Genomic DNA, 144179 nt, shown 5'->3' on the forward strand with positions numbered 1-144179 from the left:
TATATTTGTCTCCTGCGTTCCTGGTGTGATAATTACTGACCCAGCCAAATAGGTTCTCATCCGTGTATGATTAAAAAAAGACCTGTTGGTGAGCCCTGTGGTCTGAGATGGGCACCTCTGGTGTAGATGATGGGTCTACTTTATGGCCAGATACTTAACTCAACAATGTTGGTGCCACCAGGTGTCAAACATGAGCGTGTACGATATGCCATGGTTAACAAGCGTTATATGTTCGTTTTGGGGATGTCGATGGAGGATGCACCATTGACATCAATGGGTTACACTGGTGTTGAATGCAAAAAAACGGAGCAGGCAGCGCTTGGAGAAAAAAACACTTACGGACGCAAGTGCAAACACAAATGGGTATGGTCACACTGGAGACTATAGGTTCCATCGTCACGCCTGTTTGCATGCGTGACAATTTTAGGGTTAGAAAACGCTATTAGGCATGTATTTTGACGCCAGTGGGCACGAGGTGTAGAGACATGTAAAAGGTCTAATGTTCCATCAGAGAGACTTATAAATGGGTCTCGGGACAGGTGGAAAGCGAGAGTCTAATGGCCTCAGTCAGTCAGCCCATGACAGCTGGTTATTTAGACTCTGCATGCTTAGAAACAGCCCTGATACCATCCACAGCTACACCTGGTCTATTTGTGAACAGTTTATTACCTGATTAAATCAGAAATATTAGTACTTCCATCAAATATAACTAAACCCTTCTCAATTTCTCACATTATGTGTCCTTCCTTTCATATTATTCTTTTTGATTCAGGTAAATTTATATCGCCAACAACTTTGGCTCCCAAAAGTGTCAGTAATCTGCCGTCATGTGCACCTCTATGTGAGCGCCAGGAAAGGTGCATTTTTATTATATTAAAAAAGGATTCCTCAATCACCATTGGACATGTTAGACGCTATGATCACCTGGCTCATTGGTGATCAGCGTAAGCAATGCACGCTTTATACCAGTGACAATTTCCAGATAAAATAGGAGTGGTTACCATGGAAACACTCCAGAGTAGGCTTGTGGCCTTAATTTAATGAGAGGAAAGATAAAGATGAGGGAGTATTTTGAATGACAAACCTAAAAAGGTTTTTTTTTATTTTTTATTTTGACTTTATTTTTTTCCATACATTCCCAGTGAAACGTGAGGGTATGCTTTTTTCCACAGCGGACTCTTGTTTATGGGTGGCATGGTGGATAGCATTGTACCCTCACAGCACTGGGGCCATGGGTTCCATTTCAAGCAGGGGTAGTCCGAAATAAACCCCATATTGGTAGGTTAATTGGCTTTGGATGACATTTACCGTAGTGTGTGGGTTTGCTTTGCAGAGAATTTAGGCTGTAATCTCTACTGGGGGCAGTGACTGATGTTTAAACAGTCTGTTGGTGCTTTATAAAGGTTAGTAATAATATATGAGAGGATGACTCCTGCTTCACCGTGTTGTATGAATTTATTTAATAATAACTGGTAATCTGTGGCACTCCAGGGGGTAAATGTATCAAGCTGAGAGTTTTCCGGCAGGTTTGAAAAGTGGAGATGTTGCCTAATAGCAACCAATCAGATTCTAGCTATCATTTTGTAGAATGTACTAAATAAATGATAGCTAGAATCTGATTGGTTTTTCAAACCCACCAGAAAAATCTCAGCTTGATACATTTACCTCCAGGTGTTGTGAAACTACAAGCCCCAGCATGCTTTGCCAGTAGATAGCCATCCGGTAGCTGGCAGGGCATGCTGGGACTTGTAGTTTGACAACACCTGGGGAGCCACAGGTGGGCCAGGCCTGCCCTCTGTGAATAGATACCGTCCAAACACTACCTCAAAAATAGTGTATGAACTTTTACATGTGGCTAATTTTTAGTCGCTAGGAACAATTTTAATCCCACAGCTCATCTAATAACGCCTATCCCTCATCTTTCCACGGCGATCCTGGTTGCTCTCAGGGGATGTGGCCGCCGAGGGGTTAAAAAGCAGTCTAGCGGCTCCGTCTCCATCCATGAGTGAATTGAGAATAATAGTTGTCATCAAATATGCATTGGGAAGGAATTAGGGCCAGTCTGCGGTGTGTGTGTGTAAGGCAGGAGCTATGACTTTGGGGGTCTCCTAACCCTTCTCGTGGGCGGTGCCTCGTCCTGACCTTAGGACTGCGTCCCCCGGTGGAATGCACGCTGGACATGTGACCGTGGTGGCAAAGGTAAGCTTAGGCTCCTGGTTATCCGATCCCTCCATACAATTGCTTTTGTTTGCTAACACGATCAGCTCTTGGTTACAGAAAGCTTGTGTTTCCCAGCTGCCGGATCTCGCTGCTGTTAATGTACACAGCTCCCGGGTCACCTGGCACCTATGGGAGGCCTATCGATGGTTGGGTTACCTATAGGATAGGCTTTCATGCCCAGCTCATAGCGGCGTAATAGCTATTGGTAATTAGGGACCTGAAGCATTCACGTTTTGCTGGGGACGACGACCCCTTCTCAAATGTTCTTTGCAAACCTTTGTTGTTTAATGAAGAGTGGGGCAGCAGTGGTATACAACACACACGAGGAAAGGAATTATAACATGGGGGGGCAAAATCAAATTAAAATCTGGAAATGAGACCAGTCTGTAGATACGGTGCCATGTATGAGGGACAAGGGAATACGTTTTCAAAAATAAATTTAGTTCATTTTGGAATGACAGTTTGCTTTCATGTGCTTATACCAGTGTTGGCTAACCTGTGACACTCCAGGTGTTGTGAAACTACAAGTCCCAGCATTCTTTGCCAATATATAGCAGCTTATTGCTGGAAGGGTATGCTGGGACTTGTAGTTTCACAACACCTGGAGTGTCACAGGTTAGCCAACACTAGCCTATACTGTTGTAACATACTTGAATGGACAGCCTATCACCAGAAAGGAGCATACACCACAAAATGTTACACAGGATAGGGGCTTTATATTGAATTTAAAAGTGAAAAATACTTTTTGGAAGTTAACTTGTACCCTATAGTATGAGCTGGATTATAGGCAGGGCCACCTGGGCCCTAAAGCTTACTGGCCTCTCCTACCATGAGGCGCCCACTGCTTTGTTCATTGTGAAGCAGTGGGCACCTGCCCTGTTCACAGAGAGCTTGGTGTGCCAGCTGGCCGGTGCTCTGACACAGCTGGGCACTGCAGGCAGTCAGTGCAGTGTTAACCCAACCTGCGCAGGTATGCTGCTAACACCCCAGAATACCCACACATGCCTCCTTCTGACCTCCTAGAGCGCTGATTGTCCAGTCTGTGCAAAGTCCTTACCATCATGGAGTCCAGACCCCATTGTAAACACTACAAGTACATAGAGCTGGTTAATTATAATTACTGGGTATATCTGCTGGGCCCATCACCTACAAATACACAGATAAATCACCTTTTCGTTTTAGCAACAGGTCAGCAATAACTCGTATCACGAACCCATTGATTTATACTGAAAGAAATTTGCTTTTCATTGCACTCTGCACCAAAAGCTTATAATCTGCAGGTCTGTCCGTCTTTGCTACAAATACGTTTTCGTAAATAGGACGTCTGCAAGCATTGGAAAGCCTTATTGTGGCATAACGGGGAATGATGGGAGTTTGGCCGCTGTTGTGGAACTACAAGTCCCAGCAGTTGGAGAGTCACTGGTTGCCTAGCTCTGCTCCAGCCTATAGGTCTGTCTTTCTACCCAATGTATACTGCTACATTAATTATTTCCTAGACAAGTTTAGAAGGCCATTAATACTCACTAATTTATCAAACAAGTTGCCTATATGCCAACTGTCCCTAATTTCTACAGGCCGAAGATTAGTCCCTGGAAATATCCCTACTTTTCACTAGTGTCCAACAGAACAATAAAATGCATGTTAAACGCCATCTGTTCTGTTGTACGTGTATTGTATAGGGTATGTGTATTGTAGAGGAGCGTTCATATGTCAGAAAACTGCATTATCTTCAAGTTCTGTAAATACGACATGATGGGAACTGTAGTTCTCCAAGGTCAGGTGAGGCAGTGGCTCCTGATGAACTGATAGGCCGCCTTTGTCATGTGACAGCTGCTGCAGCTCACAGGGTGGGGCTTGACAAATCGCATCATTTTGGCATCGCCCCTAAAAGATTGTCACAAATTTGGCCAATTACAGCAGGGGGCGGGGCTAATATGACGCAATATTTGCGTCATTAAGCTCCCTCCCCCCACCATTTATCTATTGCGGGGGCGAGAACCGGGAGGTTGCCTGCCCTCCCAGGAGCCCGGGAGATCTCCCAGAAATGCGGGAGTCTCCCGGACATTCCAGGAGAGTAGGCAACTATGCGTTAAAGAAAAGCAGCTAATGAATCTCTAGAGACTGAAGTGTCTTTTACATTTCTGTCTCCATTGATGAAGTCATGTTGTCTTACCTGTCAGTCTTTGATTACATCTTGTCTCCATGAAAATGGTCCCCTCCATAGGCATCAATACATGGACATAGGACACAATTTCTGAACTGTGTCATCATGCCACAGATGGCGAAGCCAACCAACGTCTTGTACTGGCTCAGCATCAGGGAGAATGCCAGACTCTTCAGGGAGTGAGGGAGATCACCCCTATTTCAGGGAGTCTCCCTGACATTCAGGGAGAGATGACAAGTATGTCCTAGTCAACTCAGTACACACCGAGTGGCAGGAGCGTGATGACGTACTTCACGTCGGGCCCCTGACCACCCTGTGGCATGGTTGGTGCCCCTCAGGAGAATTACCTGCTGTGTCAGGACAGTCAGGAAATCTTCTAATTTAGGAGTCTCCCAGACATTCCGTAGTATACATAGTATAATAAGAAACTTATTTAGCTGATTCATTTCATTTACCAACAATTATTTTCAGAGCACAAGGAATAGTTTTCATTCCTGTAGCCTATGAACTCCAATACCTGGTCAGTGTTTTTTGTCTTATTTAAGCTGTCCTTCGTTTCACTACGACGTTACAGAAAGCATATGAGAAACACGGGCACAACACGTACAACACTGTCCTATCCATCTGTTTCCTATAATGTCCTTGTGTACAGGTCCACAGTATAAGATAGGGATCAGTGAGACCTACTGGAAGCTCTCAGACCTCCATGCATTCAGCTATGCCTGTAGTGCAGCTCAAATTGGACCAAAAAACACCTTTTTTCCAAAGAAAATAAAATTATTCCACAAAAAATGATTCTTTGCCGGATCTGATGGGCCTAAATTATATGAGGGGCCTGTAGACACAATATCATCAATATATTGTCTGCACTGTTGTGCTATAATAACAGGTTACTGGTGATAACTGTCGGGGAGGAATATCCCTGAGTATAGAGGTTGGCTCCTTTCATGAAACTCTTTTGAATGTAAATAAGGCAGACGCTGGTCTCTTTCATGTCAGGTCATTGTCTTTGTTATTTACTTGTGCTGGTGACGTGAGGCTGCTGTCAGAGTCAGTGGGGATCAGCAATCAGAGGCTATGACCAGGGTGTGCAAAACAGGTTCTCTCCTCTGGTGCAGTGGTTTTATCATCATGGATCTTGGATAGTCTGCGTCTCTCATGACACAAGTCCCTCACCAGGTCTAGAGCCGCAGCAAGAACCAGCCCCCAGGTAACAGATAATCTATCTTGTTCCGATCCACTATTAAGTGTACAACGCATTGCAGAACAGGTGGAGAGGCTGCATGTTGTCCTATTAGCAGCAGGTGCTGTGAGCCTCATGAATAATAGAGTGTGCTGACATGAGAGGTGTGATATCATTATAGTGCTATATTATTATAGTAGAAGGAATTGAAGTTGGGAACCCTACTCTGACATTTTGTTGTCATCGTTTGATCGATGGTTCTCAGAGCAGAGATCATCATCATCACCATTTATTTATATGGCGCCACTGATTCCGCAGCGCTGTACAGAGAACTCACTGACATCAGTCCCTGTCCCATTGGAGCGTACAGTCTAAATTCCCTAACACACACAGACAGACAGAGAGACTAGTGTCAATTTGATAGCAGCCAATTAACCTACCAGTATGTTTTTGGATTGTGAGAGGAAACCAGAGCACCCAGAGGAAACCCACGCAAACACGGGGGAACATACAAACTCCACACAGATAAGGCCATGGTTGGGAATTGAACCCATGACCCCAGTGCTGTGAGGCAGAAGTGCTAACCACTGAGCCACCGTGCTGCCCATGCTGAGATTCCTCAGCACTCCAGCATATACAGATAGACCTGCAGAAAATTGAGGGAGTCATCCATAACCACCGAACCTGGGACCAAAAAAAAAGGATATTCTGTGTCTCTGCCAGGTTCTGGACTGGGAGCAATTTAGTGCAAATCTATTTGCAAAAGAGGACGGTATTAGACATAATCCTTATGTAGACGACTTCTTTTTATTGTGTGGTATATTCCATTATTTAATAGATCTGCAATTAGGATGTGAGGACCATGCCAGGGACTTTTAATCTATAAACTTATATGATATATGTAATGCTGCAAGCAATGACAAACAATAGTTGTATTTTTAAACATGTTATTGCTTCATTCATGGAATGTAAAATACAATTCTGTAACCGTTCGGCAATGAGGTGTGTGTGTGTTAGGGAATTTAGACTGTAAGCTCCAATGGGACAGGGACTGATGTCAGTGAGTTCTTTGTACAGCGCTGCGGAATTAGTGGCGCTATATAAATAAATGGTGATGATGATGATGATGTCTTTTATGGCCAGTTTTGGTTAAGTATTAGGAATTGGACATTAGTATAACTTCCATTTGTGACCAGTAACCTACATAACTATCCTAGTGATCTTCGGTGAACGCAATAATTAATACAGCCAATATCGTTAAAATAGCGAACATATAATAACACTCTACCAAGTATCCCTCCATTACTCCCACGCGTACCCTACGTCCATCCTGCATTCAAAACCCTTAACTACAAGAGAAGAGTCTCAGAATCCCTTAATGCACCCAACAGGGTGAACTGGAGCTAATACAATTAAAACAACAGTAAATAAGCAGAAATAAACTGGGGTCTTACATGGCCCACTTATTCTGGACATCAGACTGTTCATGCTTAGTGTCCGGTATCTGGTGAGGGGGGCCTACTAGGCTGCCTATGCACTCACACTGGGTCTCATTCATTAACAAATGGAATGCGAACAGGGATCTTTAAAACAACTCCCATAAATTGAGCGCCTGCAGGTCCGTATTCAGCAAGGAGCCGGTATAAAGATTCATCTGTTGATGAACACGGGTCTAGATCCGCTCTGCCCTAACAGATAATTCACTGCAGGATGTGACCAATACATATGTGATATGTAAAGTCTCACAAGAACACACAGAAAAAGAATTAAACTACTCAATTAATGTCACCTGTTAATCATCATCATCATCATTTATTTATATAGCGCCACTAATTCTGCAGCGCTGTACAGAGAACTCATTCACATCAGTCCCTGCCCCATTGGAGCTTACAGTCTAAATTCCCTAATATAGACTCACACACAGAGAGAGACTAATGTCAATTTTTGATTGCAGCCAATTAACCTACCAGTATGTTTTTGGAGTGTGGGAGGAAACCGGAGCACCTGGAGGAAACCCACGCAAACACAGGGAGAACATACAAACTCCACACAGATGAGGCCATGGTTGAGAAACAAACTCATGACCCCAGTGCTGTGAGGCAGAAGTGCTAACCACTAGGCCACTGTGCTGCCCAATAAAATAATAAAATAATAAATAATAAAGTCATTAATGACAAAACATTAAAACATTATTTTTTTTTTACTTTCTTCATTGCCCCCCCCCCCCCCATAAAATACATTTATTAGGATGCTATTAATGACTACTGTACGTAAATACATTTTTACAGTTGCTCCTGTTTGCAAACACATGTTCTAGACCTGTAGCTGATGCAAGTGTTACGACTGAAAAACACGTACCTTTGAGATACCCAAAGTTTGAATCGGACGCTGCTGTTGGGCTCGAGCTTGGCACATCCTTGGCTTCATTTTGGCCCCGCCCCTGAGACGTAAATGACGTTTTGTCGCAAGGGACGGTGCCAAAATGATGCGATTCGCCACAAATCTCGTTATTTTGGCCAGGGAATTGCAGGATGCGGGAGACTTGCCTGTTCTCCTGGGAGTCCGGGAGACCGACCCGGATTTCGGGAGTCTCCCAGACATTCCGGGAGAGTTGGCAAGTATGACGTATCGACTTTACGTGACTTAATGAATCAGGCCACTTTATAAGGGAACATAGGGGAAAAGTCTTGTGCACCAAATATTTCAAGCAGCCACTTCTCAATAAATGTATATATACCACTAGCTTCATCTCAGGGCAAGCAAATAATTAAATATTGTTTTCTCGGGACAATTAATAATTATAGCAGGCCTCCTCCAATCCCCAATCCTACAGTCAGCCTCTTCTACAAGGCAGCTCTTCCTACCATTAGATCAGAGTGGACAGCGACGATTGTACAATATGACATAGCATTGATTAGGACCTCCAGAGAGGTGCCTCCTGGTGCATTTATAATATCTTTCTCTATAGCAGGTTGAACCCATTGTAAGGTCTGGCAAGCAACCAGGTCCAATATGGAGCTTGTTCCTGAAGTTTATTGCTTTCTGGAGTAGTTTTCTATTTTTTGTGGATGCTATAAGGGTTCCTTTGCAGCCCAATTCTCCTCTCGAAAGTGACTGTGAACGCTCTAGAGCTCACTTACAAATCTATGTACTAAAAGGTGTAGATAGGGCTGGTTTTCTTATTGCAGTAATAGAAAACTTCCTAACGCCATGATTTACCAAGAAAATAGGTGGTTCTTGGGGCATCTATGCATCTGTGACCCAGCTCACGGCTTCATGCATACACAGTGGAATTCTTACATAAAGTATTTTTCATTGGAATTGGCAAATGGAGGATTGTGGTGGTACATATACCGCCGTTATCCCAGAAAAATAGTCTTCTCCATGCAAGAGAATAGCGCAACGCTAGCACGGGGGGTAGCCTTTTATAGATATGGAGATGCCCTATCTGTGGTGAAAACCCAATTTTTCTCTGGAGATACGGCTTTACTGAGCTTAACAAACAGTGCCCTTAATCAATGTCCAGACTTAGGGGTAAATTTATCAAGCTGCAAGTTTCTGGCAGGTTTGAAAAGTGGAGATGTTGCCTATAGCAACCAATAAGATTTTAGTTAACATTTATTTAGTACACTCGACAAAATGATAGGTAGAATCTGATTGGTTGCTATAGCCAACTTCTCCACTTTTCGAACCCGCTGGAAACTCGCAGCTTGATATATTTACCCCTTAGTGTCTTCAGTACAGCCAGGGTCGGTGCTAGCATGTCGGGCGCCCCCCTGCAAAAAATAAATTTGCGCCCTTCTATTTTATAAATTATTTGTCATCATTCAATAATGCTTTACCTTTTAATACAAATCATATAATACACTTTAATAAAGAGAGTAATAGAAATGAATACATTAAACAGCAAACATTAATTGCTATATGAATAATATAAATGAAGAATATGTATTCTTTGTAATAAGATTTTATATTTTTGGCTAATTAGTTTGTTTGTGCCCCCTCCTTCATCACACTGTGCCCCCTTATCACACTGCTGTCCTCTCCTCCTCCATCACACTGTGCCCCCTTATCACACTGCTGCCCTCACCTCCTCCATCACACTGTGCCTCCTTATCACACTGCTGCCCTCTCCTACTCCATCACACTGTGCCTCCTTATCACACTGCTGCCCTCAACTCCTCCATCACACTGTGCCCCCTTATCACACTGCTGCCCTCACCTCCTCCATCACACTGTGCCCCCTTATCACACTGCTGCCCTCTCCTCCTCCATCACACTGTGCCCCCTTATCACGCTGCTCCCCTCTCCTCCTCCATCACACTGTGCCCCCTTATCACACTGCTGCCCTCACCTCCTTCATCACACTGTGCCCCCTTATCACACTGCTGCCCTCACCTCCTCCATCACACTGTGCCCCCTTATCACACTGCTGCCCTCACCTCCTTCATCACACTGTGCCCCCTTATCACACTGCTGCCCTCACCTCCTCCATCACACTGTGCCCCCTTATCACACTGCTGCCCTCATCTCCTCCATCACACTGTGCCTCCTTATCACACTGCTGCCCTCACCTCCTCCATCACACTGTGCCCCCTTATCACACTGCTGCCCTCACCTCCTTCATCACACTGTGCCCCCTTATCACACTGCTGCCCTCACCTCCTCCATCACACTGTGCCCCCTTATCACACTGCTGCCCTCATCTCCTCCATCACACTGTGCCTCCTTATCACACTGCTGCCCTCACCTCCTCCATCACACTGTGCCTCCTTATCACACTGCTGCCCTCACCTCCTCCATCACACTGTGCCCCCTTATCACACTGCTGCCCTCTCCTCCTCCATCATACTGTGCCCCCTTATCACACTGCTGCCCTCATCTCCTCCATCACACTGTGTCCCCTTATCACGCTGCTGCCCTCTCCTCTTCCATCACACTGTGCCCCCCTATCACGCTGCTCCCCTCTCCTCCTCCATCACACTGTGCCCCATTATCACTTATCACACTGCTGCCCTCTCCTCCTCCATCACACTGTGCCCCCTTATCACACTGCTGCCCTCTCCTCCTCCATCAATACTGCTGCCCTCTCCTCCTCCATCACACTGTGCCCCCTTATCACACTGCTGCCCTCTCCTGCTCCATCACACTGTGCCCCCTTATGACACTGCTGCCCTCTCCTCCTCCATCAATACTGCTGCCCTCTCCTCCTCCATCACACTGCTGCCCTCTACTCCTTCATCACCACTGTGCCCTCTGGTTGTTTACTTACCTTTCTATGACCTTCATTCCTTCTCTTCTTGTGTCTTCTCTTCAGTCTTTTTCTTCTTCTTGTCCTCTTCTGTCGGTGTGCTGGCCTCTCTATGCGCCACTCCTCACTGAGTGTCGGGACGTGATGATGTCATGCCCGACATTCAGTGTGAACGGAGCAGAGTTGAGGGGGAGGAGGGTGCTGCGCAGTATACAGGGTTTCTTTCTTTTTTTTGTGCCGGCGGACATGTGGGGAAAGCAGGTGGAGGGGAGCGCCCCTTAGTCTTGGTGCCCCCTCCCCACCTCCTTGCTTACCCCGCTTACCGCGTTCCATTCATATCAATGAATGTGGTAAGAGTATGCAGAGAAATACAGATATCTGTGTAAAAAGGCCTATGCCTGTTTTTATCAACATTGGAGGTTAATTGCTAACAAATTGTAAATCTGCTGTAGCCCAAAGCAACCAAACCGCAATTTGCATTGATGGATCTAGTTAGACAACGACAGCAAATATCTGCTTGTTTATTTTACAAAGCATTCTAGTGATGGATACCTATCAGAGTCGTGGTTCAGGTGTATAGCACACCCATGCATTATATTGTACCTGCAGCAAAGGAAATGAAGGTTTCTCCTCATAATACAGCTTGAAGTCCCAAAAACTGCTCATTTGGTCACTGGAAATGACTGTTGAGAACTTGCTTCAGTGTACACCAGATTAAGGCGCTCTGTGGTTCTCCAAAGACTGGCAGGGCAAGCTGGGACTTGTAGTTCCCCAACAACTGGCAAGCCAGGTGCTACCTACCTCTCATTTACATGTTCCATTCCAAAATGTTCTCCCTCACAATGCCTGGACTACTTCAATCTGTGTACAGGAGGTTATGACTCGCTTTCAACAGCAACTTAAGGAGGCCCTGACATCACCCCTCTGTATATTTGATGAGGAACTGAGATGTGAGGGCAGAGCAGTCACAGTATACAGGGTGTGAGTCAATATGTAAATATATGGTGTAACATGACAGAGAGTATCTGCTTGTTAACTATTTAAAGGGTTGCTAACGTTTAGAAATGGACGCACTTATGTTTAAGAGTTTCCATTTCTGAAGAAAATGGTAATCCGCTGCCTTCTGCAAGAAGTCTAGCCAATGTGCTAAAGAAATCAAATATCCTGTAGCATGATGCTGCAAAGTACAACACATTCTGGTGTGATGTAATCAGCAATGTGACAACCATAGTAGCTTTAATAAGTCAAATAAAATTTTGAGTAAGAGGAAAGATCTAGGGAATCTGCAACTTGTTGTTTAATTGTAATTTATTTACCTAGCAGAGCATTCTGGGAGTTGTAGTTTATCAAGTGTCAGAGAGCCAGAGGCCTAAAACCCTTTTATAATTTAGTAGGCAGGACAGGGTTCGGGTGGGGTGGGGGGCATCTACCCCGGGCCCATCCCATAGCGGGCTACCTTGGCCTGGGTCACTGGACTACCTACCTTTTTTTTCTTTAAAATGTTCCTAATAGGCTGCTGAGCTTAAAATTTGCAGGTCGGCCCCTGGTGGAAGACTATAGGCAGAGCTGATTGACAGCTTTCCTTCACAGCTCAGTTGGCACAGAAGATGCTTGATGTGTTCTCAGGGACGTCTTCAACAATCTATTTTTGAGTTGAGAAATCGATCTGTCCAAACAAAACAAATGACAAATTTGGAAACACCTCTGATTAAAGTTTTATGATTTTGAAGAGACCTGAATCCAAAGCTTTCATTAATTTTTCACAGCTCCTCCGTGTCTGGGAATTGTAAGGAGGATATTGTCAAAAAGATGAATCACCCCCATGGCTTATAAAAGTTTTAACTGATGTACTCTCACGTGCTGGGTGACAGTGCAATCACTATATTCCACTATATGGTTTATTTTAAGGAAACAGCCAATTTGCACATTTTTCACTGTAATTGGTAATAGCTGCCTCCACTGTGTGCAAGTGACAAGGGTACCGTATAAAAAAGTCCACCAGCACTCTGGTTGCTGCCAGGGGTGCAGAGAGGGGGGAGGGGGGGCTGGTAGAAAGTACTGGTGCCGGGGACAGCCTGTGTAGTGGGAGGAGCTATGGAAAAGCCCCCAAAATTTCACTTGGCGGCCCTGGCTGCTGAGCATATATAAAACATACTTGCCAACTTTCCCTCGTTGGCTTCAGGGAGATCCCAGGGGAAGTGGGCGTGTGGGGGCGGGGCTTGATGAATCGCATCATTTGGCTAAGATGACGCGAAGCCCCACCCCCACCACTTATCTATTGCGGGGACGAGAACCGGGAGGTTGCCCTGCTCTCCCGGGAGCCACGGAGGTCTCCCAGAAATGCGGGAGTTTCCCGGACATTCCAGGAGAGTAGGCAACTATGCGTTAAAGAAAAGCAGCTAATGAATCTCTAGAGACTGAAGTGTCTTTTACATTTCTGTCTCCATTACTGAAGTCATGTTGTCTTACCTGTCAGTCTTTGATTAAATCTTGGTCTCCATGAAAATGGCCACCTCCATAGGCATTAATACATGGACATAGGACACAATTTCTGAACAGTGTCATCATGCCGCAGATGGCGAAGCCAACCACGTCTTGTACTGGCTCAGCGTCAGGGAGAATGCCAGACTCTTCAGAGAGTGAGGGAGATCACCCCTATTTCAGGGAGTCTCCCTGACATTCAGGGAGAGTTGGCAAGTATGATATAAAGTATATAAATTAATCCAATGATTTGGAATGAAATTCCCTTTGTCAAGGTAGTGTGGTAAAGTGATATAAATAAACAATATGTACACCCATAATTCTAAACACATACCAAAATCACTGATCCTTATGTCATCCCCCATGTGTGGGCGCACAGGGTTACCATGGCGACCCACAGAGTCATATGTGAGCTCTGAGAAAAAAACCCCATATATTAACAACTCCAAAGAGAAATGAGTATAAACAAATTTTTAAAAACAGGACAAAAAAAAGTAAAGCTCTTTCCACGACTTAGCATTGCTGCCATTGATCATATCTGACCATCATGTAGGGCATATGCAAAAAAATGGTCCCTCTTTTCATATTGTTAAGGGGTCGCTACACCCCAAAGTTGACGTTTTTTGAGACCCTTTACTGTAAGTTACATTGGTCCTGGTGGGTTTCCATACAGGTATACAAAAAGCTGATTCTGCAGGCATTTGATTTACTGTGACATCCCTGCCCTGCCCCAGGGCAAATAATCTACAAATTTCATTTGCAATTTAAATTAGCTGCCAAATTTATAAGGGTAAGGGGTTAATGTATCAAACCATCTAAAAAGGAACAGTGGAGATGTTGCCCATAGCAACCAATGAGATTCTTGCTGTCATTTTGTAGAATGTACTAAATAAATGATACCTAGAATCTGATTGGTTGCTATAGGCAACATCTCCACTTTTTCACACACAGTTTAGTAAATATACTAACAAACATGTTACTGCACTATGAGTTATAAATTACCCTACACCAGGGCCATAAGTAATGGGGTAGCAGCTGTTAAAACAGCGGGCAGCTGAGGAGTCCCAAAAGGGTCTTCAGTGGTTTAACTGCCACCGGTGCTGCTCTGAAGCCCTGCTCCACAAGAAACATATGAGCCCCCTGCGGTGCGACCATTAACACTGTAAGGAATTTGCTGCCATCTTTGATGTGGTGCAAAATTCAAGTCTTCTTGCAGCATGGAAATGGCCGATCTCTGTGCCACAACACAAGTAAAAATGCATTCTATTCACCCCATTATCTCGTTACAATAATCACGCTTTTGTATAGTTAATATCCTTCCTACACTACTCCACAAAACTAGCTGCCCCTCCCCCATACTCTGCAAGTAACGCCCTCATTCAGTTCAACTCCTCCCCTTTGCCCAATGCAAATATCTGGCCTACACAAATGCCACTGCCTTGCACTACAAACGTATGCACTCTGATGGAAATCTTGGTGCACGGCAGGGCTATAGCTGATTTTATTTTAACTGCTATTAAAGTTATTCATTATTTCATTGTTTTCCAATAATCATTGCCTATGCGATTTGGGTGGTTACAAAGCACAAAGCAATTTATTTAGCAAAAGCAAAAGCATAACAGTTCAATAAATAAGTACAGCCGATACATACGCTGCATGGTTCTGCGCACTGCTGGATCCAGCTATAGAGTCATTCAGTCCTGAAGTCTGTGGTCAAAGTGACTGAATGCTGGTCCCAGAGCCCCTACTTATGTACAGTCAGCGATACAGTGAAACAAATACAGATGATTTGGCATGTTTCCATAGGTTCAGGCTTCATGAAGGTCCAGTGTAATGCAGGTCATTGGCCAGTTCAAACGATGCCATCCAAGGGTGGGGGTCAGCTCTCCAGAAGATGAATACTAATCTTCCCGCTACAAACTAGTTCAAACTGGTCTATTAGCATTACACAGACAATATCATTCTAATAATTTATTCCCTATCATCCATAACTAGCGCACGCATACTCAAAGTGCGATCCTTTTGGCGATTGAACCGGACGTCTGCGGATAAATAGGGGATTAGAATGATACCAGACATGATATGTTTCCTGTGACCTGAACCTTAGATCTCACTAACGTGTACATATAACTTTATAATATTTAACTATAAACTAAATAACATTTGTTCATAAACAACTGTGGATTGGAACTATTATAAAAAAGAACTATATACAAGTGAATGTGTAAGTGTAAGTGTATGCGTGCGCTATTTATCGTGCGATTGCGCCATGACACGTGGCGTACTGATCGCAATCGCACGGTAAAACAATATTAATCAATATACTTTTTTTCATCCAATTATTCGACTTTGACACTGCTGAGATGTTTTTGTGCTTAATAAGTGGCCAAATGCGGGTCTAGAAAAGAATAAATTATAAAATAACATAAACCTTTCTTGCAGTTTAGCCAATCGGCGTTGAAAATGTTTTGTGTTTAGCCAGACATGGTCATTTCCGCTCATGCTAAACAATGGCAAAGCACTTAATTTGTTTGGGGAGCCAAAGAGTTAACATATAAATATATTCATCCTCATTCCGTTCTTGTGCCGTAGCACTTAAGTCCTTTCGTTGGAAAAGTCTCAGAGTGGTAAAGCAGGAATGGTACAGGCTAGTTGCATTATTCATACTTAACTGAGCCAAGAAGATACTGTTACAGCACAGAGAATCGCCACTATATCTTGGCTGCCTACTTCCCAGGGCTGTGCAGAAGCGTCATTGCTGCTTGATGACAATGTAACAGGATTCCCCCTGGGCTTATACTGCAAGACTCTGCATTTTTTCAAGTCTCTGTTAAGAAAGGAACCTGTTCGTGGATGTAACTGATTTCTTGGAATCTGCATTGTTAAGGAAAAAACTTTTGAATAGTTTGGAGGATTGCTACAGAAAGAGAAGCTTAAGAAGGGACAGCTGGGGTGAGCCAAGGATGGATGACTGGGTCAACGCACCACACACTGTGCAAGGTAACTGAAGATGTTAACTCTGCAATGAGCTTGATATTCATGAGCATTTTTTGCCATGGCTTTCAAGGCAACTTAGAAGCCTAGAGTATGTTTCTTAATTAACGTGAAGCCATTGGTTGCGCTAATTGATTCCTTTTGGAGTATCGCCTAACAGCATGAGAATTCAATTCCATAGAGTGTTAGACTTGCAGTCATCGTGCTTTGTCCTCAGTCCGAGTGCATTCAGTCTGCTGCCGTGGATTTACTCACAGAGGACAGCGACTTTGGAATATGACAATTTAGGAAATAACAGAGCAGGAACATTAGCATGAGCTTGGAACGTTATCATTATGGGGGGCAAAAAAGCTGACCCAAAGGCGGCAAAGAAAGGTGGCAAGAAAGAGCCACCAGCACCGGCAAAGCCTGACCCAAAAGTAAAAGATGAAAAGAAAGACAAGAAAGGTAAAGAAAAAGAGGACAAAAAGAAGGGGAAAGATGACAAGAAAACAAAAAAAGAAATAACAAGTGACGAGGAGGAGGAGGTATCTGATGCAGAGCTTGTTAAAGAGCAAAGTGAAGAGAGCAAAAATGAAGAAGAGGAGGAAGAGATTGAACCAGTGGTCAGAGGTAGAAGGGGGAGAGAGAAGGGTGTGGTGGCCTTAAAAGGGGCCTCTAAAGCAGTGGCTGAAATGAACAAGGGTAAAGGAAAACGAGGTCAAGCGGAGGTTCCCGAGGATACCAAAACCAAAGTTCTAAAGAAGGATTTAGCAAGAGCTCAACTGAAAGGTGCAACAAAGGCCATGGCTGGACTGGCCAAAAAACCACCCCCTCCGGCTAAGAAAAAGAGGAGTTTAAAAGCAACATCTAAACTTTTCATGAAATTCAGACACCTCAGGCCAACGAGATCAAAGAAAGGCCACTTCAAGACAGCCTCTAAACTATTCATGGGGTTCAAGAATAAATTTGCGAGTACATCTCTATTGGATAAGAAAAAGAAGTCAGCGGCAATGTTGAAAAACACGTCCAAACTTATGTTGGGCTTAAGGAGAAGCGCAAAAAAAACAGTGGAAAAAAAAACGTTGCCAAAAGCCGGTACTGGTCAAAAGCCTACATTCATGCTTATAAGATTAGGGGGCAATGCATCGAAACCAGAACCCCAGGACACAAAAGGACCAGGAAAGCTATTTGGAGGCTTATTTGGCAGGAAAAAAGCAAAGGATAAGTTCAAACCAAGAGCTAAAATGCTTACTAAAGTGTCAGCAGCCGCTAGTTGGTTGACCAAAAGGTTTCTGTCCAAGAAGAGTAAATACAATGAGAAAGCCATACAGGATGCTTGGCTTACGAGAATGGGGGCACAAAAGTTGCCCTTCCCTTCGGAGGAGGAGCTCCACAGATATAGGTCAAACATGAGCAGGTTCCCAGGTTCTCACAGGTTCTATGGCCAATATGAAGATGTTTATGGACATCCTAAAAACTCTGAAGCATACCGACACCAAAGATTCCCAACTCAAAGATATATGCAACATGGGGCAGGACGATATGATGACCCATCAACAGAGTATTACAACTACCATGATGAAGATTATGACATGAATCACTATGGATACCCCAACGAGGGGGACGACTATGCATTTGGTCATAATGGACAATTTCCACCACATGCTGGAGCAGATGAGGAGTATGGTGATTATTCTGGATACCCTATGGAAGAGGACTATACTTCATATCATGAGAACATGGAATATTACGATGAGGACAATCATCTGCTTAAGAGTCAGAATTCTTATTTCGACTATGAGGTAGATGTTCATAATCCACAGAATGCCTATTCATCCTATGACTTTGAAGAAAATGAAATGAGATATTCTGAGGATCCAAGAAATCCTTATGACCCAAGAGAAAATGATAACGAACCATTTGGCTACTTCAATGGACAACATCCTTATTCTGAAATGGATGAAGCAGATGCCTATGATGATTCCCCAGTTCCAATGCATAACAATGGCTATAGTACATCCCCTTATGCGGAGCCATTAAATCCATATGCCCAACCCTCAGATGACATAATGGAATATGACGATGGAGAAACAATGCTACAACATGGTAATCATCAATTTTACGGGTCGGAAGAACTGGAGGAAGAAGATTCTTCTACATTATCTCGAAATAGGAAATATAAGTTGTTCCCAAGACCTCAAGTAAAACTGTTTGGCCACGAAAGACTCGAAGTCCCATTGCCTCCATCTCCTCATATCTCGTTTACAGATTTTGATGAAGAAGAGGAAGATTATGAAGACGAACCATTGCTTTCACCACAGCAGCATAGAAATCCAAGACAAGCAGCAGCAAAATCTTTTTTCGCAAAGTCTTTCCAAAGAAATGTTGGTCCGTCGCATGCGAGAGGGGTTCAAAGGTTGCTGTCTGCAAAACCAATAGGGAAAAGAATCAATACTCCACATCATCAGGACCATTACCAGGAAATGGATTCTCAGGATTTCTCCCCAAGGGCATTTGGTAGTCCATTAGGACAGTTTATGAAAAAGTCACTCGCACCTAAGCCTATCTTAAAGCGTAATGATAATCCGTTACAAACACGGCCTATTTCTCCACAGCCTAGAAATCTATTTCAAGAGACTACATTTGCAAGAACCCCGTCCCCACAGCCATCCTTAAAGCATTTTCAATTCCCAAACACCAGCAATGATTACCATACTGCCAATAAACCTTCAGCACATCAGTTAGAAGCTTTGCAGAAAGACTTGGCTGATGAGCGATCTACTACAATGCCTTACCATAAACGATTTGGTCAAAAATTGACTGGTATGGATTCATCAAATTCCTTAAGAAAAACAAACTTTTTGACTTCTAACAGTAATAATACTGAAACAAACGTTCCTTTACAGCCATCCAAGCAAAGACTTCCTCCGTCGCCCCACACTGCTCAACGATTTTATAACCAAGGAAAGGACATACCTATGCCACCATCGCCCAACCTTTCCACGAGGCAGAGACCACTTTCCCCAAAGCCTGCTATGAATGCATTTGGATTAAACAAATCCAATTCTGTCACCCATAGCCAACATGAACACTTTCAGACTGAGGTACGTTCCTCACTAAGACAAAAAGATCATTTACCCGCACCGCAATTAGCCAAAGGAAATTTCCCAAGGTCACCATTACCCACAAGGATGACACATTGGTCTTCTAATTCCAGCGATCTAAATGCATCACCTGTTGGACCTTCCGCCAATGCACCGTCATCACCACTGCCTTCCATGAGAAGAGGAAACAGCTTTAGGAATGTACAGGGTGGAGCTCTAACACCTCAACAATCCATAAAATCTAGGGGTGGCTCAGCCACTCTGCAAACGCAAGGACTAATGAACAGAAATTATAATCCAGTGCAATCAAACACAGTATCACCTGCAGTGAGTCCACTACCCCAGAGAATTAGCAATATTGCAAATAAGGAATTTCAAATGCCACCATCACCACAGCCACCAAGGAGGGGTTTTGATTCAAACTATTATTCTGAAAACCAGGTCACACACCAGAAATCTCCTCAAATATCAAGAAGAACAAGTGAAAAAATGAATGAGCAACAAGGAAATTACCCGCAAGTTTGGGGAAAGGAAGTTGAGTCATCAGGAAGACCGGTCAAGCCATTAACAATGAATCCGTTTATGAAACATTTAAGACACACTAGTGAGATGAAACCACTAAATGCATCATCACCAAGAGGCTCAATGGCAGATATGCCACCTTATAGGGATAATAATGTTAGCCCATCATATCAACAACAACACAATCAGTATGGAATGACTAGCTCACCAACTGAACAACAAAAGTCACCAGTGTTGAGGAAATCTGGCAGTATGAGAGGTTCTTCTAATCTGTTTCCACCTAACCAATCATCAAACACACTGCGCAGACAAGGATGTGAGCATCCCATGGCCAGAGACTCTCAAGAAGGATCTTCACAGTCTCTCCAATTCTCTGACGCACCAAGGTCACCTTTGATGGATAGACATAATAGCCTTAAAGGGACATTAAATGGGTCAGCAATAACACCAGGCTCCCAGCTATTAAATAGACAAGGAAGTAGACGCTCAATGACCAATACATCTCATGAGCCTTCATACCCACCGTTCTCATATTCTGATCCACGGATGTCCCCAATGATGGAGAGACATGATAGTATGAGAGGAACTTCAAATACATCATCACCTAACCCTACATTACAAAGACAAGGAAGTGGCTATTACACACCAAGAGAGTTTCATGAGACTTCTGCTCAGTCTCCCTCATTCCCTGACCCACCAAGGTCACCTATGATGGGAAGACATAATAACATGAAAGGAACTTTAAATCGGCCACCACCAAATCCAGATTCCCATATGTTAAACAGGCAAGGAAGCAATCGCTCAATTAACAGACAATTTAACGAGGCATCAATGTTACCAGCATCAGGCCCAGCTCCTAATTCTAAAAATCCATTTTGGAAGAGGATTGGTCAGCCTCTTGTAGGAATGTCTCAAGGTCCTCCTCCATCACGACAATTATTACGCAGAGAAGAGCCTCCAGTAGCCAACCGATTTCCAGAACAAGTAGCTGCCGATCCGTACGTAAAGACGTTTGGTCAGATGGAAGATAGCCAAATTCAGAGGCCAAAGTCTCCTTCGTTTTCGGTCAAAGAAGAGGCTAGAGCAGGAACATATAAACCCCCCATACCACAAAATGTTAGGCACCCTCATGAAGATTGGAGGCCCTTACCAAACCAGGCACAGCACCGGAATCCCATGTCTTATTCTGGAAATATAAGCCATCCGCGATCACCATCCCCTCAACCTGGATTGAAGTCTTTAGGTGGTTTCATGTCTGAGTCATTAAACGAAGCAAACCATGAGTCCCCTAAAGCACGTTCTAGCATTCGTCTAAAGTTCCAGGGCTCCCCAACCTTGACTGGTGCTAACCATTCATTCCCTAGGTATCCACATCCAAGAGATCCATATATGGGGCGTGGGCCCCCCAGATCACAAGCAGATTACTATGATGGTGACTATGACGATTGTGTTGGAAGATATGCTGTAGTAATGCCCCAAGTTCACAGGATGGAAACGTTCAGAGGACGGGGGACTCTAAGGAAGATGCACCATGCAGGGAATTTCTACGAGAGGCCAGGGATATGGTCCACTAATAAGTCCATGCATATACCTTGGGCTGAAACACTAAGAAGAGGTTCACGCAGAGCCAAGGAAAAAGTAGCCAGTTACCTAGCACATGGCAGTGGGAGATCCCAGAGAAACTGGCAACAAATGATTGGCCCAGACAACAGATCCCAGTGGAATGACAAGGTATACTAATTTTATATCAATCTACTCTCTTGTATGAAGCTCGTTAGGGAGTATAAATGTCTTTAGCATCTTCAATAGTCTCTATTAACTTCATACCGTTGAACTTCTCCTTCTCAACTTTATTGAGACTGTATGAATAAGCAAACTCATCATGCATGAGTGATAGATGAATGTTTCTTCTGTCAAGTCTGATAATATGCATTAAAATAAAAAAGTGTGCATGGGCAAGAGTTTTCTCATAGGGATAAACGATCCGTTGTGTGAATGTGTTTCTCTTACTTCTACCGACAGAAACATTCTTTTTTTTTTTATTTATTCCATAAAATACATGTATTAGGGTGTTATAAATGTCTACTGTACATAAAATAATTTGTTTACAGTTTCTCCTGATTGCACACACATATTCTACAATGCACACACAGCCGTCATCACTAGTAATCGGCACTTACACCAGACCTGTGGCTGGTGCAAATGATATGACTTAAAATCACATAGCTTTGGGATGCTCAAAGCTTGAATCGGATGCTGCTGAGTGTGTTCTAGCTTGGCACACCCTTACAGTAAACTGACTTTGTGTATACGCCCATTCCCCTCCTCGTTCTGACCATGAATTTGTACGCTATAGTAAGGGTCCTTTGCACTCGAAGATAAATTGGACATTGCTGCGTTTTCTACCGTATGGTTCATTTCTGGGCATGCGCAGTTTGATTTTACACAAAATATGACACCTACTGGCACTTACCTGCCTTAATGAATCGGGCCCTGTGTGTGTGTGTGTCTGAGGACTTAGTACACATTTTAACAATATTACAAGATAACAAAGAGTTGCAACTTTTATGACCACAGAAAGGGTCAAGAACAGGGGCCTGATTCATCCAAGGCCCATATCTGCTGATTTTGAGCGTATCGTCCACAAAATCATTCTGTGCATGCCCAGAACCAGAAAATAAGTCTGTGAACGCAGTGCTGTCTGCTGTGGTTGGGTACGCTTGACCGGAGAGGAAAAATCCAACATGGACAAGCCCTACAAATAAAATCCGAATTTCTGCAAAACCGATTTGAAAATAAACAGACTTACCTTGAAGCCGACGCTGGAGATCTCCGATTGGATCACCATGCTGACTGCAAGTTATTCCGATTGGAGAAGTGTTCGGCACTGCAGCTTGATGTCATCGCGATGTCTGTCAATAGAAATTTAAAGCGCCGATGTGGGGACCCCTAAGGTTAAGTGTTTAAACACTTAACCCGACATTGCCGCCTCAAATTTCTATTGACAGACGTCGCAATGACATCAAGCTGCAGTGCCGAACACTTGTCCAATCGGAATAACTTGCTGTCAGCATGGTGATCCAATCGGAGATCACCGCGGTCGGGTTCAAGTTAAGTCTGTTTATTTTCCAATTGGATGTTCAGAAATTCGGATTTTCTTTGTAGGGCTTGTCGATGTTGGATCAGTGGTAATCGTTAAAACGATTACCACCGGTCTGCTACCTCTTTATACGCAAAGGGCACTTACTGCAGCCTACAATTTCTGGGAGTGAACGGAGCAGGGAAGGCGCCCGTAATGTACAATAAAGGCGCGCCAAACTCAAGCACATGCAGCCATGTCAGAATCAAGCTCTGGTCATCTCAAAGTTATTTGTTTTTCTGCCATATCTCTTGCTCCAGCTACAGGGCCATTCTAAGTCCTGATCAGTAGTGATGACCGTCTTGTGTGCATGCTATAACATGTGTTTGCAATCACGTGCAACTGTAAAAATGTATTTTATGAAAATTTAAGAAAAAAAATTAGTACAGACAAGGGAATGTGACACAGGATTTGTGCCAGAACCCAGTGATGATGATGTCACAACAGTTTGATGACATCATTATTCTCCATATAGTGAGTTAGCTAAGAATTCATTAGGTTAGGCACCTTATGGTCTTTTTTTTTTTTTACAGACTGGGGGGTATATTTACTAAATTGCGGGTTTTTCAACCTGGGTCTCACCGAAACCTATTATTAGGTAAAAAAAAAAAAAAATCACAAGAGGAGCCAATCAAAGCTCCCCTTGCGATGTTCCCAGGGAGACCAGGACAGATCCGTGTTCAGTGTGAACACGGTATACCCGGAAATTTGCCGGGGTGTCCTGCACTGTCACCCGGCAATATCCTGGGATCATAAACCCGGGATATTGCCAGGGCGGCCGTGTGAAAGCGGTATAAGAAGCCTGGTTTAGATCTGCCCCAAAAAAAATTAACACATTCCCTGAGTGTTGCTGAGGATGAGCTCAGGTGAAACTTTAATTGTGTCAAGTACTCTGACCAAGGAGCGTAACCTCTGACCCCAGGCCATTGCCATTATCGGTTTCAGCCTGCAATGATTTGACAGGTACACAACGCACTTTGATTTGCCTCATAATACGTGACATAACGGAAAGTTAGAGGGAGTTTGTAGGTCAGGCGCTGTGAGGTGTCAATCCGAGGTCCATGATCCCCATAACAAAAGCAATTTATGTTAATGTGGGGATTCGATCCAGGCCCAAGTCACTGCATTAGAAAGGCATGGAGATATTTAATTAGGAAATGGATAAGACAGAGTTTTGGCAGGACTTTTGATGGAGAGGTCACATGGGAGAAGGCGTACGTGAATTGGGGGAGACAAAGGAGCATCTGCTGGCAGTGTAGGTGTATATATGGTCAAATATTGTGCTGGGGGAGAGTTTGTTTCCATTGCTCCCTAAGGTGAGCAATTTGGGGAATAAATAGTTAAAATCTCCACTAGAAGGGTACTCCATCCTACACTGCTGCTCTGAGAGGGTATTTTTTAGGAGATTTTGGGGCACACTCAGATCTTGCAAACCATGATGCTTGAATCAACCGAAAACAGAAAAAATGACAATGTATGAAACCAAGGGCTAGATTTACTAAACTGCGGGTTTGAAAAAGTGGAGATGTTGCCTATAGCAACCAATCAGATTCTAGCTGTCATTTATTTAGTGCATTCTGCAAAATGACAGCTAGAATCTGATTGGTCGCTATAGGCAACATCTCTACTTTTTCAAACCCGCAGTTTAGTAAATATACCCCCAAATGTGTATTTTTTTCTAAGACCGCTTTTGACCATGGAAGTATTTGTCTGCGTTTTTTTTACACAAGAGCATTTAAAGGAGTATAAAAACACGCAAACATGTCAATGTGTTTTGCTTAAATCATAGGTTAAGACAAATAAAATTTAAAATAAAATAGCACAAACTGAGAAAATTAAAAGCTTTATGTCTTTAAAAAGCACAAAGTAAAGCAAATATAAGTACATGTGGCTAATTGAATATAAAAATACAGGGCAACAATGTACAAAGATATTTCATTAGTTTCACATCATTTTTGCAGCGAGGGTTTGCTTTAAATATGTATATATTTTGCAACTTCAATATGACATGATTATAATGTATGTGAATTACTCTAATTAATTGCATGTGACTGGTGCAGCACAGTGAGATTGTGTTAGGACTCAGAGCTGTCTTAACGCATGGGCATGCTGGGAAGTTGCCCTGGGGCCCCATAAGCATATGGGCCCCAGAGGCTTGCCAACTCTTAAATATATTATTCCAGGAGGATTATTTAGAACTTTCGAACCCTCTTTGTTAGAATAGTACAAATAGCAATGAAACAGCCCTTCCCTTATATTGTAATAACGACTGCCTTACACTAATACATTGTAATAAGCCACAGCACACCACGATTTGTAGCGCTAGGGTTAATAACAGTATCCGTACTGTGACAAAACAATGAACCATGTAAGTAATAGCAATACCCCTGGCGTCGCCTCTTACATTTCTATTGAATCAGTAGGATGGTTATTCAAACAGATCATTTTAATTCATACATTCTTATATATCTTATTTATTATATATTATCATATATTATTATTATATATAATAAATACAGTTATATGGCTCTTTATTAGAATGTTTAAGTGGACTAATCACCTTTTAAGCAATTCTCTGCAAAGAAATTTTGCAAATGTTTGTGTTGAACACTTGATTAATAATAAATAATTAATCTCCGTCTGCATGATTTACCAATTGAGCACCATTTTTATGTTGAATTTCTTGTTTTTCAACTTCACGGCTCATGTTATATTGTTCAAATGTTGGTGTAGATTAATCTATGCTGTACAACACTTTTTTTAATGTTTAAACACTGATTTGTTGGAGGGACAAGTTTAATTTTATCGATAATATATATAAATATACATTTTTATTCCTGTGAGTGGTTGTGTAGGTAGGGCCCAGTGCACTGCTTTGCCCGGGGGCCTATTATGTTGTCAGGATGACTCTGTTAGGGCTGTGTGGCAGGCCTCCCACCCTCCCACTACAATCACATGTTTTGAAAAGCCGACAACAGTTTTCTGTTAATGATCATGGTGCTCAATAAAAAACAGTCTGCAATTGAAATCTGCTATATTTGGACAGACGCAGTCACACAGAGAGTTTAAACAGCTAACTATAAGCTGTGAGAGTCGCATCATTGGCCCCGCCCCAAAACTGTCATAGCCATTTTGATTTATAACAGAAGGGCGGGGCCACGATGACGCAGGAATTTAATCACTAAGCCCCTCCCCCTCATTTTACCTTTCTGAACTTCCGGGATCCGGGAAGTTGTCCTGCTCTCCTGGGAGTCCGGGAGAACTCCCAGTAATTTGGGAGTCTCCCGGACATTCCGATAGAGTAGGCAACTATGGATCACATAAGCGCTTCTGAAGGTGGAAACGCGCTAGTGGGAAAGCACCTGCGTGTCACTTGCTGTACTTGAGAAGAGATTGGGATGAGGAGCTTGTTGTATAATTCAGTGAGCAGGGAGACTGCGGAAATCTATGTGAATGTGTATTGCTGTGTATATTAAATACTTGGATTTGGGACTTTCTATATATTACAGTGAAGTTGTTGAAAAGTGTTTGTTGTTTATTGTTAAATACTTGCAGTGAATGTGAACGCACTAATGAAAATGTAAAGTGGTCCAAGTGATTGGATGTTAAAAATGATGTTTCAGTGGATGATAGATGTGAACAAAATGTCATATTCATCAGCCAGGGCTGATGTTAGTTTTAATCTGCACCTATCTCTAGTATTTTACCAGTTTTGGTTTGTTATAATATGAACCGTGCTGTGTACATCACATAACAGGTGTCACAGCCAGTCCTGTGCCTTGGTTCAAACAGATCCACTGCTGCTCAACGCTTGAGAAATCCTTTCTGTGGTCTAACGCTAAGCACATATAGGGATGCAGGACTTTTACGATGGTTAGCGGGACTTTTATTATGACTAGCAGAACTTTTACACTGGTTAGCAGGACTTTTACTATGACTAGAAGTAATTTTACTATGACTAGCAGGACTTTTACTATGACTAGCAGGACTTTTACTATGACTAGAAGGACTTTTACTATGACTAGCAGGACTTTTACTATGATTGGCAGGACTTTTACTATGACTAGCAGGACTTTTACTATGACTAGAAGGAATTTTACTATGACTAGCAGGACTTTTACTATGACTAGCAGGACTTTTACTATGATTGGCAGGACTTTTACTATGACTAGAAGGACTTTTACTATGACTAGCAGGACTTTTATTATGACTAGCAGAACTTTTACACTGGTTAGCAGGACTTTTACTATGACTAGAAGTAATTTTACTATGACTAGCAGGACTTTTACTATGACTAGCAGGACTTTTACTATGACTAGAAGGACTTTTACTATGACTAGCAGGACTTTTACTATGATTGGCAGGACTTTTACTATGACTAGCAGGACTTTTACTATGACTAGCAGGACTTTTACTATGACTAGCAGGACTTTTACTATGACTAGAAGGAATTTTACTATGACTAGCAGGAATTTTACTATGACTAGCAGGACTTTTACTATGACTAGAAGGACTTTTACTATGACTAGCAGGACTTTTACTATGACTAGCAGGACTTTTACTATGACTAGAAGGAATTTTACTATGACTAGCAGGACTTTTACTATGACTAGCAGGACTTTTACTATGATTGGCAGGACTTTTACTATGACTAGAAGGACTTTTACTATGACTAGCAGGACTTTTATTATGACTAGCAGAACTTTTACACTGGTTAGCAGGACTTTTACTATGACTAGAAGTAATTTTACTATGACTAGCAGGACTTTTACTATGACTAGCAGGACTTTTACTATGACTAGAAGGACTTTTACTATGACTAGCAGGACTTTTACTATGATTGGCAGGACTTTTACTATGACTAGCAGGACTTTTACTATGACTAGCAGGACTTTTACTATGACTAGCAGGACTTTTACTATGACTAGAAGGAATTTTACTATGACTAGCAGGAATTTTACTATGACTAGCAGGACTTTTACTATGACTAGAAGGACTTTTACTATGACTAGCAGGACTTTTACTATGACTAGCAGGACTTTTACTATGACTAGAAGGAATTTTACTATGACTAGCAGGAATTTTACTATGACTAGCAGGACTTTTACTATGACTAGCAGGACTTTTACTATGACTAGCAGGACTTTTACTATGACTAGAAGGACTTTTACTATGACTAGCAGGAATTTTACTATGACTAGCAGGACTTTTACTATGACTAGAAGGAATTTTACTATGACTAGCAGGAATTTTACTATGACTAGCAGGACTTTTACTATGACTAGAAGGACTTTTACTATGACTAGCAGGACTTTTACTATGACTAGCAGGACTTTTACTATGACTAGAAGGAATTTTACTATGACTAGAAGGAATTTTACTATGACTAGCAGGAATTTTACTATGATTAGCAGGACTTTTACTATGACTAGCAGGACTTTTACTATGATTGGCAGGACTTTTACTATGACTAGAAGGAATTTTACTATGACTAGAAGGACTTTTACTATGACTAGCAGGACTTTTACTATGACTAGAAGGAATTTTACTATGACTAGCAGGAATTTTACTATGACTAGCAGGACTTTTACTATGACTAGAAGGAATTTTACTATGACTAGAAGGAATTTTACTATGACTAGCAGGACTTTTACTATGACTAGCAGGAATTTTACTATGATTAGCAGGACTTTTACTATGACTAGCAGGAATTTTACTATGACTAGCAGGACTTTTACTATGACTAGCAGGAATTTTACTATGATTAGCAGGACTTTTACTATGACTAGAAGGAATTTTACTATGACTAGCAGGACTTTTACTATGACTAGAAGGAATTTTACTATGACTAGCAGGACTTTTACTATGACTAGAAGGAATTTTACTATGACTAGCAGGACTTTTACTATGACTAGAAGGAATTTTACTATGACTAGAAGGAATTTTACTATGACTAGCAGGACTTTTACTATGACTAGAAGGAATTTTACTATGACTAGCAGGACTTTTACTATGACTAGAAGGAATTTTACTATGACTAGCAGGACTTTTACTATGACTAGCAGGACTTTTACTATGACTAGAAGGAATTTTACTATGACTAGCAGGACTTTTACTATGACTAGCAGGACTTTTACTATGACTAGCAGGACTTTTACTATGACTAGAAGGACTTTTACTATGACTAACAGGACTTTTACTATGACTAGCAGGAATTTTACTATGACTAGCAGGACTTTTACTATGACTAGAAGGAATTTTACTATGACTAGCAGGACTTTTACTATGACTAGCAGGACTTTTACTATGACTAGAAGGAATTTTACTATGACTAACAGGACTTTTACTATGACTAGCAGGACTTTTACTATGACTAGAAGGGCTTTTACTATGACTAGCAGGACTTTTACTATGACTAGAAGGAATTTTACTATGACTAACAGGACTTTTACTATGACTAGAAGGACTTTTACTATGACTAGAAGGAATTTTACTATGACTAGAAGTAATTTTACTATGACTAGCAGGACTTTTACTATGACTAGCAGGATTTTTACTTTGATTAGCAGGACTTTTACTCAGATTAGCAGGACTTTTACTATGGTTAGCAGGACTTTTACTGTGACTATCAGGACTTTTACTATGACTAGCAGGACTTTTACTGTGATTAGCAGGACTGTGGTTTGCACTAGTAACGTAGAATGGAAAGTTGCACAAGTAGAGATGGATTATTGAAAAGTCTAAATTCCTCATTCCCTTTTATCTTTCTATTGGTTCACCAAAGATGCATCCTGTGCAGAGGCCTCAGAGCACTGGGCACAGCCAGGAGCTGGGTGAGAATGGGACGCAGGATATGACACAAATGGAGTGAGTATTACTGAGAAATGAGAGCAAGAGAAGACAGAACATGTAACGAAATAAACAGGCACATTGGGGAATTCACTAAGTACCCACTATGTATTATTTTGCTATTTTACATACATTGTTTAATATATTACGTTCAGTTTTACTCTTTTTTTGCATTTAATGTCCTGGTGTAACTTAGGGTTGTGTGTGATTGGGGCACTTCTCCCTGCACATAGCAACGGCTTTGCTCTGAAATTCCTTTCACTTCTGAGAAAGTAGAATCTATGTTCCCAGCAATTAAAGGGATTATGAGTTACAGGTGTCTGTGTTCAGTCTTCATCTCCTGCTCGTCTGGGATATACTCAGTGTTGAAGTGGTCGGGGATAGAACCTGTAGCTAATCAGATAATTTGGATCAGAGCAGCAGGAGATGAGTGTACTGATCCTGTGGGAGACTGTGACCTGTCCACTCGTGTGATTGTGCCATTGAGGACAGGGCTGCAGGAAGCCACACACTAGTAGATATGGTTAAAATTTGCACAAGTGGAATTCCACAAAGAAAATTGACATATTGCAGAGGTGCACAAAATGCTCATTTTACATTTGTAACTTTGCATTTCAAGGAATTTCAAAATTTAAATAGAGCAGGGACAACGATTGTCATGTCATTCTGCTGTATGGGGGTAGAATCGTTGAAATCTGGATACAACAAACATGACGGGGGAATTCCGAACGGAACACTAAAGGTCATATTCCGCTGGAGAAATTTTGCAACCAAATGAGGAAGGAGGCGAATATTATGCTGAACAGTTTTGAAAAGGGCGCTGACCTCTACCATGGATTGTGAGTTAAGCTGGGTACACACTACAGAATTTTCCACCAACTTTTTATGCCGATCGATTTTACACCCGCTCGATGGTCCGATCGCTCGGTCCATGGACTGCACACACTCTAGCCTTGTGTTAGACGATAAAGGGAAGAACGGCAGTCCTGTTAGCGACTTCTTACAGCCATTTTGTCGTGAGCAATGATTGTAATTTTGCACTCACTGTCGTGGATCGGTCGGAAACTTATACACACTGCACAACAGAAACGAGTTTGGAACGAAAATATTTAACGGTACGACCAAACAAATGAGGCGACAATCGTCCATTTGGGCAGACTTTCGACCGTCGTGTCACTGCACACACTGACCCGACTTTTGAACGAGCGGTCGTATGTCGGCTGATTGAGCCGATTATTGGACAAAAACCCTGTAGTGTGTACCCAGCTTTAGATAGTGGATGGAGCAGGAGCAGCATAATGTAGCGATCCTGATTTGTGGAGATTGTGGTGTTAAATAAATCCACCTCTATAAGAAAAGAAGCTCGTACATCTAACCTGTTTTCATCACTAAACTCCTGACTTGTGTCACATTGTACTATTCACAGGTTTCCTTGTATTTCATACCATTGACTGCTGCTTATATATGTATCTGCTATACGTGTTGTTGAATTAAAAAGAAAAAAAATGGACATAAATTTATTGGGGGATTTATTCAGATATAAGTCAACTATCATGCTATAGAAAGTGATAACATATTCAATAGTTCCCCTTTAATGCAGGCACATAGCTGTTAGTATATAGCAAGGTAGGCTATAAGAATGCATGTTATTGTCCATAGCGATTAAAAAAGACTGACTGGGTTCAGTGGTAGCGGCCGGCTGGCCTTTGTTTTGTTAGTAGCGATCGCTTGATGTTACAACCCCTGCTTTTCGTTCCCATTTACTGGAGGCAGCGTACACTGTAGAGTTGAAGCTAGACAGGGTTCAGAAAGATGCCAAATATAATCATATAAGAGTGGGAACACCATTGATTTAATATTTAGACACAAGATAGCTCCTCGTGGCCATTAAAAGTAAACACCTAAAATTAAAGATAAATTTACAGCCAAATAAGCAATGCCAGATTTTGCACATTACGTTCATTTATATTAGTTATGAACAACTTGACGTAGCAGTTGCCATCTTGCAGGGACCTACAAGAAGCGTCAGTCCTCAATAACCTGCGGAAAAGGTTTGACCGAGAGTTGATATATGTGAGTATACATGCAGTCATTTATCAGCCTTGACTCCCATGGCTTCCTTTAAGATAGAGGGTAACATGCTTCTTCTCCCCTTTCTTAGACATATATTGGTAGCATCCTCCTCTCGCTAAACCCCTACAGGATGCTGAATATGTATGGGACGGACCACGTGTTGCTCTACGAGGGGAGAGCCCTGGGAGAGAACCCTCCGTAAGTTTATTCTGCCTAACGGTTGCTTTTATTATCTGTTATTTGTCCTCTATTTCTCTCTTATTATCCAGTGGAGACATCACATTTGACTCAGTAATGAAACAGAAGCAAATGTCTCAGACAGGAAGTTTTCCGGGGGCACCAAATTTCAGGGCACCAATTTTAACATTTTTCCAGCGTCTTGCTTACGGCAAGAGTCCCACAATGGGTCCTCATGCGTGCAATTGTGTCCGCTCAGCAAATTTCAAAGTGTGGGCCCACTTTCCACCCCAGGAAAAATCAATCTGTGCCTAGAGATGCGGATTTACTGAAAATGTACATAGTGAAAAGAGAGAAACGTCATTTAAAGCCAAGAAATAATTTTAGGACCACTCCTTTGCTCATGTAAACATTTCTCCTACAATACTGCCAGGTTTATTAAGGAACATGGGCAACATCCTAGATGCTGACCCAGGTAACAAAATGGTTTGATCCACCTCATGATATCTATTTATGGGCAGCACGGTGGCTCAGTGGTTAGCACTTCTTCCTCACAGCACTGGGGTCATGAGTTCAATTCCTGACCATGGCCTTATCTGTGTGGAGTTTGTATGTTCTCCCTGTGTTTGCATGGGTTTCCTCCAGGTGCTCCGGTTTCCTCCCACACTCCAAAAACATACTAGTAGGTTAATTGGCTGCTATCAAAAATTTACCCTAGTCTCTCTCTCTCTCTCTCTCTCTCTCTCTCTCTCTGTATGTGTGTATGTTAGGGGATTTAGTCTGTAAGCCTCAATGGGGCAGGGACTGATGTGAGTGAGTTCTCTGTACAGCGCTGCCAAATCAGTGGCGCTATATAAATAAATGGTGATGATGATAATGATGATAAAAATGAAAATGTTGTGATATTTTACCGCCAAAGTACTTGGATGGATATCTGAGATTAATGAGACGTCCCTCCATTACCTGTTTAAGAAAGGATTAATCTATTACGTCTATTACAAAGTGGCTGTCACCTGCACACCTTTCAGGCCTTAAGAACATAAACTGATAACCAATTCACTGCCAGCTAAGGTCATATTTTTCTTTCAGGCACCTTTTCGCAATTGTAAATGTTGCCTACACCAAACTCATGGATGCCAAACACAACCAGTGTATTATCATTAGGTGAGTGAGAATTCACTGTGTGTTCACTCCCTCTCTAGACTGTAAGCTCCCCCGAGCATGGACCTCTCTACCCCTTGGCCCACGTCTGCACCTCCTTCCTTAACCTGGCATGTATGTCTTCTGTTTTTATCAATAAACTGCTTTTTGTTTGATTTGGTTTACTGACTATCTAGTACCACAGAGATTGGTGGCATTTTACCAATAAACGATCTTGATGATGGTGAGTAGGACCCAGGGGCGAGACAGGGCTCAGCAGCCTATTAGGGACATTTTAAAGGAATAAAAATGCAAGTAGACCAGTGACCCAGCCCAAGGTAGACCACTATGGGACCGGCCCGGGAGGTCATGTGCCTCCCTGCCCCCATCATGTGCCCCCTCAGCCAAGCCAGCCACTGCTTAGGGACCACACTAGGCTACACTTGCAGGATGAAATGTAATCAATCTATCTGCACTGTATGTAGGCTACTGGAGTCTATTAAACCTGATTCGGACCCATTGGGGTAAATGTATCAAGCAGAGAGTTTTCCAGCAGGTTTGAAAAGTGGAGATGTTGCTATCATTTTGTAGAATGTACTAAATAAAGGATAGCTAGAATCTGATTGGTTTTTCAAACCTGTCGGAAAACTCTCAGCATGATACCTTTACCCCTTTGCATGGTGGTAGAGCACTTATCACTGGATTTATCGAGAAAAGACATATTAGGGTTCTATAGCAGTTATTAAAAAACGTAGGTATATGTTTGGCATTCAGTTCACTAAAACAGGGGTTCTCAATTGCATCCTTCAACTGTGCACAATAGGCTTGGATCCCTGGGCTGTGTATATAGAGTATTTACCGTGTCTGATATGCTTTGCCCTGTTCCGTTTATAAACCTCAGACTGTATTTGTTTTATCGTAACCTTTTAAAGAGAAGAGAAAGAAATGACCATCTGGGGCACTAAGTGCCCCAGATGGTCATTTCTTTCTCTTCTCTTTAAAAGGTTACTACAAATCCTTGACCGGGTGCACCCCTCCTTAATAAAGTTATTTTCTCCATATTAACGGGAAATAGATATTCATACAATAAGAGGAGGTTTAATGGTACACCTGGTGCAGTCAACTTTTCTTTTCAATGGTGTATTTGTTTTATCGCCAGCGGTGAAAGTGGATCTGGTAAAACCGAGGCCACGAAGCTGGTGCTGCGTTACCTGGTAGCAGTGAATCAGAGACGTGGCGTGACAAACCAGGTGAGCTGTGAATCTTAGAAGTTGTCTGTTAATGATCAACACAGTTTTTATTAAAAAAATAAATAACTTGCGCACTGGCAGACAATTCACACACTTCTCTACTTTACTTTATTGTGTTGCATCAAGTACATACTACATACCTGCAAAACTGTCCCGATTTTGGTGAAACAGTCCCGAATCCACACAAAGTCTCCGAACCGAGGGTAAAGTCTTTTGTTACCAAAACAAGCAGTGTACACAAACGTTTCCACAAACCTTTGTGTGTCACATCAACTATCCACCAATAATACTATATAACACTCTATAAAATGTATATCAATAGTACTCTATAATACTATATAATATATCCAAATAACACTATATATTACTCTGAAGCTGCCGTTGTGTGCTCCTCTTCAGTACAGAATGTTGTCAAATAAATAATAATAAAATATTAATCTTGTCTCTGACTCTCTATTCCCACACTCCCGCTGGACGTTGCAGATAGAGGTATTGCCTATTACATAATTTACTATTATCTGCTTTACATGTGCATGGGCTGTTGTTATTCTTGCTATATCTTTGTTTATGCATGTGACTGGGACGACTATACAGCGTATGTATGAATGTGTTATATAAACATATATACATACACAAACCTATTCTTTGCTTGCTCTACACATGTCCCGTGTGGGACCAATCAGTGAGCTGTTTACTAACGTTACTCAAAAGTGCGAATGTGCACTAAAACCATAGTGACCAACCAGGCAGCTGCTTTCATTGTCTTACTTGCACTATGCAGATAAAAGCAGATTGCTGATTGGTTGCTATGGTTTTAGTGCCCATTTGCACTTTTGAGCAATGTAAGCAGTGAGCATTACTTGCTAACAATGAATTTGAGCACAAATATGTAGTAAACCACAGAAACCAATCAGCAATTAGGTTGTATCTGTCTAGTTCACGTTAGCCAATGGAAGGGAATAACTGGTTGGTAGGGATTAGTGCATACTTACCTACTTTTAGAACCCACCCTTTGGGAAATCCTGGAGGGGAGGTCCAATGGTCAAGATAGTGGGGGGGCTGTGTGTAGGCGATTTGCTTCAAAACGTGGGCCATGGTGACGTGATTGAATTGCGTCAATAATGCCCTGTCCATCTCAGACAAAAGTGAAGTGGGCTACAGGAGGGTGACCGACTCTGCCTGGCGTTTGGGAGGACTGCCCAAAATTTGGGAGTCTCCCGTACATTCCGGGAAAATAAGCAAGTATGGTTTAGTGGAAATATGCATCTTCATGCAATGTTAGTATATACCACTTACTAAAATCAAGGATTTGTCTAGCTAAGTAAGCCTTGGTGATTGCCTTTTTTTTTCTTACCATAAAACAACATTGAAAAAAGGGCAATATTGATTTTATGCTATTAGAATGCCTGAGAGAAGTCTGTCAGCACATTATTTGCATTAGAATGCCACTGCTATAAGAGCATTCTTGTCTACGCCTACGGAATGTTCCATCTTCCAGGGAGTTCTACAGGACTCCCAGCAGACCAGGATCTCCCCACTTCTTGGAGTAGTGGGTGGGACGAAAGTCCCATTATGGTGACATCCCCCTGGGCGAAATGCCATGATTGCGTCATCACGCCATTGGGATGGGACCAAAATGACACGATTACCCCTCCCAGAGAGGAAATTTGTAAAGTTGTCATGTATACATAAGAGAGGAATAGGGGACCATAGATCGACCCAAAGTTAAAGGCTACTAATCTTTTTATTATTATTATTATTATTATTATTATTAATAATAACTATTAACAAGGTTAAACAACTGTACAGTAGCATGAATAAAAATAAAAGTATCATTACCTCCATAATAATAACGGAGATAAACTTCTTAACTTTAGGAGACGTAATGAGATAGAGATAGGTGTCAGCTGAAACATAAACCTATATATCGAATTACAAAACAAATGTAAAAATTAAACTGTTAGAAAATAGTAGACATATTGTGGCATTGGTTAGTGCTAAAGGGAGTGGAAAAAATTTAGGGGAGATTGGGAGGTTAAGTTGTAGGACTGAACTAATCACGTCCCAGAAATCCAGCTTTTGTCAGTCTGGAACAAGGACAAAAGGCTACTAATCCTAAAGTACAACTTGCCTTGCATAAAAGATCGGCTATTAATATTTACAAATATAATAGTTTCAAGACTTTATCAGAACTGGATATTTGAAATAAGGTTGGCCTGGCAGTATGTGTGCACTAAACACTGAGGATACAGAATGCTTTGGCTAGGTAACAATATAAATAATTGGGGCAAGCAGGTGTTCACTCGTGGCTGTGAGAATGAAGTTTTATTAATATAATATTTTAAGAACTTTACGTTTTCAAGTGCAATATAATAGCAGTTACCCATACTTGCCAACTTTTCCTCGTTGGCTTCAGGGAGATCCCGGGAGAGGTGGGAGTGTGGGGTCACTTATCTATTGCGGGGGCGACAATCGGGAGGTTGCCCTGCTCTCCCGGGAGCCCTGGAGGTCTCCCAGAAATACGGGAGTCTCCCGGGCATTTCGGGAGAGTAGGCAACTATGCATTAAAGAAAAGCAGCTAATGAATCTCTACAGACTGAAGTGTCTTTTACATTTCTGTCTCCATTACTGAAGTCATGTTGTCTTACCTGTCAGTCTTTGATTAAATCTTGGTCTCCATGAAAATGGCCACCTCCATAGGTATCAATACATGGACATAGGACACAATTTCTGAACTGTGTCATCATGCCACAGATGGCGAAGCCAACCACGTCTTGTACTGGCTCAGCATCAGGGAGAATGCCAGACTCTTCAGGGAGTGAGGGAGATCATCCCTATTTCAGGGAGTCTCCCTGACATTAAGGGAGAGTTGACAAGTATGCAGTTACCAGTATACAAGTTGGCGTCCGTTGTACAAGCAGTTAAGCAAATCACAAAGTAAAAACAAGAGGTACATAGTGGTGATTATTCATATAATATTGACAGTTTTTGTATGCATACTTACACATAGTTTTCCATGCATGTTTATTTGTGCTTCTATAAAATCAAATGTATCTATGTATACCATACCTACCAACTTTACAATGTTGGTATCCGGGAGCCTGCGGTAGAGGTGGGCGTCATGGGGGGTGGGCCTCCAAAAGCCGCGTAATTTTGGACCCGCCCCCGTGACGTCATGACGCAACAGCGTCATTTGACAGCGGGGGGCGATTCACCAGGAATCGCGGCGTTTGTGACCTAATTCTGCCCACTTCACTAGGAAGTGGGCAGATCCGGGATCTTGCCACACTCGCCCGGGAGTCCGGGAGACTGTCGCAAGATGCGGGAATCTCCTGGACATTCCGGGAGAGTTGGCAAGTATGATGTACACGTGTGTGCGGAGTGGGCATACGTGTGATGCTGGTGGACAGTTTTCCATGCCATTCCTCTCCTCAGATTCTAGAGGCCACACCTCTGTTGGAATCTTTCGGAAATGCCAAAACAGTCCGGAACGATAACTCCAGTCGCTTTGGGAAGTTCGTGGAAATCTATCTGGAGGAGTGAGTAATAAATCTCTATCCCTGAGATTCTACACTAAATACCTATTAATAATGAAACACTATTAAAAAAATATACACAGATTAAAAATCTGAAATATAAAAAAAATATTTTATTAAAGAGATTTTACACTGATAAAACTAATTTTGAAAATAATATGTTTTGTATGACATGAGTACTGTCAAAGAAAGAATAGTTATGTACATCATAATAGAGTAATATGATTTATACACTTATAACATGTCTGCATATATACCCAATTGATCATTGAAATAGGACACACCCCTGATTCACACAAACCACGCCCAGGTTCACCAACACCACGCCCATTTCTGAACCGCACCATACTCTTTTTCAGACAGGCAGCAAACCTTTTAGCTACCAAACATTTTGGGTTGCTGGCAAATAAAGCATAAAATATATAAAATATAGAAATCAGTTATATACAATTGCCATTCCAGAATGATCCCAACACCACTATTAACGTTTGCTTTGATAGTGAAAATCCCTGACCCTAAGAGCTGACAATCTTGTCAATCTTTATAAGTGTAAATTACTTTCTGGCTTCTAAACTCTTCAAAAGTACCACGATCCTCTTGCCGTGTGACAAGTATGGAGCACCTGTCTCTTTTATCTCTCTACCTGCGACCTATCTAGTACATCCCAATAACATGACTTTTCCCTCACAGGGGTGTAATTTGTGGTGCCATAACATCCCAATACCTGCTTGAAAAATCCAGAATCGTATTTCAGGTAAGTCTTCCCTTTCAATTCCTCCTAAAAATCAGATTACCTGCAAGTTCTGAATGTCAGATGCTGGTCGCAGAACAAACACATTCACAGGTGAAAAACAAACATAGACAATAGAAATCTCCCCACAATAAGTCATTGAGCTGACAATAGTTTGTACAATACATCTTTTTATATAATAATAGGCTGAGCCTTTTGCAGGATTTCCTGAAAGAAAAACATGGAGAGCAGAAAGTTGACTTTGGTAATCCTTTGGATGATAATTTAGTGAATACTTCACAATTCTAGCAGACAATGGTTCCACACGGACATCGGACACCTGTTTTCTCTACCAAGTGGAGGCAGACATTTTTTGGGCAAACCTTTACACACGAGAAAGCAGGCTATTCGTTTAGTAGGAACTAGTCACATCACTACCTCTTTTGACGCCAGTGCAGCCGGTTGTAGGGGGGCAAATTTATGGATTTGTAGCCAAAATGGCAACTTCTGATGGTATCCAAATATTTGTTGCTTGTCAACAAAAACATCTATCAAAATGTAAAATATTTTTTAAGGTTTTCTTGTGTACGATCTATACTATCTCGTGTATGCTATCTCTTGTAACCAACTGTCTTTCTGCTATCTCCACATGAATGTCCCAACTCTACCTAAAGCTCAACACATCCAAAACAGAGCTTATTATCTTCCCTCCTGCCAGAATCACCACCTGCCCTCAAATCTCCCTCACTGTCAATAACACCACAATTTCCTCAGTCTCCCAAGCCCGCTGCCTCGGTGTCACACTTGACTCCGCCCCCTGCTTTATTCCTCACATCCAGACTCTCTCCCAGTCTTGTTGACTCCACCTTAGAAACATTGCCAGAATACGCCCTTTTCTTACTCAACATGCTACCAAAACTCTTATGCATTCTCTCATCATCTCCCGTCTTGACTATTGCAACCTCCTGCTATCTGCCATTCCTGACACCCATATATCCACACTTCAATCCATCCTAAATGCTGCTGCAAGACTGATCTTCCTCTCTCACCGCTCCACATCTGCTGCACAACTTTGCAAATCCCTACACTGACTTCCTGTGTCCTCCAGAATCAAATTAAAATTACTCACCCTTAACTACAGAGCCCTCAACAACACCACCCTGCATACATCTCAAATCTCATATCAAAATACTCTCCGTCCCACCCTCTTAGATCTACCACTGACCTGCGCCCTGTCTCGTCTCTGGTAACCACCTCTCACTCCCACCTACAAGACTTCTCCCGTGCTGCTCCCCACTTATGGAATTCCCTACCACGCTCAAGCAGACTTTCCCACAGCCTTTAAATCTTTAGATGCTCCTTGAAAACCCCATCTCTTTTTTAGAGGTGATCTTATCCTCGATAACACTATTCACACTAATGCACCCTCACAACTATCCCAATCTCCACTCTGAGCCACACTCGCTCCTCTTGTTTCAGCTGTGCCCTCTTCCCTTTAGAATGTAAGCTGTCTAATGAGCAGGGTCCTTCATACCCTTTGTTTTCATGTCTCCATTCATTTTGTCTGCCTTGTCTGTTCTTGTTTTACGTATATATGTCCTGTTTCATGTATGTCCTTGTCTTCCCTACTGTACGGCGCTGCGGAGCACTGTGGCGCCTTACAAATCTACGATAATAATATTAATACAAATGTTTGGCCTAGTTGAGAAGAGTGATTACTTTTATATTCAATTTCAGGCCAAAAATGAGAGGAATTACCACATTTTCTATGAGATGTTAGCTGGTCTCCCCTCTCAACAGAAACAGGCATTCTATCTTCAGGATGCAGAAACGTATTACTACCTGAATCAGGTATGTCTGAGGAGCTGAACATGGATCTTACATTGTGAACAGCCGCTTCCCCGCCTGAGGGAAGTTAAACGCGTGCTTACACTTTAAGCGTGGCTTGAGGATTTCGGGAAACATCACTATGAATAAACACATCTCTATTTCTTATTTTGCACACTAAGAGACAGTTATCTCAGTAACCGCGCACTTCACACCCAGAAGTCTCCATTAATAGGGTTGTACACCTTCTGACAACTTTAAGTTATTGATGTTTACACGGTCGTCTGGAATTTTCGCTAAATATGCTGCGTTATCTTCCAAACCTCCTTCTGTATTCCTCATTAAGGCCTTCCTATCATCTAGGCCAGTGGTCAGGGAACAGGGGTAAATAACCCCAATTGGGGTAAAAATTAAATTCCTGGGGGTAATGCTGCCGATTGACATGCTGTCAGTTGGATTGTAGACCCCCTTTAAATGTGAAATTGCTGTTGTACCAGAAGGGCCTCAGGGGTTGGCAGAGGCACTTCTTGAGCTTTGATGCAATAATGAAGCACGTATTGCATTTGAAAACAAAGCAGATCTGTCAAATTTTTGGATGTCAACAGCTGCAAAGGCATCAAAATTGCACATGAGGAGGCAGTCAAAAAGTTGCTGCCTTTTGCAACAACCTACCTTTGCGAACAAGGGTTTTCCACTCTAACGAACATAAAAACAAAGCAGAGAAATCGATTGGACGCTGAAGACTGTATCCAAATTGCTATGACATCAAAATGCCCCAATATTGATGCTCTCGTATCAAAAATGAAGCAACATCATTTCTCCAAAACCTGAAGTTTTGAAGTTGAAGCTTTCAAAGAAATTTTGAATAGATTCAATAACATTTTGAATTCCAATAATTAATAATATATGATTTCCTTCCTTTCAAATAAAGGGGGTAACGTCGGCGTATCTAAATATATTTGGGGGTAAAAGGTAAAAAAGTTCCCTGACCCCTGATCTAGGCAAAGTTGTCTATTTTATTGCCCTTCGCTATGACGTACCTTTCTGTGCATATTGCAAGCAATTGTACCTATTGAACAGTATTATATTGTCTCTAAGGGCAATGAATATAAACTATTCAGCCCACATGATAGAAGACAAGGGGGCTCAGAAAGATTTAGGCAGTAGTTTGAAAAAAGTTGCAGGAGGAAGGAATCGGCACACTAACATCTGTTTAACGTTGAGAACTCCTTTACGAAACAATTGTCAGCACGCTTAAAAGCAATCACACACAATTACCAGGAAGAGTCACCCTAATGTGCATGTAATCACGTATAATAAATAAATAGATACATGACATTTTGGAAGCTGAAGACTTATCATTTCTCAATCACTGCTCATCCGACAAGTGTTCAGCTGGATTGAAGTAAAAAATAAATTAAACCTGAAGCTTAATTATGTATAAGTTTGTGTTGTTGCAAAGCTAGTTATAGTGAAATATGTGATCTGTGCTGTGGTGTTTGTCAAATGTCGGACTATCTCTGTATTTAGGGAGGCAACTGTGAGATTCCTTCTAAAAGTGACGCTGAAGATTTCCGGAGGCTCCTAAACGCCATGGAGTCCCTCAGCTTCAATACGGAGGACCAGGACAGTATATTTCGTATTCTTTCTTCCATACTGCACCTGGGCAATGTCTACTTTGAGAAATATGAGGTGTGACAACAAGGGGTACTCTGAAAGTTAATTTGTTTACTGTCAAAATACAGACTGATGATAAGCCACTACTTACGTTCCAATTATAATCTCATAGTTTATGGGCAGCACGGTGGCTCAGTGGTTGGCACTTCTGCCTTACAGCACTGAGGTCATGAGTTTAATTCCCGTCCATGGCCTTATCTGTGAGGAGTTTGTATGATCTACCCGTGTTTGAGTGGGTTTCCTCCGGGTGCTCCGGTTTCCTCCCGCACTCCAAAAACATACTGGTAGGTTAATTGGCTGTTAACAAATTGACCCTAGTCTGTCTGTCTGTGTGTGTATGTGTGTGTGTGTGTGTGTGTGTGTGTGTGTGTTAGGGAATTTAGACTGTAAGCTCCAATGGGGCAGGGACTGAAGTGAGTGAGTTCTCTGTACAGCGCTTCGGAATTAGTGGCGCTATATAAATAAATGGTGATGATGAATGGTGATGATAGCTTCAATCTACGACTTTTCTTTTTTCCCTCATAGTACACCAATAATGCCATTTGTCATAGGAGTTTCTGAAAACAACAACAAATAACACCAAATTAAAAGTAAAAGTACAGTACATTCCTCCTCCTCCTCCTCATCTATTTATATAGCGCCACTAATTCCGTAGCGCTGTACAGAGAACTCACTCACATCAGTCCCTGCCCCATTGGAGCTTACAGTCTAAATTCCCTAACACACACACAGACCGAGAGAGACAAGGCCAATTTAATTGCAGCCAATTCACCTACTAGTACATTCTTACAAATGATGTGTAGAGAGTGCTATTAAAATATAGTAGAACTGTGGATCATGGGGACACAAACATTCCATAGATCCCCAAGTAACAGTTAGTTACTCCATGTCTACTGGAACACAAGTGCCAAACAGGAAACAATGAAGAGAGAAACAGGTATATCGATCATATAGTCAATGTTGGAGTTTTTGAAACTTCCCAGATTCACGAAAAATATTTACAAATCCCCCTTGTACACTGCAGAAAGGAGTGCTTTGAAGTTAGCAAACATTCAGAGTTGTATTTTAAAGTATATTACTCCTTTGATATGTTGCTTAAATGATTTTACATATTTATTGAACCATGATGGGTATTGTTCTTGAAAGCAATCATATAAATCGTCCACTATGTGTTATACATTCAGGATTGTTTCTAAGGCACTGATATGCCCTGAGTCCAAGTCCAACATTGTTGATGGCATATATTTAAAAAGGTTATATTTTTACTAGTTATTTTCAGTGTGGCATTTTATTCAAACAGAATTCCGAGTCCCAAGATTGATTCTTACTTCTAGCATAATCTCTGGATAGGTTAGGGTCCAAAAATTTTTTTATGAGGTGTAAAGGTGGTCATGCAGGAGTGACAACTTAGCACCGGTTTGCAAAACTGTTAAGCAACAAACAAAGCTAAAGTTTATTTGTAATTATTTCCCTAACTTCCTTTTATATCAGAAATGTAACCCTGGCTGAATTGTTGTCATTGCCAAGGTACTTATCCAACATAAAATAATTTCGATCCTTGCTCGGTTCACTTTAGATGAGAATACGTGACCCCTGCCTGACTTGTCCTGTTTTTGCAGACCGAATCCCAGGAGGTGGCCTCAGTGGTGAGTGCGAGCGAGATACGGGTGGTGTCTGAACTACTACAAATATCCCATGAGGGGCTCCAAAAAGCCATCACCTACAAAGTGACTGTAAGTATAACACAGGAGAGAACACAAAGGGGTAAATTTATCAAACTGCGGATTTGAAAAAGTGGAGACAATGCCTATAGCAACCAATCAGATTCTAGCTATCATTTTGTAGAGTGTACTTAATAAATGAGAACTAGAATCTGATTGGTTGCTAAATCAACGTCTTCACTTTTTCAAAGCTTGATAAATTTACCCCAAAAAGTAATTCAGGAAGAAAAAAAATACATATTTTTGTTTGGGTTCTGCAGGAAACTATGAGAGAAAAGATCTTAACTCCACTGACGGTGGATAGTGCTGTTGATGCCAGGTACGCATACATTTTACTAGTCTAACCTCAGTGTGACTTTATAAGCAGTAAAAAGGCTGTAAAAATGTATTTATTCTGGTTAGACCCAAGCATATGAAAACTAAAGTGCTTTTTTTCTAAGTAAACTCAGAGTATGTCTGTTAAATCACAGTAGCATCTAGAAAGTGCAAGGACAATTGACGAATGAGGTTATAAGTTAAGTCAAAGTTCCGTAACGCGTTGCTCACAGGCATTCTGCAGCTGAATTCCATTGTTTCGCTAATTGATTGTTTTTCTTCCTTTTTGTCGTCTACTCTCATCAAATAAATAATAAAGCTTACACATTATGAAGCAATTCCAGCCTGTAGATGATGTGCTTACAGTGAGCAGATTGAGATTATGTCTGATAGCACAAAGATAGCTATATAAAGATATCACGGTCAGCACGTGTCATAAAATCTGCTACACATAAATAAATAGCTAGTTAAATAAAACGTTGTTTAGGATTGTAAAGTGCTGGACTGAATCGAGCAATAGGTTGGGTGCAGAAAATGTCACATTCTGATGTTGCTTCTATCTATTACAGAGATGCAATTGCCAAGATTTTATATTCGCTACTCTTTAGCTGGCTCACAGACAGGATTAACAAGCTGGTCTACCCCAAACAAGATGCTCTCTCCATTGCTATATTGGATATTTATGGCTTTGAGGTGAGGCAATATCCTAATGTGGGAAACGTGCTGCCAGTTTGCTCTCTACTTAATTACTGATATGCCGTGTACTTAATTATTTATGCATGTGCCCATATCCTGCTCTGCTGAGCTATGGCCATCTAACACTAGACAGTCTTTCTATACTACTGTATTATGTAATATAATAATATTATTCGTCATATAATTCTTTATTTACTTTTATATTAAGTACATTAATGGTGTATATAATGTTAGACGTTGCACATAGTGGAGTTTCTGAGGAAAGTTGGTGGCACAGAAGTTAGAAGTTGCACATAGTAGAGCTTTGGAGGAAAGCTGGTGGCACAGAAATTAGAAGTTGCATGTAGTGGAGTTTCGGAGGAAAATTGATGGCACAGAAGTTAGACGTTGCACATAGTGGAGTTTCTGAGGAAAGCTGGTGGCACAGATGTTAGAAGTTGCACATAGTGGAGTTTCGGAGGAAAGTTGGTGGCACAGAAGTTAGAAGTTGCACATAGTGGAGTTTCGGAGGAAAGTTGGTGGCACAGAAGTTAGAAGTTGCATGTAATGGAGTTTCTGAGGAAAGTTGGTGGCACAGAAGTTAGAAGTTACACATAGAGGAGTTTCTGAATAAAGTTGGTGGCACAGAAGTTAGAAGTTGCATGTAATGGAGTTTCTGAGGAAAGCTGGTTGCACAGAAGTTAGAAGTTGCACATAGTGGAGTTTCGGAGGAAAGTTGGTGGCACAGAAGTTAGAAGTTGCACATAGTGGAGTTTCGGAGGAAAGTTGGTGGCACAGATGTTAGAAGTTGCACATAGTGGAGTTTTGGAGGAAAGTTGGTGGCACAGAAGTTAGAAGTTGCACATAGTGGAGTTTCGGAGGAAAGTTGGTGGCACAGAAGTTAGACGTTTCACATAGTGGAGTTTCGGAGGAAAGCTGGTGGCACAGAAGTTAGAAGTTGCACATAGTGGAGTTTCTGAGGAAAGCTGGTGGCACAGATGTTAGAAGTTGCACATAGTGGAGTTTCTGAGGAAAGTTGGTGGCACAGAAGTTAGAAGTTACACATAGTGGAGTTTCTGAATAAAGTTGGTGGCACAGAAGTTAGAAGTCGCATGTAATGGAGTTTCTGAGGAAAGCTGGTTGCACAGAAGTTAGAAGTTGCACATAGTGGAGTTTCTGAATAAAGCTGGTGGCACAGAAGTTAGAAGTTACACATAGTGGAGTTTCGGAGGAAAGTTGGTGGCACAGAAGTTAGAAGTTGCACATAGTGGAGTTTCTGAGGAAAGCTGGTGGCACAGATGTTAGAAGTTGCACATAGTGGAGTTTCGGAGGAAAGTTGGTGGCACAGAAGTTAGAAGTTGCTCATAGTGGAGTTTCGGAGGAAAGTTGGTGGCACAGATGTTAGAAGTTGCACATAGTGGAGTTTCGGAGGAAAGTTGGTGGCACAGAAGTTAGACGTTTCACATAGTGGAGTTTCGGAGGAAAGTTGGTGGCACAGAAGTTAGACGTTGCACATAGTGGAGTTTCAGAGGAAAGTTGGTGGCACAGAAGTTAGAAGTTGCATGTAATGGAGTTTCTGAGGAAAGCTGGTTGCACAGAAGTTAGAAGTTGCACATGGTGGAGTTTCTGAATAAAGCTGGTGGCACAGAAGTTAGAAGTTACACATAGTGGAGTTTCGGAGGAAAGTTGGTGGCACAGAAGTTAGAAGTTGCACATAGTGGAGTTTCTGAGGAAAGTTGGTGGCACAGAAGTTAGAAGTTGCACATAGTGGAGTTTCGGAGGAAAGTTGGTGGCACAGAAGTTAGAAGTTGCACATAGTGGAGTTTCTGAGGAAAGTTGGTGGCACAGAAGTTAGAAGTTGCACATAATGGAGTTTCTGAGGAAAGTTGGTGGCACAGAAGTTAGAAGTTGCACATAGTGGAGTTTCGGAGGAAAGTTGGTGGCACAGAAGTTAGAAGTTGCATGTAGTGGAGTTTCTGAGGAAAGTTGGTGGCACAGAAGTTAGAAGTTGCATGTAGTGGAGTTTCTGAGGAAAGTTGGTGGCACAGAAGTCAGAAGTTGCACGTAGTGGAGTTTCTCAGTAAAGCTGGTGGCACAGAAGTTAGAAGTTGCACATAGTGGAGTTTCTCAGTAAAGCTGGTGGCACAGAAGTTAGAAGTTGCACGTAGTGGAGTTTCTCAGTAAAGCTGGTGGCACAGAAGTTAGAAGTTGCATGTAGTGGAGTTTCTCAGTACAGCTGGTGGCACAGACGTTAGTAGTTGCACATAATGGAATTTCTCAGTACAGCTGGTGGCACAGACGTTAGTAGTTGCACATAGTGGAGTTTCTCAGTAAAGCTGGTGGCACAGAAGTTAGACGTTACATGTAGTTTAGTTTCTGAGTAAAGCTGGTGCCACAGTTACCTGTTGTGAAGATCTCCTATTGCCATGAATAGAAATGAAAGTACAGTGCTTGCCCCTGGTAAATGTTGCTGTTATCAAGATAAATTCTAATACTAGTTTCAGGGAATAAAATATCTTCAGAGGCGACCAGAGTAACACTGTTCTGTGACCCACAGGATCTCAACTTTAACAGCTTTGAGCAGCTGTGCATCAATTATGCGAATGAATACCTGCAATTCTTCTTCAATAAGATTGTATTCAAAGAGGAGCAGGTGAGTGTCCTACCTACAGGGGACCAATGATTATGGAACAGATGACACATATCCAATTTAAAAAAAGATTCATAAACATTTTGTTGCATGAAATTTGACCACCTTCAGATAACTTTAATTTATTGGCTTATCCGTGCAAACTATGCTAAATGCATACTGGCTTCTATTTGTGCTTTTCAACCTTGGTGTTATATTATCAAGCAGAGTCAATTATTTTCCTGTGCATAAACCCTCATAAAACTGCAGTGTTCTGCTCACATACGTTTTCAATAGGATATGCCCCGGCAGAAATAATATGTATGTATGTATTTGACCTGCAGGAGGAGTATATCCGTGAACAAATTGACTGGAGGGAGATCTCCTTTAATGATAACCAATCCTGTATAGACCTTATTTCCCAGAAGCCCTATGGAATTCTAAGGATCCTGGATGACCAAAGTGGTTTTCCACAGGTAACCTCAAATCCTTTCACTTCAGTTAGATTAATATATGTACCTGTGTCACCAGAATAATATCCCAAAACTGTACCCGTGTTGCTTGAATAATGCCATACAGGTGTCATCTATCTGGTTCCTCACATGTTTAACCTAACCCTGCTTTTACCACTGAATAATCTTCTTGTGTCCTACCTCACTACCTGAGTTACCTGAGAAGGACTTACCTGTGTCCGCTGGTTAATAACTACATGTTCCAACAGTCTAATATCCATTCTGTGTCACCTGGCAAGTTCTCTGCATGTGCAGCCTATGGAGCCACAATCTGGTCTATGCCAACTAACTAATGTACAACCTTACCTTACCTTACCTGTGCCACCATAATTATACCCTACTTGTGTTACCTGGCTAATAGTCTGCCATTGTTACCTGGATGCTAAGGGTCCTTTGCGTCACTGTCTCTTACAGGCCACGGACCACACCTTCTTACAGAAGTGTCACTACCACCATGGCACCAGCGAGTTGTACAACAAACCTAAAATGCCCCTTCCTGAGTTCGGGATCAAGCATTTTGCTGGGAAGGTCACTTACCAGGTACGTGCAACACGATCTGCATATGGAATTACAGATAGATACAGATATATTGATTATGTTTTGGATTGCGTTGTGATCCTTCACGTTGACCCTTCTGCTGTTATTATTTTCTGTTGTGGCTCAGGCCACGCACACGTCTATTTTTATTGTCCGAGAGACGGGGGAAGTAGAATATTTTCTTCTTTTGTATGTCTTTGCTCTGTTGTCCGTCTCTATCCATCTGTAGCCGTCTCTCCTCCGTTCACCTGTCAGAAAAACATAACTGATGACAGATGGAAATTAAAACTGATGTGTGTGGATGTCTTTACTTTTTACTGTAGATTCTATTTGCGTTGTTTAGCGCTTTGTTTGTGGTTAAAAAAAACCAATGAAAAATTCAGTAGCAATTCTCTGTTGTGGTCTAAGAGAGCGTTTTAAATGTCTCTTTTGTTTTCAGGTCTACAAATTCTTGGACAAAAATTATGACCAAGTCAGACAGGATGTCCTGGATCTTTTTGTCAATAGCAAAATCAAGGTAAGATCTGGGCATTGGCCGTGGGTAACTACTTATATGTGCACTGCACAGTCCGAGTTCTCTCGTTCTGTATTCTGCATAGAATGTTCACAAGCGTTTTTGTTTTCCACGCTGTATTTTTTTTACGGTATTTATTTTACAATGGGATTCTATTAATATCATATCCAGTGGTTAGGTCACGCCCATGCAGAATTCTAAAATTCAGCAGCGTTCTTTAAATTGTATACAAATATTGATGACGGTGTAGCTGACGCATTTCAGAATGTATTGCTTGATTTTCCTAATCACTAATCATTCTAGATGCCTATTAAACTGGCACAATGATTTTTCTCGTGGCAACTATTCTGTAAACCTCTTACACATCTGTTATAGTATTGCTTTGTAAACCTAGTTTGTCAACAGTTCTGTTATAAAATTATTAAATAAATTATTTGTGCCCTAGATTGTTCAATGAGGTACAGAAAAAAATACTATAAAATATTCTGGGTAGTTTTTTATGCACTGTACTGGTAAAACATCACATCATACAGGCGTTCTGTTTCTCTGGAGCTCTAATAATGATTGATATTTAGTGTGTAGCAACACATGATTACCCAGAATCCTTTGTGATTGTCATGTCACATGGTTGTGATATAGCTGATCCAGAACCTTGGTTGAGTGTGTAGCTCCAGATCCATTCTCACATTCTTCGTCTTCTCAGGTGGTGGCCAACCTGTTTTTCAGCCATGCTCAGGTGCTAGCTCAGCAGAAAACGATGATGGGAAAGAGCAGCACAATGACCCGGAAGTACAAAGCTCAAACGGTGGCGGCAAAGTTCCAGCAATCCCTACTGGAGCTGGTGGAGAAGATGGAGAGGTACGGAGATGGAGAGGTGACACAGTGGGGGCAAGATGGGACACATCGATTACGTTTCTGGAAACCTGTTTTTTTTCCATTGTGGGCCTGGTACATATTCGGACCTAAGTCCCTTTCCGTGCCGTATTTTGAGTGGGTATCCTCAGGAACAGACTTTACGCATACTTGCCAACTCTTGGCATTAGCTTCCTGGGAGGTCCGAGGGGCAGGTGGGCGTTTGGGGACGGGGCTCGAAGAATTGCATCATTGGCACCGCCCCTAAACTGTCATAGTCATTTTTGACCTATAACAGTAGGGGAGGTACCACGATGACGCGGAAATTGCGTCACTAAGCCCCACCCTCTCATTTTCCCTTAGCGAGCTGCCGGGATCCGGAAAGTTGTCCTGCTCTCCTGGGAGGACTCCCAGAAATTCGTGAGTCTCCCGGACATTCCGGGAGAGTAGGCAACTATGACTTTACGTCAATAAACACAATTGCATGAAATTCATGTCTGAATCCAATGACACTTATGACTGCTGAGGGAAGGGGCGGGTGAGCGTAGACCATGTGCAGTAAGGACATGCCTAACGCTGCCGATTCAGTCCTGGGTTTATCTTAAGAACGTGTTTTTTAGCCGTATCACTTGCACCAGTTACAGGGCAGGTATAAGTGTCAACTGATAGTGATGACTGTCACGACATTGTCTTGGTATTAAAAATGACATGTATGCGTGCCGTTAGCTAGCACAGAACATGATAAACTGCATAATGTTGATGCCTCTCCATGACACAAAGTATTCTACCGAACTTCACACTCTATCAATAATTAAAGACACGGACACAATGCTTGGTCATAAAGTCACAGTGTATTGATCTTATTAAGCTTATGGTGGCGACGAAAGCCTTTGCAGGTCAGCTACAAACTCGAACCTGAACCAAAATCAGTGTATGGCCGTCCGGCAGGACACTGTAACCAGGGCTCCTCTCTTACGGTTTGGCGGGTACTAAATCTGGCGTCGGAGTGACTGTTCCCCTTCTGGACACACGATGATGTGTCCACACAAAGCAGGTCAAGGGGTCCCCCACACAAAGGCACCATGAGCCAGGGTGCTTCGAAAGGGGCAGTGACCTGCGGACAATCAGCGATAGCACCGTATATGTATTAGTCGCTGACAGCAATAGCTTCCCTGCCGAACTTTGTCTGCTCTGTAAAGGAATTAATATTATGAAGTGTTAATTTATTTGATAGATTTATTTCTTTGCATGTGTTGTGATGGGACTTTATATTGCACATATGCATTCCTCGCCCTCATTCATCCTCCCCTCCTCATACTATGTGTCCCCTGTTTGTCTGCCCCCTCCCTTTAGATTGTAAGCTCTTGCGAGCAGGGTCCTCTTACCTCCTGTCCTCTTCCTCTTATTACCTTTGCCTTCGGCATGGCAGCTTAATTTTGCCCCTTCTCTCTGGGCTCCTGTCCTTGGTCTCCACATCAGCCATTGCCTTCTCACCTTTGTGGCACCCTTTAAATAAAGGATAATAATAATAATAACATGTATGTGCGTATCCTGCCCTGTGTTCTGTCTGCTAACATATGGCAAGTAACGTTTAGGCAGCGCGGACTTACACCCAGATTCAAACTGAAACGTTTCTTGAGATCCGCTTGGAATTGAATATGGTCAGAACTACGCTACAGTTCCGCGCAGGTTGTTTCATATATCAGGCCCTGTGTGTTCCTCATGAACGTAGAGTCAAAGTAGACCTTAAGTTTTTTTTACTCTATAGGTGAGTGGGCTGATAGGTCAAGTGATGCCTCTGACATATATATAAATATATGCAATAAAAGTGTATGTTCTGTCTCCCTACAGGTGCAACCCTTTTTTTGTCCGCTGCATCAAACCCAACAGCAAGAAGGTAAATTAAATGAATGCATTTAGGGCAAACACAAGGGGACTCATTTTGAGTTGTCGCCCTGAACGTACGTAGGACGCAGGCGAGAAGAGGCGTACTTACATGTATTTGCTGAGTCAGACACATCTCAAGAGGGTATCAGTGCCCACACATGGCAGATATACTTTAAGGACACTTACATTAAACACGTTTTGTATATCTCTTAGCTTGTGTTATAACGTAACGTGATAGAGATCTGCTCTATGTCAGCTCTTGTACTGCGTTATACTATTTCCAGGCACCTTCCCTGTTTGAACCGGACGTGGTGAGCAGTCAGCTCAAGTACTCTGGGATTTTAGAGACCATCCGTATTCGGAAGGAGGGGTATCCTGTTCGGATCCCTTTCCACATCTTTCTGAGCAGGTAAAAGAAAATGAATGATGGCTGTTAATGAGAGGATGGGACGATTGGCCAGGTCTAGGATTAAATTGGCAAGTTAAGTTACCATGGATTTCAGTGGTTTGCCTAAGGTACGAATACCACCGTATCATCTATTCCCATTTCAGAACCATTCACCAGATGGAGCTTGGTGGTTTTATATTCCACATTCATGTGTGTGGTAGAGATATTCATTTAAACTGAGCATTTCTTGATATCATGTCAGGCATTCATACTTCTTCTACGAAGAAAGAGTGGAGGTGTTGCCCATAGCAACCAATCAGATTATATCAACCTCTAGAATGTACCAGATAAGTGATAGCTACAATCTGATTGGTTGCTATGGGCAACACCTTCACATTTATTTTAAAAAGGTTTGATAAGTCTACCCTCAAGTCTTCTGCGATCGGAGCACAACATCAGTCTAGGAGTTTGTGCAATATTTGTCCAAATCTGGGTTGTCAAAACAATAGACATATATTTACTCAATGCATCCTGGAATTGTTTCACTATGTGTCTCCACCACAACTATTTGGAGACCATTCCATGAATCTATCACCTTTCCTCCTTACATTACCTTTCGGTCTTCCTTCCTCCAATTTGAAAGTGTGTCCCCTTGTTCTACAAAGCCTCTTCTATATTCTTCGTCAGTCAGTCAATCCTTGTGTGTTGATATCGTTCAGTGGTAGAGAGCTATTGGAGAAGAAGCAAACCAAAAAAATAAAATTAAAAATACATGTTTGTTTCATCTCATACCTAGCAAGTACTGACTGGTTCCAGCTTCGGTCAGCCATCGTCTAGCAATGGTTCATGGCTGAAACCGGTGACCATTTGACACCTATAAGGACAGATTCAGCTGTCTGCCTTGAAACTTATCTCTTATCTCTAGGTATCGCTGTGTCATGGACCTTGGTCGTAACATCCGTGTGGACGGGCAGATATGTGTCACTGTGCTGAGAAAGCTGTGTCCCTCCGCTAACCCCACCATGTACTGTATCGGAGTGAGCAAGGTGACTCTTACAACTTTATGTTTGTTAGAGAGACCATACTATTGTCATGGAGGATCAGAAGAAAAAGTTGGAGCTGTCAGACTAAATATAGAGCTACATGTGGCGGCAGAGCTTACTAAATTAAGATAAATAACGATAATTTGCAACTCGTATTTTTTAATAATTGGGGAATAAGAAATCATCTGTGATCCTCTCCTTTAAGCTATGAGTGGCCCCGTCTATCAGTGGTGGACCAGGAGATAGGCTTACTCTGCCGGTACTGCCCGCACTCACATTACTCTCCCTTCTCTATGTCCTCTTGAGCTCTTTATGAAGGAGAATCTCTACCAGCAACTGGAGAGCAAACGAGACCAACTGATGAACAAGGCGGCCGTGACTCTCCAGCGCTATAGCCGTGGGTTCCTCACCCGGAAACGTTTCAAAACCCTGCGATACAGGATTATTCAGCTCCAGGCTCTGGCCCGGGGCTACTTGGCCAGGTACAAGGAACAAGTATGCCTAGATGACCTTATAATGCTTCAGTGGTGGTCTTGTACTTTTATATGGTCACGGTAGTCTTTGATTGCCTCTGCATTCCATGTAATTTACAATAGGAGGATGCATTATCCCATATTGTGCACAAACACTAGTAAATTAATTTGTAAATTAACAGTGCTTTTCTGATGTCATCACTTAACTTGTGTACTACATGGAATAACACATCCGCTTCTTGTAGTTTTCTAATGGTATGAGAAGTCATTGGCTAATACCCTATGTATAAGCACCAGCTTACAACATTATATGGTCACATAACTCCTTGGTGACATCTAATATACTTTTAGTTCTTGCTATGGAGGTTGTTTATATATTCACTTATTTACTTATAATTTATTAATAACATTCAATGACCTAAGTCAGTGGTTTGAGTGGGTATGATTAAATAACTTAACCACCTCCGCCAACTAGCCGAGCTGCATGGGTCCAACGCACCACCATGCTTTGGGTCCGTGGGGCAATGCATCTGATTGGGTGGCTTCAGTACCGTTTTGCATATCAGTTGTATTAAATTACAACCTTCAAAGCAGCCTGTGGACTTTCAAACCTCTCCAGGTTTTCGCACCTGGAAAATCCACCATCTTGGTAGGGTCAGTAGTTCTTGACTCTTTAGGGAATCAGACCCTTGCAGTTTTACTAGTTGGAGAGAAAAGGGTTTATCGATTATTTGCCTAGAGTCCTTTTTAATGATGCACGATGCCTTGAGTATGTATAGCTGTTATGACGACTAATCGTTTGCTGTGCTATAACTGTTCTATCGAAAACTTGTTTATGTCGAAAAAGAGAGTTTTTTATTTTTTAATTTTTTTAGCAATTTCACCATGTTTATTATTCCCCCTTTTTCTGTCACTTGCAGACAGAGGTTTAAAAACTGGAGGAAGAGTATGATGAAGTTTCGAGCTTTGGTCCATATGTACGTGAACCGGAGACGATACCTGAGGGTAAACATGATATGTTATTATTGTCAGTCACATCTCTGGCATTATTGTGCCACAGGGAAGGCCCCATGTACAGAAAACGTGAGACCACTATGACGGTCGGGGTGTAACTAGAATTATGTGAGAGGGACAACCGCCCTGGGAGCAAAGGAAAAGGTGTGCATTGAAATTAATATTTTAGGTGACTTTGGTTACAGTTGAGAGCACGAGGGAATCCATTTTCCTTCTAGCCCCTGGCGCTAACATTTGTAGTTACATCATTCATCACCTGTATAAGGACCTTCATGGCTATAAACTGTTTTATAGTTCTGTTAATGTGTACACATCACCTAAACACCACGGAGGCAGCCATTTTGTCAGCTGAATCAATATGAATGAGACGCAGCCTATTGGTTACCTAGCAACCGGCGATAGCGCCGGGGCGGACCAAAGGTACACGCTCTAGTAAATAATTTGCAAATGAACAGTGTTATTCTGATGCCAACACTTCATTATCAATTACTTGTGTATTACATGGAATAACACACTCCCTCTTGTAGATTTATATTGGTATAAGAAGACTAAATGGTACATTATTTAAAAGCACCCACAATACTTACATATTTATTATCATTTATTAATGAAAAGCATAGCGTGCCATCAGCAACAACTATTCGGTGGTGCCTTGTGGTCAACCACTCAAAAGTAGCTCAGTCTCTCTGATCGAAGGGTAATGCTGGGATAGGAGCCTCCACCTATGTGGGTGTTGCTATCACTGAGGCTGGTGGAGAGGTACAACAAGGGTGAAAATAATAGGGGCTAGGTCATCTTCTAAGGTAGATAAATGACGAAGCGTGTATTTACTATGTACAGTCTCTACCTATCACATAAGTCTCACAGAGCAGGAACCATTATCTCCGTCTCAGATACGTTCATCTTTCCTTTGAGCTCCACTTCTCTCGAGGTCAACACCATATTCTCAGATCAACTCCTCTCCGTTCCCCTTTCTTTCTCAACTCTTTATACCCAAAGGGAGTCACCCACACTCCTCCACCCCTAGGGGCAGTTACGTAGCTAAGCCAGGTCACGAAATGTAAAGATGGGCATGCCAGTAACTAGTTGTAATTTTACAGTTGAAACTGAACCAGGAACTATATATTCTTACAGATTCTTCCCATGGGGCTGCCACCACCAGAGGTCCCCAACTAGGGGAACCACCGTCCCTTACCAAGGACAGATATGAATAACACATGTCAGACATGGCTGTCTGATAGGGCCCAGGTGACATGGGGAGATGTAGATTTGATGTAATCATTTCACCTGGTCCCCATAGCCAGGTACAAAAACCCCTATAACTCCCACGTGGACCTCTCATGAACCTCTGAAAAATCTAACATTCATACAACAACCTGAGCAAAAGGCTAATTGCATTGCACAATTACTGTCACGATTCAGGAGTATTTCTTACAGGTTTTGGCACTACTCACCAAAGAGGCGCAGAGTCTAACGTGTCCCAGGTCTTCACCAGGAACCCCCGCAAGGAAGTATGGTCTTAGCTGCGGGAACACGCAGGTCGCGGTCCTCAGAGGGAGCAACCAGTGAAGCGATAGAATGGAAGCGGTGTCAGGCAGGCCGGGTCAGAACCGATAGATCAGTAGATGCCACAGGGGAAATCCAATGTCCGTAGTCAGGAGCAAGACGGGTCAGGTATCAGAAGCGCAGAAGAATGGTCACACTAGCCGAGGTCAATTCACAGGGAGCACAGAATAGGAATGGTCAGGAACAAGCCGGGTAATACACAGGAGTCACAGATATAAAGTCACAGGAACGCTGGAGCAAGGATATGACCTAATACTCTTGCACTCATCATGTGCCAGAGTCTGCTTTATATCTGGGACACAGGGGGCAGGACTACCTACGGCGGTGGTGGCGCTGAACACCACCGCCGGATACTGAGGCAACGGGACGCGCAGCTGCCGGGAACCGGAAGTGACGGTCGCTTGCCTAGCAACCGGCCGTCTATTGCTGGAAGAGAGCGCCCGTCCCTGTGCGGAGGAAGAGACACAGGGACGGCGCGTGACAATTACTTATATGTTCTGAAAGCTGATAGCTTGGATGATATCACAGAATCTTCCCAGGAGCACACTGAGTATGCTTCTGGCAGTACATGGAATGTTGACTATTCATAGCTGACATGTAGAAAGGAAAATATAGAAGACACTATATAGCACACCTCCCAAGGGTCCTGAATTTGGTGCTACATCCTGATTAGCGGGCCATGAATGGGGCAGGGTTTAAAAAGTGGGTGGGATTTTATTTTGCCCACTTGTGGGTGGAGTGTCGTTGGAGAGGTAGCAGTGCTTGTTTTGTCCCGATTTCATGTCTCTAAATGTTGGGAGGTATGATATAGCTCTAATACACTATAAATGGAACAGATTCAGATTTAGTTATATGCTGTCTGTTCAGATTTATATTTGTGTATAGAGCGTTTTTAAAAATCTTTTTGGCGTTGATAAGATTTTGCATGAAACACTCCCATGCTTTAATCAAATAATTTAATAACTAACGCTGCACTTACATGCAAAATTTGCAGTAAACTCCAGCAACCAATCAGACGCTTGCTTTCATGATCTCGCATGCGCTAGACGGATAAAAGCTGCAAATTGGTCTTTGCGGTTCAGAAAATTTTGCATCTAAGTGCAGTCTTAGCCAATCAGTCCGTCAATCTTGTGCAACATGACAACTCCTAATTTGTACAGTAAAATTTATCTGGGGGGACCAAAGTCTTTATTGTAAGCTCATTTGTCTCTTACATCTAAAACTACGTGTTTTTATTTTCAAAGTGACAATGCATTCTCTGTATTTCCTCCTGTTAGCCATGCAAGTGTTAAATACACAGTACAGTTATATGAATAAATTTTAAACGCGTGCATATCCTCAAATTTCTAATTTATCATTTGTAATAAAAAAAGAATACTTTGACCTTAGTTAATAAACAATTGAAAGGGGCCTGGTTTACTTAAACTACTTCCAGGGTTATTGTGAGGTTACCGTAACAATTTATAATAAGATGTGAAACCGTAGAGTGATACTGAGTATCACTATATGAAGATCTGTGTGTATAGCTTGTATGGAGTACAGCAGACAGTGTGTAAGAGTCACAGGTGGCTATACTTGGATATCTCACAAAATAGAGGATAAAGCATATTGTAGTGATAACATTGTCTTGTTTCAGTGGAATGACAGGAGCATAGAATGTTCTGTATTCAGCAGACACAGAGAGAAGGTTGGCTGTATGTTAGCTTATGTGTCACTGCAGTGGACCCTTTTCACCTAAATACCTATAAATAATTATGACCGTACCTGGGCTGGACCCAGGCCGCACCCAGCTGTGCAGTGACAGACGTCTCACAGAGAGCAGGGAAGGACATTATGAAGTCTGTACGCTTTGCCCCAAATGTGCCGAGGCTCAGTGTGAGTCACACAGGATGATTTGGGGAGGTGGGGGAGCTGGTAGGATTGTGGGGTCAAAGACACGGGAATAAGCACATACAAATTACTAGCAGGATAGGCTGCAGGTGCTGTGTTTCTGGGTGTGGAATGTATCTCACCTGGGTATTGCTCCCACTCTTCCCTATGTTTGCAGATGAAGGCTGAGGCTCGCAGACTGGCTGAGGAAGAGCGTAAGAAAGCCGAGCAGGTGAGTTCTGCATTTTTACTAAACCTAGTTGTCGCTATACTGTTGGTGGGTTTTAATGTCCAGTCATAATTGTCGGATATGGACCCACTCCACCTGCAGAATTTTGTTAGAGGAGACTCCGTAGATCCCTCCTTATCCTTCCGATATCACCTGTATTCCTGCTTTGGTCCCACTGGAACAATATGAAGTAAATACTGTTGATTCGCTGCTTCTGTGATAGGCTCTTCAAACACAGGTTCTTAAAACTTACCAAAGTTCTAAAATATTTTTTAGGGAGACTATAGATCCATCTAAGTAGTCACAAGATGAACTGTCTAGGTAGACTTTGGCCAACTACAACGCCCAACTTGATATTTTAACTGAATAAGGTTATAATGTATTTAATTCTGAATTTTAAATACATTTCTTCAATCAATATTAACTTATAAAGACTGGAGAGCAGGAAACGGGAGAGGAATTATACTGTGTATTTGGTGAATAATGGGAATTACAGTCAGTTCCAGAGTTACCTATTTAGAAGATTCGACTCTCCCTGGCAAGTGTGGACAGTCCGAAACTATATGTTTGTACCCCTTGAATCAATAGAAAGAACGTCACAAAATGTATACTGTATGTATCAATGGTGATAGAATACCTGGAAGCCTGTAGCCCATATCATATATACAGATAAAGTTTATTTGTCTCTTATCTGTTGGAAGTGTCAGAATCTGATTGTATTTCCTGTTTGAGTCTGTTTACTGAAGCTTCTTCAATACTAGGAAATAAGACTATAGTCCATGGTTCTCCAGCTGTGTTTAGACAACAGCTCAAGATACAGCCTCACATTGCTGCTGCTTGGACAAAGAGCACTAATCAGAAGATATGTTCTCTTATCTCTCCAGGAGCTGACTAAGAGAGAGGTGTTTAATGTAACCCATCTGGATATCCCAGCAGAGCTGGCCGGGCTTCTCCGCTCAGCAACAGGTAAAGTGCCCGACTCATGTATTTTCTACACAAGATTTAACTCTCGGTCTTTACTGAGCGCACTAGATCGCAATCGTGCCATTTGCAGGTGGAGCTCACATTCATATACATACTTGTGCCAATATCTGAAGGATAAGGCCGTGCCTGTGACTATTAGCCGATGTCTGGTGAGATGCGGTCATCGTCTGAGTCTACCATTTCGTCCTGACAAATGATAGATCCCAATCAGATGTTGATCGACATTTGACATGTGGCTAGTTAGGTCTAAAACGTCCGAATGGGCCATCAAAGTCACAGCGTGTATGGACACCTTAAGGGAAACACGTCCAGCAAAGCCTACAGCATGTACCTATAGATATATTTCCCAATTTCATGTTCATGTATTGGTGGCATATCCACACAACACGGTGGGAGGGGGGGAATCTGGTGTTGTGGCCAGCACTTCTGGCATTTTGTACCACCCCGAGAGACCCCTTCTCCTCCCCTAAAACCAAAATCCATTGCAATGCAGAGCAGAAGTGAGCAAGATATACCTCCCAACCCTCCGACCCGATCTGGACAAAGCTGTACCAATCAGAACGGTGGGACAGAGCCCTAAAATCGATATTGTTCCATCTAAATCAAGACAGTTGGTAGGTATGCTATAGGGACAATGGGACAAGAGAGCTTTTCCCCTTCCTATTTGAGGTCATGGAGTGGGACAGAAGGATTCCTTACCTAGGAATACCTCCAGTGTATATCCAGCCCAGAGTCCGCTTATTTATTGGTCAAGTCTTCCATAACTCTGCACCAATGTTAGCCACACTCATGTCATGTGAAAGGTATAAGAGCTGTCAAAATGATGGAGCATGGGTCAGAAGTTGCCGAAAAGATCTATACGTCAATTATTGGCTAAATTTACGTATAAGGAATAATGAACTCTGAAATAAAAACCCATTTTTTCAATGACAGAATCCATATAAAGTGTCTCCATTGCCTACAGACAGTACTGATATTCATAAGAATGCAGCATCAGTAGGAACCAGTGACATCACAGAAGCATGGTGTGATGTCACTGCTTCCCACAGAAGGGACAGGCTGCATTCACAGGAGCATTGGTTCAGACCACAAAGTGTCTGCCTCCACTGTGTGTAGTGGGTGGGTACATCATCCTGCAAACTAAAGTGTGTCATATAGGGAAGCAAGTGATTTCTAATCAATACTAGTAAAATTGCAATATTTAATCCTGAATCCTGCTCTTTTCTTCCCTCAGCTCAGAAGAACCTCATGCTGGAGAGTGTTAGTCCTAGTCACACCCCCAGGCTGCAGGCTGACTCCCAGCTCACTCTGCCCCTCGACATCAACAACTACCCCATGTTCAAATATGTGCGAGTTTTCTTCAGGGTAAGAGATAGGATCACATGAGCTATGGCTATTTTCTCTTGGATATATATTGACTTTAAGACACTATTTGTCTTATATGGAGTCGGGTTAGCCATGTATATATGTTTACCCATACAGCACATGGGATTGTTGTGGGTATTTTACACTTTGCAATAATATCTCAAGATCACACTTGATTTTCAGATGAGAGCCTGTACTCTGAGATCTACCATAAAGTTCTGCATGTATCTACCATACATGGTATCTACCACAAAGCCTTGCATGGTAGGTTTCTACCATAAAGTTCTGCATGGTATCTACCATAAATGGTATCTACTACAAAGCCTTGTATGGTAGGTTTACTTTCTACCATAAAGTTCGGTATGGTATCTACCATACATGGTATCTACCACAAGGCCTTGAATGGTAGGTTTCTAGCATAAAGTTCAGCATGGTATCTACTATACATGGTATCTACTACAAAGCCTTGCATGGTAGGTGTCTACCATAAAGTTCTGCATGGTATCTACCATACATGGTATCTACTACAAAGCCTTGTATGGTAGGTGTCTACTATAAAGTTCAGCATGGTATCTACCACAAGGCCTTGAATGGTAGGTTTCTACCATAAAGTTCTGCATGGTATCTACCATAAATGGTATCTACCACAAAGCCTTGAATGGTAGGTTTCTACCATAAAGTTCTGCATGGTATCTACCATAAATGGTATCTACCACAAAGCCTTACATGGTAGGTTTCTACCATAAAGTTCTGCATGGTATCTACTACAAAGCCTTGTATGGTAGGTGTCTACTATAAAGTTCTGCATGGTATCTACCCTCTCAATGCATGTGTGTAGGGCTCAGCTTTTGTCGCAAAGTTTGGAATAGAGAAACCTTTGGTTCATTCAGATTTTCTGTTTCCAACATACAATCCCCCTTGTTAAAGTTGTATGATAATCCCACAGGAGGACATGGTTGCCAGTTTCTCATGAGCTGTCACCTTGCAAAGTCTTTCCCATAATAGTTTGTTCCCATAATCATGTTTAATATTCTGTTTGTACCAATGGGCCATCTACTTGCTCATCCTCATCATCACCGATGAATTGTATGGCACCACAAATTACGAAGCAGTGGAACATCAGTGTAAAAATCACACGAATACAAGTTAAACATAATAAAATATGTGAGTACAAATAGAAGCACAAATTACACAAGGACAGCTACAAGTAGCACATAATCAGGTACAAATTACGAAGTACAGTTTTAACATACAACCATAACACTCAAACAAAAAAAGTTAAGTGAAAAACGTAACAGATAAATTAAAAGTAGACCAAGAAGGTGGGGATATGAGACATAGGATAGAGAAGGCCCAGCTCGTGAAAGCTTAAAGTCTACATGTTCTTGCCACACCAGCCAAAAATTGCCAGGCTTACTACCATGTTACGATCAGAGGATTCATGATAATCACACGTCTCCTCTCTTCTGCAGGAACCTCTTTTTGGGATGTTGACAATGATACTTGGATCGTCTCTACTTCCTGTGGAAGATGAGCTAAAGCCACAAGCCATTACCGCCTTCAAACTAGTGAGTATTAGTAGTCACTGTATTTTATTAGTGGCATTTCTACCCTATAGAGGTTCATGCTTGTTTTTGTAAAGTTACAATAACGGGCAATAATCTAAACTAGTCACAGTTAACCAAATGGTTCTAATCGTCTTTTTTGAAAACAATCAGCCCAGGAATTTACGTATCCCCATGTGCCCATGTGTATCCACCAGATTTCTTGCACATTTCCATGTGATGTTCGCTTGGTCTTCTCTCTTTATAATCCAGGTACTGAGGTTCATGGGTGACCCGTTCCTTGATGGAGCCCAGGAGATCTTGTTTGGAAATTACATAATCCAAAAGGGGTTGACTAATATGGGGCTTCGGGATGAGATCCTGGCTCAAATAGCCAATCAGGTGTGGCAGAACACCAACCCAAACAACGAGGAACGTGGCTGGTACCTCTTGGCATCCTGTCTCAGCAGCTTTGCACCTTCCCCCAACCTGGACAAGTATCTCCTCAAGTAAGAGTCTCGGCTGTGCTATCTGTTAAATCAGAACTTACCATCGATTTATAGTAACAACACAAAATGAAAACCATTTAGGAATGGGTCTGTGCTTAAAATATCTACAAATATAGCAGATTTCAATTTGCTTTAATCATATAAAAATATGTTAGTGGACAGAACAACATAGACAAGGGACGAAGAGACACACAAAATTATAGGCTATCAGGTCATTGATAAATCACATGGAACTGCATCAAAATGACGACACAAGACGTACATTGGAACAGAGTATAATATAGCAGAAATGTATAAACCTGAATTTGATATTTAATATATTCCAAGATGCAGTATAATGATGCCGCAAATGGCACAAATAGGGTTCTAATGATGTTTTGTTTGTTTTTTTTTATTTACAAAATACATTACCTTCCTATCTACGGTAACACAAAGTGATCAGAAATTCTCCATCAATAATGTGTGTTTTCCCAGGTATGTTTCGGACTATGCCTACAACGGGTATAAACCAGTATGCCAACATAAACTGGTCCTGGCAATACAGAAATCCCAGCAGGGGTCTGAAACAGCGAGGACCTTCCCTCCTTGTTTACTGGAGTGGACGGCGAGCAGGGAGAGAGCCAATATGGCTCTGGATATCCATTGCTTTGATGGTATGTTACACCGGGATATAAGTAATACAATAAGAACGATATAATACATCATAGGCAAACCGAGGGGGGGGGGGTTCCTAGTGCCTGGAAACCCCCCTCCAAGCATGGGGCACTGTGTAATTGAGTTGTAAGAAGACAAAAAAAATGCTTTAAGAGATTTAGTACACCCATTATAAAGATCTGACACCTTTTGCAGAGCTTTGTGGGTACATTTCAATTGTATCCCAAATGTAGAGTGTGTTTGGGACCAGAGGGAGCCACAGTATAGGGTGGAACATTAAAGCCTTCCATAACAGCAGGGCACTGACCACTCCAAGGGGTAAATGTATCAAGCTGAGAGTTTTCTGGCAGGTTTGAAAAATGGAGATGTTGCCTATAGCAACCAATCAGATTCTAGCTGTCATTTTGTAGAATGTAGGGATGTGCACCGGCGACTTTTGAGGTCTCGTGTTTTGTGTTTTGGATCCGGATTTTCGTTATTTTTGAGGTTCGGATTTGTCTCGCAAAACACTTGACGAAAGGTCTCGGTTCGGATTTAAGGTATTGGATTCGGATTTTTTTTGAAAAAAACATAAAAAGTTTAAAAATCAAGTTTTTGGGCTTATTTTCACTCCTAGGCTATTATTAACCTCAATAACATTCAATAACAAGCATTTCCACTAATTTACAGTGTATTCTGAACACCTCACAATATAGTTATTAGTCCAAAACGTTGCAACAAGGTATCTTTCTGGACTGCGTAGAGGAGTGGGTCACCACAATATATATTAAAAACCCTGAACTTTTATGATTCGCACCAATAATTGTACCTGGACTGCGTAGAGGAGTGGGTCACCACAATATATTAAAAACCCTGAACTTTTATGAATCGCACCAATAAATGTACCTGGACTGCGTAGAGGAGTGGGTCACCACAATATATATAATAAGAAAACCATCAACTGGTTTGATTCGCACCAATAAATGTACCTGGACTGCGTAGAGGAGTGGGTCACCACAATATATTAAAAACCCTGAACTTTTATGAATCGCACCAATAAATGTACCTGGACTGCGTAGAGGAGTGGGTCACCACAATATATATAATAAGAAAACCATCAACTTGTTTGATTCGCACCAATAAATGTACCTGGACTGCGTAGAGGAGTGGGTCACCACAATATCTTAAAAACCCTGAACTTTTATGAATCGCACCAATAAATGTACCTGGACTGCGTAGAGGAGTGGGTCACCACAATATATATAATAAGAAAACCATCAACTTGTTTGATTCGCACCAATAAATGTACCTGGACTGCGTAGAGGAGTGGGTCACCACAATATATTAAAAACCCTGAACTTTTATGAATCGCACCAATAAATGTACCTGGACTGCGTAGAGGAGTGGGTCACCACAATATATATAATAAGAAAACCATCAACTGGTTTGATTCGCACCAATAAATGTACCTGGACTGCGTAGAGGAGTGGGTCACCACAATATATTAAAAACCCTGAACTTTTATGAATCGCACCAATAAATGTACCTGGACTGCGTAGAGGAGTGGGTCACCACAATATATATAATAAGAAAACCATCAACTTGTTTGATTCGCACCAATAAATGTACCTGGACTGCGTAGAGGAGTGGGTCACCACAATATCTTAAAAACCCTGAACTTTTATGAATCGCACCAATAAATGTACCTGGACTGCGTAGAGGAGTGGGTCACCACAATATATATAATAAGAAAACCATCAACTTGTTTGATTCGCACCAATAAATGTACCTGGACTGCGTAGAGGAGTGGGTCACCACAATATATTAAAAACCCTGAACTTTTATGAATCGCACCAATAAATGTACCTGGACTGCGTAGAGGAGTGGGTCACCACAATATCTTAAAAACCCTGAACTTTTATGAATCGCACCAATAAATGTACCTGGACTGCGTAGAGGAGTGGGTCACCACAATATATATAATAAGAAAACCATCAACTTGTTTGATTCGCACCAATAAATGTACCTGGACTGCGTAGAGGAGTGGGTCACCACAATATATATAATAAGAAAACCATCAACTTGTTTGATTCGCACCAATAAATGTACCTGGACTGCGTAGAGGAGTGGGCACTGGGCACCACAATAAAATATATAAAAAACCTTCAACAGGTCTGCATTACACTACACATACGGCTGCTCCTCCATCCTCTCCATCATATACATGTTGGAGTTTTAGCATGTGACAACCTCTTGTTTTTGATAATGTCAGTGCATTTTGAATATTTTTCAATTTGCCCCACACCACTGAATGTACTTTATCTATGATACGCATCTATCTATCTTGACTGCGTAGTGTGGTGGCCCCGGTACACAATTTGGTACCGGGGCCACAATAAAATAAATACACCCTCCACGTGTCAGAATTCCACCAAACAAGTATCTGGACTGCGTAGTGGGGTGGCCCCGGTACCCAACTTGATACCGGGGCCACAATAAAATAAATACACCCTCCACGTGTCAGAATTCCACCAAACAAGTATCTGGACTGCGTAGTGGGGTGGCCCCGGTACCCAACTTGATACCGGGGCCACAATAAAATAAATACACCCTCCACGTGTCAGAATTCCACCAAACAAGTATCTGGACTGCGTAGTGGGGTGGCCCCGGTACCCAACTTGATACCGGGGCCACAATAAAATAAATACACCCTCCACGTGTCAGAATTCCACCAAACAAGTATCTGGACTGCGTAGTGGGGTGGCCCCGGTACCCAACTTGATACCGGGGCCACAATAAAATAAATACACCCTCCACGTGTCAGAATTCCACCAAACAAGTATCTGGACTGCGTAGTGGGGTGGCCCCGGTACCCAACTTGATACCGGGGCCACAATAAAATAAATACACCCTCCACGTGTCAGAATTCCACCAAACAAGTATCTGGACTGCGTAGTGGGGTGGCCCCGGTACCCAACTTGATACCGGGGCCACAATACCTCCTCCAAACATGCTACAGACAATTCGTCATTGAGATCCCATTAAGTATGTTAAAGACAGACAGGGTCCAAGTGTTATTAGTTGACTTTGTAAGAAAAAAACTGTCCCTGTTGCACATAGTCGTGCAATGAAGACTTACTTTTTCATTTAAAGGCACGATCTTTCAAGTGTAGTGTTTGTAAGTCTAAGTCATATTATACTTTTGGTAAAATTGGTTTTTTTGGTTCCTCTTTATGTTAATTAATTAGTAATAGAATTAAAGTAGGAAATAGAATTAAATAGAATTAAAGTAGGAAATAGAGTGGTATAGAGTTGTAGTGTGGTATAGATAGAGTGGTCCACACAATATAATAATAAAACCCTCAACTGGTCTGAATTCCACCAAACAAGTATCTTGACTGCGTAGTGTGGTGGCCCCGGTACACAATTTGGTACCGAGGCCACAATATAATTAAAAAACCCTCCACGTGTCGGAATTCCACCAAACAAGTATCTGGACTGCATAGTGGGGTGGCCCCGGTACCCAATTTGATACCGGGGCCACAATACCTCCTCAAAACATGCTCCAGACAATTCGTCATTGACAGACCCCAGACAGACAGGGTCGTAGTGTTACTGTTTGACTTTGTAAACCCAAAAAAATGTCCCTGTTGCACTTGCACATAGTCGTGCAATCAAGACTGACTTTTTCATTTAAAGGCACGATCTTTCAAGTGTCAGAAAGAGAGAGAAGACACAGGAGAGGAGAGTTGTAGCTGGGGACCTGGGGTGGAAGCTCCCAGGCTCCCCCAGCATTGCCTGGAAGTCTGAGCGTGGTGACTGAGCCAGGGCAAGGAATGTGTGCCCTGGATGAGGGGGAGAACTCCATGCCACTATAGTGAACCCAAGAGAGAGGGGGACACTGCACATGGAAGAGGCCCTGGAGTGAGGGCTGCTACAAGAGGCATGGTAGCTGTAGTGTCAGATCCTGAGGCTGAGAGTACACAGAGTGACGTGTCAGAGCACAGGAGACATTATCCCCGCAGAGGAGGGATGAGCTGCAGTTGAGAGGTCTGCTGTTGAAATAGGACATGCACACTTTAACAAACCAATCATTTCAGCGACAGGGCCTACCAAACAACTTTGACTGAAATGATTGGTTTGTTTGGGCCCCCACACCAAAAAAGCTATTCATCTCTCCCTGTACAGACTAAACAGGCTCTACTGAGGCAAGATGTCGTCCTCATCCTCAACCTCTGATTCCTCTCCCCCTACAGTGTCTACTTCCTCCTCATCACACATTATCAATTCGTCCCCGCTGGACTCCACAACCACAGGTCCCTCTGTAGTATCTGGAGGGCAGTGCTGTACTTCATTGAGGAATTGATTATTCATTTTTATAAACATCATTTTTTCAACGTTGTGAGGAAGCAACCTCCTTCGCCGCTCACTGACCAGGTTCCCCGCTGCACTAAAAACTCTTTCCGAGTACACACTGGAGGGGGGACAACTCAGGTAAAATAGAGCCAGTTTGTACAGGGGCTTCCAAACTGCCTTTTTTTCCTGCCAGTAACAATATGGACTGTCTGACATGTCTACTTGGATGGTGTCAGCAAAGTAATCATCCACAATTTTTTCTATTGTGACAGCATCCAATGCAGCGAGAGTAGACATGTCTGCAATGGTTGGCAGGTCCTTCAGTCCGGACCAGATGTTATCAGCATCCCCGCCAGTGCCTCTTTTGGGAAAACTGAGCTTTTTCCTCGCAGCCATAGATGTGGAAGAAAATGAGGGTGGAGCTGTTGGCATGTCACGGTCCTCTTCAGAGGACAATCTCCTGACCAGCAGGTCTTTGCACCGCTGTAGATTTGTGTCCGCCGGAAACAGAGACACAACATACGCTTTAAACCGAGGATCGAGCACGGTGGCCAGAATGTATTCCTCTGACTTTAAAAGAGTGACCACCCTCGGATCCTGGCAAAGCGTACGAAGGGCTACATCCACAAGAGCTACATGCTTGCTGTAATCGCAATGGCTTACCAGCTCCTCCCTCACTTTCTCCAGCTGCTTCTGCAACAGCCTGATCAGGGGAATGACCTGACTCAAGCTGGCAGTGTCGGAACTGACTTCTCGTGTGGCAAGTTCAAATGGCTGCAGAACCTTGCACAACACGGAAATCAGTCTCCACTGCGCTTGACTCAGGCGCATCCCCACTCCTTTGCCTATGTCGTAGGTGGCTGTGTAGGCCTGAATGGCCTTTTGCTGCTCCTCCATCCTCTGCAGCATATAGAGGGTGGAGTTCCAGCGCGTCACAACCTCTTGTTTGAGGTGATGGCAGGGCAGGTTCAAGCTTTTCTGATGTGCCTCTAGTCTGCGGTAGGCACTGGCTGAATGCCGAAAGTGTCCAGCAATTTTGCGGGCCACCGCAAGCATCTCCTGCACACCCCTGTCACTCTTGAGGTAATGCTGCACCACCAAATTAATGGTGTGGGCAAAACATGGGACGTGCTGGAAATTGCCCATATTTAATGCCCGCACAATGTTACTGGCATTGTCTGACACCACAAATCCCCATGAGAGTCTAAGTGGGGTAAGCCACTGGGAGATAATTTCCCTCATTTTCTCTAATATGTTGGCAGCGTTGTGCCTCTTATTAAAGCCTGTAATGCACAATGTTGCCTGCCTTTGCATGAGCAGCCATTTTGTAGATGCTGCTACTGATGCAGCTGTTGCTGTTGCTGCGGAAGGGGATGCATCTACCCAGTGGGCTGTCACAGTCATATAGTCCTTCGTTTGCCCAGAACCACTTGTCCACATGTCCGTGGTTAAGTGGACAGTGGGTACAACCGCATTTTTAAGAGCACTGAGGACACTTGATCGTACTTCTCTGTACATTTTTGGTATCGCCTGCCTAGTGAAGTGGAATCTCGAGGGGATTTGGTACCGGGGACACAATACCTCCATCAACCCTCTAAATCCCACTCCACTGATGGCGGACACCGGGCGCACGTCTAACACCAACATTGCAGTTACAGCCGCAGTTATACGCTTTGCAATAGGGTGACTACTATCGTATTTGGTGGTCATGGCAAACGACTGTTGGACGGTCAATTGTTTGGTGAAAGACTTAGCGGTCTTACGACTTCCCCTCTGGGAAGATGACCGACTAACAGCAGCAACAGCAGCAGTGGCAGTAGTAGGCGTACCGCTGCAGGATTCCTCGGATGAATCCCGTATTGAGGAGGACTCAGTCTGGCTGGTGACTTGGGCTGCAGGACTGAATCTGATGGAGATTGTGGAGGAAGTTGACGAGGAGGGTGTTGCTGGTGTGTATCCAACTGGACCACGGGATTTAGGTGTCCCTGTACCGATGAGGGTCCTAGCCCCAGTTCCTGAACTAACCACTGAACTATGAAGGTTATTCAGGTGACGTATAAGGGAGGATGTTCCTAGGTGGGCAAGATCCTTACCCCTGCTTATTTGAGCTTTACATAAGCTACATATTGCCATACATTGGTTGTCTGGATTTGGATAAAAATAACTCCAGACCGAAGAGGTGCATTTTTTGGTCTTCTGACCAGGCATGACGATGGGCTTTTTCATCCCATGGACATCAGCTGTTTCCCCCCCTGGTGCCTCATTTACAATAACCACATCACCATCCTCATCATCAAGTTCCTCCACAGCGCCAGCTACATCATCAATAGCCTCCTCCCGAGCCACCTCTTCCCGTACAGTGATGGGAAGGTCAGGCTTGACAACCACCAACACGCTTGGACTCGCCTTGGGGATTTGTGATAATTTCTCTTTAGAAGGCAGAGTTGTTTGCTGTTTTGTTGCTGACAGCATAACTCTCTTCAATTTTTTGTAGGGGGGGGGAGGAGGAGGAGGGCTAAGATCCGTGGGTGAAGCTGAACCACTAGTCATGAACACGGGCCAGGGCCTAAGCCGTTCCTTGCCACTCCGTGTCGTAAATGGCATATTGGCAACTTTACGTTTCTCCTCAGATGATTTTAAGTTTCTCTTTTTGCTACTTTTTCTTAACTTGGGCTTTTTGGATTTTACATGCCCGGTACTACGAGATTGGGCATCGGGCTTGGAAGACGACGTTGATGGCATTTCATCGTCTATGTCATGACTAGTGGCAGCAGCTTCAGCATTAGGAGGAAGTGGGTCTTGATCTTTCCCTACTTTATCCTCCAAATTTTTGGTCTCCATTATATGTAGCACAAGATACTGCAGAATGTGTGAACTTGGTAATATTGCAGTACCAATGGACTTATAATGCTGGATTGGTTTTGCAAATTTGGTTATAATTATTATATATATTTTTTTTTTTTTAAATTTTTTATTTTTTTTTACTTTTTTTTTATTTTTTACAAACTTGGGAATAATGGGGAAATAACTATGCCCTTAGAAGCACAGAGCACAGGACACAGCACCACTGGACTGAACAGGACACGGCACAGGACCCAGCAGCACTACGGAACTCAGCAGGACAGAGCACAGGACACAGCACCACTGGACTGATACTGCAGAATGTGTAAACTTTGTAATATTGCAGTACCACTGGACTTTTACTGCTGAATGTGTGAACTTGGTAATATTGCAGTACCAATGGACTTATAATGCTGGATTGGTTTTGCAAATTTGGTTATAATTATTATATATATTTTTTTTTTTTTTAATTTTTTATTTTTTTTTACTTTTTTTTTATTTTTTACAAACTTGGGAATAATGGGGAAATAACTATGCCCTTAGAAGCACAGAGCACAGGACACAGCACCACTGGACTGAACAGGACACGGCACAGGACCCAGCAGCACTACGGAACTCAGCAGGACAGAGCACAGGACACAGCACCACTGGACTGATACTGCAGAATGTGTAAACTTTGTAATATTGCAGTACCACTGGACTTTTACTGCTGAATGTGTGAACTTGGTAATATTGCAGTACCAATGGACTTATAATGCTGGATTGGTTTTGCAAATTTGGTTATAATTATTATATATTTTTTTTTTTTTTTAATTTTTTTATTTTTTTTTACTTTTTTTTTATTTTTTACAAACTTGGGAATAATGGGGAAATAACTATGCCCTTAGAAGCACAGAGCACAGGACACAGCACCACTGGACTGAACAGGACACGGCACAGGACCCAGCAGCACTACGGAACTCAGCAGGACAGAGCACAGGACACAGCACCACTGGACTGATACTGCAGAATGTGTAAACTTTGTAATATTGCAGTACCACTGGACTTTTACTGCTGAATGTGTGAACTTGGTAATATTGCAGTACCAATGGGCTTATACTGCAGGATTGGTTGTGAAAATTTTGTGGTAATTAAAAAATATTAAAGTAGTTTTTGGTATTTTATAAAAAAAACTTTTTTTTATTTTTTTAAACACAGGGGAATATTGGGGAAATAACTATGCCCTTAGAAGCACAGAGCACAGGACACAGCACCACTGGACTGAACAGGACACAGCACAGGACCCAGCAGCACCACTGACCTCAGAAGGACAGAGCACAGCACACAGCACCACTGGACTGATACTGCAGAACACAGCACAGCACAGCACAGCACAGCACTAAACAGCACAGCACTAAACAGCACAGAACTAAACAGCACAGAACTAAACAGCACAGAGGACCACCTAACACACCCTCCCTCTACCCTGATCAATGCCCGAGTGAAGATGGCGGCGACTAGCGGGGAATTTATAGGATCCGAGTATCGCGAGATCCGACAACGGGATTATGAGTCAGAGCCTCAGTTTCACTTTTGAATTTGGCGCCAATACCCGGATCTGTCTCGGATCCGACTCGGATCCGCAACGTTCGGGTGGGCTCGGATTTCAGAAATCCGAGCGCGCTCATCCCTAGTAGAATGTACTAAATAAATGATAGTTAGAATCTGATTGGTTTTTCAAACCCGCCGGAAAACTCTCAGCTTGATACATTTACCCCCAAGTCTCCATTTTACTAGCAATTTCATAGATCTGCCTAGATTATCAGAGTCAGGTCACTTGCTGATGTCATTAATCTTCATTATAAACCACCGTTATCTTCCTGTCTCTCTAGGTACAATGATTTTGTGTCCCATCCATTCATGGACTGATGGAGAGGAGATAGCAGGGGACGTCCTCAGACACAGGTAGACTTATGAAGACAATCCAGTGTCTTTTAGGGATGTGTAATGTTCAGTATTTAGTAAATGCAGAGACTGATTTATATCCATCATTATTGCTCATGCCATACAAAGTTATTTTTATATTGTGGTCTGCTGTGAGATGTTGTTGTCACAATACCCCCATCTACAGGCTACTAGAAGGTACTGCACTCATTTAAAATTGTAGACAAATGATTGAATTCGAGGCAGTGTCTTTCACCAGGATGGTGTCTTGGTGATGTCATTTGTTCCTAGTGAATGGACAGGCTTCATTTGAATATTGGTTTAGCCCAAAAATGTCTGCCTCCATTGTGTCTAGGCGGCAGGTGCCCTTTAATGCAGACTGTGATTTGTAGCTATTGGTTTCAGGATTTCTAATACAATACCCCTGTCCTCTCTCCTTAGGGGGGTGACTGAGGGCTGGAGGGGCTGGTCGGTGTCTATAAAGGACGGCGGTCATTGGTCGGAGCTGGCTGGCCACGATTATGTCCTGGATCTGATATCTGATGTGGAATTGCCCAGAGAATTTCCCAAACAGAAGTCTTACTTCATCACTTCAGAAGCGGCATATGAGTGTATTGACCAACGCAGTGCGTAGGTATCTTACTACGTCCAGACTGACCGACACGCCTCTGTGTGTAACACAATGTGGATAACTAACTAAGACCCTTCCTACTTTCTGCTGACATTGTCCGAGTTTGATGTGCGAGTGCTTATCTCATTGTATTCATAGAGTGTTTGGGAATGGATCCGACGTGGATGAAGGGGTCCCACCCCCACCCATGATGAAAGCCCCCTCTTTACCACCTCAAGGTGTGCCCGATTCAGAAGGTTATTACAGCCATGGTAAGTGTAGGGCCCAGGAAACTGCAATAAGGGGCAGATTTATCAAACACTCTAAAAAGAGAAAGTGAATGAGTTGCCATAGCAACCAATCAGATTCTAGCTCTATCATGTATACAGTACATTCTATAAAATGATCACTAGAATCTGATTGGCTGTTATGGACAACACCTCCACTTTTCCTTGAAGTCTTGACAAATCTATCCCTAACGCACTTTTAATTTATTTTTCAGTACATCCAGATAATGAATCGGATAGAATACTTGATATTTAGGCAAACAATTATATTGATGCTCAATAGTGGACTTTGATGTATACATGCCTTCCTGCCATTTTTACTTTATTTTTCTGTATCTCTTTTGTTTTTTTCACCAAGGCCTATATCTAAATAGCAGGGTTGTTCATTTTTGTTGGTCTTGGATATGCCACAGCTCTGCTCCGCGCCTTGGATACCATACCTTGCTATCCACAGAGCGTTTTTTGTGTCACAGCCATGGGCAAATAAACTAAAACAACTCTTCCAGGGTGGTATTTAAAAGGCGTTGGTTAAAAAACACAGAAGAGAGACAGAAAGATAGAACAATGTATATTTATTAAAGGGGGTACATACAAACCAATCATGTAACCCTATGGGATATATTTACTAAACTGTGGGTTTGAAAAAGTAGAGATGTTGCCTATGGCAACCAATCAGATTCTAGCTGTCATTTTGTTGAATGTACTAAATAAATGACAGCTAGAATCTGATTGGTTGCTATAGGCAACATCTCCACAAACCTGCAGTTTAGTAAATCCAGCCCTTAGACCTTAGGCTAGACATTCGGGCTGGCGAATGATGCATCAATGTGTTTTATTCCAGCAGAATCGGACACTTTCAGTGAGCCGCCCTCTCAGAAAGGCATGGATCATTACCTGGACAGCCTGTTTGACCCTGTACTGTCCTACGGGAATGGGGTAAGAAAGCCCCACAATTGCCCCACTAACCAGGTCGCATTAGTCGCTGACCACACACTGAGAGATCAGGTCAGCAGTTTTGTCGCCTTTGACCATCAATCCTGATAAAAACCTGATCAGATTGGTCAGTGACAGATATCTGTTTGTTTGTTTCCTCATTGGTGTATTTTACAGCAACGTTTGCTTGTGCAGATAGAGAAGGCAACAAGTAATTCCTTGTGAAACCATGAACACAGGACCGATCAACGAGGTATCTCTTGTCGCCCTATGATACAGCGTAGTTGGGCTAAATGCCGTTTTTGAACCTTTCCCTATCCAAGCTTCATTGTTAGAAAGTAATAGGAACTTAAATATACTGGGCCTGATTCATTAAGGAAAGGAAAGCAAAAAAAATGAGTAACTTTGCACCTTGGCAAAACCATGTTGCATTAGAGGTAAATTTAAAGTGTGGGGAAAGACTTATAGTTGGGGTAGGGCATGTCCTAGATCAACTTTAAATTTCAGTGTAAAATTAAAGCTATCAAATATTTGTGTGTTACATGAAAAAACAGCCAGTATTTAACTTATGTGCAAAATAATAAACTAATTTGCACCCCTTGAATTTTAACATGGTTTTGTCCAGTAGACAACTTACTCATATTTTTGCCTTACTTTCCTTAATGAATCAGGCCCGAGGTCTCCCAGCTGTATACAGGTTCCAAATATCCATGAACTTTGTAGGTCTCTCATAACATAGAGAATATTAGATTCATTCAATCAGATACTGGATCTCTCTTATATGCAGTGTACAAGGTATTCTCACTGCACACTGCAGAATGCAGGCACTGTATCCACTTACATACAATCCACTAAAGTTCCATCTAGGGGGCATATTCAATTCCGATACCGATCCGCGGGATCGCGCCGGAACAGCCGCAAACCTAATCCGCGGTACCGCAATAACGTGGATTTTCGTTCGCAGCCCATAGGGTGCTGACGACAATCCGCGTTATTGCGGTACCGTATTACCGGCAGTACTGCGCATTTTCCGCGTTACCGCGCGTTACCGCGGATCGGATCGGAATTGAATATGCCCCTAGGAATTAAGTTACGTAAAAATAATTGAAAGACTGATGTATTGGATAATGATGTATTGATGTATTGGATAATCTGTGTATATTCAATATTATTATTTTTTTGTGCCTAAAAAACATTTGCTGTTTTCTGCTGTCTTGTCACATGTCAAAATAAGTAAATAAACTGAAAATTACAAACTCAGCAATTCTCCTGAAGGCTTCAGGTGAAACATTGTAGCAGTTTTAATATTGCAAGTCAGTGTAAAGAAATATTATTCATTGAGGGCCATATTTTGTGGAAAATCGCTCTGTGTGTGCCCAGGACCATATCATATGCAAGTGAACGCAGAAATTCGTCTTTGAGCGCAAAGGACCCTTACTATGATTTCAGGGGTGGAATGGTGAGGGTAATGGGTATATGTGTGTAATCAATGTACAGTAAGGGCGTGCCAAGCTAGATGGGTATATGTGTGTAGTCAATGTACAGTAAGGACGTGCCAAGCTAGATGGGTATATGTGTGTAGTCAATGTACAGTAAGGATGTGCCAAGCTAGATGGGTATATGTGTGTAGTCAATGTACAGTAAGGATGTGCCAAGCTAGATGGGTATATGTGTGTAGTCAATGTACAGTAAGGATGTGCCAAGCTAGATGGGTATATGTGTGCAGTCAATGTACAGTAAGGATGTGCCAAGCTAGATGGGTATATGTGTGTAGTCAATGTACAGTAAGGATGTGCCAAGCTAGAGCGCACACAGCAGCGCATGATTCAAGCTAAGCGCTGCCGGAGATAGCAGGAAGTGCTGCCCGCATGCACACAGCACTTCCTCTGTAACAGATTCTGATGAAGCCAGAGAGGCTTCAGCAGGATCCCATAGGAAATGACCGGTAACGCCGTCCCAAGATGGCGTTACCTGTCCGTGCAATGCACAGCTTATCAAAGCTTGATGCATTGCAGAACATTGCAGTCCCCATAGTAATCTATTTAGACCGCGATGCTGAACGGTATTTGCCTAAACGGAGGAGATTTCTGTGCATTCTCCTTCGCTAGACATGTAATGCACAGCAAATATACTTAAAAGATGCGGAAACTTATCAAAGCTTGATGCATAGACCCTGTAGTGTACTGAACACTTGCAGTAATACACATAAATAAAATATACTGTACATAACGATGCACAATAGTGTATCTGAGTAAAATTTTAAATGTAGGAAAATGTCATGTAAATCCAGTGTAATGGGTCCATTGGAATGTGTCGGGAATTGTGTAATCTTATGGGATGTAAACGGGTGATTTGAGAAACATTTGCTATTATTGGTAGGCAGGACATATGCTGCCTTGACAGAGCCCCTTTAATACAATGACTGTCACCTGATCTCACTGAGCTCTCTGTCAGATCACTTTCAGCTCATCCCCGCACAGCGGCCTCTTTACCTGGCTCTCGTCCTCTCTCCATAGGATTTGGAAAAGCTGACTGCAATGTCCCAGAAGATGAAGGGAGGCGGAGGTGTCAGAGGAAGAGACGGCAGCGAGGCTCCGGGAGAATCCAATTTGCCGGGCGAAGGATCCCACCGTCCAGGTGAGTCTGTATTCACTGTCATATTATAACGTCTACTGTTTCCTGTCGTTTATTGTGGAAAAATCAGTCAGGAAATTGTTTTTAGGTAACAAATTATCCATAAATAGCAGCTGTTGACCAATGTGGAACTAGAGAGCTGTGGGCAGGGAGGAGGGAAACGGGGGGGCCCCTGACCCTCTGCATCTGCCATGCAGCGGGCCCCATTATCTCCATGGACCCCAGTGCACGGCAGTTCTGCCACTGCCTGTTGCCTATACAGCAGAAGTTGAGAACACAGGCTATCAATTCACTAGGAACTAATGGCGTGACTGAGGCGTAAGGCACCACCCAGTCAAAAATGGCTGCCATTGTTGTGTGCGTTGGAGGCGGAGAAAATTATAGCTAGAGTCTGATTGGTTGCTATAGGCAACACCTCCATTTTTTAGGAGGTTTAGTAAATTTAGCCCAGTAGTAAATTGTGGGCATCACGATGGCTAAGTGGTTAGCACTTCTGCCTCACATCACTGGGTCTTTAGTTCAATTCTCGACCATGGCCTTATCTGTGAGGAGTTTATATGTCCCTGTGTTTGTGTGGGTTTCCTCCAGGTGCTCCGGTTTCCTCCCACACTCCAAAAACATAGTAGGTTAATTGGCTGCTATCAAAATTGACCCTAGTCTCTCTCTCTCTCTGTCTGTGTGTGTGTGTGTGTGTGTGTGTGTGTATGTTATGGAATTTAGACTGTAAGCTCCAATGGGGCAGGGACTGATGTGAATGAGTTCTCTGTACAGCGCTGCAAAATCAGTGGTACTATATAAATAAATGGTGATGATGATGATGATTGTTTTTAAAAAAAACATCATATCTAGGGGGTAATCTTTGTAAACATAGATCTCTGCGGTTTTGGATGGCCCAGTACATTACTTTTATTACATGCACCACCTATTAGAGGTCAAACAATAAGTGTTTTGGTGGTGGAAGACTAGTTGATAAATCTAAGTTGTGGAAATGGATTTGCCATTTTGACTAATAAGCCACAACCTGTAACATTAAACGGTTTCTTTCTGTAGGCTTGGAACAAACCATGTACACTCAGCAACAAGCTTACATCAACCAGCAAGCCATGTTACTGGTAAGTGGGACTGACCGTTCATGCTGCTTTCTCAATTCTTGGCAGTAAACATGTATGTGTTACCTGGTTTTGAAATTGAGATTTAAGTTGTTTTTTGTTATTAATGTGTCTCTTTAAAGAGCTCCAACCCAAAAAGTAAAATTGTAATATTAAGTACAGTTTATTATGTCACAGTGAAATCTGGTTTATTACTTACCTTTCCAGATCCCAATAATCCTTATACTGCGCTGCTGAGTTTGTTGTCAGGTTGTCAATGCCCCACCCCACTGCATGAGTCATGAATGAGTGGGAGTCTCATGCATTGAACCACTGATCCCTCCCTTGTCTCGGCAATAATCAGAAGCATGAGATTGTCATTGATCCATGACGCTTGCACTAGGAGAGTGGCATTGAGATTGAGTCAGCTATGGGGGGTGAGAGCTATGTGGAAAAAAGCTTTAAAATGTTCTGATTTAGACAATAGTGTATGCATTTTTATGAGGGGGTCTATCAAGACTGAAATGTCTCATCTTCCTCAATTGTCTTCCCTCACACACCAGGGGGTAAATGTATCAATCTGCGGGTTCTTCAACACCCGCGTGTTGAAGAACCCGCAGATTGATACATTTACCCCCAGGTCTTAACTAGTAAGTAATATTTCTGATTTTATTTTATTTTTTATTTTCTGAAACTTATTTGTGCAAACATATTGTATGTCTTGTTATTAATTTTTGTAACTAAGCCTTGGAAACATTTTTCAGATTAAATAAATTTAATCTAGTGTGTTCTCCGTGATTCTTTTGTGAATTTACGAAGCCCAGGGAGGCTCATACTACATGTGTATGTGATTTAAGTGTGAAACATTAATAAGCGGTTTTGGTGAACGTAAGGGCACCATAATAAATCTTTTGTGGTGGCAAAAAAGGTGTATTCATTGTTATGTGACTAAGGTGATGCCAGTCACAACCAGCTGTTCACATTGCTGTATCTGGGACAGGCTGGGTGTTTGTGACAGTCGGGTTATAATAAATAAACTAAATCTAATATTATGTTTTCACTTTTGGTTCTTTTTTAATTTCCCAATGTTATAGGAATATAATCTGAGCTGTACAGGCTGGAACTCAGTTTTGTCTTCTATTTCGCCTACACTTTTTATTTACCAGATGTTATTTATACATCCCCATCTCCAGGCACAGCAGATGACAATGCAGGCCATGGCGATCCAGCAGCAAATGATCAACAATTCCTCTGTTGAACCCCCACTTTCCACCAGCCCCCAGTCCCCTTCCAGCAGAACCAGTTCTTACAGAGTGACTCCCACAGTGGCTCCAATGCCCAGGACTGGGGTTCCTGTCCAGGTAAATCTAAAGCTCTTCTCATATCGATACGAACAGTAAAACATCCGATTGTTATGTTGTCATCATACATAAAGCTCCACCGACATAAACTGTAAAGGGCACGGTTGACTTGTGCCTCCACACCGTTGCTATACTGAACTTAGACTAGAACACACCGGTCCTTCCTCTCCTTGCATGAGTTAGCGCAAGTACAAGGTACGCTCAATTCAAAATACGGGCACAAGATGTTTGCATGCACACTGTGACAAATTTTACTTAAGTCATATTTTTATGTTGTGCAAATGGACTTGCGCTTATTCTAAATCAGGCCCTTTGTGTGTGTGAAAATGGTTCTTCCACAGCTTTACCGCTGAGCGTGCTTCACACATGCGGACATTGCCAACAATAGACCCAATATCTGTTCCATAATGGTCAGATTAATATTGCGCATCAGAAGAGGGGCATTGGACTGTGCGTCCCCTTCTTACAGCACTCACAGATCCAACCAGACCTGTCCAGTTTCACCAGCCATGCATGTGGTCAAGTCGCAAGGTGACTTTGTGGCTCCGTGCTTTGGCCAAGTGGAGCAACTGGCCAGATCTATTCACACTGTTTAGTTGTTTTTTAAGCTTTTATCCCTACTTTATTCACAGAGGAATGTTGTGGATGGATCTTCTTACAGGACACAAACAGCCTCCAGTAGAGAGAGCTCATTTAATTCCAGACCTGGTGAGTTTATCTTCTTTGGACACCTAATAGGACCATCATCTTACAATTGATAATGAGATGATTTCCTTCAATATAAGTCTAGTAGGTTCTATCTCTAATAGAGACTAATAGATTAATCAGAAATGATGACCACACGCACGATCCAATACAGTTCTTTTTACTCAACCTGAAGAGCAATTGTATAAAAACTAAAAGGTTCAGCTACCACTTCTAAATATGGTTTTCAAATCAGATTGTGATGGTTCAAAATGATGAATGGGGTGTCACTTAGGGTATAATCTCTGGTCCCATTGTTGACAAGATCTGTCCCTATATGACCCAGTTCTACAAATTGGTCTTTTGTGTCCATATTGGTCATCATCGATATCTGTGTACAAGTCACTTTCTCCCAGGTGACTTCTAATATTCATCACCTACATCAGGGGGAGGGGTGTAGTTCCTTATAATATACACGTTCTCCTAATGGACTTTGATGCAGTGACATCAGAACTCACTGTCTTATGCACAGTGTATTTATTTCTTACCATCACCCGTGTATTAGAACATTATAAACATGGGAGTAATGCAGAGAGTTTGTGTTCAGTGATAATTCTGCTGTCTGCATATTTTGTTTTAGGTCATTCCAACCGCCCTAGGCCGGAAGATCTCATCCATTACAGCACCCTCAATTCAGAGCATTATACCCAGCCAACACACAATATTAAGGATATAATTAATCAGTACAAGCAGCCAGGGGTGACCGGACCTGTGGCCTCACCTGTCAGGTGAGTTTGTAAAATTCGATAGTTGACCCCCCCCCCATTTGCCTGGTGAGTGGTATATTTGTCTATTACACCTCCGTCTCGCTCACTTTGGGGGGTACAGTCTTGAACCTTCTGGGTACCTCTGAGCACCCAACTTCACACAATTTGACTCACATGCAGGACAGGGTAGCGGCAGCCTACCCCCAGGGCGGGTACAAGACCCTCTAGGCGAAGCTTCAGCCCCCTGTCCCCTCATCCCTAGCACAAGTCATGTCCATAGTTAAATTGCTTAGGGCTAACATGTCACTGTAGTAATATGCGTCTATGAATACTGACAAGCACCAATCAGGAGGTTCGCTGCTCATGCCCCTCCCTGCTGGGCCGGTCTGCGCAAGTGAGGGAGTGGTCAGTTGTCAGAGGGAATGCTGGGAGTGGTAGTCTGGGGTGGCAGAGTGGACGCATCACAGAAACCAGCCTGAAGGAAAGAAATAATTAGGGACAACAGAGAAGAAAGAAAAGTGCAAGAAATAAAGGGACACAGAGGTCATTGTGGATCTAACATTCTGAGAACCGTAAAACCGGGTTCATAATTGTAACTGAGAAACGGTTCTATGAAAGAGGGATGAGTAGTAAATAGATCTTAATTAAGAAACAGTATTAACATCATGGCACTAAGATTGACTTCATCCCCTTAAACACAGGTAGGAAGCGGCAGGGGAGGGGATGGGCCGCATGCAGTGCACGATGAACTAAAAACTAAATTAAAATAATAAAAAACACCCCCATTTCCCCATTGTCAACCAGTTTAATCTAAATGCCCAGGGCAACCATTGTTCAGCGAGGGGGCGACGTAAGGATAATAAAATCACTAAGGGAATGATTCATGTCCAAATGCAACTTGCCTGTAAGTTGCGTTCTTAAAAAGAGCGTGCAACTTGAGCGTGATTTCAGCCGCGTGCAAATCCAAGTGGCTCTGAAGACTCCTTTTGATTTGAATCTGGGTATAAGTACGCTCTGCCTAAACGGTACTTGCCGTACAGAGACAGACAGAACAGAGTGTATTTACGCACATGTGTATGTACAATAAAAGGTCACATCAAAATAGCCTTAGGGCTAGATTTACTAAACTGCGGGTTTGAAAAAGAGGAGATGTTGCCTATAGCAACCAATCAGATTCTATTTATCATTTATTTATTACCTTCTACAAAATGACAGCTGGAATCTGATTGGTTGCTGTAGTCAACATCTCCACTTTGTCAAAACTGCAGTTTAGTAAATATACCCCTTAGTTGCATACACATGTTCTGTGCTAGCTAGTGGAACGCATACGTGCTGTTTTGTAATCAATCAGTCAGCAGATACACCTGACCCGTAACGGGTGCAAATGAAACAGCTGAAAACTAGCGCATTTCGACAAATACATCTGTGCAGGAATGCTCTCGGCACGCCCTTACTGTACATGACCTATGTTAGGTCGCTCCTTACCCCCCCTTCCGCCTATCAAGTCGTAGACAGGTTCATTTGCATTCAGACATGAATTGCATGCAGTTGCATTCGTTGGTGTAATGTCCGTATCTGGACATCCGCAGTTATTTCAGGCAAGATACCCTACGCAATCAGGTCCTCGTGAACATTCAATGTTTTTAGCGCCCCCTGAAGTGTTGCCGCTCTAGGTTGCTGCCTATTTCACCTAGTAGCTACGGATCTGCCCGCACACTCGGTCTTAACACTCCAGGCTCTCCACAGCACCACCCGCCCATCTCCGCGTTCCGAAGCCTACATCTCGGAACCCTCACACTCTCGAGTATCAACAGCCTTTACTCGAGAAGCAAGGATCACAGACAGAACTCCGTCCCACACGGCAGTCGCGTTCACTCGGCAACACTCGATCAGGTAAGAGTCGAAGGGGTATATGTGAGAAGTTAATTGGTATCACTTTGAACTTAAGCTCCTGGGACCCCGAGTCCCACTTTTTAAATGCATGGTCCCCCGAATGCTCTCAGTACACCCCTTTCAAGGTGCCTCACATGCCATAAAGGTTTTGATATTCACTTACTCAAATCTCAAGGGTCATTCCCTGCAGGCAAACTATATTTAGAGCAGAGGGAACATTGTGCATTGATAGTATGCAATAAAATACGAAAGTGGACGAGAGTTTGGCCCTTAAAGTGCTCTATTTTCCTTCCAGTCTAAAGGTAGATTTATCAACCTTCTAAAAAAGGAAAGTGGATGTAGTGCCTATAGCAACCAATCAGATTCTAGCTATCATTCTTTAGAATGTAGTACATAAATGATAGCTGGATTCTGATTGGTTGCTATGGGCAACACCTCCACTTTTCCTTTTTTGAAGGTTTGATAACTATACTCCTAAAATGTGTTTTATTTATGGTGAACACATTGTGGGCAAATATACATAAGACCTAAATATTGTGCCAAATATGAAAGCACCCATGTATGTAACATATACAGAGATACAGCATTTTTAATGCAGAGCTATGAGCGATACTATTTATTTTCAGAACTTATTTTTATTATGTACACCTATTTTTATTTATCTTTGGTATACCTGGCAAAATCTATATGTTGTCTTTTTATTGTTCACAGGAAGGAGCCGGCTAAAATTTTTGGGCGCAAACTGGACCCTCATGAAGAGGCTCTGAAAATCCTGAAGGGGCAAATGTCTAGTCGACCATTTCCAGGGCCGACGCCAGTTTCTCATATGTCTTATGTTCCTAAGGTAACAGCTGTCCTCTACTACGCACGTCAAACATACTTATCTACTTATCTTGCTTATGGCATATGGGGAGGTGAGTTAGGAAAGGAAGGTGCTTGATGGCACAGTTCAAGTCATGAAGTTGGTCGGGAAATCACGTCAAGACCTTGCCCACTCTGCGGCAGGTTAGGGCTCTCCGGCAGAACTGACTGCTCTCTCTCAAGAGAGAGTCCCGGGAGGCCTCAATACAATTTAGAAACTTTTTTGGACATTCTGGGAGAGTAGGCAATTGGGATGTTAAAGAAGTGCTAACCATAAAATACTAGTTGACGTATATAAGAGTTTCTAATGGCATTCACAGATATATATGGAAAACTTCATACTTGACTACTCTCCTGGAGAATTCAGGAGACTCCTGAAATTTATGGAGTCCTCCCAGACACACGGATAGTAGGACCACCCACCCTGATCCTGCCTCTAGTTGTAAAGAGGACGAGCCTTTATTCGTCACATTTATATCTGTTATTAGTAAATCTTTTGTTTAAGACAATTACAGTTACGATTTGGTATCCTGTCATCTACACAAAGTGGAGACAGCAATGTTACATGATGACCAGCTCATTTTATTTCCATGTATCATGCATGATTTTGTGTGTGTGTGTGTGTGTTGATTTACCAATGCCTTCTTTTTTTATTCCTGGTGTCTCTCGTTGTAATTTAGGCCGCTAGAGACACTGTGGCTTTGGTAAAACCTGTTCCCAGCATCAAAACAAAGAAACCTGCCAACCCACCACCAATTAGCTGTGTCAGGCCCACCACAGCACCCCCAGGTATTAGGTGTGATTTTCTATGTAACGTAGCTTCGGGATACATGCGTTTTTACTTGCATTATAAACATTGTTGGCGTTCCAATGTTTTTTAAATGTGGTAAATGCAAAAAATATAACAAGTAGTGTTCAGAAGAAAGGTACCGCCATGGGAAACAACGCTGAGCCAGTAAAACACCAATGGGTATTGCAAGACTAGAATAAATCATTTCTAGTATCAGACCATAAGAACTTAGTTGGGTGATGCTCTTCTACCAATTAAGTTGACAAATGAATCTAATTGGATTGAAGTGTTCTAAAGTGTTGTAGAATAGTTTGTTAAATAAAATGAGCATCTGGCAGGTTTACGTCATGTTATAAATCCTTAATAACAAACAATAAGGCTAAAGATACACATTTAGACCCAGTAACAAACAATTGGGGGGATACAACTTATGTCACAATAGCTGGAAAAAAGGACCTGTATAACAGGCATTTAGCTGGTGTATGTGCTGCTGCAGACTTATAATTAAATAGAAGTTATCAAACGGAATGTTCCTGATCCTGTACCGTGCACTAGTGTTCCATATCCATTTATGGGGAATTTGCATCATTTTTTTTATAAAACCTCTCAAAAGGGCCATTTTTCAGCTTTCAGTGCTGTTATGGGCAGTTCCCCTAAACATGTATGTTTTGAGGACATTCGGGGAAGTTTTTTGGTATGACTACTCACAGAATTTACGACGCAAATGTGGCAATCAACCTTCATTTCCTTATATTGCAATTAATTGCATACAGAGGTGTGACCGTAGTGAGGCCAGCCCAGGCAGTAGACTCAGAGAGCAAAATATACATAATTAATGTAAGAAAAACCTGCAAATTTTATCGGTGCAAATGTATAAATTCATACCGCGAGTAGGGTCCCTGGGAGGTGTCTTCCATTCACAGCCGAGCAACGGTGGGCGGCTGGTTATCAACAAGACAATATCAAATGACAAAAATAGTCTAAATAAATGAGAGGATCCTATGTGTACAAAGGGATAACTTTATACTAAAGTTAATAGTTGTCTTCTAAAGTGCACACAACTCATATGCAAATGTTTATGGTAGTTTGAATAAGGGACGAGATAAGCGCCGTTTCAGTTGACTTCTTTAACATTTTTTAACATTTTTTGTAATTCTACCTAGTTCACCTTTAAAAGACATTTTAAAATGTATCAATTCTAGCTCAAACATGTTTGAATTTTTGTTTGTATCCCTCGACATATCTCTATTTAAGAAGCACACTTGATACATTGGTCTGCACAGCATGCTTTAAGATACTTACCTACCCTCTACAATCGGGATTCTTCACTGCAAATTAGAAGTGTGAAAAAAACGAAAAAATGCACTGTGCAATAGTGTAAATGTCACACTGAAATGGCCGTGCGAACTTCCACACAGCATAAGAATCACTCCTAAAAATATCCTCTCCATTCCTTAAAAGTGAAATCACATTTCAGTGCTGCTGCGCCAAGCTAGGTGCTCTATACTTTTCATGAGACTGTAACGCTGTTACTTTGTTGCATGAACCTATGCGCTTTGACGGAAATCTAGGCACACAGTACAGTCATGGCCAAAAGTTTAGAGAATGACACAAATATTATTTTTCACAAAGTCTGCTGCCCTATTTGACATGACAATAAACTTTATCCCAAAAACAACATTTCCACTGCATTTCAGCCCTGCTACAAAAGTACCAGCTGATATCAGGTCAGTGATTCTCTCATTAACACAGGTGAGAGTGTTGAAGTGGACAAGGCTGTAGATTACTCTGATTGAGTTAGAATGGAAGGTTTAAAAGTAGAGTTGTGCTTGAAATCATTGTTTTTCCTCTGTTAACCATGGTTATTTGCAAGGAAACACGTGCAGTCATCATTACTTTGCACAAAAAGGGCTTCATAGGCAAGGATATTGCTGCTAGTAAGATTGCACCTAAATCAACCATTTCTCGGATCATTAAGAACTTCAAGGAGAGAGGTTCAATAGTTGTGAAGAAGGCTTCAGGGCGCCCAAGAACTTCTCCTAAAGTTGATTCAGCTGAGGAATCGGGGCACCACCAGTGCAGAGCTTGCTCAGGAATGGCAGTATGCAGATGTGAGTGCATCTGCATGCATAGTAAGATGAAGACTTTTGCAGGATGGCCAGGTGTCAAGAAGGTCAGCAAAGAAGACACTTCTATCCAGGAAAAACATCAGGGAAAGACTGATATCCTAAAAAAGGTACAGGGATTGGACAGCTGAGGACTGGAGTAAAGTAATTTTCTATGATTCTCCTTTCAGATTGTTTGGGGCATCTGGAAAAACACTTGTCCGGAGAAGGAAAGGTGAGCGCTACCATCAGTCCTGTGTTATGCCAACATTAAAGCATCCTGAGACCATTCATATGTGGGGTTGCTTCTCAGCCAAGGGAGTGGGCTCACTCACAATTTTGCCTAAGAACACAGCCATGAATAAAGAATGGGACCAAAACATCCTCCAAGAGCAACTTCTCTCAACCATCCAAGAACAGTTTGGGGATGAACAATGCCTTTTCCAGCATGATGGAGAACCTTGCCATAAGGCAAAATGATAACTAAGTGGCTTGGGGATCAAAATATAAAAATTTTGGGTCCATGGCCAGGAAACTCTCCAGACCTTAATCCCATTGAGAACTTATGGTCAATCCTCAAGAGATGGGTGGACAAACAAAAACCCACAAATTCTGACAAACTCCAAGCATTGATTAGACAAGAATGGGCGGCCATCAGTCAGTATGTGGCCCAGAAGTTGATTGACAGCATGCCAGGGTGAATTGCAGAGGTCTTCAAAAATAAGGGTCAACACTGCAAATATTGACTCTTTGCATAAACTTAATGTAATTGTCAATAAAAGCCTTTGACACTTATGAAATGCTTGTAATATTACTTCAGTATACCATAGCAACATCTGACAAAAAGGTCTAAAAACACTGAGGCAGCAAACTTTGTGAAAACAAATACTTGTGTCATTCTCAAAACTTTTGGCCATGACTGTTTAGCAAAGAGGATTTTGCATCTCTCTCCATTATTATGGGACCACTCCGGTGGAAACATTCCACTGCAGTTTTCCCATTCTTGTTAAATACCCCGGCACCCACAGCCCAGCACTTTTCACCTTTTGAAAGGAACACATAAAAACAGCCCTTAATTACTCCTTATACTTAGAATTATTTTTGAGGCATTATCCCCTGGCAAAGCAAGTATTCTATCATTGCTGTCATTGATTGTGTGGCCTCCAGTCTCTGTCTCCAGGGAGCTGTCCGAAGAACAGGAGAACATTCAGACTCAGCTACATCGCCAGTACAGCGAGGAGCACTACACCTACAGCAACGTGTCCTGGAAGATCTACATTAGGAAGGAGGTGAGATGTCCTGATACCAGTACGGTACATAGAAGGTTTAACATAGCAAGACCAGCACCATATATGTTGCAGTGAAGCAGTACCAGCGTCCAGTCTACAATCTCTACTAACACAAAAAACTGTCTGCTAGGATGGGAGATATGCCATCATTCATGTGCAAACTTATTACTATGGGGTATATTTACTAAACTGCGGGTTTGAAAAAGTGGAGATGTTGCCTATAGCAACCAATCAGATTCTAGCTGTCATTTTGTAGAATGTACTAAATAGATGATAGCTGGAATCTGATTGGTTGCTATTGGCAACACCTCCACTTTTTCAAACCTGCAGTTTAGCAAATATACTCCTATGAGTTAAATAGGCCGACTGTTGAAAATGTAATACAACAGGACCTATTGAGTGTTAGGGTTATAGTCCCTGAGCTAGAGGACTGTCCACTGTCATTTCGACAAGCTTGAGAAAGGCCAGTGGATGTATTGTTATTTTATTTTCTTATTCTTTCCTCACTGTAACATTACTGCACAAAAAGCTTCAAGTATTATTTTTCTTCTCTTCTGGCATTATGTGTACCAAAATTAAGAATGTAGGAGTAAGACCTATATTGTCCTTTGGAACATAAATGGAATCTAATTTGTGGGACTTACTGTTGAATACAAATAAAAATGATTATATGTATTACATTAGCGTTATAAGATGTCTTATGACGTATTGTATTCCTCCGCAGGTCTTCTACCCTAGAGACAGCTTCAACAACCCTCTCATCCTAGACCTCATCTTCAAGCAGGTGGGAACCAACCTGTCACATGTCACAGCCATCAGCTGACGGATTGTCCACGTTGACATTCCAAACCAGACTTTTGAAAACCGCTAGTGTGATACCGTTGTGTCTATTAATGTGGTACCAGGAGTGTGTGTGATTGCTATTGTTTATATAAGGTTTCATTGTGCCCTGTCTTAGAATGCAAGGGTTTACGAATGTTACTGTAAGCTTTTCTCTAACACTGGTAAGCCTCACCAGTCGTAAGGACGGTCAAGGGTTAGATCCGCGCAAGTCTGATTTGGCGCATATGCATCCGTTGTCTTTACGAGCACGAGCAGAGAGAACTTGCGCAATATACACTATGCAAACTGGTGTGTGTTCAACTCTGTATGTGGTCCATAATGTATACATGTGGATATACACCAGCCAGTTAAAATGTAACGACCCCAGTGCTGTGAGGCAGAAGTGCTAACCACTGAGCCACCATGGCGCTCTCTCTCTCTCTCTCTCTCTCTATATATATATATATAGTCATTGTCATCGATTTATTTTTATATTGCCACTAATTCTGCAGCGCTGTACAGAGAATTCACTCACATCAGTCCCTGCCCCATTGGAGCTTACAGTCTAAATCCCCTAACACACACACAGACCGAGAGAGACTAAGGGCAATTTAACCTACAAGTATGTTTTTGGAGTGTGGGAGGAAACCGGAACACCTGGAGGCAGCCCACACAAATACGGGGAGAACATACAAACTCCACACAGATAAGGCCCATGATCGGGGATCAAACTCATGACCCCAGTGCTGTGAGGTAGAAGTGCTAACCACTGAGCCACCGTGGCGCTATATAAATATATATATCCCATCCCACCATGTATTGATCACTAACCATTGTCCTCTCTGTTACATCAGATCATCAGTGACACCCTGTCTGAGAGCTGTATCCGGGTCACCAAGGAGGAGAGGCAGAAGATGAGGTCTATTCTAGGTGAGCTGGGCCTGTCATATGTACATTATATCACAGCACACACAATGGTTTACCCTCAGTTTATTTACTATTTTGCTCCTTGTTCTTTTCCAACACTCATTTTCACCCCAATAAAAATAATAACATTGAGGGGTATGAGCGTGAGGGCACCACAGTTATTTAAGGACGTATTCACGCCCCATGACTAAGCAGCTTAATACTAAATATACCCCTGCACATCACAGCAAACCACCTAAATAGAAAGGAGACATATATCCAAATATTGCTCTAGAAATGAGACGTGACAAAAGCACTTCTAAGTGATTATAACATCTGCATATAAATAATAGGAAAACATGCATTAATACTGTGTTTCGTCTCTCCAGCGGAATACCGAGTGGACTCCTTGAACGCCATCGCAGATGAGACAGTGAAAAAGAAGGTTGTAGCGGCTGCTCGAGAAGAGTGGGAAGTGTATTTTTCTCGGCTTTTCCCGGCTGCGGTAAGAATACAGAGGGAGGGAGGTTCATTCAACTTTGAGAGGTGCAAGTTACACTAATTAAATTAAATGCCTGCTACCTTAGGTTACAACATTTATGAGTTGTCTATAAACCTTGTAGTCACTAACTTTTAGACCATTTGTAGCCTCAAGCCGCTCCAGACCTTGTAGATTACATAGCAATTAGTAAATTTAACATTTTGTTATTTCATTTTAACATTCAACATTTATTTTCACTATTATTATCTTTTATGTATGAGGCGCCACAAAGGTTCCGCAGTGCCATACGCAGAGCATGGGACAAAACAGAACACGGCATACAGGGCAGTACAAAATCAAAGTGCAATAAATACAAACTCAGCTGAGGACAGGGAAGTGGAAGTAGGTGGGGAGTGAACGAGAGGAGGCCCACCCTGTCCCCAGCAGTGTTAGCACCACCAACAGAATCAGGGCAGTCATGGAGTAGCAAAGGCAAAAGAGAAGAGGGGAGACAGGGGCAGGAGTGTGGAGGTGTAGAAAAGAGACTGAGGAGCTGAAGGCAAATGTAAACAGGTGGAAGAGGACACAGGGATAAGAGGACCCTGTGCACGGGAGCTTACGATCTAGAGGGGAGGGGGAGACTGACGGGCACAGAGTGGGGAGTGGGTGAGAGGATTAGAACTCTGAGGGGAGAGATGAACAAGAGTAAGCAGGAGCGGAGGAAGAGGTAGAGTACAGTTAGTGAAGAAAGATCGTAAGTAGGGGAAGAGAAGGGCAGGGGAGAGGTTAGACAGAGGAGCGGTAGACTTCCCTTAACAGGTGAGTTTTAAGGGAGTGTTTGAAGATCTGCAGGCTAAGGGATAACCTGATAGAACAAGGGAGATCGTCCCAGAGAAGGGGGGGAGCACGGGAGAAATATTGAATGCAGGAGTGAGACGTGGAAATCAGATGGGAGGTGAGGCGACGGTTGTTGGCTGACCGTAGAGGGCGAGACGGAGTATGAATGGAGATGAGGTTGGAGAGGTAAGGAGCAGTGGAGTTAGAGAGGGCCTTGTAGGTGACGGTGAGGAGTTTGAAGAGGATTCTGTAATGGAGGGGAAGCCAGTGTAAAGCTTGGCAAAGAGAGGAGGCAGATGAAGACTGTCGACAGAAGAAGATAAGTCTAGCTGCAGCATTGACTATGGACTGAAGAGGAGTGAGATGGATGCAGAGGAGGCCAGTAAAGGGGAGGTTGCAGTAATCAAGATGGGAGATGATCAGAGAGTGGATGAGAGTTTTGGTGCCATCAATGGAGAGGAAGGGTCTGATCCGGCCTATATGGCAGATATGGAAGCTGCAGAACTGGGCAAGGGATTGTATTTGGAGGGTGAAGGAGAGAGAGGAATCAAGGGTGACACCCAGGCATTGAACTTGGGGAGGAGAGGAGATGTTGATAGCACCGATAGTGATGGAGAGGAGGGCAGGAGACTTTTGAGGGACATTTAATTTTATAAAATTATCTTTTTGTATATTATAATTTAACTACGTAGGGTTGAGGCTGGGTGAATTGTGAGTGTTTTGTCTGAGTGAGGTAACTTTGATGTTGTAAGATTTGTAAATGACCTTCTGAGAGTGTCCTTCACGGACGTTTTTACAAGTATAATTGTGGAATTAAATCTCTGCATTTTGTGCCATCCACCAACCCCCACTAAATTCTGGTACCTGAAGCTGCTGCCTCATTATAGTCCCGCTAGTAGTGTGACATCGAGAGTTGGAGTGACCGCTTGTCTTTCCCATACAGGGTAGTGTTGGCACCGGTGTACAGATTCTCGGTGTTTCTCATACCGGCATAAAACTCCTGAAGATGCTAAAGAGCGGAGGCTCCACGCCGGAGCAGATGAGGGTCCTGAGGAGCTACAGGTGTGTGGATGGGTGGGATTTCATATTTCCGCACTGTAGATGGTTTGGTGTGTCGAAGAGAGAACTACCATTAAATCTTAGACTCCTTTCCCCAGCTACTTCCCATACCCTCCTCCCCGAACAGTCAGCTTCTTAGATCCACACATGGAGCTGATGTCCAACAGTTTAATACATATTTCTCTTAGTACCATAAAATTCCTAATATACAGGCTCTCTTATTTAGGCTAGTTCGTCATTTTGCTAACTGTGCCTACATGATTGGGTAGGTTGCAGAAAGGAAGTCATGTGACTTGTCCTCCCAACACCAGAATTCCAAAACGTAATCTATTCATAACAATGTCCTTATGTTCTTCGTTCATCTTCTTTGTAGTTACACGGACATCATGTTTGTCACCGTGCTCTCCAAGAACATGCTTGAGTTCAACCTGACCAATGAGAAGCTTATACTCTTCTCCTCCAGGTCCAGTCAGGTGAAGAGTATGATAGATTGCTTCTTAATGGAGCTGAAAAAGGTGAGAGCCAGGTTGTGGGCTGAGTGGGAGTCTCAGCATCAGTTGTTACCAATATTTCAAGATGTTTGGTGAAGGTTCTCGAACAGTAGAGCTTAGATATACCTCTGAGGGCTTTCTCTGTAATTGGTTTAGGGGACTTTTACCAACCTTCTGTTGATGGTCTTCATCTACACTAATGACATGGAGCTTCCATTTTGGTTTTTTTGTACCTCTCTAGGGCTCCCAGAAATTTTAAATAAAAAGACAGGGGCACCCATAAAATTGGCTCAGGCCTTATACTTCCTTTTAGGTCTCAAATAAGGCACAAACATTTGTAGGAACCTAATACCACCTATACTGCAAAATCATGCACTTGGGTCTCAAAAACCCAAAGGCTAAATATAGTATTAATGGCAACTATAATGGAAACTACTGAGGAGGAAAGGGATCTAGGAGTCACTATTTCAGGTGACTTAAAGGCAGGTAAGCAATGTAACAAAGCAATGATGTAGGCAAGTCAGATGATTGGTTGCATAGGGAGAGGAATCAGTAGCAGAAAGAAAGAAGTAATAACACCACTGTATAGGTCATTGGTACAACCTCATCTAGAATAGTGTGTTCAGTTCTGGAGGCCATATCTCCAGAAGGATATAATTACATTACAGACTGTACAAAGAAGGGCAACTAAAATGGTGCATGGCCTACAGCACAAAACCTACCCGGATAGACTAAAAGATCTTAATATGTGTAGTTTGGACCAAAGAAGGGAAAGGGGAACATGATAGAACATTTCAAATATATCAAGGATTTGAACAAGGTGCAGGAGGGAAACATTCTACAAAGGAGGAGAAGTATTAGAACACGAGGACATGTACTGACACTGGGGGGGAAGAGAAGTACTAGAACACGAGGACATGCACTGACACTGGGGGGAAGAGAAGTATTAGAACACGAGGACATGCACTGAGACTGGGGGGAAGAGAAGTATTAGAACACGAGGACATGTACTGACACTGGGGGGGGAAGAGAAGTATTAGAACACGAGGACATGTACTGACACTGGGGGGAAGAGAAGTATTAGAACATGAGGACATGCACTGACACTGGGGGGGGAAGAGAAGTATTAGAACACGAGGACATGTACTGACACTGGGGGGAAGAGAAGTATTAGAACATGAGGACATGCACTGACACTGGGGGGGGAAGAGAAGTATTAGAACACGAGGACATGTACTGACACTGGGGGGAAGAGAAGTATTAGAACACGAGGACATGTACTGACACTGGGGGGAAGAGAAGTATTAGAACATGAGGACATGCACTGACACTGGGGGGGGAAGAGAAGTATTAGAACACGAGGACATGTACTGACACTGGGGGGAAGAGAAGTATTAGAACATGAGGACATGTACTGACACTGGGGGGAAGAGAAGTATTAGAACACGAGGACATGCACTGACACTGGGGGGAAGAGAAGTATTAGAACACGAGGACATGTACTGACACTGGGGGGGGAAGAGAAGTATTAGAACACGAGGACATGTACTGACACTGGGGGGAAGAGAAGTATTAGAACACGAGGACATGTACTGACACTGGGGGGAAGAGAAGTATTAGAACACGAGGACATGCACTGAGACTGGGGGGAAGTAGGTTCAGAGGAAATGTGAGGAAAAATTACTTCACAGAAAGGGTAGTGGATAAGTGGAATAGCCTCCCATCAGAGGTGGTAGAGGATAATACAGTAGAGCAGTTTAAACATGCTTGGGATAGACATAAGAGTATCCTGATAAAGAATAAGAGATAAAATAAGGTTACCATAGGATAATAAAACAATGGGCAGACTAGATGAGCCAAGCAGTTCTTATCTGACGTCAAATTTGATGTTTCTATACTGTTAATTTGAATTCATCAGAAGTTTAAATTAAGGGAAAAAAATTGTCCTCCTGTAAGACAATTAGCAGAACCTATACATTTTTTTCAAGTTGCTGCAGAATTACCTGCCTTTGAGATTTTTTTTTACTTTATATTTTCAGGATTCCAACTACGTGGTTGCTGTTCAAAATTACGTAACGGAAGACAAGAGTTTTCTGAGTTTCCATAAAGGAGACATCATCCGACTGCAGACAATAGAAGGACTGCAAAAAGGTCAGCGCTGGTGGGCGACCTAAGCGGGGGGTGCCCAATTACAAACATAGGGTATAGTCACTCATATTGCCTAGGTCAATATCAACTCCAAGCAGGGTTCTGGAACTTAATGTATAAGTGCCTGTTTGCAACATAAACAAACATTTGCCAACAGTCCCATTTTTCACTGGAAAGTTTGAGGGTGTGGTCTAATAATGTGCGGCGTGGCCAATGTAGCTTTTCCCGGGGGAATCAGATGCATGGTCTGGGTACTTCCTAACTTTTGAATGAGAATGTTTGGAGATATGAATAGGAAATAAAATACGAAAATGAAATAAGATTAAGGAAAAGCCGTGTCCTGCCTTTGAGTCCTGTTTGATAATTAGCCCATGTCAGATTAGTGTTTATGGCTTTCCATCCCTCTAACAATGTTTGTGAATTTGCACGCTGCAATATGGATCCCTGAATAGGCCAAAACTATGGCTGTGTTGTAAGGAAGAAAGTGATGTATTTGGAGGAACTGAAACGCGGCACCGTGGATTTCGGTGGGTTTTTGTGGCACTTTTCCCATGCTAATATCTACCCCCCAATTGCATGACTGACAAATGGTCTTTTCTCACTGTCTGCAAAGATTTCCATTTTTTGGGTGATACATTTATATTCCTTCTGTCCTTATACATTTTCAAAAATACCACGTGTCAGACATAGTTTGCAATTTGCCATTTTTGGGAACCAATACAAGCTGTTCCCTTGCAGGTTGGAAGTTTGGGGCCATTCACGGGCGGGCGGGTTTGTTCCCGGCAGAGTGCGCCCAACCGGTAGCAGCTCCTGATTTCGTGAACCTACCGGCCGACAGGAAGGAGGAGCCGCGAAATCGTCAGAGCCGAGCGGCAGCCTCAGCAGCGGTGGCCGTAGCTGTTGCGTCAACCGCAGTAGCTCATGAATTCGACAAGAAAATGGACGTAAGTTGAAATGGATCTGGACTGAACCTGATCATTATGGGAGACCTGTGGGGTAGTCCTCCATACATTCGCGGTAAAAATGGAAAGTCGTCTCCTGCTATCATTTTTATGAGTCTCTTTTCTCTTCCCCTATTGTTAGGATTTATATACGAGTCTCTTCTCTTCTAGGGATCGCCCACTCCGAGTGAATATGCCGAAAGTTTGGACGAGTACACAGAGGCCAACACCTCAGAGATTACGTTACAGGGCACCGCGTATAACATGTTGGAGTTTGCCAAGAAGTATTTCCGAGAGGGTCAGAGGATAATGGCACAAGAGGAGCAGGCTAAGAAGTCTTCAGGGTACATCAAAATCCCATCACTGTCCTAATTTATAAAACAATATCAACAGAAATATATCTTGGTATGTGTCCTGTATCACTGTCACTGTCCTGTATACTGTAACACATCTATGTGATCTCTTATTCCAGAGAATCTTCCAAATTGGGTTCCAAGAAGAGTCACGAGTCCAGAGACTCTGCTGAAATGTTAAAATTTACCAAGGTGAGAGAGGACGACGCACATTGCAAGATACAAGCTCAACGCCAATTAGTAATATTTGCTCCACTAAGCACATTCTTCTCATTCTCTGCCCAATCCTCGAGGGCATCACATTGCATAGAGGGAGATATACTTGGGTTTATTTATTAATTATCTTACATATATCAAGGGGAAGGCACAGCCGTCATAACTAGCGATATTTCTTTCTCTATTCACTCAATTGCGGTTCTGTGTTTTTACGCTCGTCTATAGTGTATTGTCCTCCTCTGCTCACCGGATGGTCAATGCGGCCGAAGACGACCTCAGTATAGTGATTGATAGGAGCACTCTGTCAGCAGTCACTGCACATTTACCAAGTATTCCATGGGCCCCAAACACAACTGCACAACGTCAATCAAGCATTTGTAAAAGTACGTTGTGTATGGACACGGTGATGCTCATCATTATCTATTCTGAGGTCCACTCAAGCTGCATTCACCGTTCAGGCAGTGGATCATGGATGAATGCACCTACCACGCACTTACATTTGAGAAATAGCACCCAGTTTTATGAGGATATGCCTGGATTTACGGGCCACGATGGCTGCATCTGTAGGTGTGCAGACGTTTCCTCCGGCCGATGGGAACAGTTGGGTGGGCGTTCCTTGGTAAGGGAGGATTATGTGCCCCTGAGTGCCTACTTTTGCACTGGGGTGAAGAAACAAGATTTATTTTGCAGGACAGGATTATTTCATTGAGATAAATTGGTGGAAAGAGCAATAACTCTATTGTTGTTTTGCTCCAGATTGGTATGAAAGACACTTTCTTATTCATTAATCCTGCTTCGTACCAGCGGGCAAGAGTCATTTTGATTGGACAGATCGTGTTTTTTTTATTAGACTACTTTGCACATGGTCAATGTGTTCTCTACTGGCAGGGATTTAAGCGAGATGTAGTTTAACAAGGGCTGATGGGCGGTAAGGTTACAGAATTGAGGGGCTACACCTTTTTATTCACTGATAATGTTTGAAATGATTCTTGTTGTTCTCTACCTCCATATGTAGAATCCAATACAGGAGTCCCTCATCGAGTTCAGTGATAGCAGCATGAACAGAATTGCCTCAGAACTTTTCCTAGGTAAGATTAAAGCACTGGTCAACAGCATCACCATTCAATGACTATAATACAACTTTATTTAAAATGGCATAACTCCACAAGAGTTGAGACCATATTATTTGGTCTCGGATTAATAAAGTTATTAAAAACTGTTGGATGTTTTTTTGTTTTTAATTAAAACGGACACTTCACCTACACAGAAAAACACATTGCACCTACAACAGCAAACATAAAGATCTCATTTACATAGTGACTATGAATAATGATTTTTTTTCCATTCTTTTTATCTCATGAAGCGGTAATGAAGTTCATGGGCGATGCTCCACTGAAGGGTCAATCCGAGCAGGATGTGGTGTCCTTCATCTTGAAGGTAGAGGAGAACTGTATATACTTCCTATCACGCTCCACATACATACAAGTAACTAACCTGTGCCCCTGTCAGGCTGTCTAGAACCCTCTCAATAATGCAGTCTGTCCTCTGCTGGGAATACGGAACATCTGTATGGAACATTCAACGTTAGAGACGTTTTGTGGGGTTCTGTTAGACAGTAGGTGGTGGCTGACTGTTGGTCACATGTCATTGCAGCTCTGTGCGGATCATGAGGTGTTGAAAGATGAGGGATACTGTCAAATTATCAAACAGATAACAGACAACTACAGCACTAAAACGTAAGTAATATTCATCTGGTTCGTCAGGGGCTATAATATTTACCTGACAGTAACTTAATTACAGCCGCACCTTAATACATTCAAATACAGGTCATCGCTTGTGGCTAGGCCACTTTCTAAATGTTTTTCCAGAGAATGGCAATTGTACCTCCCCATATAAACTTCTTGTGGGACCTAAACCTAGCGCTGGGTGTTCTTCAGAAGACTCTGTTCAGGGCAGCTTGCCTCAAGCTCTTTTCCTGGAAGGTTGACTTTTTGGTGGTACCATGATCACAGTACAAACTAATTTACGTATTTCCTCCTCTGGGTCACTTTTCTTGGCTTCTAAGTACAACTTGTTATCCATCGTTTCCTAATTGTCCCAGGAGGACCTGGTACACAGAAGTAGTAATTTTTTTACACAACATACCATGGTGCCTTCAATGCCATCACAATCTTCATTTGAAGGGTCCTCTATTACCACCACAATTACTTACAGGCTCTGGGGCCAAGGGCTTTGACGAAGTTGATCATCCAGACTATGCTGAAGGCTTGGAAAGTATCCTCAGTTTGTGTTTACTATCAAACCTGAAGGCTTACTTATAGTGGTGTGAGAAGGAAACATACCTTACTCGCTTGAAGGGTCAAGTTTCAACTTTGTCAGTGATGTTTCAGCGTCCTTTAGCTTCCATCACCTGTGTTGATATGTTTTTCTAGAAAATGTAAATGTAGCTTCTCAAACTTCCACTGAGACCTAAACATAGTTCTGGGTCTTCTTTAGTAGTCTCTGATTGAACCACTCAGGGCAGCTTCCCTCCAGCTCATCTCCTGGATGGCGGTCCTTTTTGGTGGCCATCATGTCCGTCAGAATGATCTCTGAGCTTGACGCTCTTTCTTTCTGGTGCTTCATCAGGACAAGACAGAGCTTTCAGGAGATCTGTATAATACTTTATCCTTGAACTTGATCGATTGCCGAGTTGCACGATTTATTTGTTCTTCGTGGATTCTCGTACTGCCTTGTTAGTAAACTCATTTAGATTGCGTCATGCCAGGGGAAGAAGGAAACTTTTTCTTACCGTCGATCCTCCTAGTGGCAGTGCCTGTGCCCCATGGTGCTGTGTCCCCCCGCAACAAGAAAATATTTTACACCATTTTTTTTTTCCAATTCTTTGTCTCCATTGGCAATCTGCAGTCTCTATGACTTCAATGCACTTTTACAATAGTAAAAAAAAAAAGTTTCACATGATTGAATAATAATATTATGGAACTTGGGACAGTTTGGATTCTGGGTGGCCGCAAACAAGTTTGGGCAAAATCCTACTATGCAAAGCCTGAGTCAGTGATCTCTAAATCTCATTTGTTATTTAGGGACAGCTGTCAGCGAGGATGGCGGCTCCTATACATCCTGACTGCGTATCACAGATGCTCTGAGGTCCTGAAGCCGTACCTGTTCAAATTCCTCCAAGACACCTGCCGAAGCCCCGGCCTGCACTTCCAAGGTAACTAACTGGCACACAGATACCAACATTCCAATGTGATCTCCAGAGATGTTATGATGCTGGGCACAGGGGCTGGCTACTTTCTGTGCACAGCCAATCACTGTCTGTGTTTCATACTGGGACGTAAGTAGGTTATAGACGTGATGTGCCTATATATATACCTGGCCTGACACTGACCTTGCCTTCTGTGTCTCTGAACTTAGAGCCCGTTTTACCCCCTGTGGTTTATTCGTTTTTGGCACATGGAATCCCTGGTCAATAGACGCCTCTGTCATACATGTAATTGAGCACTGGTGAGCGCATCTCTGGTTAGGTGAAAGCACTCCACTGTACGTGAAGAGTATACTAGCCTGGTCACTGGTCTATATCATCAGGGAGCGGGCTCAGACGTGTCACAAGCATAGGATTTTGACAGGAGGACCCCAACTTAGCCTTTTATTAAAATATTTATATTATATGCACATACATACATGGGAAAATACTACTTACAGTCTACATAGCAAATATTACATCTACATCCTAGTATTCATAGTAAGTATGGTCTAGAGGGGGATTCTGGGCAACTGTAATCTCCCCTCACGAGATTTGCCATAAGGCATGTTATCCGGGTCCTTGCCATTAATATGTGTTCAGTCAGTATTGTTATGTTTATTTCATTTTAAAAACTCACCTTTAATTTATGTAAACACTATAACAACGGGAAAAGACGCTGGGACAAAGGCGAGTGGAACTATGCCTGACCTATATATCAACCTGTGAAACCCTAAGAACCGGAATAGGGAGCACTGCAAATGTCAACGTAGGGACTCTCCCTAGATGTTAGGGATTATGGTAGCAGGACTTTATGGGCTGTCATCATGTAGGTTTCAAGAATAACTAGTTCTGCTGGATTTCTATTTACTCTTCTTAACAAATGTCTATGTTTACCAGGGATCGCGAAAGCTTGTGAGCAAAACCTGCGTAAAACCCTGCAGTACGGAGGCCGTTCAGAGTACCCCACTGCGATAGAGCTAAAAGCCATGGTGGTAAGTGACATCAGCCTGGGAACCAGCAAAAAGTCAAAGTACTTCAGGTCAAGTATAAGATACCGATGCACGTTACTTCACTGGCTGCTCAGCCTGCAGTACCCATGTTTCACCATTTGGTGGGGCTCAAGGTGGTATGATGAGTTCTTTTGATAGACTTATTGTATGGTTTCTGAATATTGTATGGTTTCTGAATAACATTTTTTTGCACACAGGCTGGGAGAAGCTCTAAGCGTCAGCTGTTTCTCCTGCCGGGAGGCATTGAGCGACACCTCAAGATAAAGACTTGTTCGGTCAGTGACATTGCTAAAAAGACAACTCCGCACAAATGAATAATTATATCCCACAACTGATGACTAGGGGTCTGATTCATTAAGGATCTTAACTTGAGAAACTTCTTATTTCAGTCTCCTGGACAAAACCATGTTACAATGCAGGGGGTGCAAATTAGAATTCTGTTTTGCACATAAGTTAAATACTGACTGTTTTTTCATGTAGCACACAAATACTTGATAGCTTATTTGTACACTGAAATTTAAAGTTGATATTTGTGTGCTACATGAAATAACAGTCAGTATTTAACTTATGTGCAAAACAGAATACTAATTTGCACCCCTTGCATTGTAACATGGTTTTGTCCAGGAGACTGAAATAAGAAGTTTCTCAAGTTAAGATCCTTAATGAATCAGGCCCTAGATTTGCAACTTGATTTTTAAGTGAATATTAAAAGTTTTTTTTCTTATGAGCTGGAGAAAACCAACATGTATCAAGTGAATTTAAAAATACAGCTGTCTGAGCTCACGTATGCCCCTCACTTCTCTATTCACTACAACAGAACTTGGTAGGTTCTTGTCAGGTCTACAGTGAAATTTCAACTTATAGATGTACATTTTATTGTGTCTGCCTGGCGTATCTATTGTGGCCCTCAAAATCTTGGTGTAAGGATAGACAGGATGACAACAGTCTGTATTTTTATTATTTAAAAAAAACAAAAAACGATTAAGTATATAAGATCAGCATGGCTTCTGGTTATTCTGGAGGGCAAGTCAATTTTTTTAATTTAATTATTCTCTTTTTCTAAAAAAATAAAATAATGATATGGCAATCACCAGTCAATGATGAATACTGCCCTAATCAAGGTGTTTTAAGATACATGCAGCTACAAATACTATAATACAGCCTAAATCAGGCCCACTATGTTTAAACAACAACTAATGTTTTGTTAACTTAGGCACCATAATGGAATTGTGACATAATTTAATCATAGACCTTTGTTCCTGACAATTAAGAATATATGTCAATGTCTGTACCTGAATCTATAGACTATCTGAGAATGTGCTTTCTGTGTGTGGGCAGCACGGTGGCTCAGTGTTTAGCACTTCTGTCTCACAGCACTGGGGTCATGAGTTCAATTCCCGACCATGGCCTTAACTGTGTGGAGTTTGTATGTTCTCCCTGTGTTTGCGTGGGTTTCCTCCTGGTGCTCTGGTTTCTTCCCACACTCCATAAGCATACTAGTAGGTTAATTGGTAGCTATTAATCTGACCTTAGTCTCTCTCTGTCTGTCTCTCTGTCTGTGTGTGTGTGTGTGTGTGTGTGAGTCTATATTAGGGAATTTAGACTGTAAGCTCCAATGGGGCAGGGACTGATGTGAGTGAGCACTGCAGAATTAGTGGCGCTATATTCCTCCATCCCGCCCACTATTGTCGCCTCTCTTCCCCTCTTATCACACATGCATTCAAGACTTCTCCTGTGCTGATCTCCCTCGCTCCATCAGAACATCACCCAATCTGTGCAGTTTCAAACGGGCAGTAAAAACCCACCTTTTCTTAAAAGCCCTTCAGTCATCTGCTTAACCTTGTCGGCTACCTCTCCCTTTCATCCCTTCCTTTCTCGTTCCGTGTGACTCTATCTCTATATCACCCTTGCATCTTCAGTTTGTTTGCCTTTAGATTGTAAGCTCCTTTGAACAGGGTGCTCTCTCCTCCTGTTTCCACCACTTTTAACTTTGCTCTCCAGCTACTCAGCCCACCTCCTCTTGAACCCTCTGCCCTCTGACTCCTCTCGCTTTTCTCTGTACCTCTCAGTGGCTCTTATCCTGTCAGCCGCGCCCACCCTCTTGGACTCAGGTTACCAACTTGTGCTGACTATCCCTCACCCTCACAGCCTGTCTCTCTAGCTATGCTTTGAGCTTCCTGAGTTATAGTGCTTATTGTTAATTGTACCGTGCTGTTTAACCTTGTACTGTACTATTGTTTGTCTCTATACGGCGCTACGGACACTTTCTGGTGCCCTATAAATAAAAATAATATATAAATAGCTGATGATGGTGTGTGGCTGAGCCTCCCTGCTTAATGCTGAGCCCTCTATCTGCAGGTGGCCTTTGATGTCATAGAGGAAATCTGCATGGAGATGGGCGTCCATAGAGACGAGGCGTATAATGAGTATGCTATATTCGCTGTGACCAACAGGGGTAAGCTCAGAGATAGTGAAATGCGTAGGTCTCTACTAGTGAGTCCTTCCCTCTGGCGGTGATCTGACAAGCCCGTTCTGGTGCCCACAGGTTTAAAGAAATACCTCAAGGACATAAACAAATCCCAAAATTCTAATAGAATAGAAAAAATGAAACTAAAGGCCGGACAAAGGGGACAGTGACCTCATCACTCCTCAGACACTTTATAAAACAGAACATTGTAATTGTCAGCAAACTACAGAAAGCATTAGAGGGGTTAGAAATTGCAGTAGGTTTGTGCAGTAAATGTTCTGCTACAACAAGTTATTAGTTAGAGAATTCCAACCAAATATAAAACTTCCCAAACCCTATTCCCAATGGAGAGTCGTCAAGGAAATTGATTGGATGGCCGCTAGTCGGCATACTCCAGTTATGTACCATGATCCTTTGCTCCCCCAGGTCAGAACGTAAGACCGCTGAACAGAAAGGAATACATACTGGATGTGTCCGCAGAGATGGAGAAGACAGACAGCAACTACATGTTTTGGTTCAGACGTGTCATCTGGGCACAGCCACTCAAGTTTGAGAATGAACTATATGTGACCATGCACTATAACCAGGTATGGGGGGGAAACTGAGCGGGAACGGGGGACATTTATGGTAGCTAGTGTACAGGCAACTTGCAAAAAAAAAAAGATGGTGTAACTTGTGTCAACCCGATTCTGCTGGTTTTTTTCTAGTACGCTTTAGAAAATAAAATATGGTTGCTATGGGTTACAGCACCTTTTTTTCATTGCTATCTGTTTATCATAAATATTCCTCATGGTAAGAGTATTATACCGGCCTAGCCCTCCGGTATCTGCCTCTCAACCAAGATTTAAACCTGTCCACCCTGTGTTCTCGTTTGGTAGGTTTTGCCGGATTACTTGAAAGGATTATTTAATGTCCTGTCTCACGCTAAACCCACGGAGCAGCAGTTCCAGCAGATTTCAAGACTAGCGGCTCTACAGCATCGTGCGAAAGACAGCGTTTACCTGCCTACCGCGTGCGTATAACGTCTCTGCCTCTGGTCATGTGACTGTTTTATTGATAACTGGAAAGCAAATATTTACCTTCATCCCGTCTGAGAGAAATATCCAGCTACTGACAATATATACTTTGTTGACCAGCATTCCTCACCACTTGCACTACCTATTGACATCAAGTCTGAACTTGCTATGTATGGCATGACTGCATTATTTATACAATACTATAGTATAAAGTATTTTCCCTGCATGCAAAAAAACCTCAAAAACGTATTTGCACCCCTTGCATTGCAACATGGTGTGTCCAGGAGCAATTTGTTCCTTTTGTTTTGGGCTTTTCTCCTACCACTTAACGAGGCCCTTTGTCACTGACTTTTCTAGCTTGTACTGATACCTCCTAACCATTAGGGGGCATCGTCCGCTGTGTTACCTATGCTTCTCTCCTCCCGCAGACGAGAGGTCCAGGATTACATCCCCAGTCAGTTCTACAAGGTGGTGAAGCCTCAGTCTTGGCTAAACATGGTAATGCAACACATGCAACAGATCCAGCCGCTCAGTCCTCACCAGGGACGAGCTCAGTTCTTGGGTAAGGACATTGCACAGGAAGGACGCTGAAGTCATTTACAGAAAATACCACGGCGCAGGGTAGAGGTTACTGTAACCCCTGTTGCGGTACCATTCTATGTCTACTTATGTTCTTGATTTGCTGGGTTGTACACCAATACCCAAGCATTCCCCCGTCGTCATTTCCTAAACAGATGTATTTAGCTTTGGAGGATGAGACAATCAATACACTCCTATTGTTAAACGGTTTAATTATGCATCATTCTTCATGCCAGGATAGCAGACAAGTCTTCTCTATTTGCCGAGATATAAATATAAGTTGGAGACAGCAGATCTTGAAGCTATTCCTTGATTAGCGAGTGGTGGCAGATTTGTCTACCTGCTATAGGACCAAGTTTTCTCATCACCTAGGAGGTGGCATTACCCGCTGGACAATATTTGCTCATTTTATATGCATAACGAAGAACAGTTCAGCTCACATATGTGTATTTACAATGGTAATACCAATAAATACGTCAAAGGTTTGAAATAAACATAGGCCTAACGTCCCCTTACTTTCCCAAATAACATAATAGCTAAATTAGAGACAAAAGCAGAGAACAGACATTAGTTAGAGGGGGAATCCTAACCGCCAGGTAGGGGCAGTGATTGACCCCTTTATAATCTATGCATGATAGAAGTGCAGAAAACAAGGTAAAAAGTAGACACAATCGGGCAGAAATAGTTGCAGTATTTTGCAACGGCTGCTCAGTAACAAATGACCCCCCCCATATTTATAGAGTGGATCTATTTTCCAGGGCTGACATCTCCTCTGCTATTTGCAGGTCTGGTCAGTGCTTACCCCATGTTTGGATCCTCCTTCTTCTACATCCAGAGCTGCAGTAACAACATGGTCATCTCTCCGTGTATCCTGGCTGTCAATCAGAACGGGCTGAACTTCCTCAACAAAGAAACCCACGTATGTGTGTGAGGCTACTACCGGCCACGCCCTGGTTCCCACTTTCTCCAGGACAGTCGTGGTCTTTGTCACTGGTCATCTGTAACTTACCATGCCGATTTTATATGTTCATGCAACTCTGATTCCTAGAGCATCTATATTATAGAGTGTATCTAGATATCAAAACTAGTGGTAATAGAATCCAACATTCGGCAATTAAAAAGTGTCCGTGGGCTGGATTTGTCAGACAGTGCATGCAACAACGCTGCCCCCAAAATTGTGAGTCCCAGTTTTCAATTCAGTGACTTAGCTCCGATGCTGTACACTAAGTAGCGAGGTCTGCCAAGATTATAGCATTGCCATAAGTCTACCACCAAGACTATAGCATGACCTTAGGCCAAATTTCAAGATTCTAGCATAGCCTCAGGTCTACTATTAAAATTCTATTATAGTGTGAGGTCTACGGTCATGATTATAATACAATGTGATGTCTACCAACATGATTCTACTAGTGTGAGGTCTACCATCAGTAATCTACGATACTGTGAGAGCTATTAACGTGATTGTATTATAACATAACAATGAGATCTACCAACATGATTCTACCAGTGTAAAGTCTACCATCAGTAATCTACTATAGTATGAGATCTAGTAACATGATTGTATTATAACGTAACGTTATAGGGGCATGTTTGAAAATTCGACACAGTTGTCAGTGTGGTCATGTGCTGACCACAACAACAGATCCCCATTACATCTGGCCACTCAAACGGACGGAACTTTACAGTTTGGCCAATCAAGTCATTAGGATTGACCCATGTCTGGCCAGCTTAAGCACCTTCACTCAGTCTTCTAAACCATCTATTAACCCTGCAGATAATGGAACCCTGACAAAAGCAAGGGATTATTGAGAGTTAAGGGGGCAGCATTTGTTCATCAGCAGCGTTTAGGTCTTAGTCATCAGGGAATATGTGTGATGTATGGACATAAGCCCCGCAATGCAGTCGTAGGCCACAAGATGGTCCCCAAGGCTTGATAATATTGCACACTGGACCAGCTAGAATGCAAAGGTAAAAGTATTGAGTGGGCTGTGTGATCAGTCACACAGCTATGTTGGTCAGAGGGTTGTTGTCTTGTGGTAGCTGTGTAGAGGGTGGTAATAGGGTAACTTAGGGAGATTAACACATAGCAATTTCCACAACAATAAATCAGAGAGAAAACATGACATTAAATCATTGAAACACTGATTAAAGTTCACTATCCTATAAATGAAATCATAAAACCTATTTAGCATTAAGCAGCACAATTACATTACTGGTGGCTTTATCTCTCTAACATAATTACCAGATATCAAGTAATTATCCATACACAACTTAATTGCAAAGTATGAAAATGAGCTGCACATTTCATTTCCTGTCAGTGTGACAATATTTCCTGTTTGGTTTACAGAAGCTGGTGGTGACATTCCCTCTGAAGGACATCCAGAGCACTAGGACCCAGCGTCCAGCAGCAGGGTTCAGTTACCCCTATGTTGACATCATGCTGGGTGATATGATGTCACAGCGGATAACACAGCTGCAGCTGGAGCAGGTAAAAGCGTCTGTCACACTGTGATATAGAACATGGAAAACTTACACAAACTGTGAACACCTGCAAAAGTAATATTCATGATAGCCCTCAAAAACCCAAAGGCTAAATATAGTATTAATAGCACTATAATGGAAACTACTGAGGAGGAAAGGGATCTAGGAGTCACTATTTCAGGTGATTTTAAGGCAGGTTAGCAATGTAACAAAGCAATGATGTAGGCAACTCAGATGCTTGGTGGTATAGGGAGAGGAATCCGTAGCAGAAAGAAAGAAGTAATAATGTCACTGTATAGGTCATTGGTACAACCTCATCTAGAATACTGTGTTCAGTTCTGGGGGTAAATGTATCAAGCTGAGAGTTTTCCGTCAGGTTTGAAAAACCAACTAGATTCTAGTTATCATTTATCTAGTACATTCTACAAAATGACAGCTAGAATCTGATTGGTTGCTATAGGCTCGAGAAAAAAGGGGGGGGGGGGAACCGCACCAGGTAATCCATATGTTTCTATAATTATATGTGTATCAATCTAGCCTCAATGGCATTATCCATACATCTTGAGGATCGGTGCACCCGATCATTGAATTACTATAGAACTTAGTGGAAGGAGAAAAAGAAATGATCAAATGGGGCACTCAGGATGGACAAGAAACTGATATTGAGATAAATAATTTCTAAATACTGTTAAATACTTCTTTATTAGTGCCGATTAAAACATTCTAATAGCGAAATATAAAAAATGAGTAATAAATGAAAACTGGGTGGAAAATAAAACTGTTAAAAAGGACAATATTGTTTGTCCAACCGCTTTACTACTCTATTGTCAACTATTCTTATTAATTTCCATGCATATGGTTTATAAGATTGTTTAGATAGTTATTCAATTCCCTGGTTATTCCATTTTATAACAGTCATTTCTAATTAACCTCTTTTAGTTGGAAGGTGAGATACATATATTCCCTCCTAGATTATTATAAAACCAGTGCCATAGACTTGACAAGACAAAATTGGTTGAGTTATAATAAACCAGTTTGTCTGATTGTCATAAAGATCAGATATTATTCAGATCTAAGTCCTGTAGTGGTTGTGAGGATTTCCCTTCAGAGTATATAGATATATAGTATAACTCCTGGAGGAACTAAGCCTCCAATCTTGATAGGATATTGTGATTCTACTGGATACACTGAAAGGACTACATTACCCAGAAGCATTGGTGTATAACAAGCTGGTTTATTATAACTCGACCAATTTTGTCTTGTCAAGTCTATGGCACTGGTTTTATAATAATCTAGGAGGGAATATATGTATCTCACCTTCCAACTAAAAGAGGTTAATTAGAAATGACTGTTATAAAATGGAATAACCAGGGAATTGAATAACTATCTAAACAATCTTATAAACCATATTCATGGAAATTAATAAGAATAGTTGACAATAGAGTAGTAAAGCGGTTGGACAAACAATATTGTCCTTTTTAACAGTTTTATTTTCCACCCAGTTTTCATTTATTACTCATTTTTTATATTTCGCTATTAGAATGTTTTAATCGGCACTAATAAAGAAGTATTTAACAGTATTTAGAAATTATTTATCTCAATATCAGTTTCTTGTCCATCCTGAGTGCCCCATTTGATCATTTCTTTTTCTCCTTCCACCTGGTTGCTATAGGCAACATCTCCACTTTTAAAACCCGCCGGAAAACTCTCAGCTTGATACATTTACCCCCTGTGATCTCACAGGGGTGCCATGGCCAGGGCCGGTAGTAAGTAAGGCAGAGGACTACTTGGTAATTATTTTGGCTTAGGGGTGCCTTAAAAAAATTACGGAGACCCTAAGTTTGCCTTGAACTGTGAAAGTTTGGGATCCACTGATCTAGTGGATTTCACTGGCCCATATGAGCAGTTATAAATAAGACTTGACTACAAGGCTTCAGAAGAGGAAACATCATTTTCTAGGATGCATTTCCTGAGCCATCATGACAATCTATATCCAAATTAATTTCTATAATAACCTATTATTATAAAGTCCACAGAGCTTGGTGTAACCTTATCTCTTCTTCACACAGGGTTTGGAGCTGTGCAGGGTAGTGGCCGTTCATATGGAAAACCTTCTTCAAAGTCGTGATAAGCGTCTAACGCTGCCGCCCAGCGAGATCACTCTGCTCTGATCACCGCCGACCCTGCATGGAGGATTGGACTTTTTCACTCTGCACTTTACAGTTCAGCATGATAATGATCCCTATGTAATGTTGAGCTGTTTGGTCATTCTGGTGCTAGACACACTTGGAGCCTCATAACTAATTCTGTAGAGCATTGCAATAATTTAAAACCTTTTAAAAGTAACATAATATCAGGTCCATTAAACATTAATTGAGGATAAATCTACAAATTCCTACTGCTTTATTAATATATGAGGCCAAGAAAGTAACTAAGTTGGTACTGTAACTCAGAAGCAAATTGGGGAAACTTTTGTAAATCCCTACTCTATCGCCCCCTTGTGGTCACTGACACCACGTACAGTCGTCTGGTGTACACATGCACTGACTTCACCACAGAAACAGGGCTCATCTCATAAGTAGCCCTGAGCTGCTCTACCAAGTCCCTCAGCATTAATTAATCAAATTATTAAAATATTTACACAATAGTTGGCTAGTTTACTGCTACTGAACAGCCGCTGCTTACTCATTTATTTCCCTTATTGTTATATAAGGTGAAAAGCCAGGTGATAAATACTTAGTTACATAATCAGAGATGACTGCCACCTCAGCGCAAACTGCCTTTTGGAATGTCTGTATAGTTGTAAATGTTTTGTACAGTGCTGGCTCCATGAGCTATATTGTACTTTTCAGAATTTCCTTTTGCATTTTTATTTTCAACAAAAATGATTTACACGGCAACATCAACTTTGCTTAATAACTGTAAACAGAAAAGACTACGACTCCCACAATCCTCAACTAGCCCTACCTGGTGATTTGGGGACTAAGAAATGAAGACCAACTTCTTGAGCTAGCAACTCGTATCCGGACTTGGCGATTGGCGACCAACATGTCCCTACATTGCAATGTGCGTGGTCCATAAAAAAGTAATTTTGTATATTAAAACCGGGCGGACTGATTATCTCTATCCGTCTGTGGTCAACGGCTGACATGAACATGAGAAATTTTCCTTTTCTCTACGATCCAGTCATTGGGTCTGATCGCCGAAAGAGCTTTCCTACGCAATGTGGCTAAAGAGACAAAAATTCCGATCTGAATTGGGTGTGGGTACCTTTAATCTGGCCACACACCACAATATCTGCCAACTGGACAGATGTGACTGCATCTCTGGCCCCAAATTCACCCTGTCGTCTACACAGTGGAGGAGGCATTTTTTGGCCCACTACAATATCCCCATTCAGTGTAACAAACCAAGTTTCCTTCAAGTTTCTATACCTCATGACTTAACTGATGGGAAAGCTGAACCGACCTCATGATTCAAAACAACGAAAAATAAAAATTAAACACAAAATTCTAGACATATGGCATAGAAAGTGGAACAGAAAAACCTCTGAGATTGATTTTAAGCAGAAAACAAAGATTAAAGAGCACGAGTAAACAGTGATTCCATTGCAGCAATGGATTCTGGGTAGTCCATACATGCTTCACAATGCCTTGTATAAATACAGGTACTTTATATGTATGTCTATTTTCTACCCAGCTTTTTGTGTCATTGGAATGTTTATTCTGTTTTATAGATGTTTTGCTAAATGTTTTATTGATATGACAGGTTCTATATTTTATGTTTAGTTGACATACGATTTTGTATTTTTATCGCACTGTTTTAATCATTTTTGTCTGTTGTTTAATAATATATAAAACATTTGTTTACCAAAACATTACTCTAAAAAAAAAAACTTGTTTTTTTTTTCATTGGTGTCAGTTTCTCTAAACACAAACAGAACTTCCCATGTGTATAATCTATTACAGATGCACCAAATGATTTGTCTAACTTGCATATTAAAATTAAACAGGAGGGGAAGAACTGCTTATCTGTAATTGCAGTACGCTGTACAATGTGTCCTGAAATTGCAGAAAAATCATGTTTCAGGTTCGGCTGAACCAAACTCTTGCTAAAAAACCCTTAATATACCGCTAACAGATTATATATATATCCCTTGTTTGCGGATGCAGCCATTTTAAGGGCTAAACGCACGGTTCCCAAAGTGTGCGCCGCGGCACCCCTGGGAGCCTCGGCGCACACAGTGGTGCCGTGGCCAGGAAGAGGGGGGAAAAAAACAACTTACCAATCCGGAGGCGCCCGGGACCCAGCATCCTCCTTCCTTCTCACTGATTGTCGGGCGTGACGTCATCACGCCCGTCATTCAGTGACAAGCGGCAGGAGAGAGGATGTTGGGTCCCGGGCACCGCCGAATTGGTAAGAAAACAGAAGAAATTGAAGAAAGAAGGTCAAGTATGGTAAGCAAAAAAACGAAGGGGAATGGTGATAGGAAACAGCAATGGAGGGGGTAGAGCGAGGATACAGAGGGGGCAGAGTGAGTGGATGCAGAGGGGGCAGAGTGAGTGGATACAGAGGGGGCAGAGTGTGTGGATGAAGAGGGTACAGAGTGTATGGATGCAGGGGCGCAGAGTGTGTGGATGAAAGGGGCACAGAGTGTGTGGATGCAGGGGCACAGAGTGTGTGGATGAAGGGGGCACAGTGTGTGGATGCAGAGGGTACAGAGTGTGTGGATGCAGGGTCATAGAGTGTGTGGATGCAGAGGGCACAGAGTGTGTGGATGAACGGGGCATAGAGTGTGTGGATGAAGGGGGCACAGAATGTGTGGATGAAGGGGGCACAGAATGTGTGGATGAAGGGGGCACAGAATGTGTGGATGAAGGGGGCACAGTGTGTGGATGCAGAGGGCACAGAGTGTGTGGATGCAGGGGCATAGAGTGTGTGGATGCAGAGGGCACAGAGTGTGTGGATGCATAGAGTGTGTGGATGAAGGGGGCACAGAGTGTGTGGATGAACGGGGCATAGAGTGTGTGGATGAAGGGGGCACAGAATGTGTGGATGAAGGGGGCACAGAATGTGTGGATGAAGGGGGCACAGTGTGTGGATGCAGAGGGCACAGAGTGTGTGGATGCAGAGGGCACAGAGTGTGTGGATGCAGAGGGCACAGAGTGTGTGGATGCATAGAGTGTGTGGATGAAGGGGGCACATAGTGTGTGGAGATGAAGGAGGGCACAGAGTGTGTGGATGAAGGGGGCACAGTGTGTGGATGCAGAGGGCACAGAGTGTGTGGATACAGAGGGCACAGAGTGTGTGGATGAAGGGGGCACAGAGTGTGTGGATGAAGAGGGCACAGAATGTGTGGATGCAGGGGCATAGAGTGTGTGGATGCAGGGGGCACAGAGTGTGTGGATGCAGGGGGCACAGTGTGTGGATGCAGAGGGCACAGAGTGTGTGGATGCAGAGGGCACAGAGTGTGTGGATGCAGAGGGCACAGAGTGTGTGGATGCATAGAGTGTGTGGATGAAGGGGGCACAGAGTGTGTGGATGAAGGTGGCACAGAGTGTGTGGATGAAGGGGGCACAGTGTGTGGATGCAGAGGGCACAGAGTGTGTGGATGAAGGAGGGCACAGAGTGTGTGGATGAAGGGGGCACAGAGTGTGTGGATGAAGAGGGCACAGAATGTGTGGATGCAGGGGCACAGAGTGTGTGGATGCAGAGGGCACAGAGTGTGTGGATGCAGAGGGCACAGAGTGTGTGGATGCAGAGGGCACAGAGTGTGTGGATGAAGGGGGCACAGAGTGTGTGGATGAAGAGGGCACAGAATGTGTGGATGAAGAGGGCACAGAGTGTGTGGATGCAGAGGGCATAGAGTGTGTGGATGCAGAGGGCACAGAGTGTGTGGAGATAAAGGAGGGCACAGTGTGTAGAGATGAAGGGGGCACATAGTGTGTGGATGCAGAGGGCACAGAGTGTGTGGATGAAGGCGGCACAGAGTGTGGATGCAGAGGGCACAGAGTGTGTGGATGAAGGGGGCGCAGAGTGTGTGGATGAAGGGGGCGCAGAGTGTGTGGATGCAGAGGGCACAGTGTGTGGATGCAGAGGGCACAGTGTGTGGATGCAGAGGGCACAGTGTGTGGATGCAGAGGGCATAGAGTGTGTGGATGCAGAGGGCACAGAGTGTGTGGATGAAGGGGGCGCAGAGTGTGTGGATGAAGGGGGCGCAGAGTGTGTGGATGCAGAGGGCACAGTGTGTGGATGCAGAGGGCACAGTGTGTGTGGATGAAGGGGGCGCAGAGTGTGTGGATGCAGAGGGCACAGTGTGTGGATGCAGAGGGCATAGAGTGTGTGGATGAAGGAGGGCACAGAGTGTGTGGATGCAGGGGCATAGAGTGTGTGGATGAAGGGGGCACATAGTGTGTGGAGATGAAGGAGGGCACAGAGTGTGTGGATGAAGGGGGCATAGAGTGTGTGGATGCAGAGGGCACAGAGTGTGTGGATGAAGGGGGCACATAGTGTGTGGAGATAAAGGAGGGCACAGTGTGTAGAGATGAAGGGGGCACAGAGTGAGTTAGCTGTAAATTATTCTTTGACAGAAATATAATTGAAAAAAATATATAAAAATATTATTTTCCCTTGGATGTATGAGTATTATTTTTGCATACAACTAAATAAGCATTTCTGTCCTGACCTAAATACTTATTATGTTTTTTTTACTACTTATAAAACGGGACTGCTCGGTAATTATTTTGGAGGGGTGCCTTGAAAAAATTATGGAGACTCTAAGGGTGCCGCAAACTGCAAAAGTTTGGGAGCCACTGGGCTAAACCAATATTCATGAGCCTATCAATTCACTAGTAACTTACTAGGCTTATTTAAGCTGACATCTGACTGGTTGCATATATGTGACATTTGCATATTATTTAATTAAACTTGTAGTGAGATACATGTTGTTTACTAAAAACAAAAACCCATTGTGTCAGTGTGGCAAAGGCGAACTGACGGGGGTAAGCCACGCGAACATTTGCAGATAATGACAGGTACACGCTCAGGCTGGTTTTAACCCTGTACTGCCAGAGGCTTGGAAGAGAATGACAAAAGGGTGAGTTTGGATGGAAACAGAACCTGTCAGAGTGCATTAGAGAGCAGCTCGTATCTGCTTAATCGAACTGGCAGGCAAGCGGGGAGAGGAACAGAGAAGTTCAAAACAGGACAAGGAGATCACACTGTGATGCTAGTCAGCCCAGACGCTTGAAGAATTTGCTGTAATAGAGGACAACACTGGAGGTATCCATGCAGCCAGGAACGTCAAACCAAAGACTCCTGAGATGCTTTATAATATGAAGCTTTCAATAAGCAATATTATGTCTAAATTCAAAGAGAGATCAATATTTTCTTATTTTATTTTCAACCTATTATCCTAAAATCAGAATTTAGAATCTGCTTTATTAAATGTCCAAAAACATCACACATTTGAGTTTAACAGGTATTTTAGTTTCTATAAGTATACAGAGGAGCTGTTACCCTACTAAACATACTTTTATGCAACGCACACGCTAAATAAGGAACACACAGAAAGTCAGTTTACAAAGAGCAAAACAAACTCAGGGCAAATTAAGCTTTGTGGCCGCTGTGCACCTTGATTAGAACTGGTAAATTTATTCCATGGCGCTTAGGTTTGCAGAGCAGGGGGGCCTCATTTACAGAGGAGCAGTTATCACAGGCAGAAAGGAGGAATTGACCGTAATGAAGATGTTCTTAGTGAGTAGGCACACAGCTGCAGAAACAAGATTTAATATTGTGGAGCGAGATTAGTGTAATGAGATATTATCAAGGGCATTTCCTGCCATGAACGGCCATTCCTACTCTGCAGTAGAACTTTCATTCTGCACCACCTCAGGGCAAGGGGAGATTGGGTCTTGTGTTGTATAAAGCACATTTGCAGGTCTACTCCAAATTTGAAACCTGTAATAATGTAATAATGATAGTCCATAGCACAGGGTCCTAATGGGATTTCATATAGATCAGAAAGCAGAACCCAGGCATTTGAGCTACTGTGACATCAGGGACCCTGACCCTGTGTATGATTACAAACCAATACCAATCCATAAGCAGATGTTTCCGCTCTGTATGATTAGGCAAAAGCCTCCATGGCCAGTATGATGCTGTGCACGCTTCCTGAAATTTGCAAAGTCAATAAGTAAAAACAAAAACCGTAGTCACATAAAGACCCTACAGTCCTCAAAAGACAAGTGACAGGTTACAGATAAATAAAAAAGATTACAGTCCTACGTTACTCTTCGTCATCACTAAAAGATAAAAAGCAGAAAGTGTAACAAAAGCAATCACGTTACAATGGGACGAGCCAATGCACTACGGTGCTTCATCAGAATCCACACAAACCTAAGCAAAGCAAGTGGGACAGGCTGTCATCCACTCTGTGTCTGCTCAGTTGCAGAAGCTCCTCCCTCCTAACATGGCAGCCTGCTGCAAAGAGCATGATGGACATATTTAGTCAAGTATAAAAACGTATTACTTATTTAATGCATAATATTCAGTTCAAATATATTAGTTTCCATGTGCTCTAAAGCTTGCAACTAAAATGTATTGAGTTAGCAAGTAACAGCTTTCACTAGTATCCTTAATGAAATATATATATATATATATATATATATATATATATATATATATATATATATATATATATATATATATATATATAAAAAAAAGTCATACCCCATTTCAATGCAGACCACAGGTGACTTAAGGGCGGAGCTTCCCTTCTATCAGCCAATTAACCTGGTACACCAGTAACCCAAACCTTCGCCGCCATATTGGTACTCCCTACCCTGGGGAACGTTACTCTAGTCACGTCGACACTAAAGTGTAGCCCCAAAACAAAAGGTGCCCCCGGCGCCTTAACATAAACGATCATATTCTAAGTCTACAAATAAATGCCACATACGCGCTAAGAATGCTTTTACGCGAGTGTACCGATCGACTCTCATTTCTTTTCTCCTATTATTTGGCAGAAATGACGTTCTCCCTCACCGTGACGACAGGCATCTGCGAGGGCAGCCTTACCTCACGAGGTCCTGACGGGAGGCCGCCGTGTCATACATTTACCCCGCCCTCCGCTGTGATTGACATGTCGCGGAGCCTATCGCAGAACGGATCTACTCCGGCCTCGTCTTGGGGCCTGTGGTAGCGGTGCTGGCGCAGCGGGAGCCGCTCTCTCCGGTGCTGGAGGTGACCCGAGCTCTCCGGCCATGCCCGGCTCCTGCCCCGGGTGAGCGAGCAGCGGAGGCGGCGGCCATGGCCGTCAGCGGTTACACCGACCTGCGGGAGAAGCTGCAGTCCCTGTACCGGGACCCCCCGAAGGAGCCGCCGGCCGTGAGGAAGCGGAAGCAGCCGGCGTCGGACACGGAGGAGGAGGAGGCGACGGCGGCGGTGGCCTCGGAGCAGGATCAGGAGGAGGCCCACAAGGTGCGCAGCGGGATCCGCCAGCTGAGGCTCTTCTCCCCGGAGGAGTGCTCCCGCATCGAGGCGCAGATAGACGACGTGGTGTCCCGGGCGGAGAAGGGGCTGTACCGGGAGCACACGGTGGACCGGGCCCCGCTCCGCAACAAGTACTTCTTCGGGGAGGGCTACACGTACGGGGCGCAGCTGCAGAAGCGGGGCCCGGGCCAGGAGCGGCTGTACCAGCGGGGGGAGGTGGACGACATCCCGGCCTGGGTGCAGGAGCTGGTGATCAGCCGGCTGGTGGAGCGCGGGGTCATCCCCGAGGGCTTCGTCAACAGCGCCGTCATCAACGACTACCAGCCGGGCGGCTGCATCGTCTCCCACGTGGACCCCATCCACATCTTCGAGCGGCCGATCGTCTCCGTCTCCTTCTTCAGCGACTCCGCGCTCTGCTTCGGCTGCAAGTTCCAGTTCAAGCCCATCCGGGTGTCCGAGCCCGTGCTCTTCCTGCCGGTGCGGCGGGGCAGCGTCACCGTGCTCAGGTAACCGGGGGGCGGCGTGTGTGTGGGCACTGTGACTTTATGGGGGTATGGGCACTGGTAGCCAGGGGTGTGATCACTGGCACTGAGGGGGTATGGGCAATAAGAGGGGTAGGGGAGCTTGGCAGTAAGAGGGGTAGGGGAGCTTGGCAGTAAGAGGGGTAGGGGAGCTTGGCAGTAAGAGGGGTAGGGGAGCTTGGCAGTAAGAGGGGTAGGGGAGCTTGGCAGTAAGAGGGGTAGGGGAGCTTGGCAGTAAGAGGGGTAGGGGAGCTTGGCAGTAAGAGGGGTAGGGGCAGTAGGGGAGCTTGGCAGTAAGAGGGGTAGGGGAGCTTGGCAGTAAGAGGGGTAGGGGCAGTAGGGGAGCTTGGCAGTAAGAGGGGTAGGGGAGCTTGGCAGTAAGAGGGGTAGGGGAGCTTGGCAGTAAGAAGGGTAGGGGAGCTTGGCAGTAAGAGGAAGAGGGGTAGGGGAGCTTGGCAGTAAGAAGGGTAGGGGAGCTTGGCAGTAAGAGGAAGAGGGGTAGGGGAGCTTGGCAGTAAGAGGGGTAGGGGAGCTTGGCAGTAAGAAGGGTAGGGGAGCTTGGCAGTAAGAGGGGTAGGGGAGCTTGGCAGTAAGAAGGGTAGGGGAGCTTGGCAGGAAGAGGGGTAGGGGAGCTTGGCAGTAAGAAGGGTAGGGGAGCTTGGCAGTAAGAGGGGTAGGGGCAGTAGGGAGGCTTGGCAGTAAGAGGGGTAGGGGAGCTTGGCAGTAAGAGGGGTAGGGGCAGTAGGGAGACTAGGCAGTAAGAGGGGTAGGGAGGCTAGGCAGTAAGAGGGGTAGGGGCAGTAGGGAGACTAGGCAGTAAGAGGGGTAGGGAGGCTAGGCAGTAAGAGGGGTAGGGGTAGTAGGGAGGCTTGGCAGTAAGAAGGGTAGGGGAGCTTGGCAGTAAGAGGGGTAGGGGAGCTTGGCAGTAAGAAGGGTAGGGGAGCTTGGCAGTAAGAAGGGTAGGGGAGCTTGGCAGTAAGAAGGGTAGGGGCAGTAGGGGAGCTTGGCAGTAAGAAGGGTAGGGGCAGTAGGGGAGCTTGGCAGTAAGAGGGGTAGGGGCAGTAGGGGAGCTTGGCAGTAAGAGGGGTAGGGGCAGTAAGAGAGGTAGTGGAGCTTGGCAGTAAGAAGGGTAGGGGAGCTTGGCAGTAAGAGGGGTAGGGGCAGTAGGGAGGCTTGGCAGTAAGAGGGGTAGGGGCAGTAGGGGAGCTTGGCAGTAAGAGGGGTAGGGGCAGTAAGAGAGGTAGTGGAGCTTGGCAGTAAGAAGGGTAGGGGAGCTTGGCAGTAAGAGGGGTAGGGGCAGTAGGGAGGCTTGGCAGTAAGAGGGGTAGGGGAGCTTGGCAGTAAGAAGGGTAGGGGAGCTTGGCAGTAAGAGGGGTAGGGGCAGTAGGGAGGCTTGGCAGTAAGAGGGGTAGGGGAGCTTGGCAGTAAGAAGGGTAGGGGCAGTAGGGGAGCTTGGCAGTAAGAGGGGTAGGGGAGCTTGGCAGTAAGAGGGGTAGGGGAGCTTGGCAGTAAGAGGGGTAGGGGAGCTTGGCAGTAAGAGGGGTAGGGGAGCTTGGCAGTAAGAGGGGTAGTGGAGCTTGGCAGTAAGAAGGGTAGGGGAGCTTGGCAGTAAGAGGGATAGGGGCAGTAGGGAGGCTTGGCAGTAAGAGGGGTAGGGGAGCTTGGCAGTAAGAGGGGTAGGGGCAGTAGGGAGGCTTGGCAGTAAGAGGGGTAGGGGAGCTTGGCAGTAAGAAGGGTAGGGGCAGTAGGGGAGCTTGGCAGTAAGAAGGGTAGGGGTAGGGGAGCTTGGCAGTAAGAAGGGTAGGGGCAGTAGGGGAGCTTGGCAGTAAGAGGGGTAGGGGAGCTTGGCAGTAAGAGGGGTAGGGGAGCTTGGCAGTAAGAGGGGTAGGGGAGCTTGGCAGTAAGAGGGGTAGGGGAGCTTGGCAGTAAGAGGGGTAGAGAGGCTTGGCAGTAAGAGGGGTAGGGAGGCTTGGCAGTAAGAGGGGTAGGGAGGCTTGGCAGTAAGAGGGGTAGGGGAGCTTGGCAGTAAGAGGGGTAGGGGCAGTAGGGAGGCTTGGCAGTAAGAGGGGTAGGGGAGCTTGGCAGTAAGAAGGGTAGGGGCAGTAAGAAGGGTAGGGGCAGTAAGAGGGGTAGGGGAGCTTGGCAGTAAGAGGGGTAGGGGAGCTTGGCAGTAAGAAGGGTAGGGGCAGTAGGGGAGCTTGGCAGTAAGAAGGGTAGGGGCAGTAGGGGAGCTTGGCAGTAAGAGGGGTAGGGGAGCTTGGCAGTAAGAGGGGTAGGGGAGCTTGGCAGTAAGAGGGGTAGGGGAGCTTGGCAGTAAGAGGGGTAGGGGAGCTTGGCAGTAAGAGGGGTAGGGGAGCTTGGCAGTAAGAGGGGTAGGGGAGCTTGGCAGTAAGAGGGGTAGGGGAGCTTGGCAGTAAGAAGGGTAGGGGAGCTTGGCAGTAAGAAGGGTAGGGGCAGTAGGGGAGCTTGGCAGTAAGAGGGGTAGGGGAGCTTGGCAGTAAGAAGGGTAGGGGCAGTAGGGGAGCTTGGCAGTAAGAGGGGTAGGGGAGCTTGGCAGTAAGAGGGGTAGGGGCAGTAGGGGAGCTTGGCAGTAAGAAGGGTAGGGGCAGTAGGGGAGCTTGGCAGTAAGAGGGGTAGGGGAGCTTGGCAGTAAGAGGGGTAGGGGAGCTTGGCAGTAAGAGGGGTAGGGGAGCTTGGCAGTAAGAGGGGTAGGGGAGCTTGGCAGTAAGAAGGGTAGGGGAGCTTGGCAGTAAGAGGGGTAGGGGAGCTTGGCAGTAAGAGGGGTAGGGGCAGTAGGGAGGCTAGGCAGTAAGAGGGGTAGGGGCAGTAGGGAGGCTTGGCAGTAAGAGGGGTAGGGGCAGTAGGGAGGCTAGGCAGTAAGAGGGGTAGGGGCAGTAGGGAGGCTAGGCAGTAAGAGGGGTAGGGGCAGTAGGGAGGCTAGGCAGTAAGAGGGGTAGGGGCAGTAGGGAGGCTAGGCAGTAAGAGGGGTAGGGGCAGTAGGGAGGCTTGGCAGTAAGAGGGGTAGGGGCATTAGGGAGGCTTGGCAGGAAGAGGGGTAGGGAGGCTTGGCAGGAAGAGGGGTAGGGAGGCTTGGCAGGAAGAGGGGTACGGGTAGTAGGGAGGCTTGGCAGGAAGAGGGGTAGGGGGTTAGCAGCAAGAGGGTACACGGGCAGTAGGGAGGGGGCTATGGGCAGTAGGGGGGCTATGGGCAGTAAGAGGGGTACAGGTAGTATGAGCATTGTGGTCCTCATCCTTTATATAATATCCTAATATACAGGCAATGAGACACTTTGTAGTCTTTTCAGTCTTCTGACTTCTATCTGTAATTTGCAGTAGGGTTGTGTTGCCTACAGTACAGAAGTGATACAATCAGCAATGACTATTATCGGCACAGGAGATTACGTAGGGTTGGTGTAACACCTACTGAATTTAGAACTAGATTTTCAAAGCTGCCCCCTGGTCATATACGCACAAGGCTACAGGCCAAGTGGGTTTTGCAGAAGGGCAGAAATTGAGGTGCTTTTCAAATTTGTAATATACAAGTTTCCCCAATATATATTGAAGTGATTACATCAGGCCATCCTTATGAGAGGATATTGTGGCATTACAGGAGTTTATACATATCGCTTGTCTGTTATTTAATTATGTATATTATACATAGTGATGTTCTGATCAGCCATTTTCCTTTGTACTTCTACCTTAACATGAAAGTGACAGTTGTTCATGAACTGTCGTCAGCCCTAGTGGTTGCCGCTATATGCAAGTATTAGACTGCACTTGTCATATCTGTTTAGTCACCAAGGGCTAGATTTACTAAGCTGCGGGTTTGAAAAAGTGGGGATGTTGCCTATAGCAACCAATCAGATTCTAGTTGTCATTTTTTTAGTACCTTCTACAAAATGACAGCTAGAATCTGATTGGTTGCTATAGGCAACATCTCCACTTTTTCAAACCCGCAGCTTAGTAAATCTAGCCCTTAGAGCCTATTTGACCTCCCATTTCCGTATTTCTTTATAACGGCCGAAGATATAATGTATAATTGTGCTATTGGTTTATTGGTCAGTGTCGGGAAGCATGGCATTTAGTTTGTATACTGTATATAAAGTGTGAAGGCAGAGAGAGAAATTTCCATATTGCAACAAAACTCAGTTTCCAATAAGGGATATATTTCCCCACCATTCATACTTGTGTGCAGTGGGTTGTGTGGACTGCGTTTTGTAATCTTCAGCCTGTACGTCTCTGTTCCCTTAGCGGTTCTGACAGACGTCCTCTAACGCTTTTTGATGGCCCCGATCTTTCCTGTAAACTGTATAGCAGATGTCGGCAGCCTGGGGCTCTGCTGCTGTTGTGGGACAAAAAGTCCCAGCACGGTCTCTTAGGAATGTGCACTGAGCCTCATGGAGTCCAGGAAGGCTGATTATAGAGAGTAGCTTGAGCTATGATCCATTGGAAATACAGAGTTAAATATCAAGTGTTCTCATTATGAGTGTTAATTGTGTATATCGTCCTTTTTCATATTGGATCAGAAATTCCAAGTGTCTCTCATTGATTCTGGTTTATGAAGTTGTGTTGGGTTGATGTAGGCTTTATGTGTTTGATACCCCTATGCTTATATCACGACTTCAGCATTAAACGAGAAGCATTATTTCTAAGAACTGTATGTTATAAGTGTAAGAGGGATATTTGCTTTTATCCAGCCAGCTTGGCAGCACAACATTACAGAAACTAAAGTTGAGTGTGTTTGTAGATTTTGTTTGGGAAATGATATAACCTTTAGAAAATGTAACCGTTTCCATTTACTACTATGAGGATCCATATTAGAGCAGAGTCATCCTTACACATATCACAAGTATGTTATGAATCACATCCCTTCTGTCTGCCCGTGGTCCGATTCGTTATATTAGCAGGACTGGCTGCATATTGCAGGGCTGAGTGAGTCTCCGCTCTGTTAGTACAACTACAGAGTTTCACTACCCATGTTTCCTAGTAGGTGTCTGGATATTTAGAAAGGATGCTGCCAAATCCAAGTGTCAATATCTTGACCTATACCCCCCCCCCCCCCCCCCCGGACTAGGAGCTTGATTTATTTCCCAGGTGCAAGAATTTGTTTCGCTGTCATGTTTTATATTTAAACTTCCTGTATAAAGAAGGGTTTTTTCATTAGAAATATTATTGTTTTTGTTTGTTTAGTGCGTCACATAGCAAAAAACAAAAGTCACGTGTATGTGCACCGTGCAGTTTGTTTCGATTGAATGTTCCTGAGGACCTGTTCACCAGGAGGCCTCTCCAAGAGATCATTTACATTGTCATAACAATTCTGGTCATGTCGTTCTGACAGGTCCTATTACTGTATGCAATAACCTTATTGGCATTTATGTAATCCAATTAAGGCGGGCAAAGTAATTAGTTTGTAAGCTGGGGATTATATTTTTTATTTCCCAGTACAGCAAGCGAGAATCTGAGAAATCATTTCCCGACAGAGCAGTCGGGTTTATTTTGGCAGTTTGATTTCTTGAGTCTTAAGGTTTTTGTCTTTTAGACTTGTTTACGTTTCTTTTAGATCCTTTTTTTTTTGCAAATGATTTAATCCAGGCATCCCGTTCCCTTGTGTTCATGAGATATAATGCCGACAAACGTTTAAAGAGTTGTAAATGCTGGATTATAGTCTTTAGAGATTTATAGATTGAGCTGCAGTTGGCAACTATAACTCTTTTTGGAGAAGGATGTTATAAGACCTTGTCACACAGTGTTGTTCAGGTATATTCACCCATCACGGAGATGGTTTTGAGTTGCGCTGACCGCTTCTCACTTATACATTTGTAATTGTAGCAATGAACGTTGTTCCATAATATGGGATAGAATCGCAACTGAGAGATGGCGGTCTTGTTAAACGTCGTTACGAACGTGGTAGTTAGAAGACATAAACACGAGTCTGGCTTTTCTTAAGTTTACAGATCTCTTCGAAAGACAATGTGGTTTTAAGTGTCTAGTTTCTTTACTTTTAATGGATTTGCGCGATATTTGTCATATAACCTTAAGCTGTAGCTTGCTTGCAGGGACACATGTGACTGTCAGGCAGGTTTTCCAATTTGGGAAGCACTCCTTATGTCCTGTCCGCATCCGTAATAGGAAATTAGGAGCAGCGAAATAGGATCTGGGATCTTGTCAGTCCTAGGCAGCAGTGTGAGAGTGCATGGTCACTGCTTGTTTATGGTATGGTACCAGATCACCTGTGAATAATGCATCTTTTCCTGATGCTCAATACATTTAGGGTACCTATGTGACTTGTCACAGCGAGTTCCTTGGTTTGTATTCATCAATGAATGAGTCCACAGTGATAATTTACACATTATTTCACATGTAAAACTGAAAATGCGATAAAGGATAAGTGTATTAGACATCGCGCTACCTCTGTGTCCAGACCTCAGACAGTGGGGGGGGGGGGTGATTTACAGTTCACAGATATCCATAGGGATGTACAATATGCGTCATGTACAGAAGGGCGTATGGTTTTGTGAATACAAATTTTAGTGGATTAGGACTAAATATTTAATTTACAGCTGAACCCCTTTTAGGTAAAAGACGCATGATAAATCCATGCTGGAGCAGTGCCAGTCCTTACGTGATGGGTTAGTGGAGTCCACGGCTGATAATCTTACCTTGGCAGACTAAGCTCACCACCTACTCATATTAACACTAGTATTCAGTGACATAAGCTCCTCTGTAAGATACTGACCTTTCCAGCCATCAGATATGAGGGTGGGACTTCTATATGTTATATAACTATGGAGTAGGACAGGGGTGTGTGGAGAAGTGCAAAATAAATACACAAACGGCTGGGTTTACATCCCCGATGTTGCACAAGCATTAGTGAAATGCTACACTTTCACAGTTTAAGCTTTCCCTTTTTTTTTTTTGCTTTTACCAAAGCCAACATGCATAATCAGGGCCACCGTGTACAATGAATTTTACATCCTCTACAACACCTTGCAAAAGTATTCACATCCTCAACAAAATCTCTAATTTTACTGGAAATAAATAAATTGTGCTCTAGCACCTTTCCTCCAGGTTAGTCAGATGACGCTTGTGCACCCCAAGTTTCAAGTAGTGCCATGAGATCAATCCAATTGATATTATGTTTGTCTGCCCTTTGGTTTGGGATCATTGTCCCGCTGAAAGATGACCTTTCCCAGGCTTCAGGTTTTTGGCATGATGCCTCCACCACCATATGTCACCGTAGGTTTGGTGTTTTTTTAAACAGTGAAATTGTGCCACACACATCATTTAACTTTGGCTAGAAAGCTCTGTCTTGGCTTTCTGGTCAGATGTGACCTTTTCCTGCATTGCAACTGGGTCTCTGCCATTACTATGGCATTCTCCTGACCTACTCTTACACGGATCATTTCCTTTGTCCCACTTGCTCTGTGGCTTCTCGCAAGTTGTCTTGTTTGCAGTGCGTTTTGGGGAACAACATCTAGGTACCGTCTAGGTGGTTTGATGTATCGTAAAACTTCCTGATAACTGAACCATTTGTGCCCACGGGACCTTCCAAACACTTCATTACTACTTTGTACCCTTTTCCTAACTTAAGCATTTATATTACGTGATATCTATCTTCTTAGGAACGATCTTTAGTCAGATAGCCTTACGATCCACAACCTGTAGGATGTTTTTCCAGAAAATGTGTTGGCTGATCTTAATGATCAAAGCTGGAGGCCAGTTGTAAGAGTCGTGTCTTCATTTGGCAATTTGTTTTTTCACCCATACAAACTACTTCTGGGGTTTGTTTGTTTTTCCCTTAAGATGTTTTTATAACCTCCAACATAGCAGAACATATTTTTGTATGTTAGTGCTATGAAATAAAAACCACAGAGCAAAAAATCAGCAGAGGATTAATTTAAGTGAAATTAGAGAATTGATGAGGTGTCTGTATACTTTTGCAAGACACTGCATGTATGAGTAATATAGACTATATTTTTTTTATTGTCATAATACTTGTACGTCTCCCACTATTATCATCCTTTCGGTACATGTATATATTCACTACTATCCATTGTTTTTGCTGAATGTTGACCTGAGGACCTTCTGACGATACAATGTGGTCTCCTGTAACTTGCCAAACCCCTTGCAATGGCAACTATGGTCTATTTGTATTGCTTATTATGTAGAAGAGAAACCTGCTTGTGTGTTCTATTATACAGCGTGAGGCTATACAGTTTGTGTAGATGCATATCCTTAAAGCCAGAATGGTAGACGGGTACATGGCAAGGTTTAATCACACCCCATAAGGAACCACTGTTGTGTACGATCAGTCGTCAACTAATCCTCTTTGTTTTTTCAGTCTCCGGTTCCTAACTAGTGGTAGGAACTGAATGCAATTTTAAGTTGAATCAGACATTATTTATATCCAAGCTTGGAGAGGTGGTTAGCAGATCTGCCTCACAGCACTGGGGTCATGAGTTCAATTCCCGACCATGGCCTTATCTGTGTGGAGTTTGTATGTTCTCCCTGTGTTTGCATGGCTTTGCTCCGGTTTCCTCCCACAATCCAGGAACATACTAGTGGGTTAACTGGCTGCTAACAAATTGACCCTAGTTTGTGTGTGTGTATGTTATGGAATTTAGGCTGACGCTGTAATGGGACAGGGACTGATGTGAGTGAGTTCTCTGTACAGCGCTGCGGAATTAGTGGCGCTATATAAATAACTGGTGATGAGCCCCTGTGTTACAAGCTTGGTCTTGACCAGTGTCTTTATCTCTTATTTCTTTCAGTGGGTATGCGGCGGACGAGATCACACACTGCATTCGACCACAGGACATCAAGGAGAGAAGGGCTGTTGTAATACTTAGAAAGTAAGTTGTTGGTTTTTTTTTTGTTTTGTTTTTTAATTGATCAACAAGTAACGTCTGTTTCATGCTACGTATGTCACAAACCTATCGTGTACTGGAGACATGGATCTCGCCACTCTCTGTAGACAGGAATGTTGTTTTGCTTAGAGATGAAGCAAGCAGGGTGGTAGGGAGATACCCTATTGTGTTTAATCCCAGGACCCAGGTGAAGGCTGAATTAATAAAACGCAGCAAAGAAGCATTATGTACAGAAATGTGGTGTAAAATCCACAAACTGCCGTGAGGTTAATCTCCTCTCCTTATTGACATCCAAACAAGGGAGAACAGGTCTGGTGTCTTTTTATAGAACATCATTTTGCTGTACAGCTTCTTTCATATGGTTCATGAACTCTCTCGGCAATAGACGGAGTAGTAAATTATATATAATTTTTTTTTTTTTTTTTTTTTACAATCTTTCTTTACATTGTTTGCTGAAGGTTCTTTGCTCCCCACTTCCATCTGATCCACAGTCTTTAATGAAATAATGTGTGGTGACCATACACTGGTTGGGGGGGGGGGAGGGGGGCAGTTATTGTGTTTGGATGAAGCCCACACACATGGTCATATCTGTCACTCCTTTTGAATAGAGGTGAGAGAAATGGAGATTGAGTGAAGTTTTCAGACCCGTTGTGCATGTCGGCAGCAGCTGGAACTGTCCTCGGAGTTGGCCTCGCAGTATGTGTTTCCGCATTGGTCTTAGGTATGTTCTTCTTTTTCGCCCCAGAACAAGAACAGAGGCACCACGGTTGGAAGCAAAGTCCCTTAGTGGCAGTTATCAAGTTGAGCGGCTATCTGGAAGCAACAGACAACATATCCTGAAACCAAAGCGCTCCCACCGCAAGGCGGACCCCGATGCTGCTCACCGGTAAGTGGCCTCGGACACGGCTCTGGGGGTGCCTTGTTAATGCTCCGTGGCCTTACTGATAATTATTGATACTTGCTTCCACAATAGTAACACAAATGTGTGTAACTATACAGATATAATTTCCCATAAACTCTTAGGTTCAGCACACGCTGCATAATGTCCTTCGAGTGGATGAGACGGCTGCTGGTGTCAGGTTGTAGAACTGATAACCGAGGAGCAGTCTGACACCAGCGGCTGCAGTATCAGGACTCTAAAGATGGTTCTGTTGCCGAGTTTACGGCAAAGTCTCTCTTATTTTCCTATTGTTATATTTTTACAATTGCAATCAGACGGGCAGAGAAATACACTGTGTATGGTTTCATTGAATATCCCATGTATATGACAGCCATGCCACTAGCAAACAAGCAATTGTTTATATGGACATGGTTCAAGTTATTGTCGGATAATAGAATTCCCAGCAGCTATTACCACTGTGCTAAAGGGCCATAGCATCGAATTCTTTAACGCTAGCATGGTTGGTTTTGTTTTTTAAACAAAATTTCAAATGGTTTAAATATGCTGAGCTAAACATTATCTTTAAGCCATTATTATTATTATTATATTTTTGTAGCTAATTATTCTTCTCCACTACTGCTGTCTTGGTGCATCCAGTTAGCTGATTGACCCAGGCTAATTTTCCGAAGGGGGATATCACTTAGATCTACGTCTTTAGTTGGTAACAAAGTATTGGCTGGGCCCATAAATTACCCTCCTGCTCTTCTCTTCCTACAGACCTCGCGTCCTCGAAATGGATAAAGAGGAGAACCGGAGATCTGTCATTTTACCAAAACCAAGGAGGCGAAGCAACTTCAGCTCTGAGAACTATTGGCGGAGACCTTATGATTACGTGGACACCTATACAGATATGGGGGAGGATGAGGGAAGCCCGGTTCGGAAAGTTAAAATGAGGCGACATTGACAAAGCTCATCCACAGACTCTGGTCCCCAGTCGGTGGCCTGTGGAACAATTATTATTTTTATTTTTGGTTTGTTTTTGTTTCTTTTTCTTTTTTTCCCCTCATGTCTCCACAGCTTAAAGGGTGCGTTTTGAAAGCCCACTTCTGTCCCTTTAAATCAATGCAACATGTCCTGGATCCAGTCTTGCTGCCTGTCCAGTCTGTATTTGGTTTGTAACCGGGGTCAGAGGTCTGAATGCCAGCGGGGGTTCCAGATGGCTTGGCCAGAGGTCACGTGCAGCCCGGCACACGCTGCACCTCAGCAGGTAACGCGACGCCCTGTGGTCACACCGAAGGAGAGGAGCAGTGTGTATTGTAATGGAAAGCACCAAGGCTCACAAGGGACAGTTTGGTTTATGATGTTTTAATATTTTGTTTAGCGCAGTTTTTCTTTCTTCCTTTTTTTTGTTTCTGTCCCTGAAACTAGAAAAGAGAGGAAAAGTCAGAGGTGTATAGGATTGCGAAGGGTGACAGGTGGCGCGGTCCGTTCTGCTGCAGGAGCCGCCGGCCGCGTCATTCCGTCCCTCTTATAATATAAAATGGTTAGGAAGTGTCTGCAATGTTTTTCAAATGATTAAATATGCTACAAAGAAATCCAAATGTTTTATTTCTAGGAATATAAGCACTAATAATAAAGTATATAAGCAGATTTATTTTATTCTGTACAGCCTCCAGTTGTCTGTAAATTATCAAATTAAATTCTGTTTTGCTGAACAAGGAACCTGTTTGTATGAGAACCTTGGATGACTCTATGAAATGAAGGTGGTCTACAATAGTAGATGAGTACATATGAAATGCCATCTATGTATATGTACAGTTTCTGCTGTCAGGACGGTTTAGTATTGGGGACATAATGTCAAACTGATGTTAAACCTTTCACTCTCCTGTATTAAGGAAACTTGCATATCGATCCTGCTTGTAAATAAGATGATGGGGTCATTCATCCTTTTTCCAAATCAGAGTTGGGGTTCACAACTTCTGGGGGGAGGGGAGGGGGGGGGGTGTGTGGGTTTTAAAGCCAGTTGTCTTCATCTGCCCGGGTCTTTGAGAATAAAGTTGCAGTTGATTTCAGCTGTGATGGATGTTTGTGTAAAGCTCGTGTGTTGCCTCTGGCAGTGTACGGGGTAGCATCGTGCCAAGTTATTGTGAGCATGTTCTTGGTCCACGCCAGCAGAAAATTGTAAGTGTTGTCAACCCCCTGATTGGCAGCAATAAACTTACTGTGGGCCCGTCCACACTTGTCCTTTATTAATACTTTGCCTCCAGAGCTGATCTTTCCTGCCACTAAAACTATTTGACCCAGTGTTACCAAGATGGAACAGAACCTTGCATGTAATCTATTAGGTCCAGACTGCACCACATCAAATACCTCTCACGCTCTCTACACAGATCAGATTTAAAAGTGATGAAAAGTGAAAAAATGGGGATGGTGAGAAGGGACCCACATAATAACACACTGACTTTCCTACCTAGTCCCCCTATCATGCAACACGTGGGACACTTTTTTTTTTTAGCAGTCTGGGTAAGTGCAATACACCTGTGCTAGAATGTATAAATGCTACCCTTAATTTTGGGCCCTGACCCTCCGTTCCCCCCCCCCCCCCCCCCCCCCCCCCCCTTCTTCCAGACGTGTACCTGTGATCAGACAGAGCATATGTGTACCTTGGTTCCAGGACCTTCTCACAACAATACCTAGAGCAAGAATATTTACATTTGTTTGGGTCCTTAAAGGGGCAGACACCCTCCAGATATGTTTTGGATTATATATTGTGGGTTACTTTCTCTGGGTTTTGAGAACGCGTCTGTTTCACTAGAGTAACCTGAAACGTTCCACTATAACCTTCATCGCTAGCCCAGTGTTTTTACTTTCTTGCCGTAGAGATTTCATGTCTGCAGAGGTCGTTTCACTTCCCCTGTGGGGCGACAATGCCTACAATTAAAATATTTACTGCCTGTTTGTGCTTTGGATAAACGCTAAATTTGACTCTCCCATCCAGCTGCCTTCTGCTTCTGGCAGAGTTATTGTAGCGCCCTGCCACACGCCATTCTTGTCTGATGGGAGTCTTTAAACCTGGTTACATAGTTTAAGAGCTTGTCGCCTGCAAACATTTTGTGGCTGACTGTGCAGCCTAGCCATTCACTAAGAACCTGCGACTTAACGGAGGCACCGGTTTCTAGTGACTATTGGTTTATCCCACCAAAATGGCTGCTTCCATGAGTAGGCAAATGCTCCTGGGCCAGATACCTGGAGTGCAGATTTTGCCACTGGTGACTGCAGAGCTCCTCTGTCAGATTAGCTTGTCCAGTCCCGACACAAGGTTGGTCTGTAGGGAGTGGAGAATGCGCCTGAACGATACTTTCTTGACGCACTCTGCACACTTTAGAATGAATTGTGATCCATTTCTGAATTGCGTGTTCCTGCTTATATTGAACTGGGTTACTGTCTGCACCTACGTATGTCTTAACTGCTATACGATTCAATAAACACTGCACTTGCCAGGACTGGTCAAGTCCCCAGGAGCCAGGTAGCCAATGCGCCTATCGTTTGAAATCTTATGTACGTGGCTCTTGCCTATTGCTGAATTATGCATTTTTGTCACCCCTGACTCATGATATTACCTGCTGCAGCGTGAGTGTCTGACACAAGATGTCACAGGCTACTCGTAAGCTGCAAACTCCTCTCAGACTGACTTACAAGATATTTATGGGTTTTGTTGGAGGTATTTATAACATTCAAATGTTTGCATTTATAGGCCTTTGTATTCTAAATATTTGTAATGGTCCATGCAAGAATTGTCTTTTCCCTTTATTGCAAAACTATTCACACGCTTACTTGGCGATTTTCTCTTTCCAAATACACTCAGGCTACCTAGACCTTTGCAGTACTATATAAAAGGACATCTTCCTATTCTTCTCTGTGGCCATGATGGATCAATAACTATTTATGAAGTACCGATCTCTCCTACCAGTATACTATACATTGTCGCTGTTACATTCTCAAACTTAATATCCTAAACTTGCATATATTATTGCAAATGTCTGACTGGTTTTCTAAACCTTAGCATGAAACATTGCTGATACTTCTGATAATTTGCTCATAATTGCACAGTATTCATGAAATTGCATTTGCTTGGTTTTTGGATTGAGTGTACTGTTTGGGGATTTCCACTTGTAAGATTTTTATCTTGTACTCACATACTTTTATCTATGTATGGGAAGTGCTGGTATGTCCCGATAGAACCCTAAATGTAGTAGTCTGTTCCAAGGAAAAAGGATCATACCCCTAGGCTGATATGACCATTGTAGTTTTTGGTAATTCTCTTGTGTTCAAGGCAGCCCATGCATATTGGCATAGGGACTAATGACTCCCTAAACTCTAACTTTGTCAACCACTTTGTATTCTCCTTTTCTTTTCTTTTTTTTATTCTGTATGTTTTCAGCACTTTTATTTTATATGCTTCACAGTATAATGTAACTTTATTTTACAACACACCTTTGGTGTTTTCAGGCTGTGGGATCCAGAGGAGTGCACATCATAGACCCTGATTTTAAAAAAATATATATATACATTTTGTTAAAAAATTTATTCGATAAAATTTGTATGCCAGTTTTATTATTTAAAGGACATTTCTCCTGTAAAGTTAACTGTAAATTAAATGTATTTCTACAAATTTAAGAAGTAAAATTGCAAGTAGATGTCTGTTTTTTGTTGTTGTTTTTTTTTACATTGTTCTCCTTTGTGCTTCCTCATTGCTAGCTATCGTACAGAGGGTATTGTCATAATATACATACAACTAAGAAATTGTACCGGTTGTCAGCACACGGCTGAACGGCCATTTTGTTTGCAGGACCAGTATTTGAGAGTGCAGCCTAACAATTCTGTAGGAATTGGAGATTGTAAAGCACTGCGTGACCATGTCTGAGTCGCTGGTTCCTAATGAATCCTTAGGCTGCATTGTTATAAATATTTGTTTTAGACCACAAATTGGGCTTCCTCTACTGTGTGAGTTACAATTCGTAGGAAACTATCACAAAGGGATCCATTATTTAAGAAACGTTTGTGTAATTCCAGATACCTCTGTTCCGTTACTTCTGTAGAGGCTCAAATCTCTTATTAATCATCACACTGCACAGTATTATACTGAGCCAACAAGTTCATTTAATAAGATACACATCTCTGAACTGAATATCTGACACTTTATGAGGGGAGGAACAGAGAGTGATGATAAGGGGAAAAGTAAAATTCAGTTTTGGCTGTGTCCTAAAAGATTACCTGGGTTCGGTGTAACGTTAGACCTAGCCGGTCTCCCTATCTGCTGCAGTCTCGGTGTAAACTCATTTTGTTGTTGGCTGCACAATGCAGTGTGACGTTCTTACCATGAGTAGAGTACAAGTCAGACCCCACGCTGGTGACTAGTATTACACATTGTACCTGCGGTGATGATTGTGTACCAGCTGTAAGAGTGGGGGTAAGACCTGCTATAGCTTTAATTCCCTGCACTCCCCCCTTTATGGTTGTCGCACGAAGACGAGTTTATGCTCTGACGGCCTAAAAAAAAAAAAAAAAAAGTTATATGCACCGTTTAGGGCCAGCAGCAAAACGACTCACTTAATTAAAAAAATTAAAGTGCTTCTGCTCAGTCACTCGTTTTTCCTGCACCAGTAATGTAATTGATTAAACAGCTGATTGGGTACAATGTCGCTTTATTTTTTTTATAATTTTTTTTTTTATATTCCTTTTCTGCTTCTTCTCCCCTGTCAGCCAGCAAGGTCTCTCTACTGGCCAATGCATCATACCCACAATGACCAAACAACCACCATGGTTTACTATTCAGTGTCTATTGCATCTCGCCCATGAAGCCTCCCTGCAGTGTGTAAACCCAAGGTTGTCCTCTGGGCTGGACCTAGCAGCGTTAAAGCCGGCTTAATTCTAATATCTGAGGCTTCCTCCGCTAGTGTCCATCTTATTCTCACCACCAGCACACTTCATCTGTTGCCGAGAAAATATTTTATCTCCTGAAAGCGCTAGACTTTTTATTTTTTTTGCTGTAGCTTATTCCCAACCAAATTACTTTAGTCACTTCTCTCCGACTTGTATCTTGCATACAGCTGCTGGTTGGTCAGAGCAGTAACTTCAAGGAAAAGCTGCACCTCTCCCTCATCCCGCCGCACAGTGACAAGTGTGGATGCACAGGTCAATCAGAGTAGGTGCTGACAGGGAGCTAATTGTCAGGTCCTAGTAATGTCAACCAGCCACTAATGGCCGTTTCATTCCATAGTTCTCTTATTGGTCTGCTCATTTGCATGTGCCTAATGATTGGCCTCCTGTCCTATCGTTGCGCTACACTTGGTTTCCTGCCACCTGGAATATCCATGCCAGGAGCGGTCTGTCGGTGAGTGAAAGCTCCTAGTCCAACCTCACCCTAGTAATGACCAGCGTGGACTGTAGATGCAAGAGGTAAGACCTCAACCAACCGCTCGGTCCCCATACATGCCCCCTCCCTCACTGCTATGCTGGTTCTGCCATGTCTACCACTGACATCAATCGGAGAAAGGTGATGGCATGATAGCTGCACACCCATCCCCTAATTCTATGCACCGCCTTTATCCACCCCTATCTTGAACATAGATTCCCATGGAAAAAAAAAAATTGTTCCTCTTCTCATGCCGGCACATCTCAAGGGGTTAATTATCCTTCCACTGAAGTTTGGACAGGAAAGAAAACCCCTCTGGAAGGTACATAAGTTTATTCCCTATTCCTCCAATTATCTTCTTTTCTGTCCTTGACTGGTATAGTTAGCGGTTTTTGATATTGTATCTAAATCCCAATTGTAAAGCGCTATGGAATTTGCTGGCGCTATATAAATAAATGATGATGAATGGTACAGTGGGACTTGCTGGGGGGGGTGGAGGACTGGCCTCTTGCAGATATTAGGGGAGCACCTGCTGCCAGCGACTGCGAGTTCACAAGGCCTCTCCAGACGGCACTTCAAAGAACTGCAGCATGTGATACCTGTGACATACCACAAGGCACGGCTGGGTACTTTCAACAACCATATTGTGGGGGGAAAAGGTTCAAAGTGTAATTCACAGTAAGCCCAGGGAGTATCTTTCTCTCGTGAGGGGTTCACAATGAGCCAATAGAAAAGCCTGCAAAAAAAACGGGCTCCTTGCTTGTGACAAACCTCTCCCAAAAGGATATTCTGACAAGTTGTGTGTATATATTTATAACTGAAGACGATAACTGATTTGGTGCACAATAAGATTATTAGTGGGAATCGGCATGGATTTGTGAGGGATAGGTTGTGTCAAACTAATCTAATTAGTTTCTACGAGGAAGTTAGTGGGAACTTAGACCAGGGCAGCACAGTAGATGTGGTCTACTTAGATATTTGCAAAGACCTTTGATACAGTGCCACACAAGAGGTTGGTTTACAAAATAAGGGAACTGGGTCTAGGAAACAACTTTTTTACTTGGATCGCAAACTGGTTAGAGAATAGGGAACAGCGAGTTGTGATAAATGGAACATTTTCGAATTGGTCAAAAGTTTTAAGTGGAGTACCTCAAGGTTCCGTGCTGGGGCCACTGCTTTTTAATATATTTATTAATGACCTTGGTGATGGTTTAGAGAGTAAAGTTTCTATTTTTGCAGATGACACTAAACTCTGTAAGGTAATAAAATCAGAGCAAGATGTTGCTTCTCTACAGATGGACTTAAATAAACTGGAGGATTGGGCGTCCAAATGGAATATGAGGTCTAACATAGCTAAATGTAAGGATATGCATTTAGGGATCAAAAACAAGAACGCAATCCATATAAATTAAATGGAATTTAGGAGAATCTATAATGGAAAAGGATTTGGGAGTGCTCGTAGACCACTGATGGCTAACCTGTGACACTCCAGGTGTTGTGAAACTACAAGCCCCAGCATGCTTTTCCAGCTATCAGCTAGTTATCTACTGGCAAAGCATGCTGGGGCTTGTAGTTTCACAACACCTGGAGTGTCACAGGTTAGCCATCACTGTCCTAGACAGTAGACTTAGTAGTAGTGCTCAATGTCAAGCAGCAGCTGCAAGGGCAAATAAAGTATTGGCATGCATAAAAAGGGGATAGATGCAAGGGAAGACAGTGTAATTTTGCCACTGTATAAATCGTTGGTAAGACCTCATCTTGAATATGCAGTACAGTTCTGGGCACCACTCTATAAAAAAGATAATTTGGAACTAGAAAGGGTTCAGAGAAGGGCGACAAAATTGATAAAGGGTATGGAGTCATTAAGTTATGAGGAAAGGTTAGCCAGTTTAGGCATGTTTACTTTAGAAAAGAGGCGTCTAAGAGGAGATATGATTACTATGTACAAACACATTAAGGGTCAATACAGAGAACTTTCAGGGGAACTTTTTACCCCAAGGACTGTACACAGGACTCGTAGTCACCCCCTAAGGTCAGAGGAGAGGAAATTACACAACCAGCAAAGGAAGGGGTTCTTTACAGTAAGGGCAGTCAAGATGGAATTCATTGCCAGGGAAGGTTGTGATGGTAGATTCAATACATATGTTTAAGAAAGGGTTAGACAATTTTTTAGCGGAAAAGTGTATCCAGGGATACGACCGTTAATCAAAATGAAGGATAGTACTGGATATAGGGTAAACATAGGACTGCAATATTGGGTCTGGGGGGGATTTTCACAATTGAAACAGATTGGCGGTTGCTTACTCTGGATCAATTTCAAATATAAGTGCAGGATCGCAGGAGATCCAAAATAGGTTGAACTTGATGGACTGGTGTCTGTTTTCAACCTCATCAACTATGTATGTTACTATGTTATTTCAGAAGATATCTAAAACATATCCTACTCAGGCAAGCTTAGACCCAGTACAAGGGAAATCATTTTTAGGAAGTAGTCAAAAGCTGATTCAAGACGTTCTAACTCTGAGAACCGATCCCTGTGCTACGGCAGAGATGTGTTTTGAGTGTACTTATTCTCTGAGCACAATTTCATGAGGCTCCAGCAAAACGGCTTTGTTGCAGCTTGGGATCGAGATGTTGAAGATTTGCATAAACTGATAAATGTTATCAGGAGAAGGAATGCAAGATCTGTAGTCGCTGACCAAGGAAGGTGCACTGACAGTAAGGAAGTCTCCTGTGGATCACATTTGGATTATTGGTGTTATATATGTCGGCAAGATCATATAGGGAGCCCACTGTAGTCATCTGACAGCCCAAGGGTTGTGGTAAGGACACCTAGCCAGACTGCCATCAAATGGCCGAAAAATATTAGCAGTATTCATAGTGTCTCCAGTTCCAGGAAATCTGGTAGTATTGGCATACATCCATCACAAAGGAGGTAACAAGGGCCAAACAACTATGAGGCCAGTCCCACCATTGTTGGAAAGGGCAGAAGATGTCCTGAATGAACTATCAGCAGCAGCCGGCATAGAAAATATCAGACCAGATTTTCTTGTTCGCCATGCTCTGCACCCAAGGATTAAATGATTTTTGAGAAGAACAAGTGGGGGTATCCACAAATAGACTTTGTGGCTGCGTGAGAACTTCAGAGTAGGAAAGTTTTACTCACAGCATGTGGACAACAGGGCGGAAGCAGTAGATCCACTCTCGCAAGGTGCAAGTTCAATCTGGGTTATGTTATTTCCTCCAATCCCCATGATATCCAGAATTATAAGAAAGAACGGAGTAACGATAATTGTGATCCTACCTTTTTGGGAATGGAGACCAGGTTTTGCAGAGATGATTCAGTCGGCAGTAACATGGCCTTGACTTCTCCATGTATGCCCTTCAGAATCCTGGAAACCGATGGCATGGCGACTGACTGGAGACGGCTTAGAAAACAATGGGTTTTGATAAGATTGATCTCCACTATATTGAAGGCCAGAAAATAGTCTACTTCCGAGGTGTACTATATATTTTGGAACATTTTCAGTGACTAGCATACTTTTGAGGAACACAATACCAAGTAGTTCCTCTATCAGTCACATCCTGGAGTTTGTACAAGACATATTTAGATAAGGGTCTGGCGGTGAACACACTGGAATGAAAGATTTCTGCCTCAGGGGAAAATTGGCGGTGGACAGATTTGTCATAAGGTTAAAGTGCAGAGCAAAGAAAATCAGACCAGCATTTCATTCTCTTCCGACACCATGGGATGTGGGCTTAGTTTTAGATGCACCATTTGAACGCCTTAGGCTAGGTACACACTGGAGCGTTTTCGTCCAATACTTGGGCAAATCACCCGACATACGACCGTGCGGTCGGAAGTCGGGTTAGTGTGTATAGTGACACGATGGGCGAAAGTCGTTCCAAAGTGTTGATTGTCGGCTCATTTGGTTGGTCGTACTGTTTAATATTTTCCAACCAATCACTGACCAATCATGTAGTGTGTATACACTCATGCTCACGATCTCCATAGAGTTTACAGAGTCGTGTTCTTTTCAGCCAATGCTACAAATGAATGTCCTGGTGAATAAATGTAGAGAGTTCTGTAGAAGGAATAATTCATTTGTTCATTCTGAGACAGAATGTTTAGTTTCAGAGTCACAGAAGCTAATGAAATTCGTTAGGACATGTGGAGAGCTATAACAAGGCGGTTTTAATCAGTGTGACAATAATAAATGAATGAATATTGTGCTGTCATTCTCTGAAGACTAGAGGACCAGATGAAGAGCACAGATCTGAAGGTAAATGGTGTCAGTGTGTATGGATGAATCGTCAGACTGATCGGACCTTCAGTCGTAGGTACAATCGTTTGAGATAACCCGTCGATCGGAAAATTCTTCAGTGTGTACCTGGCCTTATTCCAAGCTAAATGGTTCTAAGGACAAATCTTTCCTAGGTAGTTTCAGAATTTCATGTAAATCAAGAAATTGTTCTTCCTTCTCTGCTCATTACATTAACTTTCTGGACTTGGTTAGGGCTTTACACATTTATCTTTTTTAGACTAAAATGCATAGTAAGACAAAGTAACTGTTCATACGCTGCCTCTAAGGCGACTATTGTCCATGGCTTACAAGATGAAAGAAAGAACTTGCAGATTCTAGTGACGCAATGGCAGCACCATGCCCCGAGAAAGAAGAATTACGCCAAGCAGCAGACTGGTCATCTTTATGTACTTTTTCCAAACGTTGCATCATTGATGTCCAGACAGCAACAGGTGCAGGGTTGGGTAACCAGGTAACTACTTCTTAGTGCTGCAGTGTTAACACAATGAATTAATTTGTAGTATAGTTGTGTAGTAACTGCTTGGTATCTGCTGACCTATGGAGAAGGAAAAGGAAACCAACAAATTATTTCCTTTTAATTATGTTTCCTTGATTTCCTTAATGGCAGCCTAGTTCCCAGTCGTCTTATTGTTCTATTATACTTGTATTTGTGATATGTTGTTCTGAGATGTTTTCACAGTTTGGGGAAAAAGCCAGAAGACATCTGTGGGAAGCAGTCGTGGCCTAATGTACCCGCCGGAGGTGTTCTCTTGTCTGTCCAAACGTGAGATCAAGGAAATAGAATTAATGGTAATAATTGTTTTTTTGTGCATATATATATATAATTGTCATTGTTTTGCAAGGTTCCACAGCACCGGACAGTGGGGGAAACAGCTTACATAAAATAGGGACATACAAAGTAGACAAAAGTAAGTCATACTTGCCAACTCTCCCGGAATGTCCGGGAGACTCCCGAAATCCGGGTCGGTCTCCTGGACTCCCAGGAGAGCAGGCAAGTCTCCCACATCCCGCAATTCCCTGGCCAAATTAATGCAATTTCACGGTGATTCTTGCCATTTTCGCCCCGCCCCAGCGACAAAACGGCATTTTCTTCGCTGGGGGCAGGGCTAAAATGATTGACAGCGCCCGGCCCCCTTCCTCCCTCTGGTCACGTCCCCTGCCCGGGATCTCCCGGACCTCACTGCCTGAAAGTAGGCAAGTATGAAGTAAATACAGATGTGTAAACAAAGGGTAGTGAAGGCCCTGCTCACAAGAGAGCTTCATTCTAGCAGTTATATAAAGGGTTTTTTTTACCTTTTATAAATGATTTTACAAAAATTTATTTCAAGCTCTGACGTTTCCGGACTCTGGTCCATAAGTTCCCCTCTGACAGCCCAGGTTTCAATAATATATGTGCTTGAGTAAAGGTAACATACATAGCTTTTCCATGATTCGTATTCAACCACTTGAGCTCAAGCATGGATATCCAGGGACTGTTAGGGGGTTTGAAGACCAGGGCCCGCACTGCACTAGATGAACCTCAGTAGTGGCTTAGGGCACCAGGGTTTAGAGGGCACCTTAAATACTGAAAGACGTGTCCCTCATTCAGTGTCTTTATATTCATCACCTTCCTACTTGTGAATCTGCCGGTCGATGCTCCTTCTCCATGTAGGCGATAGGCTATAATGTTGCAGCCCACGGTCGCATTCCCAAGAACAGAAGGTGCCGCCTCACTCCACACAAGCTAAGAACCAAGGAGGGGGGTCACTATTTGTGCAGGTCAAGGGACATATTTATTAAAGACCTCATTTTTAACACGATCCCTTTCAATCCTCATCGCAAAGATCATATAAAGTTATATAAAGGTTGTTTAAGGCTGTGGTGAATAGATTAGATTAAATGTGTTGATGGGAAGATGAGATGTGAAAAAATAAATATATAACTAATGATGGAATGATGTTAGGTATGTAATAATAGAACGGATATAAATGTAATGGATCAGGTTTATGAATGCATGGGAATAAATATGTTTGTATTCTTGGATTTGAATGATGTGAAAGTCACCAGAAGGTGGTTGAAGATGGCAGAGACTGTGGAGGGTACAAGGTTGGCAGGTGGTGGAAATCTAAATTCACCTTTTGTCATCCAAAGCTTATGCCAACCACCTGCCAACCTTTCATACCAAATACCTTCTACAAATCCGCTATCGTCTGGACCTACTTCAACAACACCAAGATTGCTCTACTCACGCACTCATATTTTTCCAATTACCTTGTACCCAGCGATTCAATATTTAATTTACTATCCACTGATACACACATTTATTGTATTTGTTATATATTTTGCATCCATTTCCAGATCATTTTATTCATTGTTTCTATAAAAAATATGTTATATCTATTTAAGTGTAAAAATAGGGGGGGAAAAAACGATTAATTGAATTGTAGTTAATTCTAATAGACAAAGTAATAACTGACTTACGGTACAGAACAATTGAATGCATTTAAATAGTGGCCGCGATTGGCAGGAGGGCTAAAGTCCGGGAACGGATGTCTCAAACTGGTAGTCCACCACGGGTTTCAGATGACTTCAGTCAAACACGCTTCGAACCCTGGTCCTTAGTCAATGGACTAACATACGTTCAAGTGGCAGACCTTAAATGCTTCATTTCTATTGGATGGCAAACGTGGGTCCTTCATTTAAGATACTCTGTACAGTTACTGAACTGTAAGATTTTGTGTTCTACAGGCGGGAGAATTTACAAACTTGGCATGACCACTTCAAGGAACGTTGGCAGCACCTGATGGGATGATTGTTGGTCTGACGTGATGGTTAGTTAAAACTAAAAAAAAAAAAAAAAATGGAGGAAACCTTTTAATTTCTTGATACTCCAACACTTTATAGGCTCAAGGTCTTGAACAGTGATGGAGGTTCTTGGTCATCGTCTCTGCTCCGAACAGTGAAGTCAATTGCTGCCAATGACTCAGACTTAATGACTATATTGCAAGATTACAGTATGATTCTTTATAATTGGTATGTCCTAATTTCAGACGCGTCACTGAACAGTTACATTCTGTAAAAGTTTTCCGCTGTAACATATATCACTGATTATACGTTCTCTCAATGACCAGGTGAGTGTCCGACAAAATATTCACTCGTCTTCTGCCTGTGGACAAACCTGTCTTTAGAACCTAAATAACAGGAGGAGGACAAGTTTGTGATACATTGTAGAGATCTCATACAGATCAGATCACTGAAGCGGCATTTGTCAGAAATAAATAACGCATTCAATCCTTGAGAACTAAGACCAGGGGCCTGATTCATTAAGGATCTTAACTTGAGAAACTTCTTATTTAAGTCTCCTGGACAAAACCATGTTACAATGCAAGGGGTGCAAATTAGTATTCTGTTTTGCACATAAGTTAAATACTGACTGTTTTTTCATGTAGCACACAAATACTTGATAGCTTATTTGTACACTGAAATTTAAAGTTGATATTTGTGTGCTACATGAAAAAACAGTCAGTATTTAACTTATGTGCAAAACAGAATACTAATTTGCACCCCTTGCATTGTAACATGGTTTTGTCCAGTAGACTGAAATAAGAAGTTTCTCAAGTTAAGATCCTTAATGAATCAGGCCAGAAACTTGACAATGGATGGATGTGAATCAATCATTGTCCCTGAGAAGACAGACTATCAATTCACAATGCATGTGTAAGAGGTTCCTGGAGAGTAAAACAAGAATGCTAAAGAAAATAATAGATATAAAAAAAGTAATGTATAGGATTCAGTTTAATGGCTTTTTCCGCAGAAATAGAATTTCTAACTAAAGAAACACTAAGATACTGTGAAGGAAACAATAGCACCATAAAAGGAATCAGATACAAATTGACACACACAAGTTATACTTTAATACCATAACACCCTCTTTCTCTGTGCATGTAAAATGTGGAGTCTGTTGCAAGACGTAGGCCTCTTTCCACCATATTTATCCCATAGTTGTCCACTAGGTGGTGACAGAATGCTGCGTCTGTTTGTAAAACTCTGAGAGGATCATTTTGACATTGCTCAAGTAGTGACAGCCAACACTACCAAATGTTATTTATTAAGACAGAAAAATGCTTTCATCTCCAGACATGTAGACGGTTCATCACAATAAGCCTAGCGAAAATGCGGAATGGTCTACCAGGTAGAAGCTGGTTTCTGCAGATTCTGGGGTTCGTTCATCTTATCTCTGCAATGTAACAAGAGAATCTCTCTTATGGAGATGAAAGATACCCAACGACACTGACCTGGACCACCGAAGGTAGCTTACCGCTTCGGCAGCCCAGTCTCAGTAGCTGCATGGGTGAGCAAGCGTGCCGACCCATTATGAAAACAGGTAACATTTATTTTAGGGATTACATGGAAGCCCCAATCTCTCTTATTTCACTGAGAACTGGGCAGGATGCGGGAGATTGTCCTTCTCTCCCGGGGGTCTGGGAGACTTACCCGGAAATCGAGAGACTCTCAGACATTCCGAGAAAGTGGGACAAGTAGGATTATTGCTCAAGAGTGCAAACCTGCACTGAAGCACAACAACCAATCAGCAATGAGCTCTCATATTCCTCCCACACTCCAAAAACATACTGGAGGTTAGTTTGCTGTTAACAAATTGACCCTAGTCTATCTGCCTGTCTGTGTTTGTGTTAGGGAATTTAGATTGTAAGCTCCAATGGGGCAGGGACTGATGTGAGTGAGTTCTCTGTACAGCACTGCGGAATTAGTGGCGCTATATAAGTAAATGGTGATGATGATCTATTTACTGCAAGTTAGACAATGACAGCAAATGTCGGCCGGGTTGCTGTGGTTTTTGTGCAGATTTGCAGCTTCCATCAATGTTTGTAAATAGCACTGTATGCTGGTTTTAATGTCCAGTCGGCTAAATGCAGTTGAATTCTGTGTTAAGCTGTAGTGTTGACATAAGGTAGCGTCAGATTGTCATTTTTTATTTAGAATGGAAAGTCTTAGAAGCAACCGGATACAGCTTTTCAGTGTGTACTCATTGCCCCGTTTGACATACGCCTGTGTTGCGTCTACTTTCATTAATGGTCACTTGTGTAGTTATGGTAACTGACTGACATATTACGTTTGTTTTCATAGAGGGTCGCGGACGGAGCTCGTTGCTCTCTATTTAAATATGACGGAATGTTGGCCTGGGAGTAACAGGGTTAATCTGTGACTAGGACACTAATCCCTCGCTCGCTGCAAACTGGACTCATTCCAGGCCTAATTGCAGTGGCGCAAGACAGAATAGAAGAGGTGTTTGATGGACTACTTGCTATTTGCTTCCCATGGACTGAGGTCATCTCTCAAATAAGAGCACCCTGACATGCTACTGCAAGTCTGGATCAACAAAATCTGGGGGAGGAGTAAGCCCCCCACCATCCCCTCTCATCACCTGCGCAACTTCCATGCTTTGTCTCTCCAAGTTATTTATTCCCCAATGATAAACTATAAAATACATAATACCCCATTATTGCAAGAACGTATCTACCTCTTATAGAGGGACAAGTACTCCCCTGGATCCAAATGGCCTCCCAGTTATACCTCTTATTGGCGTACATATGTATGAGATGTTTTCTGTGTACAGTACAAGCCCTCTCTTCTGCCCAAACCACACCCCCTGACCTGCACATGCCACTCCCCATTTCAGTCCAGACTACACCCCTTCAGAAATGTGTAAATCAGGAATATAGCAAGTATGTGGCATGTATAGTTATGTGGACAAAGTCTAAAAACAATCTATAATGCGCTAGCTCCTGTGCATGTTCGGAGCAGGAGAGAGGGGGCCTCGGGATTTTGGACCAGCATCATCGACCCGCCATCAAATGTTTTAAACATGAGAATACAGCCTATCACTGTGCTAAGAACCAATGACATCACTCGAGCAGTTGCGCTAGAATGGCCTGCACTCCAGGAGACCTACCCGAAATTCAGGAGTCTCCCGGACATTTCGGGAGAGTGGGCAAGTATGGTTTATCCCAAAAATTGGCTGATGCTGAGTCACTGGTCCTGTCTTTGGCTCCATTTTGCCTTGTTATCTTCTAATCCACCATCAGAGGTGGAGAGACAGGTGGAAGAGAGACTGCCAGCTTCCCACACACCAGTGCAGACAGGCGCACAGATTCAGATGATGCTGAACTTCAGAGATCCTACAATAGCAAATTAATTTGCGAATCAATCTCGATTCCCCCCAAAATTCATTCATATTCGCAGCGACTTGAAAAAAACACAGCACGGAATGTAGAGACGCAGCCAATCAGCAAGCACCAGAAGATGTCACATGTCTAAAGATGTATAAAAGAACCTTACAGATCCTCTAGCACTTATATATCCTGGATTGTACTAGGGGGGAAACGTCTATGGATGCTCCCTGTGGCTATTAGCAGACTACCGTACATCGCAATGCATACACATATTTGGTTACATACCGACGTGGACAAATTTGTTGGTATCCTGACAGCTCATTGAAACAATGCTTCGTTCCTCCTGAAAAGTGATGTCATTAAAAGCTCTTGTCTCATGTATACCTGCACGCCTCTGGTATGACATAGAATAAAGCAAACGAGGAAAATAAATAAATTCTTGCTTAGTCTCCAAAGATCTTCTACAATGGGCTGG

General features: G+C 42.8%; 2 protein-coding genes across 2 annotated transcripts; both read left to right on the forward strand.

Annotated features, from left to right (window-relative positions):
- The first annotated feature begins 16628 nt into the window (after positions 1-16628).
- On the forward strand, positions 16629-110845 carry MYO15A (myosin XVA). Its single transcript, XM_075181317.1, has 67 exons — positions 16629-16794; positions 17101-21632; positions 29825-29907; positions 31899-31962; positions 32051-32160; positions 33229-33303; positions 34439-34529; positions 35013-35018; positions 37965-38068; positions 38756-38819; positions 40533-40646; positions 42153-42314; positions 43919-44032; positions 44281-44339; positions 44905-45028; positions 47568-47663; positions 47984-48115; positions 48566-48691; positions 49128-49205; positions 49906-50060; positions 51906-51951; positions 52226-52350; positions 53255-53375; positions 53679-53854; positions 54766-54850; positions 58398-58526; positions 59408-59494; positions 60747-60872; positions 62345-62440; positions 62690-62925; positions 63400-63578; positions 72627-72699; positions 73120-73308; positions 73448-73560; positions 74417-74511; positions 77025-77145; positions 78193-78254; positions 79424-79591; positions 80224-80299; positions 80916-81063; positions 82789-82935; positions 83647-83779; positions 84477-84585; positions 87859-87980; positions 88705-88764; positions 89657-89732; positions 90098-90213; positions 91970-92088; positions 92459-92600; positions 94616-94727; positions 95177-95251; positions 95463-95668; positions 95837-96009; positions 96138-96210; positions 97250-97322; positions 97598-97671; positions 97888-97970; positions 99318-99448; positions 100379-100473; positions 100689-100766; positions 102850-102946; positions 103385-103545; positions 103837-103970; positions 104403-104536; positions 105339-105472; positions 106901-107041; positions 109104-110845. The coding sequence occupies exons 1-67, from the start codon at positions 16629-16631 to the stop codon at positions 109203-109205; spliced, it is 12006 nt and encodes a 4001-aa protein (XP_075037418.1). The 3' UTR covers positions 109206-110845.
- A 5331-nt stretch (positions 110846-116176) lies between these two features.
- On the forward strand, positions 116177-128516 carry ALKBH5 (alkB homolog 5, RNA demethylase). The gene is made up of 4 exons (XM_075179221.1): positions 116177-117032; positions 125819-125899; positions 126660-126800; positions 127572-128516. Exons 1-4 carry the CDS (start codon positions 116344-116346, stop codon positions 127756-127758), a joined length of 1098 nt encoding a protein of 365 aa, XP_075035322.1. The 5' UTR covers positions 116177-116343; the 3' UTR covers positions 127759-128516.
- The last annotated feature ends 15663 nt before the right edge of the window (positions 128517-144179 follow it).

This window comes from Mixophyes fleayi, chromosome 7 (genome assembly GCF_038048845.1).
Source record: "Mixophyes fleayi isolate aMixFle1 chromosome 7, aMixFle1.hap1, whole genome shotgun sequence".
In the NCBI taxonomy this organism is placed as follows: domain Eukaryota; kingdom Metazoa; phylum Chordata; class Amphibia; order Anura; family Limnodynastidae; genus Mixophyes; species Mixophyes fleayi.

Bases quoted from the DNA above. Each gene is read 5' to 3' on its own strand.
- MYO15A (XM_075181317.1), top strand. From the start codon at position 16,629: ATGGGGGGCAAAAAAGCTGACCCAAAGGCGGCAAAGAAAGGTGGCAAG. The intron at 42,315-43,918 runs GTGTGACAACAA...CTGTTTTTGCAG, and splicing joins TCTACTTTGAGAAATATGAG to ACCGAATCCCAGGAGGTGGC. The intron at 94,728-95,176 runs GTCAGCGCTGGT...ATCCCTGAATAG, and splicing joins AATAGAAGGACTGCAAAAAG to GCCAAAACTATGGCTGTGTT.
- ALKBH5 (XM_075179221.1), top strand. From the start codon at position 116,344: ATGGCCGTCAGCGGTTACACCGACCTGCGGGAGAAGCTGCAGTCCCTG. The intron at 125,900-126,659 runs GTAAGTTGTTGG...TTTTCGCCCCAG, and splicing joins GCTGTTGTAATACTTAGAAA to AACAAGAACAGAGGCACCAC. The intron at 126,801-127,571 runs GTAAGTGGCCTC...CTCTTCCTACAG, and splicing joins GACCCCGATGCTGCTCACCG to ACCTCGCGTCCTCGAAATGG.